The sequence below is a fragment of the Medicago sativa genome, chromosome 2 (genome assembly GCF_051527215.1).
Source record: "Medicago sativa cultivar Bolivia chromosome 2, Bolivia_mono, whole genome shotgun sequence".
Classification (NCBI taxonomy): domain Eukaryota; kingdom Viridiplantae; phylum Streptophyta; class Magnoliopsida; order Fabales; family Fabaceae; genus Medicago; species Medicago sativa.
The window spans coordinates 32,626,505-32,770,683 of NC_140750.1; the positions used below are offsets into that span (position 1 = coordinate 32,626,505).

The 144,179-nt window shown below is 36.1% G+C and overlaps 8 protein-coding genes, 2 long non-coding RNA genes and 1 other non-coding gene across 18 annotated transcripts; 7 read left to right on the top strand and 4 right to left on the bottom strand.

The window, feature by feature from the left end:
• The first annotated feature begins 3,330 nt into the window (after positions 1 to 3,330).
• Positions 3,331 to 5,221, top strand: LOC146946325 (uncharacterized). Its single transcript, XR_015026680.1, has 2 exons — positions 3,331 to 3,722; positions 3,811 to 5,221. It is a non-coding gene; the product is annotated as an uncharacterized LOC146946325 (long non-coding RNA).
• Positions 5,222 to 11,622: 6,401 nt separating this feature from the next.
• LOC146946326 (uncharacterized) lies at positions 11,623 to 15,766 on the top strand. Its single transcript, XM_085748886.1, has 4 exons — positions 11,623 to 11,871; positions 14,870 to 14,984; positions 15,060 to 15,218; positions 15,306 to 15,766. The coding sequence occupies exons 2-4, from the start codon at positions 14,874 to 14,876 to the stop codon at positions 15,561 to 15,563; spliced, it is 528 nt and encodes a 175-aa protein (XP_085605012.1). The 5' UTR covers positions 11,623 to 11,871; positions 14,870 to 14,873; the 3' UTR covers positions 15,564 to 15,766.
• A 45,282-nt stretch (positions 15,767 to 61,048) lies between these two features.
• On the top strand, positions 61,049 to 64,481 carry LOC146946327 (protein neprosin-like). Of its 3 annotated transcripts, XM_085748887.1 has the most exons (7): positions 61,049 to 61,208; positions 61,291 to 61,377; positions 61,618 to 61,806; positions 62,879 to 63,040; positions 63,176 to 63,229; positions 63,565 to 63,720; positions 64,051 to 64,481. In XM_085748887.1, the coding sequence occupies exons 1-7, from the start codon at positions 61,092 to 61,094 to the stop codon at positions 64,435 to 64,437; spliced, it is 1,152 nt and encodes a 383-aa protein (XP_085605013.1). In that variant the 5' UTR covers positions 61,049 to 61,091; the 3' UTR covers positions 64,438 to 64,481. The 3 variants fall into 3 exon arrangements, with proteins under 3 accessions (XP_085605013.1, XP_085605014.1, XP_085605015.1); XM_085748888.1 differs by lacking the exon at positions 63,565 to 63,720; XM_085748889.1 differs by lacking the exon at positions 61,618 to 61,806 and having other exon boundaries at positions 61,050 to 61,208.
• A 348-nt stretch (positions 64,482 to 64,829) lies between these two features.
• LOC146946328 (uncharacterized) lies at positions 64,830 to 65,515 on the bottom strand. Its single transcript, XM_085748195.1, has 2 exons — positions 65,325 to 65,515; positions 64,830 to 65,247 (listed from the first exon to the last, which is right to left on the bottom strand). The coding sequence occupies exons 1-2, from the start codon at positions 65,513 to 65,515 to the stop codon at positions 64,830 to 64,832; spliced, it is 609 nt and encodes a 202-aa protein (XP_085604321.1).
• Positions 65,516 to 69,053: 3,538 nt separating this feature from the next.
• LOC146946329 (UBA domain-containing protein Mud1-like) lies at positions 69,054 to 69,671 on the top strand. Its single transcript, XM_085748196.1, has one exon. The coding sequence runs from the start codon at positions 69,054 to 69,056 to the stop codon at positions 69,669 to 69,671; it is 618 nt and encodes a 205-aa protein (XP_085604322.1).
• A 9,709-nt stretch (positions 69,672 to 79,380) lies between these two features.
• On the bottom strand, positions 79,381 to 87,204 carry LOC146946330 (disease resistance protein RPP2A-like). Its single transcript, XM_085744443.1, has 6 exons — positions 85,720 to 87,204; positions 84,988 to 85,442; positions 83,747 to 84,851; positions 83,234 to 83,509; positions 81,175 to 81,972; positions 79,381 to 80,509 (listed from the first exon to the last, which is right to left on the bottom strand). Exons 1-6 carry the CDS (start codon positions 86,590 to 86,592, stop codon positions 79,619 to 79,621), a joined length of 4,398 nt encoding a protein of 1,465 aa, XP_085600569.1. The 5' UTR covers positions 86,593 to 87,204; the 3' UTR covers positions 79,381 to 79,618.
• A 639-nt stretch (positions 87,205 to 87,843) lies between these two features.
• On the top strand, positions 87,844 to 90,713 carry LOC146946331 (uncharacterized). 4 transcript variants are annotated; one of them, XR_015028238.1, is made up of 5 exons: positions 87,844 to 88,011; positions 88,993 to 89,206; positions 89,286 to 89,425; positions 89,948 to 90,035; positions 90,130 to 90,713. It is a non-coding gene; the product is annotated as an uncharacterized LOC146946331 (long non-coding RNA). The 4 variants fall into 4 exon arrangements; XR_015028236.1 differs by having other exon boundaries at positions 89,289 to 89,425; XR_015028239.1 differs by having other exon boundaries at positions 87,995 to 88,011; positions 89,003 to 89,206; positions 89,289 to 89,425.
• A 1,220-nt stretch (positions 90,714 to 91,933) lies between these two features.
• LOC146946332 (small nucleolar RNA R71) lies at positions 91,934 to 92,040 on the bottom strand. The gene has a single exon (XR_015029496.1). It is a non-coding gene; the product is annotated as a small nucleolar RNA R71 (small nucleolar RNA).
• Positions 92,041 to 101,893: 9,853 nt separating this feature from the next.
• On the top strand, positions 101,894 to 114,096 carry LOC146946333 (protein neprosin-like). Its single transcript, XM_085748890.1, has 8 exons — positions 101,894 to 102,038; positions 102,121 to 102,207; positions 102,448 to 102,636; positions 103,730 to 103,891; positions 104,025 to 104,078; positions 104,495 to 104,650; positions 105,018 to 105,043; positions 113,697 to 114,096. Exons 1-8 carry the CDS (start codon positions 101,922 to 101,924, stop codon positions 114,052 to 114,054), a joined length of 1,149 nt encoding a protein of 382 aa, XP_085605016.1. The 5' UTR covers positions 101,894 to 101,921; the 3' UTR covers positions 114,055 to 114,096.
• Positions 114,097 to 116,089: 1,993 nt separating this feature from the next.
• LOC146946334 (uncharacterized) lies at positions 116,090 to 116,707 on the top strand. Its single transcript, XM_085748197.1, has one exon. It carries the CDS (start codon positions 116,090 to 116,092, stop codon positions 116,705 to 116,707), a length of 618 nt encoding a protein of 205 aa, XP_085604323.1.
• Positions 116,708 to 127,857: 11,150 nt separating this feature from the next.
• Positions 127,858 to 136,556, bottom strand: LOC146946335 (uncharacterized). Of its 3 annotated transcripts, XM_085744444.1 has the most exons (3): positions 136,306 to 136,556; positions 133,327 to 134,437; positions 127,858 to 128,156 (listed from the first exon to the last, which is right to left on the bottom strand). In XM_085744444.1, exon 2 carries the CDS (start codon positions 134,424 to 134,426, stop codon positions 133,365 to 133,367), a length of 1,062 nt encoding a protein of 353 aa, XP_085600570.1. In that variant the 5' UTR covers positions 134,427 to 134,437; positions 136,306 to 136,556; the 3' UTR covers positions 127,858 to 128,156; positions 133,327 to 133,364. The 3 variants fall into 3 exon arrangements, 1 of the variants encoding a protein (XP_085600570.1); XR_015026681.1 differs by lacking the exons at positions 133,327 to 134,437; positions 136,306 to 136,556 and adding an exon at positions 129,571 to 129,805; XR_015026682.1 differs by lacking the exons at positions 127,858 to 128,156; positions 133,327 to 134,437 and adding an exon at positions 134,767 to 134,891 and having other exon boundaries at positions 136,306 to 136,540.
• Between the last annotated feature and the right edge of the window lie 7,623 nt (positions 136,557 to 144,179).

A 144,179-nucleotide genomic window follows, 5' to 3' on the forward strand; every position in this document is an offset into this window, starting at 1 on the left:
AGGGTTATATAGAAATTAGGGTTTAAGCTTGGTTTGTTTAGGATTATGTCATTAGACTTATCAACAATCCCAAGACAAAGAAGTGTCTACTCACTAACGTTCATTGTAGACATAGGGGAAGAAGAGAGAAAGCAATAAAGTAAAAGAACGATAATATAAAAGTGAACTTTTATTCCAAGAACAAAAGATGATTGTTTATGATGGAGTGCTACTCTATTTATAGCTTTACAATTGACTTAGAAACTAAGCTACTATAAGGGCAAAACAGTAAAGCTGCAACGGAGTAACTTGGGCTTGAAGAAAAGCAGGAAAAGTGGTTCTGGAGGGTGGCACGGCCGTGCCACATGTTGGCACGGGCCGTGCCAAGCTTCTGACTTGGTAGAGACATATTTTTGTCTCGTATCTTTGTATTCTTGTATTGTATTTGCTCCAGTCCTCTTTCTTTTGCTCCAAGACACCTTCCACCATATATTCGTTCCTAAAATATAATAAAATGCAATTTGAAGTAAAAGATTCAAAAAGGAAATAATATTAAAATAAAATAAAACCAAATCTAAATAAAACGATACTAAATAATGCAATAAAATAGACTATTCTATGACTCATCAAACTCCCCCACACTTGAATCTTTGCTTGTCCTCAAGCAAAAGGCAATGGACATGGCAGCAACTAAAAGATTATTATGGCAATATTAAGAACATAAGTCTCAAAGAAAGGTTTTGTTCCAAGTACACTAATTACAATTTCAAACATTCCTCATGAACCTCTTCTACCCAACATCAAGTCTCAAGTGAGTGTGTGTGTGCAGTCCAACCCTTTTCTTGCTCCTGTATAAGACAGATATTATGAGGAACAGGTTCTATCCTTAGTGCTAAAGTAACCGAGAAAAGTCCTTTCTTCATTTCATATAAGAGTGATGGGAATTTAAGTTAAGATTGAATTAATTTAACAATTAAGCACAAGGGGCTGCAGATGCCTAGGGGCTATCTATCCTCGTAGGAAGTCTTCTCGGATGTAGTTGTCCTTTCCCCCTAGATTCAAAATCACCCTAAGCAGTGCTGCAAAATTATTATTTGTTTCATCTCCGCGTAGGAAGTCTTTTTGGATGTAATTGTCCTTTCCCCCTAACATTGATGAATTTGTTTCATTTAAGTTCAAATTAAGGAGTCACCACCACAATTAGGAAGTTAGGATGTAATTGTCCTTTCCCCCACATGTTGGTGCCATTCTCCCGCCCCATTTAACATTAACAAATTAAAAATAATATAACAATTAAGAATCAATTTGATTGATTTTCCCACACAAACTTATACTACTTTTACTCTTAAGACTTTAAAGGGTCTAAGTTAACACTAAAGATAGAACGTGCTCCTTAAAATACCTATTCATACATTTACTCAAGGATTGCAACCGGGTGCTTTTCTCATTGGAGATTTTTCACAATAAAACAAGATGTGGGTATAGCATGAACACAAGAAACACAAGAAACTACTTTTATGTACAAGAAACAACCTTTAAAGAAGAGACAAAACAAAAAATTTTCATGCCATTTTTTACATTAAAAACAAGCTACTAGTCATGCCTTTCACTATAAAAACAAAACAAAAGAATAAAGTTCAAGGGAGTTTGGGAACACTACGACTCTAGACACTTTATTAGGCCCCCCCCACACTTAGGGGAAGCATTGTCCTCAATGATTCAAAGAAAAAGAAATTAAAGAAGAAGAAGTAGAGGAAGAAGAAGAAGTAGAAGAAGAAGGAGTAGAAGTAGAAGAAGAGGAGGAAGAAGAAAGAGTAAAGGAAGAGGAAAGCTCACAATTTTATTGAAGTTCATAAAGTAGACCTTTGGAGGTGAAGGTGTTGTATCATGTTGTGGAGCATTTGATTGTTTTCTTCATTTATTCGATTGCTCCTTTGGACATTGTTCCTTTCAACACCTTATCTTTGTTGCTCGGTGCTTATTCTTTGAACTTTGGTTTGCATCCATGCCCGCCGTTCATCATTATAGCTTCCACCGGTTTCTTGTTCATGGTGCAAGTTTGCACCTACCTCCTCTTCATTACCATCATCATCACCATCATTATGTACCTGTGGGTTAGTACCAACATAAAGCAAATTTTCCACCACCTCCGGATTAGTTATGTCCGAATTAGATAGAATAATCAAACAAATTCTCTATTCATATTGGTAATTGTGAGTAGGGCCATGAGTTCTAAGGAAGGACAAAATAGTATATAAGTCTAGATAATAGTTTCCCTTTATCCTCTTGATCCCTTGATCCACACTCACCCCAAACTTCCTAGCAAGAAAAGTGATGATTCCACTTACCATTATATCACCTTTATCATTGAAACAAGATAATCAAGCAAATAATAGCAAATGTTAATATGATGGTTATAAAGCATAGTCCACAACATAAACAACTCATTAATCCTCATCATTCCTACCTCTTTCCTAGTCTATTATGCATCCATGCCCATCTTTGGTTTTCATTAAACTCACCGGCTTCATGGCCATGATATTCTTCCTCTTGGTGCAAGTTAGCACCTTCTCCCACATCATAATGCAAGTTAGCATCGTCTCCCTCATCATCATCTTGCTCACTAAGAACCTGCATATCATCAACATACAACAATTTGCTTCCACCTCGGTGGTAGTCCGAGATGGGTTAGGAAGTAAAAACATGATAGACACATTAAACTTGAGTTGGTGATGGATGGTTCTAGTGTTTCGAAGCTCGGTTCTACCCCAAATAGTGCAAGCCATTACCCTTTGAAGGTACCTAAGTACGGGGTTGTGAATGTTGCTAGCTTTATTGGCTCTAGTGACAAAGGAGCTAAGGTCGGTGATACATTCCCAAAAGACAGCGGGTTGATAGTCAACCGGCTTAAGGCTAAGATCCCAAGAATCATGGATATACCCCTCGTTTGCAAAACCTAAGGTATCACAAAAGTGCTGAAGAGACATATCAAAATATTCATTAGCCTAAAGGAAACTCTATGGTTAGGGTTATCATAATTCAACCTATCTTTAGTAAAAACAATGGAACTCAGAAATTCGCAGGTGAAATTCTCATAATCCCTCATAGGTTCTAACATATCAGTCCAACCTAGCCTTCCTATCAACCTATAGACATCATTTCTAAGCTCTAGCATATTCAAAGTATGAGAATCAGGATATCGAGAAGGATGCAAGGATTTAAAGATTAGAATTTTATACCTATCCCTTTGTGAGTTGTCCTTAAACTTGATCCCATGATTCTTGACTTGTGCTTTCTTCTTTGAGGGAGGTCCTCCTTGAGACCTTGCTGGTTCCTTACCACTTCTTCTTGAAGCCATTAGACCTTGACCTTGGGTTGACTTTGTGTGGATTGGTTGAAGGTTAGGGTTTTGGAAGATTTGTGGTGGAAAGGATTGGTTTAGGGTTGGGGTTGATGTTTGAGTAAGGTTTATGAGTTTGATGATGAAGACTGGTGTAGAAATTGGGTTAGGGTTGAATGGTGTATGAATTTGGTGTTTGGTTGGATGAAGGTTGGTTTTGATTGGTGGTTAAGTTTGGAATGATGAAGTTTGAGATTGATTTGGGGAAGAGTTGAATTGGTTTGGTGAAGTTTTGATGGTTATCGAGGTTTTAGAGAGAAGTTGGAAGGTAGAGAGATGTTTGTGTGTGAGAATTAAGGAGGAGGATGAGAAAAATTGAGGTTATAGCACACTAGGTATCTGGGTGCCAACCTTGGCATGGGCCGTGCCAACATTCTGGAGCTTTTGTGCTTTTTGGCCTTAAAAACCTGGCACGGCCGTGCCAGCCTTAGCACGGGCCGTGCCACCTTTCTGGTCAAGGGGGCTTCAAAATTTTTCATTTTCTTGAATCGTACTTGGACAATTACCTACAAAACAACTTAAAACAAAGAAAAACAAACAAAACGAAAGCAATTAAACGCGTGGGTTGCCTCCCACGAAGCGCTCTTTTATTGTCATTAGCTTGACGGTCAATAGGTTTCTCTATCCTATGCCCAATCTTTCACGAAGGGACAATGGCAGCAGACTGACACTATCTCCTAAGTCACACATGGCTCTTTCTATTTTCTCTGATCCTATGACACATGGTATGGAATAACGCTCTGGATCCTTAAGTTTAGATGGCAACTTATTTTGAATTATTTCAATTAGTTTCCTAAACTGCTCATCTAACTTAGACTCATCAAACCCTTGTGGTAAAGGAGTGTTTGGATTATATGGTGGTGGAATGTTAAGCTTTTCACTCTCTACTACAACTTTCTCACTGTTGGGTTTTTCACTCTCTACCCCAACCTCAATTGTCTTGGTTTCTACAACAGGGTCCTCTAATTTCTTATCATCCCTAAGTGTAATAGAATTTATCGGGCCTTTGTGGTTGGTTTCAATTTGGCTTGGGAAGACTCCGGAGGGTTGTGGGGAAGAGGTTACTTGTTGGGCTACTTGAGGGATTTGAGCCTCAAGCACTTTGTTGTGAGTAAAAAGAGAATCCACTCTATTGAGAGAGTCATTCAAAATTCCAGCTTTGACTTTAAACTCTTGGTTATGCCTGATGTTATCTAATTCAAAATTTTCTATCAAAAGTTCCAAGTCGGATTTTTGAGGGACTCCTTGGTTGTTAAAAACAGGTGGTGTTGTTTGTTGTCCAAATTTTTTTTGAGGGTTTTGAAAAAAAATTTGACTATTCCTAAACCCTTGGTTAAATTGAGCAACTTGCTCAGGATTTCTAACAACACTACCTAGTTGACATTCGACACCGGTATGACCAAATATTCCATAAACTCTTGAAGGAGGCAAAACAGGGGTAGAAGTCCATTGATGGTAGTTTTGAGCCATGCCTGAAATCAAAACAGTTAAAAGATAAAAAGAAGAAAAAAAATAAAATAAAAGAGAGAGAAAGATTTTTTTTTTTTTTTAGAAGAAAATAAAATAAAATAGAATCAAATAAAGATTTTTTTTTTTTATAGAAAGAAATATAAAAACAATAAAACAACGAAAATGATATATTTTTTTTTTGGTCTAATCACTATTAAAAAGTTAATCAAATTACAACAACTCCCCGGCAACGGCGCCAAAAACTTGATAGAGCCAAACCGCAAGTGCACGGCCTATCGAAGTAATAGTAGTAAGAAGAGTATCGTTCCGCTAGGGAGTTGTGAATTCAATTAACTTTTAGAGAATGATTAGAAGAGAAGAAAGATTATGAAATAGGGGGGTTAATTGCTAAAGATAAATACCAATAATAATAAAAGAGCCTTGGGATTATTGGTTTATCATAATAACAAACCCTTCACTAGACAAGACTTAAACATCTAATTTCATGGTTTACACCTTAATTTCTAAAGACCGGTTTCCCTTAGCCCCTCACCTTTCCGATGAAAGTCCGGTGAGAGTTTACTTCTAGTAACCAAGCCTATTTCGCTGACTTGATTACTAGAAGATGCATAGAGGATTGAAACTACTCTTTGTCTCAATAATTGCAAAGACTATTTCACTGTTTTGCAATTATTGTCTAGATTCACTTGTTCCAACAGCAAAGCTCCGCTCTCGCTTTATGAATTGATGTTTGAGATGATGGATTAACGATTATCAAACCCTCCGCTTTCGCTTCCACAGTTTGATAATTGTTAATCCACGTTAAGACGGTGAATCTAGATTAGAAATTAGGGTTATATAGAAATTAGGGTTTAAGCTTGGTTTGTTTAGGATTATGTCATTAGACTTATCAACAATCCCAAGACAACGAAGTGTCTACTCACTAACGTTCATTGTAGACATAGGGGAAGAAGAGAGAAAGCAATAAAGTAAAAGAACGATAATATAAAAGTGAACTTTTATTCCAAGAACAAAAGATGATTGTTTATGATGGAGTGCTACTCTATTTATAGCTTTACAATTGACTTAGAAACTAAGCTACTATAAGGGCAAAACAGTAAAGCTGCAACGGAGTAACTTGGGCTTGAAGAAAAGCAGCAAAAGTGGTTCTGGAGGGTGGCACGGCCGTGCCACATGTTGGCACGGGCCGTGCCAAGCTTCTGACTTGGTAGAGACATATTTTTGTCTCGTATCTTTGTATTCTTGTATTGTATTTGCTCCAGTCCTCTTTCTTTTGCTCCAAGACACCTTCCACCATATATTCGTTCCTAAAATATAATAAAATGCAATTTGAAGTAAAAGATTCAAAAAGGAAATAATATTAAAATAAAATAAAACCAAATCTAAATAAAACGATACTAAATAATGCAATAAAATAGACTATTCTATGACTCATCAGTTAGAATAGAAATGGGTTATGCCCATTAAGGTGTTGTGAGAAAAACACAAGAAGGGGGGTTGAATTGTGTTTTCAAAATTTCTTCGTTTCTCTTAAAAACTGAACACACTGGTCAGAAGCTAAGTGATACAGCTTCTGAAGTGATAAACAGAATTTGAATGCAGCGGAATAAAACAGAGAGAGAAAAGAAGAAAGACACAAAGCAATTATACTAGTTCCTTCCACAATCCGGAAGTAGTCCAGTCCCCCTTGCACTTCCAAGGAGATTTCACTGGAATGTAATATCTGATTACAATTGCTCAAGCACACAGCAAGAGACTTCCTTTGCTCAAGCACACTTCGCAAGAGTCTTCCTATGCTCAAGAACACAATCAAGAGACTTCTATGCTCAAGCACAATTGCAAGAGACTTCTAAACAAACAAGATTACAAAGAATGATGTTTGAGATTGAACACTTGATATACAATCAGAGGTGCTCACAATACAATCAGATACAGACTCTAAGACTTAAGAATTTCTAAGATTAGAACTTTGAGAAACAGAAATTCTAAGTGAATGCAGAACAATTTCAGCAGAGGTTTGGCACTTGTAAAAATGTTGAGAGTCTTTCGTTCAGCATTACCAAATCTCTAAGTCTTCACTCCTTTATATAGAGGTGTGAAAGAGACGTTGTGAAATTGCCATCACATCAAAAGAGTCGTTGTTGAAGCTTGATCTTTCATCAATGATCTTTTGCCTGATTTGGTTGTTGTCCTATGAAGAACCAATTTGAAATCCATTCCTAATCCAAAGGAACATCTTTGCAGGCGAAGCCATATTCTTGAGCTGTTTTCTTGTCTTGAAGCGTTGACACAAAACAGAGTAGTGGAGAAGGTGGTTGTACAGTTCGTACAAAGTACAATATCAACGCTTTCGTTCAGATTGCAAGCAAATGCCTTCAAACACCTTTGAAATGACCGTTGCAAGAGTCCACTAGTCTTCTGCTGTCCTTTGATGAATTTTGATCTATGAAACAACTCTTGAATCCTTGAATTTCGCAAATCCAGTTGATCTTCAGCTTTTGGTGAAATGGCTTCTGATAAGGCAGCTTCTGATGATGTAGCTTCTGATAATGTTGCTTCTGAGGATGACGTGGCACTTCAGGACATCTAGTCTTCAGGAGCACTTGACTTCTGGAGCGCTTTTTGTCTTCAGGAGCATATTGCCTTCAGGAGCGTCTAAGCTTCAATTTTGTTGATTTCTTTTGCTCTTTATTTGTTCTTCAGTACCAATTAATGATGTAAAAATTTAACTATGGTCCTGTACATTTGAACAAATATTAACTAGTCCAATTTACAATTTTTAATACCTTGTTATCATCAAAACTCATTAAGGTTCATTGTTAAACACATTTTGTTCCAACAATCTCCCCCTTTTGATGATGACAAACAATAGTTTTTAAAATTGATCAATTGTTGTTAATCTAATTAACGAGTTGACTTTGGGGTTCTGAGGTTTGTAAGCTTAGAGTTTGAGGTTTGTAAGCTCTAACTCCCCCTGAGTCTGATAGTTTTTAAGGTGAGGTTTGTAAGCTCCCCCTAAGTTCTATCTAGGTTAATTAAATTCATTTTAGAGCAATAATAATATCAGAGCTTAAATAAAATGGAAAGAAGTAGATTATAGATAAGAAGAGTGGTTCAATTAATTTTTATTTGAAATTTGATACTCCCCCTTTTAGGTAAAAAGATAGAGGTTTTCAAAATTTTCAAATATTATTTAATGGGGCTCAGAGCCTTTAAATACTATCACAAATACTCCCCCTTTTGTCATTAATCAAAAAGAAATAAACAAAAAGAATAGATGAGAAAAAGATAAGATAAAGGTTCAGAGCACTATATAATCATGTAAACCATCTTAAAATCAGTGATTAGAGCATAAAAAAATCATCACGATTTATCAGAGCAAAAACTAAGTATGCACAAGATATAAACAGTTAATATTACCCAGAAGCAGATAAAGTTCAGAAGCATAAAAATAGTCAGAAGCGAAAACTAAGTCAGAAGCATAAATAAACACTATAAATCAGAAGCATAAAGAAACAAAAACAAGCTCTAGGTGTGCAACTAAGGGTTTGGCTTATTCTGATTCTCTAAGATCTTCTTCAACATCTCTTGTGTTTCTGTATATTTCCTATCCATTTCTGACTTGTAGTTCTCTTCCCTGATTCTTGATTGTTCCATTTCAGCTTCAATCTTTAACAGCTTCTGATCCTGCTCTTGTAGCTTTTGCTCCAATTCCTTATTCCTTTCTTTCAGCACCAAATTCTCCTATACTAAGGCCAGATCAGGTGCAGCATTGCTCAGGTTGATTTTAGAAAGGAGTGATAAATCTAGATCCTTGGGGTGAATGAATTTAGGAAGGAAATCCTCAGGTTCTCTTCCACTAATGCTCAATGGATTCTTCACCCAAGTTCTAAGGACCTCTACATCCTCGATATTTTCTTCCACGCCATTTAGCCAGTCCTCCAGCTTCTGCTTAGCTTGATTCTGAGCTTCAATACAGGAGTCATGCAGAGCTGAGATGACGTATACTGCCATTTCCTTCAGTCTCCTCCATTGCTTCTGATAACTTACTGTATGACCTAAGTCATTTCTTTCTTTGATCAGCTTGAGTGCTTCAGAAGCAATGTCTTCCCACACATCTTGCAATACTTGAGAATCCAGGAAAATGGTGGGTGGTGAAGGTTGCCTAGAGGGTTTAGGTGGGGCTGTGGGTACAATGGCTAGGTTGTTTGAGGATTGGCCATTTGTAGTTAAGGTTTGGCTGGTTGATGGTTGGTCAAGGATGGTGTCTATAGTCATATCAGAGGCATGATCATCTTGATCATCCTCAGAGTGAAAGTCCATATCAGAGACACCATCATAGCGGGTTATCTTGACTATTTGTACAGGTAAAGGAATGGTAGATGAATGGGTTGGCTCAAGAACAGGTTGTTCAGGAGCAACTGGTTCAGTTGCGATATGTTCAGGAACAGTAGGTTCATGAACATCTGGTTTGGGAACTGTTTGTTCAGGAACAGTAGGTTCAGGAACGGTTGGTTCAGGAACAAAAGATTGTTGTTGTGGTGATGGAGTCTTTTGTGGTTCTGGTTGTTGTTGTTGTTGGGGGTTTTCTGAAATGACTTTTTCAGAAGCAGTTGCTTCAGAAGCCATTTCAGAGGTTGTTTGTGAGTTTGAGTTAAAACTAGATTTTGGTAAATCACCTAAGTAGTGGCTCTCTGGTGATCTAGCAATGAAGTGTCTTCAGGTGGGATGGAAGATGTGGTACAAGATGTGTGTAAGTCATTGGATACCTGAGGAATTCTGACTGAGTCATCAGCAGCTTCAGAAGTAGACTTTTGAACACCAGCTTCTGAAGCACCAGCTCTCTTTGTAGCCATCTGTGCAGTCACATCTGCAATCTCCTTTACTTCTGCCATCTTCTCCAAAAGAAAGTCTTCATTCTTATCTGGCCCAGTTTCTTTGAGCTTTGCATCCCTCTCTTGTTTGTATTGAGCTTTCTTTCTCTTCTGATCAGCTAACATCTGATCAGATTGCTCTTTAGCCTCTTTCTCCATGTCAGGAGTTACTTCAATCATTGGCATGAAAATGGGTGCAGCCGCCTTCTTCTTCTTCTTCTTCTTCTTCTTCTTCTTAGGCTCATCCTTTTCTTGCTCTAATTCATTAAGAGCTTCAGCCACTTTCTCCTGAGTGAATACAGTTTCAGCTTTTCCTCTTTTTCTTTTAGCAACCTTCTGTTGCTTGGCCTTTCCATCAATGACTTCTGATTCAGAAGTGACTTTGGCCTTCTTTCCTTCGACCTTAATAGGAGCAGCTTCCTCCTGAGAGTTGTCACCTGATTCTATGAAATAAGCAGCTACTGTTTCAGCTAAGATTTCTGGATTATTTTCCTTAAAGATTGAAGGAAAATCCCTTATAATCTCAAATTCTGCTGTAGTCATTTCCATCCACTTCTCATATTGAGGGGCTTTCTTGATAAAATGCATGGAAAACAAGGACCTGCTACTGATAGTCTTCTCAGCAGTAGAAACCTTGAAGCATTTGTCAGAAGCATCCCTTGTTTTCTTCAGAGTCTCCAGTATTCTACCTTGGTGGAAGATTTCAGACAACAATCTTCCATAAGGCACTTGTTTCCTTCCTTTGTTGATGCCCTCATTTATTGCCCAGCATAAATGATCCATGATGTATCTTGGGAAATTGATCTTCTCAAAGGTAGCCATGAAATAAATTGCCAGCTTCTGTTGATTATTAGGTTGGTCAGACCCTCCTCCTCTCTGAAAGAAGCAATCTGTGCAGAACTTCACCAACATTCTGTTGTGAATTTCCATTTCTGAAGTCTTGGCTTTTGAGTTTCCATTCAGAAGCAAGTTGTAGTAGCTCTTCAGTAGGAGATCTTCCTTCTTTACTATCTCTTGAAATCTTCCTTCAGCAGCCACTCTGCATGCTTTTGCTATAACCTTCTCAGTGATGGTTACTGGAATACCCATCACTTCAGACCTTATCTCTAAGCTACTGAATGAAGTAGGATTCTTTTCCATCTCCGTCTTTCCCTTCTTTGGCACAGCCTGTATCTCAACCTTTGAAACCTTCTCTTCGTAGACTTCAGCCCTTACCCATAAGTCTTTGACCAAGTTTTCATACGTCGGCCCATTCAACATCTTGAAGTACTCAGACAGCTTCTGAGCTTCTACCAACGTTTTCATGTCCACCTTATACTTTTTCAGCGAAGCAAAATCCACCGGTGATTCCTTCAGAACGATCAGTGATTTTAAAGGAATGGACATTGTTCTAGGTTTGCTTACGGAACCAGATCCAGATGCTTTTAGTTGCATACCTGAAGTTGATTCTGGAATGCTTCGGTTTGAGCTTGAGGTTGCCATTGATGAAGATTGAAGATGATGAAGAAGATTTTGGGTTCTAGGTTTTTTTTGAGAGAGTTGCGCTTACTTCGCAAGAGGTTTCACTACCACAATTTTGGCTTTTAATAGCACAATTTTAATAGCGTTTCTGGATAAATGCTATTAAAAATGCAACTTATAGACCTGTTATAGCACTCTTTAAAAAGCGCTAAAAAAACTTTGTAAAAAATTGGGTTAGATAGCACTTTTTTATAAGTGCTATTATTCTTGTTCACACTAATAGCGCTTTTAAGAAAACGCTATTGTTGAAGGGGTATAGATAGCGTTTTCACAAACGCTATGTTTGGGTTTTATGAAAATTAAAAAAGGGCGGATACTTTTTCATTTTGGCGCACATAACAAAAGTGTGAAAAAACACATAACACTCACCTTCCACCGTCCTTCCAAAACACATAACAAAACTCACTCACCGTCCTTCCACCGTCCTTCGAAAATCTTCCACCGTCCTTGCTTCGGTCAAAGTCAGAAGTCACTTTCCTTCTCCCAAAACTGAAAACTCATCTTTCCTTCTCCCAAAACTCACCGTCCTTCCTTGCTTCGGTCACTCACTCTTCTTCTCTGGTTAGATCGAAATCGAAGTCGAAGTCGAAATCGAAGTCGGAAAACGCTTTCTCTCTTTCTTCTCTGGTTAGATCTTCATTCTCTTGATCTTCTCTCTCTTTATTATGCACGAATTACATAACTTAGGGTTTTGAGTTTCATTCCAGCTTTTGAATCCTAAAATTGATTATAAACTTCAATCATTTGTTTCTTAAAAATTCTGTTTATTATAATTTCTGATTTTTTTTCTATTAATGTTTAACTGTATTCTTAGAACGTTACATTCAATTGTTAATAAATGGTTATTTGCCAATATTGTTGTGTGAGTTGTTATAGATACAATATTTCACATAATTTGTTTTGATTTCACATAATTTGGTCATCTATGTTAAAAAATAGCTCAAAGTTGTGTTGACATTTTGTGTTGATATTTATTTTTTTTGAATAAAAATGCCACCCAGATTTGGTTCCATAGTTGTGTTAATTTTCAATTTTCAACTGCATTCTTAACAACTTGTTAAGAAATTGACTGGTCATTATCCAAGTTCAGCTGGACAGGTCGCTTAAAAATCAGTTTTTCGTTATACCAATGCATGTACAGTGTGGTGTTTGATCCAGATTTTGTTGATGCCTTTTCGTTTTTATTTGGTTTTAGTTTGAAAATTCAATATTCAATTATTGGATTCAGCTGACTGCTTTTTTGATCTGCTTTCAATTTCGTGTGCTGAATAGTGTATAGCACTTTAATCCAATATGATAGTGTTTGTTGAAATGTAATTGACTAGATTCATTCCATAAGGTATTCGATAAGTTGTTGTTAAGTGTTTTGTGTAAGTAAGTGTATGTTTGGTCACATTGTGTACTTTTATCCTTCTATTTATGATTGAAACATGGATTGGTGCTTGACGAGACTATTGTAAGAATAAATAAATGTGTGTGTTTGAAATATTTGTTTTTTTTTTTTCAAAGACGAAATGGTAAAGGATTTCCAAGACCATGGTATCCTACTGCCATATGTTAAAGATTTCCTCACCTTTGTGTTATTTGATAACAGAATCCCTATTCTACAAAGTTATTTTTACTTTCTCCACTTATCTATCAATCAAGACTTACTTGTTTGAAACACCTTTCCATTTCTTGCTTTCAAATTCACCTAAATACATCAAACCATACACATGACATCCTACACTTTTTATATACCTTCCCTAGACTTAGAGTGGATATAAAATGCTCCAAAGGAATAAGCCCTTTGTTATATATCCTTCTGTTTATACTCCAATCTAATTGAAACTTGCATACCAAACTTTGTATGATTTGATTGTAATTGCGTGCCCGGTAGAGGTGTTTGTGTTTTCTCTGGAAGTCTATATATATATATATATATATATATATATATATATATATATGAATTGGTTCATGAGCTAAAGGGCCAATATGTAAATGACAGACATGCTTTAGAAAATAATGAACACACACTCATAAGTGTAAATCATTGTTTGAAAAATAATAATATAGTGATCTTTGTAGCCTTGAACTTGTTATGTATTTGGTTGTATGTGTATGAATGAGTCTGTGAATGAATTAAGGTACTGTAATAGCAGAAAGTAAAAAGAGACTAAGCTATAATAACTAAATCATCAATGCTTATGTGACAGATTACAAGATCTAATCAAATTGCTTGATTACAAGGTCTGACAGATTGTCATTGGCTTGGTAGTTAGTTAATTCTGTGCAGAAAATTCATTTTTCAACCTATGTAGTTTTTACTGAAATAACAGAATGAGGCTGATGTGAATTAAGTATGATATACATACATACCTGATAATATTTTAGCACGAGATGATGCAACAGCCAGTTCTGTGACCAACATGTTGTCATCAATTTCAGTACCAAATAAATCATGATCTAACTCAGAATCATTGCCAAATCTTTCCTCTGAGGCTGAGGCCTCCTTTTGAACACTTTAAAGTGGGTTAAGTAAGAGATGCATATCTTAGGAAAACAAAGTATTAACTAACACAATAGCCTTGTACTAAAAATAAGAGGAATAGCCTTTTACTTTCAGAAAAAGAGACAAATATAATCTAAACTAAAAGCTAGTATAAGCAAAGTACATAATCAATAAAAATGTAAAGAAAAAAAAACATGTCGATGAGACCTTATATAAAACGAAAGATGCTGCCTAGGGATTGTCTAATGGCAAACGAGGTATGAATCCCATTTGACATCCAGGATGCATCATATATACAATCACATATATAGTATTCCTCTAACCTAAATGTAAAGGACCAAATGAAACACATAAATGCCATGCCCTTGAAGATTTAATTTAAATATTCAATTCATGTTGTTATAGCTATGCACTCCAGCGAAAAACATAAGTTATCCATTGTAATAAACTTTTGACTTTCTTTTTCCTTTCAAAACTTTTATAATAAGTCACCCCAAGCTGCTAGATTCACTTTGATTGAACTTACATCGTTGATGGCCACTCCTTTGAAAACTATTTTGTCTCAAATCCCTTCACAATCTCATTTTTAAGTATACAATCTTGTCTGAAAACCTTAGGGATGCAGCAAAATTGGTTTATATAACTCTTGAACTCAATTATGGCTAGTCTTACTTCTTTTCACTTAAAATTAGTATATTAGAATGACCAAACTGTATTCATGTGTGATATTTACAGGAGATCAAGTGTTCTATGTCACTGATCCTGCTAATGAAAAATGGTCTATTGTGATTTTAAATGATCACAACAATAAAGAATGTGAAAATACATGTATTGAGGATGATCCTTTCATTAATATATCAGAATCAACTAAGAATGTTCCAACTGTAGATGATATTCTCTATACAAGAGAGGATCATGAGGAGGGGATGTTGATCGATCAATCAATCTGTGTAATTGAAAAACAGAAAAGTAAGAATAAAAAAAAAAGCAAGGATCAGACTAGGAAGAGAAAAAGATCGACTTGATCTTGTATGGCATAATAACTTGTTTTTATTCTTTTATTGTCTTTGATTCTCATATTTAATGTTAATTATTTTTAATGTTACTGTCGTTGTTAATAATATTTTTTTACAGATAAATGGCTTCAAGTAATGGTGGAAGTAGTTCAAGAGGAAAAAATAATGGTAAATGTGGTGTGACCCGCATGCGAGTGCTTCATAGAGATAAAAGTCGTGGAGATACTTTTGAGGTAACTAGTTGATCTCGATAAGATTTTATGATTTCATTTTGTATTTCTGAATTAATAATCACTTTCTTTCTTCAGGTTCGTTGGAATGCTTTAGGTCAACCAGTTGGAAAAGAAAGCCAAAGTTTTGTCAGTTATATTGGATGCATCGTTCGTCGGCTGGTTCCAATTAGTATGGAAAATTGGAGAGCTCGTGAAATGATACCTTACAAACAAAATTTTTTGGATGAAGTTCGGGTAAAACACAAACTTAAGCTAGTTGAAAACATTTCATTATGGTTATCTATTTGTATTTGTTAATTAATGATCTCTGTCATCTTGCAGAAAGTTTTCATATTTGGCAATGAGCATGATAATCGTGTAAAAATGGAAGCTGGAAGGTTGTTCCGAGCACACAAAACCACATTGACAAGAGTCTATGTGAAAGATAAAAATCCTGAAGACATTGTAAAACCTTCGAATGATACGTATCCCCACATAGAACCGGAGCATTGGGATGCCTTTGTAGCTCAACATCTGACTCCTGAATTTCAGGTAATGTCTTTGTATAGAAAATCGAGAAAAAATTGTAGTAATGCCTAGTGATTTGCAGCACTGGAGCATTTTTTAACTCACATGTAACATTTGCAGCCATCTTATTAGTTGATTCTTGGCAGCCAGTGAAGTGATTTGTAGTAATGCCTAGTTTTGTTCACAATAACTGTTTTGCATTTGACATTCGTGTCATGTAATTTACGTTGTTAAGCCTGAGTTACACAAAGCTCTACATAAGTTATGTTATGAAATGTGTATACCGACCGTATGTTTATCAGATATGTTCTTTTGTAGCTTAGTGTTCTTTCAGGTAACGTCTAATAAAGATTGTAATGAGATTATCATGAATGTAATTTGCTATATTCATTTTCCAGTATCTTATTATAGCGTTTAATTATAGCATTTTTGGTTACAAATTTAAAAAAAAAAACGCAACTTTTATTAGCGCTTTTAGTAAAACGCTAAGAAACCCCTATTTGAGTAGAAAGGCTACGATAGCGCTTCTCAGAAAGTGCTAAGAAACAACTGTTAGAAAAGCTACTTTAATAGCACTAGAATAAGGCTATATTAGCGCTTTTCTGAAAGCGCTATTGATGTGTTGCTATTTAATAGCGTTTGGAAAGCGCTATTATAGGCTCCTGACCTTTTATAGCGGGGGCTTTCTTAGCGCTTGAGAAGCGCTATTAAGAGCCAAAATAAGTGCTATTAAAGGGGGTATTTTGTAGTAGTGTTTGAAAGAATGAAGTGTTTGTTGTGAGTGAGTAGTGTGTGAATTGTCAAAGTGTTAAAAGTAAAAACGATTGCAATTCAAAAGAGACAAACAAACATAACATTAATGACATTGGGGGCGCGTGAAAGTACTTTTCAAAGCTATTAAATCATCATTGCCCTTTTAAGTTATACACCAATACAGATAAGCCACGTCAGAAGTTCTCAGACTAACTGCCAAGTTAGTGGGCCAAGAATTACCAAATAAAGTAACTCCCAACGTTTCCACTATCTCAACTATTCAGGAGCATAAAATCCAGCTTCTGAACTTCAGATGCTGACGTCATCATTAGAAGCATGTTTTCCTCAGAACCTCAATAAAGAGCTTCTGATGGACCACTGCTTCTGAACTGACTTCAGAACCTAATATACTATTCATGAGCAAGCAAGCTTTAATTAGACACGAAGTGCATGTTCAAATTTTTCTTTATAAAATCAAATCTTTCAACAGTTAAAGGCTTAGTAAATATATCAGCCCATTGATTTTCAGTATCAATGAATTGTATATCTAAAATTCCTTTTTGAACATAATCTCTGATAAAATGGTGTTTGATTTCAATATGCTTAGCTCTTGAATGCAAAATTGGATTTTTAGACAAACAAATAGCAGCAGTATTATCACAATAAATGGGAATACTGTTAGCAATTATCTGATAGTCTTCCAACTGATGTTTCATCCAAAGTAGTTGTGTACAACAACTTGCAGCTGAAATGTATTTTGCTTCTGCAGTAGACATAGCAATAGTTGTTTGTCTTTTGCTAGCCCAGGATATAAGATTATCACCCAGAAATTGACAATTGCCACTGGTTGACTTTCTTTCAATCCTATCACCAGCATAATTAGCATCACAGAATCCAATTAGATTATAATCTAAGGATTTCCTATAAAGGAGTCCAAGATTAGTTGTTCCCTTCAAATACCTAAAGATTCTCTTGACAGCAGTCATATGAGATTCTCTAGGATCTGATTGGAATCTTGCACACAAGCATACACTGAATAAAATATCTAGCCTAGATGCAGTGAGGTATAACAAAGAACCAATCATACCTCTGTACAGCTTCTGATCTACTTTAGCTCATTCATCTTCTTTGCTTAAGGTGCACGTAGGATGCATTGGAGTGTTCATCACTTTACAATCTTCAAGCTTGAATTTCTTCAGAAGCTCCTTTGTATACTTTGATTGATGAACGTAGACTCCATCTTTGCATTGATTGATTTGAATGCCTAGGAAGAACTTCAGCTCTCCCATCATGCTCATTTCAAATTCATCCTGCATTAACTTAGAGAATTCCTTGCAAAGAGATGCATTATTAGAACCAAATATTATATCATCAACATATATTTGCACAACAAGAATATCTTTCCCAAGTGTCCTTCTGAAGAGTGTTATGTCAACCTGTCCTCTTTTAAAATCATTTTTGATTAAGAAATTACTTAGTCTATCATACCAAGCTCTGGGAGCTTGTTTCAAGCCATATAGTGATTTCTTCAGTTTAAAAACATGATCAGGATATTTAATATCCTCAAAACCAGGAGGTTGCTTGACATACACTTCTTCTTCTATTACACCATTAAGAAATGCACTCTTGACATCCATTTGATATAATATTATGCCATGATTAACAGCATAGGAAAAAAGTAACCTGATTGCTTCCAATCTTGCAACTGGAGCAAATGTTTCAGTATAATCTATGCCTTCTTGTTGACTGTAACCTTGTGCAACAAGTCTTGCTTTGTTTCTTGTTACTTCTCCTTGCTCATTCAACTTGTTTCTGAATACCCATTTTGTTCCAATAATGTTCTTGTGCTGAGGTTTGGGTACCAGATCCCACACATCATTTCTTTGAAATTGATTCAACTCTTCTTGCATAGCTAAGATCCATCCATCATCTGAAAGTGCTTCATCAACTGTTGTAGGTTCAATCATTGAGATCAGTCCAATCATTGAACCTTCTTGTCTGAAGTATGATCTTGTTCTTCTTGGACTATCTTTGTTTCCAATGATTAACTCCTCTGGATGTGAAGACTTGTGCTTGAATGTATTTCTGGGAGGATCTGCTTGATGTGAGCCATCTTGTGCTTCATCAGAAGCAGCTTCATCTTGTGCTTCTGATGTGGGTTCAGCTTCTGGACTTTCTTCAGATTCAGCTATCTGATCAGATTCTGGAGTATCTTCAGGAACCTGTATCTCTGCATAACTTTCACCTTGCTTTGAAGTTTTATCTTCAAGCTCTTTGTCATCAAATTTAACGTGATAGATTCTTCAACACAAAGTGTTTCTAAATTATACACTCTGTATGCCTTTGACCTTTCAGAGTAACCTAAGAAGATTCCTCTTTGGGCCTTGGCATCAAATTTCTTTAAGTAGAGCTTGTTATTCAGAATGTAACATGTATATCCAAATTGATGAAAGTAAGAGATATTAGGTTTCCTTCCTTTAAAAAGTTCATATGCTGTTTTCTCCAAGATAGGTCTGATATAGATCCTATTTTGGACATAACATGCTGTATTCACTACTTCTGCCCAAAAATGTTTTGGTAAATTGTTTTCATGGATCATGGTTCTGGCCATTTCTTGTAAAGTTCTATTCTTTCTTTCTACAACCCCATTTTGTTGTGGAGTTCTAGGAGAAGAGAATTCATGGACAATTCCATGTTTTTCACAAAAAGCTTCAAATGGCTCATTTTCAAACTCTCCACCATGATCACTTCTGACTCTCAAAATCTTTGATTCTTTTTCTGATTGAATTTGAGTGCAGAAACTACTGAATACATCACAAGCAACATCTTTACTCTTCAGGAATTTCACCCAAGTCCATCTACTGTAATCATCAACAATGATTGATCCATATTTTCTACCATATAAGGATGTCGTACTTACTGGTCCAAATAGATCAATGTGAAGTAGTTCCAAGGGTCTGGAGGTTGAAATAATGTCTTTTGTTTTAAAAGATGATTTCACAATTTTCCCTCTCTGACATGCACCACAGAGTGCATCTGAATGATAGTCAATGTCTGGTAGGCCTTTGACAAGTTGTAACTTACTAAGCTTAGAGATTAATCTCCAGTTAGCATGTCCCAACCTTCTGTGCCACATCCATTTCTTATCATTCACTGACAGAAGGCAAATCACCTTTTGGTCAGCCAGTTCAGAAAAATTGATTTTATAGACATTTTCTACCCTCTTTCCCTTGAACACAATGAATTTAGCTTCCTTGTTGATTACAGTACAGTTGGCTTTCTCAAATAATACATCATAACCATTATCACAAAATTAACTAATGCTCAAAAGGTTATGTTCAAAACCATCTACCAACCATACATTATTAATTGAGGTAGAGGAATTACCAATAGTTCCTGTACCTATGATCTTGCCAGACTAGTTGCCTCCAAATCTCACACTTCCTGCTTCCTTCATCGTTAGGCTGAGGAAACTGGACTTCTCTCCTGTCATGTGTCTTGAGCAACCGCTGTCCAGGTACCATGATTTTTGTTTCACTTTTGCTCTTAGACATATCTGCAATATTGACATTTTCAGATTTAGGTACCCATTGTCTTATGGGTTCTCTCAGGTTAGCACTAGAAGTTTTACTCTTCACTTCTTGTACCTTGTGTTGTAAGTTGGGTTGCTTCTGATTAACCATCACCTTAGGTTTTCCAACCTTTGGTTTTGGTACTTCAGAAGCAGTAACTGTCTTCTTCTGTAACTTAGACTTCAGAACCTCAGATTTTGGTTTCACCAGACTCTGAGGAACAGGTTCTGATCTCTTTAGAATCCTGATCTTTGAAGTCTTGGAATCAGAGTTGATCATAGCCTTTGGCTTGGAGTTCTTTGGCTTTGAAGTAATCTTAGCCTTAGAGCTAGAAGCTTCAGGTTCTGATTGAACAACAGTTTCCAACTCAACACCTTCAGGAACAAAGAAGGTTTTCAATCCTTCCTTGATGCATTCACAACATGCTTTGAGACTGATTTCATTAGGTTTCCCTCCTGAAAAACCAATCCCTCTGCCACTGTTTCTGTAAATGTTGTAAATCATTGAAGCAACTCTGCTTCTGTCAATACCAGACATGATAAAATCCTCAAGAGCAATTTCATGGTTGCTTAAAGGTTTTTCATTACACTTTTCTTGTAGCTTCTGACATAAGAACCTGAGCTTGTCTTCATACGTTTTACAAATGAAGTCAAAGCCCTAAGTCCTTCTTGAGAAGCTTTCAGATCCAATAGAGTTGATTTTTGTTGTTTCATTAAATCAACATATTTTTCTTTTAAATCTTTCAACTCATTGGTTCTTACTTCAAAATCTGTAAGAAGTTCTTTAAGTGACTCAACAAGTTCATTTCTGGGAATTTTGGAATATACCTCGTTTTCATCTTCTGAGTCTGAATCTGATCCAGCTTCTGAAGTTGCTGTTGCTACCAGCCCAACAACTATCTTTGCATCTTCATCAGCTTCCTCTTTATCAGATCCAGATTCACTTCCCAAATCATCCCATGTTGCCATTAAACTCTGCTTAATCTGCTTCTTGAATTTGCTTGGTCTGAATGATGACTTCTTTGACTTGTCCTTTGACTTTTCCTTCTGAAGATCAGGACAATCAGCAATGAAATGTCCAGGCTTCTTATAGTTGAAGCATCCCTTCTGATCTTCTTTCCTTGAGCTTCTGGAGTTACTCCTTCTGGTAAGAAACTTCATATTCTTCTTAGCCAGATATTGAAGTCTGTTGGAGAGCATAGCCATCTCAGCAGCATCTGGTTCAGAATCTGAACATGATGGTTCTTCTTCTTCAGATTTAACCACTTTGAGAGCTTTTGATGACTTGCCTTTGGATGGAAGGGCTATTGATTTACTCTTCTTAGCAGACTCATGCCCATTAAAACTTAACTCATGAACTTTGAAAGAACTAACAAGATCTGCGACACTTAAAGTGTTTAAATCTTTAGCTTCCTCAATGGCAGTCACCTTTGGTCTCCATCTAGCAGGCAGACTCCTGAGTATCTTGCTCACATGATCAGAAGCAACATAGCTCTTTTTCAATATCTGCAGTCCAGAGACTAAGGTTTGAAACCTTGAGTACATCTCCTCAATAGTTTCATCATCCTTCATCTTGAACAACTCATACTGATGTACAAGCATAAGAGCCTTTGCTTCTCTGACCTTTTTGATGCCTTCATAGTTAGCACAAAGAGAAGCAAACATTGCTTTAGCAGTAGACTTGTCACTCATCTTCATGTACTCTGCTTTAGGAATAGTAGTGACAAGTGCTCCTCTGATGATATGATGCTTCTTGTAGATCTTCTTCTGAGCAGGAGTATGTTTCTTTCTATCAACAACAGCTCCTTCTTCTAGTATGTCCCAGAGTTCTTCGTCTAAACTCATGACATAACTATAAAAGTTGGTTTTCCACCAAGAGAATTCTTCAGGGTCTCCGTTGAACTTTGGAATCTTTCCAACACTGGATTTCTTACTATCACTATAATCATGTCCGATATAGCTAGTTTGACTAGTAGGAATAGGAGATTCACCAGACATGTTTTTCTCAGATCTTGGACTGTTACACTATTAGGTGTTATCAACAGAACCAAGGCTCTGATACCAATTGAAGGTGAGAAAAACACAAGAAGGGGGGTTGAATTGTGTTTTGAAAATTTCTTCGTTTCTCCTAAAAACTGAACACACTGGTCAGAAGCTAAGTGATACAGCTTCTGAAGTGATAAACAAAATTTGAACGAAACGGAATAAAACAGAGAGAGAGAGAAGAAGAAAGACACAAAGCAATTATACTGGTTCCTTCCACAATCTGGAAGTAGTCCAGTCCCCCTTGCACTTCCAAGGAGATTTCACTAGAATGTAATATCTGATTACAATTGCTCAAGCACACAGCAAGAGACTTCCTTTGCTCAAGCACACTTCACAAGAGTCTTCCTATGCTCAAGAACACAATCAAGAGACTTCTATCCTCAAGCACAACTGCAAGAGACTTCTAAACAAACAAGATTACAAAGAATGATGTTTAAGATTGAACACTTGGTATACAATCAGAGGTGCTCACAATACAATCAGATACAGACTCTAAGACTTAAGAATTTCTAAGACTAGAACTTTGAGAAACAGAAATTCTAAGTGAATACAGAACAATTTCAGCAGAGGTTTGGCACTTGTAAAAATGTTGAGAGTCTTTCGTTCAGCATCACCAAATCTCGAAGTCTTCACTCCTTTATATAAAGGTGTGAAAGAGACATTGTGAAATTTCCAGCACATCAAAAGAGTCGTTGTTGAAGCTTGATCTTTCACCAATGATCTTTTGCCTGATTTGGTTGTTGTCCTATGAAGAACCAATTTGAAATCCATTCCTAATCCAAAGGAACATCTTTGCAGGCGAAGCAGTATTCTGGAGCTATTTTCTTGTCTTGTAGCATGGACACAAAACAGAGTAGTGGAGAAGGTGGTTGTACAGTTCGTACAAAGTACAATGTCAACGCTTTCGTTCATATTGCAAGCAAATGCCTTCAAACACCTTTGAAATGACCGTTGCAAGAGTCCACTAGTCTTCTGCTGCCTTTGATGAATTTCGATCTATGAAACAACTCTTGAATCCTTGAATTTCGCAAATCCAGTTGATCTTCAGCTTCTGGTGAAATGGCTTCTGATAAGGCAGCTTCTGATGATGTAGCTTCTGATAATGTTGCTTCTGAGGATGACGTGGCACTTCAGGACATCTAGTCTTCAGGAGCACTTGACTTCTGGAGCGCTTTTTGTCTTCAGGAGCATATTGCCTTCAGGAGCGTCTAAGCTTCAATTTTGTTGATTTCTTTTGCTCTTTATTTGTTCTTCAGTACCAATTAATGATGTAAAAATTTAACTATGGTCCTGTACATTTGAACAAATATTAACTAGTCCAATTTACAATTTTTAATACCTTGTTATCATCAAAACTCATTAAGGTTCATTGTTAAACACATTTTGTTCCAACAATCTCCCCCTTTTGATGATGACAAACAATAGTTTTTAAAATTGATCAATTGTTGTTAATCTAATTAACGAGTTGACTTTGGGGTTCTGAGGTTTGTAAGCTTAGAGTTTGAGGTTTGTAAGCTCTAACTCCCCCTGAGTCTGATAGTTTTTAAGGTGAGGTTTGTAAGCTCCCCCTAAGTTCTATCTAGGTTAATTAAATTCATTTTAGAGCAATAATAATATCAGAGCTTAAATAAAATGGAAAGAAGTAGATTATAGATAAGAAGAGTGGTTCAATTAATTTTTATTTGAAATTTGATACTCCCCCTTTTAGGTAAAAAGATAGAGGTTTTCAAAATTTTCAAATATTATTTAATGGGGCTCAGAGCCTTTAAATACTATCACAAATACTCCCCCTTTTGTCATTAATCAAAAAGAAATAAACAAAAAGAATAGATGAGAAAAAGATAAGATAAAGGTTCAGAGCACTATATAATCATGTAAACCATCTTAAAAGCAGTGATTAGAGCATAAAAAAATCATCACGATTTATCAGAGAAAAAACTAAGTATGCACAAGATATAAACAGTTAATATTACCTAGAAGCAGATAAAGTTCAGAAGCATAAAAATAGTCAGAAGCGAAAACTAAGTCAGAAGCATAAATAAACACTATAAATCAGAAGCATAAAGAAACAAAAACAAGCTCTAGGTGTGCAACTAAGGGTTTGGCTTATTCTGTTTCTCTAAGATCTTCTTCAACATCTCTTGTGTTTCTGTATATTTCCTATCCATTTCTGACTTGTAGTTCTCTTCCCTGATTCTTGATTGTTCCATTTCAGCTTCAATCTTTAACAGCTTCTGATCCTGCTCTTGTAGCTTTTGCTCCAATTCCTTATTCCTTTCTTTCAGCACCAAATTCTCCTATACTAAGGCCAGATCATGTGCAGCATTGCTCAGGTTGATTTTAGAAAGGAGTGATAAATCTAGATCCTTGGGGTGAATGAATTTAGGAAGGAAATCCTCAGGTTCTCTTCCACTAATGCTCAATGGATTCTTCACCCAAGTTCTAAGGACCTCTACATCCTCAATATTTTCTTCCACGCCATTTAGCCAGTCCTCCAGCTTCTGCTTAGCTTGATTCTGAGCTTCGATACAGGAGTCATGCAGAGCTGAGATGACGTATACTACCATTTCCTTCAGTCTCCTCCATTGCTTCTGATAACTTACTGTATGACCTAAGTCATTTCTTTCTTTGATCAGCTTGAGTGCTTCAGAAGCAATGTCTTCCCACACATCTTGCAATACTTGAGAATCCAGGAAAATGGTGGGTGGTGAAGGTTGCCTAGAGGGTTTAGGTGGGGCTGTGGGTACAATGGCTAGGTTGTTTGAGGATTGGCCATTTGTAGTTAAGGGTTGGCTGGTTGATGGTTGGTCAAGGATGGTGTCTATAGTCATATCAGAGGCATGATCATCTTGATCATCCTCAGAGTGAAAGTCCATATCAGAGACACCATCATAGCGGGTTATCTTGACTATTTGTACAGGTAAAGGAATGGTAGATGAATGGGTTGGCTCAAGAACAGGTTGTTCAGGAGAAACTGGTTCAGTTGCGATATGTTCAGGAACAGTAGGTTCAGGAACATCTGGTTTGGGAACTGTTTGTTCAGGAACAGTAGGTTCAGGAACGGTTGGTTCAGGAACAAAAGATTGTTGTTGTGGTGATGGAGTCTTTTGTGGTTCTGGTTGTTGTTGTTGTTGGGGGTTTTCTGAAATGACTTTTTCAGAAGCAGTTGCTTCAGAAGCCATTTCAGAGGCTGTTTGTGAGTTTGAGTTAAAACTAGATTTTGGTAAATCACCTAAGTAGTGGCTCTCTGGTGATCTAGCAATGAAGTGTCTTCAGGTGGGATGGAAGATGTGGTACAAGATGTGTGTAAGTCATTGGATACCTGAGGAATTCTGACTGAGTCATCAACAGCTTCAGAAGTAGACTTTTGAACACCAGCTTCTGAAGCACCAGCTCTCTTTGTAGCCATATGTGCAGTCACATCTACAATCTCCTTTACTTCTGCCATCTTCTCCAAAAGAAAGTCTTCATTCTTATCTGGCCCAGTTTCTTTGAGCTTTGCATCCCTCTCTTGTTTGTATTGAGCTTTCTTTCTCTTCTGATCAGCTAACATCTGATCAGATTGCTCTTTAGCCTCTTTCTCCATGTCAGGAGTTACTTCAATCATTGGCATGAAAATGGGTGCAGCCGCCTTCTTCTTCTTCTTCTTCTTAGGCTCATCCTTTTCTTGCTCTAATTCATTAAGAGCTTCAGCCACTTTCTCCTGAGTGAATACAGTTTCAGCTTTTCCTCTTTTTCTTTTAGCAACCTTCTGTTGCTTGGCCTTTCCATCAATGACTTCTGATTCAGAAGTGACTTTGGCCTTCTTTCCTTCGACCTTAATAGGAGCAGCTTCCTCCTGAGAGTTGTCACCTGATTCTATGAAATAAGCAGCTACTGTTTCAGCTAAGATTTCAGGATTATTTTCCTTCAAGATTGAAGGAAAATCCCTTATAATCTCAAATTCTGCTGTAGTCATTTCCATCCACTTCTCATATTGAGGGGCTTTCTTGATAAAATGCATGGAAAACAAGGACCTGCTACTGATAGTCTTCTCAGCAGTAGAAACCTTGAAGCATTTGTCAGAAGCATCCCTTGTTTTCTTCAGAGTCTCCAGTATTCTACCTTGGTGGAAGATTTCAGACAACAATCTTCCATAAGGCACTTGTTTCCTTCCTTTGTTGATGCCCTCATTTATTGCCCAGCATAAATGATCCATGATGTATCTTGGGAAATTGATCTTCTCAAAGGTAGCCATGAAATAAATTGCCAGCTTCTGTTGATTATTAGGTTGGTCAGACCCTCCTCCTCTCTGAAAGAAGCAATCTGTGCAGAACTTCACCAACATTCTGTTGTGAATTTCCATTTCTGAAGTCTTGGCTTTTGAGTTTCCATTCAGAAGCAAGTTGTAGTAGCTCTTCAGTAGGAGATCTTCCTTCTTTACTATCTCTTGAAATCTTCCTTCAGCAGCCACTCTGCATGCTTTTGCTATAACCTTCTCAGTGATGGTTACTGGAATACCCATCACTTCAGACCTTATCTCTAAGCTACTGAATGAAGTAGGATTCTTTTCCATCTCCGTCTTTCCCTTCTTTGGCACAGCCTGTATCTCAACCTATGAAACCTTCTCTTCGTAGACTTCAGCCCTTACCCATAAGTCTTTGACCAAGTTTTCATACGTCGGCCCATTCAACATCTTGAAGTACTCAGACAGCTTCTGAGCTTCTACCAACGTTTTCATGTCCACCTTATACTTTTTCAGCGAAGCAAAATCCACCGGTGATTCCTTCAGAACGATCAGTGATTTTAAAGGAATGGACATTGTTCTAGGTTTGCTTACGGAACCAGATCCAGATGCTTTTAGTTGCATACCTGAAGTTGATTCTGGAATGCTTCGGTTTGAGCTTGAGGTTGCCATTGATGAAGATTGAAGATGATGAAGAAGATTTTGGGTTCTAGGTTTTTTTGAGAGAGTTGCGCTTACTTCGCAAGAGGTTTGAAAGAATGAAGTGTTTGTTGTGAGTGAGTAGTGTGTGAATTGTCAAAGTGTTAAAAGTAAAAACGATTGCAATTCAAAAGAGACAAACAAACATAACATTAATGACATTGGGGGCGCGTGAAAGTACTTTTCAAAGCTATTAAATCATCATTGCCCTTTTAAGTTATACACCAATACAGATAAGCCACGTCAGAAGTTCTCAGACTAACTGCCAAGTTAGTGGGCCAAGAGTTACCAAATAAAGTAACTCCCAACGTTTCCACTATCTCAACTATTCAGGAGCATAAAATCCAGCTTCTGAACTTCAGATGCTGACGTCATCATCAGAAGCATGTTTTCCTCAGAACCTCAATAAAGAGCTTCTGATGGACCACTGCTTCTGAACTGACTTCAGAACCTAATATCCTATTCATGAGCAAGCAAGCTTTAATCAGACACGAAGTGCATGTTCAAATTTTTCTTTATAAAATCAAATCTTTCAACAGTTAAAGGCTTAGTAAATATATCAGCCCATTGATTTTCAGTATCAATGAATTGTATATCTAAAATTCCTTTTTGAACATAATCTCTGATAAAATGGTGTTTGATTTCAATATGCTTAGCTCTTGAATGCAAAATTGGATTTTTAGACAAACAAATAGCAGTAGTATTATCACAATAAATGGGAATACTGTTAGCAATTATCTGATAGTCTTCCAACTGATGTTTCATCCAAAGTAGTTGTGTACAACAATTTGCAGCTGAAATGTATTTTGCTTCTGCAGTAGACATAGCAATAGTTGTTTGTCTTTTGCTAGCCCAGGATATAAGATTATCACCCAGAAATTGACAATTGCCACTGGTTGACTTTCTTTCAATCCTATCACCAGCATAATTAGCATCACAGAATCCAATTAGATTATAATCTAAGGATTTCCTATAAAGGAGTCCAAGATTAGTTGTTCCCTTCAAATACCTGAAGATTCTCTTGACAGCAGTCATATGAGATTCTCTAGGATCTGATTGGAATCTTGCACACAAGCATACACTGAATAAAATATCTGGCCTAGATGCAGTGAGGTATAACGAAGAACCAATCATACCTCAGTACAGCTTCTGATCTACTTTAGCTCATTCATCTTCTTTGCTTAAGGTGCACGTAGGATGCATTGGAGTGTTCATCACTTTACAATCTTCAAGCTTGAATTTCTTCAGAAGCCCCTTTGTATACTTTGATTGATGAACGTAGACTCCATCTTTGCATTGATTGATTTGAATGCCTAGGAAGAACTTCAGCTCTCCCATCATGCTCATTTCAAATTCATCCTGCATTAACTTAGAGAATTCCTTGCAAAGAGATGCATTATTAGAACCAAATATTATATCATCAACATATATTTGCACAACAAGAATATCTTTCCCAAGGGTCCTTCTGAAGAGTGTTGTGTCAACCTGTCCTCTTTTAAAATCATTTTTGATTAAGAAATTACTTAGTCTATCATACCAAGCTCTGGGAGCTTGTTTCAAGCCATATAGTGATTTCTTCAATTTAAAAACATGATCAGGATATTTAATATCCTCAAAACCAGGAGGTTGCTTGACATACACTTCTTCTTCTATTACACCATTAAGAAATGCACTCTTGACATCCATTTGATATAATATTATGCCATGATTAACAGCATAGGAAAGAGGTAACCTGATTGCTTCCAATCTTGCAACTGGAGCAAATGTTTCAGTATAATCTATGCCTTCTTGTTGACTGTAACCTTGTGCAACAAGTCTTTCTTTGTTTCTTGTTACTTCTCCTTGCTCATTCAACTTGTTTCTGAATACCCATTTTGTTCCAATAATGTTCTTGTGCTGAGGTTTGGGTACCAGATCCCACACATCATTTCTTTGAAATTGATTCAACTCTTCTTGCATAGCTAAGATCCATCCATCATCTGAAAGTGCTTCATCAACTGTTGTAGGTTCAATCATTGAGATCAGTCCAATCATTGAACCTTCTTGTCTGAAGTATGATCTTGTTCTTCTTGGACTATCTTTGTTTCCAATGATTAACTCCTCTGGATGTGAAGACTTGTGCTTGAATGTATTTCTGGGAGGATCTGCTTGATGTGAGCCATCTTGTGCTTCATCAGAAGCAGCTTCATCTTGTGCTTCTGATGTGGGTTCAGCTTCTGGACTTTCTTCAGATTCAGCTATCTGATCAGATTCTGGAGTATCTTCAGGAACCTGTATCTCTGCATAACTTTCACCTTGCTTTGAAGTTTTATCTTCAAGCTCTTTGTCATCAAATTTAACGTGATAGATTCTTCAACACAAAGTGTTTCTAAATTATACACTCTGTATGCCTTTGACCTTTCAGAGTAACCTAAGAAGATTCCTCTTTGGGCCTTGGCATCAAATTTCTTTAAGTAGAGCTTGTTATTCAGAATGTAACATGTATATCCAAATTGATGAAAGTAAGAGATATTAGGTTTCCTTCCTTTAAAAAGTTCATATGCTGTTTTCTCCAAGATAGGTCTGATATAGATCCTATTTTGGACATAACATGCTGTATTCACTACTTCTGCCCAAAAATGTTTTGGTAAATTGTTTTCATGGATCATGGTTCTGGCCATTTCTTGTAAAGTTCTATTCTTTCTTTCTACAACCCCATTTTGTTGTGGAGTTCTAGGAGAAGAGAATTCATGGACAATTCCATGTTTTTCACAAAAAGCTTCAAATGGCTCATTTTCAAACTCTCCACCATGATCACTTCTGACTCTCAAAATCTTTGATTCTTTTTCTGATTGAATTTGAGTGCAGAAACTACTGAATACATCACAAGCAACATCTTTACTCTTCAGGAATTTCACCCAAGTCCATCTACTGTAATCATCAACAATGATTGATCCATATTTTCTACCATATAAGGATGTCGTACTTACTGGTCCAAATAGATCAATGTGAAGTAGTTCCAAGGGTCTGGAGGTTGAAATAATGTCTTTTGTTTTAAAAGATGATTTCACAATTTTCCCTCTCTGACATGCACCACAGAGTGCATCTGAATGATAGTCAATGTCTGGTAGGCCTTTGACAAGTTGTAACTTACTAAGCTTAGAGATTAATCTCCAGTTAGCATGTCCCAACCTTCTGTGCCACATCCATTTCTTATCATTCACTGACAGAAGGCAAATCACCTTTTGGTCAGCCAGTTCAGAAAAATTGATTTTATAGACATTTTCTACCCTCTTTCCCTTGAACACAATGAATTTAGCTTCCTTGTTGATTACAGTACAGTTGGCTTTCTCAAATAATACATCATAACCATTATCACAAAATTAACTAATGCTCAAAAGGTTATGTTCAAAACCATCTACCAACCATACATTATTAATTGAGGTAGAGGAATTACCAATAGTTCCTGTACCTATGATCTTGCCAGACTAGTTGCCTCCAAATCTCACACTTCCTGCTTCCTTCATCGTTAGGCTGAGGAAACTGGACTTCTCTCCTGTCATGTGTCTTGAGCAACCGCTGTCCAGGTACCATGATTTTTGTTTCACTTTTGCTCTTAGACATATCTGCAATATTGACATTTTCAGATTTAGGTACCCATTGTCTTATGGGTTCTCTCAGGTTAGCACTAGAAGTTTTACTCTTCACTTCTTGTACCTTGTGTTGTAAGTTGGGTTGCTTCTGATTAACCATCACCTTAGGTTTTCCAACCTTTGGTTTTGGTACTTCAGAAGCAGTAACTGTCTTCTTCTGAAACTTAGACTTCAGAACCTCAGATTTTGGTTTCACCAGACTCTGAGGAACAGGTTCTGATCTCTTTAGAATCCTGATCTTTGAAGTCTTGGAATCAGAGTTGATCATAGCCTTTGGCTTGGAGTTCTTTGGCTTTGAAGTAATCTTAGCCTTAGAGCTAGAAGCTTCAGGTTCTGATTGAACAACAGTTTCCAACTCAACACCTTCAGGAACAAAGAAGGTTTTCAATCCTTCCTTGATGCATTCACAACATGCTTTGAGACTGATTTCATTAGGTTTCCCTCCTGAAAAACCAATCCCTCTGCCACTGTTTCTGTAAATGTTGTAAATCATTGAAGCAACTCTGCTTCTGTCAATACCAGACATGATAAAATCGTCAAGAGCAATTTCATGGTTGCTTAAAGGTTTTTCATTACACTTTTCTTGTAGCTTCTGACATAAGAACCTGAGCTTGTCTTCATACGTTTTACAAATGAAGTCAAAGCCCCTAAGTCCTTCTTCAGAAGCTTTCAGATCCAATAGAGTTGATTTTTGTTATTTCATTAAATCAACATATTTTTCTTTTAAATCTTTCAACTCATTGGTTCTTACTTCAAAATCTGTAAGAAGTTCTTTAAGTGACTCAACAAGTTCATTTCTGGGAATTTTGGAATATACCTCGTTTTCATCTTCTGAGTCTGAATCTGATCCAGCTTCTGAAGTTGCTGTTGCTACCAGCCCAACAACTATCTTTGCATCTTCATCAGCTTCCTCTTTATCAGATCCAGATTCACTTCCCAAATCATCCCATGTTGCCATTAAACTCTGCTTAATCTGCTTCTTGAATTTGCTTGGTCTGAATGATGACTTCTTTGACTTGTCCTTTGACTTTTCCTTCTCAAGATCAGGATAATCAGCAATGAAATGTCCAGGCTTCTTATAGTTGAAGCATCCCTTCTGATCTTCTTTCCTTGAGCTTCTGGAGTTACTCCTTCTGGTAAGAAACTTCATATTCTTCTTAGCCAGATATTGAAGTCTGTTGGAGAGCATAGCCATCTCAGCAGCATCTGGTTCAGAATCTAAACATGATGGTTCTTCTTCTTCAGATTCAACCACTTTGAGAGCTTTTGATGACTTGCCTTTGGATGGAAGGGCTATTGATTTACTCTTCTTAGCAGACTCATGCCCATTAAAACTTAACTCATGAACTTTGAAAGAACTAACAAGATCTTCGACACTTAAAGTGTTTAAATCTTTAGCTTCCTCAATGGCAGTCACCTTTGGTCTCCATCTAGCAGGCAGACTCCTGAGTATCTTGCTCACATGATCAGAAGCAACATAGCTCTTTTTCAATATCTGCAGTCCAGAGACTAAGGTTTGAAACCTTGAGTACATCTCCTCAATAGTTTCATCATCCTTCATCTTGAACAACTCATACTGATGTACAAGCATAAGAGCCTTTGCTTCTCTGACCTTTTTGATGCCTTCATAGTTAGCACAAAGAGAAGCAAACATTGCTTTAGCAGTAGACTTGTGTTATACCCTAATTTTGGACCTAAAAATACCAACTCAATTCTTCTTTTCTTGCATTTCAAGCCATTTGATATATCTCTGATCAATTGCATCTTTCTCTGCATTTTATTTCAATGTTATTTGAAAAATTCACATGTAAGGGTATTTTAGTCATTTCCTATGTCAAAATTCCTTTCAGTCTTTTAAAATTTGCTTGAGTCCTTTCAAGTAGTTTGAATAAGTCTCTGTTTCATTCCATGTCAAAATATATTTCAAAAATTACATTTGAAGTCATTTTGAGTCAGTTTTGCCCCTAGGGGCATTTTAGTCTTTTCAAGTGTCAAAACTCTGTTCAAATCTTAAAAATTGCCTCTGAGCCTTTCAAGTTGGTTTAAATAAACTTTTGTTTCAGTTCCCTGTTAAAAAATCCATTTTAAAATTGCATCTGAGTCTTTTTTTTTAGTCGTTTTAGCCCCAGGGGCATTTTGGTCATTTCACACGAAATTTCGGCAGAGAGAGGTTACTTTAAAGTACCTCATTTAAGTAATTGGTTCGTTTTAGTCCGTTTTGTGTTTTTTATTGGTTTCACTTTATGTTTAGTCAAAATTACCAATTTTATTCCAATTTTATTTTTTTTTCTTTTGTTTCATTTTTGGTCCTTTTATTTTTTAGATATTGCATTTGAGTCCTTTTTGTCTTAAAATTGTTTTTTAGTCTTATTGCAGAATGGTCCCTTTAGTTTGTTATTTTGCAGAAAGGTCCTTAAAGCATTTTGAGTCCAAGTCCAAGCTTAGGGAACACGTGGCAGCAGGTTATTGGGTCAGAGTGCACAAGTGTCAGCTATAAAGCCCAGTCACCTCAGTCAATGCCAACAGATCCATTCATTCAGTGCCAACTCACACAAACACATCACAATTTTCTCTCTCTTGTCAGTTAGATCAAGATTCAGAAATTTGAAGAAATTCTTCGAAGTTCATCAAGAACTTCGCATGAAATCACTCAATTCACACGCAATTCAACTCCACAGAATCCTTACAATCCTCAGAACCGTTTCAATTTCACAGAGAACTCAAGAACGCACAAAATCACATATAAACCCTAATTTTCCAGAATCAACAATTCAAGGCAGACTTATGAATTTCGTCATGATTCTCAGCGATCCATTGCTGGATTCTCATCATTGAACCATTGCTTCGCAATTCTAGTGCGAATTCACCACCTATGGTGACGAATTCAGGCACGATCACGAAGACTTGATCGTACGAAGAGAAGAAGAAAGAACGAAGTGAATCTTGAAACGGTGAAAAGGAACCAGAGGACTCAAAAGCTTTCTCAAGGATCTGTGTTCGAATCTCCACTAAAATCCAGGTAATCTCGAAATGACCTTCTCGTTTCACTTCAAATCTTCATCAAAGGTCCATAAACAAAAAATAAACGGTGAATCAAGTGGATTAATAAGTCTTGAGACTCGTTCATTTGAAAAAAGATTGAAAGAAGTTCAAAAAACTTGAAATCGAAACCCTAAAGCACAAATCCACGAAGATTCACAGTTTATTTTACAAATACGAGTTCATATTCATAATCAGTAGAGGAAATAGTCCAGATTAGAGCCTCGTTTCAGGAGATTTCGAAAGGATTTGAAAAGCCTGAAACCGTAAGTTTGAAATGTAGATCTACACAGATTCAATAAGTTTTAGAAAAAACGAAGTAGATCTTCAAACTCAGGAAGGAAAAATGAGCACACCAGTGTAAAAAGCTTTCGAAAACAGTCAAGTATGAAGTTCCGGCACGGTGGTTCCGTCACCGGAAACCTAACCGTCGCCGGAAACTTCATCGGTGTTCTTGTTTTTTTCCAGAAAGTCATGAGGTTGAAGATGAAGGTTGTAGAGAGAGGCGAGAGCTTCTCTCACTAAACAACAACATAGAGAGAGAAAGAAGGGAAGGGAATGAAACAAACCGGTGTGCTAGTGCTTTTATAAGCACTTGAACCGGTCCGGTTCATGACTGGTTCGGTTTCCCTCCATTCCTGGCCATTGATTTCGCTCCCTATGCACGTGTACGGTTTAGATGCTACATTCCTGTGTGCCTGATTGTGTTATGGTGAGCCTGCTGCTTCTGGACCCTTGGATCTAGGTCTAGATGGAGCTGGGTCAATCCAATGCTCCTGATGCGTTTGGATAGTCCAGATCCATCAAGATCTTGGGCATGGGCCTTATGTCCTTGCAGGCTTCGTTTTTCCTTTTATTTTTTACTATTTCCCACACTGTCTTTGATATTTGTACCCCTGGCATGCTTCAAATGTTTTATAAAATTCTAGAAAAATTTATAGAGTTTTCTTGATATTTTTGTGATGTTTTTTGTGTAGTTTTTTACTGAAAAACTTGATAAAAAAGTATTGAGATAGTTTCTTGTTTCATTTCTTGAATTTCATGTTAAAAATGGTGAAAATTGACTTAATTTTGTTTCTAATTCTTGATATATACTTGTGATTCATGATATGTGATTTGGTGAAGAGTTTACCTCAGTTTGAATGTTTTTTACTGGTCATGTGCATATATTGTTTACTTGCTTGCTTTGCAAGTAATGTTGGTGAATAAATAGTGTAAATAGGTCTAGATTCACATTAAGATGTGAGGCTCACCATGGACTCTTAGATCCTCATTTTTAAACCTGGATTTCATGTCTTGAAAATATTTTGAACCATGAGAATTATGAGTCATAGTTAAGCCTTGCCTTGGTGAGAAATTTTAGGCCTATTATGCATTATCCTTGCTTATTTTACATCCTTTTTTTTCCTTTTGGTTATGATAGCTTTACTTACCTATATCCCTATTCTCTATGCCTTATATTACTAACAATTTCCTCTATTGTATTTCATACATCATGAGCATTTCATCTTCCATCTCACATCTTCATCCTTTTATTTTTTCTACACTTTAAAGTTCATGCAAAAAGTAGAGTGTAAAACTTAGGAAATTTTGTAATATTTTTTTTTTATGCCTTTTAATTCTTTGCAAGACCATAGAATGTATCTAGGCCAATGATGTAATAAGGACAATGGACTCTAATGATGTACACCGACACAAGCACCGACACATGCACACACATCACTATAGTATATAGCTAGAATATGCATGTTTAGATGTATGTTTAGGATTGTATGTTTAGATGGATGTTTAGGCTTCATACTTTGAAAAAAATCAATTTTCCAAAAAAATGTGAACAACATCACTCAAGCCATTTTCTAAATAAACATTGGGATCCAAATCCCATTGTATTTTCCCTTTTCATTTTCTTAATCAAATTTCAATGAAAATAATCATACTTGACTTCTTTTGCAGAATGACTAATCAAACCTCACTTTTTTCTTAAATTCTCATGCCTTTAAGGCCTCTCAATCCCCATTCTTCAAAATCCATTTTCAAATTTAAAATCAACCAACAAAAACAAAAACATTTTTGGAAGAGAACTACGGTGGATTTGATCCCTCAAACGGGTACGTAGGCAAGGAACAAAATTCCTTCAATTCAACTAAAATAAAAATCCAAAAACATTCTTCTCCCTCCAATTCTTCACTTAGAAACTCTTAGGTTTAAATAAACACTTTCAAAATAGCATTTAAAAATAAAGCGCGCGCGTAGAAATTAAAGATGGTTCCTATAGGATACTATAGTCGTTATGGGTGCCTAACACCTTCCCGTAGCGAAAACAACTCCCGGACCTCGATTCTCAAGGGTTTTGCTTACTTTTTCCCTTCCCAAGAAAAAATAAGATATCACCGGTTTAAAAGGTTCAGACGTAATCAATGTTTGACACCCGAAAACCAAGATAAAACAGCTGGCGACTTCACTGGGGAGATTCGAGAGTTACGCCTAGTCTTTATTTCCACGCTTGCGCTCTTTTTACTTGTTTCTTTTACTTGCTTTCCTATGTGAATAAATGTTTAATTTCTTGCAAACGTGTGGGGTGAGAATATCAAAAGTCCTGCACCCGGGCTGAGTGAACTCAGGATTTAGGAGGGATATAATCGACAATTCATTCCGGGGGTTGCCTCATGTTTTGGATTATGCGATCAATCCCATATAGCTAAGGCATTTTGGAGGTGATGTTGTCGGCGCGTGTTGTCGCGTTTAGGCACTTTACTTCTAATTGTTCTATGATGCTATGAACCGTAGATAACCAAACCCATCCATGGCCATTTTCTAGGACGTAGTGCGGAGGCTAAACCGAGTGTTGTCTCGAGCTTTAGTCGTCACGCGATACTACACTCAAGTTAGACCTTCTTACGGATAATCATGGAGCGAGTGTTGTCTCGTGACACCGTGATATACGTCGGAGAGGTTGCAACTTGGGAACCTTTTTAGACCCGGTTACTATTTCCTAAAGCCCTAGTTTTACCGTGTCCACCCGTGACTCCTCGACTTTGAACTTTAACCCACCATGTTTTCTCCGAACTTGAACATAATCATGCATTCATGCATACATGCATAAACCTTTTCCATGCATTGTTATCGAAGGGCTTAGACAAGTTGAATTTGTAAACATTGTAGGAATGAAGAAGACTAAGTCCTACAAGTTCAAGGAAGTGGATTTGGCTAGTTTGAGAGATTTGGCACTCAAGGTTGAGGATCCGACAGGTTTCCGACGTCGTTACGGGGCTTTACTTACTATTCTCCGGACTAATGTGGATGAGAAGCTTGTGCACACTCTAGTGCAATTCTATGATCCGAAGTATCGGTGCTTTACTTTCCCAGACTTTCAATTGGTGCCTACTCTAGAGGCTTATTCTTCCTTGATGGGTCTGTATATTGCTAAGGGGGTGCCTTTCTCAGGACCTGAAAATCCTCCTACCCCATTGGTTATTGCTAAGGATCTCTATCTCAAGACCACCGATGTCTCCAAGAATCTTGTCACTAAGGCACGCATCCGAGGGTTCACTTCAGAGTATCTTCTTGGGAAAGCCAACCTCAATACCACTTGTCAGGACACTCTTGAGGCTATTCTTGCACTTCTCATCTATGGGCTTATTCTCTTTCCGAATCTTGATGGCTTCGTGGATATGAATGCTATTATGATCTTCCACTCCAAGAATCCGGTTCCAACTTTGCTAGCTGACACATACCATGCTATTCACGATCGTTCCGACAAAGGTCGTGGATGCATTCGTTGTTGTGTGCCTCTCCTTTATAGGTGGTTTATTTCGCACCTTCCGCAGTCTTTCCACGACAATCCGGGGAATTGGTCTATTTCACAGAGGATTATGGCTCTCACTCCTAATGAAGTGGTTTGGCTCACTCCCGCTTCAAGGGTTAAGGAAATCATCTTTGGTGGTGGAAAGTTTCTTAATGTACCTCTTCTTGGTACCCGGGGTGGAATCAACTATAACCCGGAGCTCGCTTTGCGACAATTTGGTTTCCGGATGAAAGAAAAACCCATCCATCTTGCTACAGCTCCTTACTTCTTTCACTACTCCAATGCTCCCACGGGAATAAAAGAGGATTTCATGGATGCTTGGTCCAAGCTTTGGAAGAAAGAGGTGAAGCACATGGGTATAAGGTCCGGTGTTGCTCATGAAGCCTATACACAGTGGGTGATAAACCAAGCTGTGGAGATTGGTATGCCTTACCCCTCTATGAGATATGTGTCTGCATCTGTCCCTACTATGCCTTTGCCTCTACTCCCACCTACCCAGGAGATGTATCAGGAGCATCTAGCTATGGAGAGTCGGGAGAAGCATCAGTGGAGAGCTAGATACTATGAGGCTGAGAACTTGATCATGACTTTGGATGGAAAGGATGAGCAGAAGACTCATGAGGTCTTGACACTGAAGAAAGAGTTAGCTAAGGCTAAGAGAGAGATTGAAGAGAAGGATAGGTTGCTTATGAGAGACTCTAAGAGGGCTAGGGGTGCCCGTGACTTCTATGCACGATACTGCAGCTATGAGTCTGAGTCTGAGGATGATGCTTCCACTTCCTATGCTTGAGGATTTCCTTTTCCTGTTGTTATTTCCATTTGTTTATGTCGAAATTGTCCCGTAAAACTATATGTTGGTTGTTTGTTTCCTGTTCATGTTAATTGTTGTTTAGTAATGTTTACAAGTTCATAGTTTGTCTAAAAAACCCTTCGATAACACATAAAAAGAGTCTTTTTGCATATGCATTAACACATTTCATGCATCATATGCATCCATTGGTCACCAAAAAACTTCTCTCGTGCTTATCGCCTCCTGGTTTTGTCCGCCGCAGTCTGAAAAGTGGCTCGTGTTCGTAAAGTCTACCAACCAGATAGAATTCATCAAACAAGACTTCACAAGAGAAGAATGATGGCTAACTTTGAAGAAGAAAATGCTCAGCTCCGTGCCGAATTGGCTGCTATGAAAGAAGACTTGGCTAAGGCTCATGACGCTATGTCCGCTATGATGGCTGCACAAGAACAGCCAGCCACATCTATTCCGGCTGCTACGGAAACAATTCCATCTATCCCACTGTCTACTGTGGCTACTGATGCTCGTTTTGTTATGCCCAACGGCCGTCCTTATGGCCTCTCAGCTTACTACTCTCCGAATACTGCTGCTGGTGTCTCTGGTTTTGCTGGTCAAGGACAGATTCCTGTATCCACTGCTATGCCTCAAGTAACCACTGTTCTTACCGACCCTATTGTACACACTGTGCAACAGGTGATTTATGTTGACACTCCGCGTGGACAAGATCCCGCAATGGAAGCTATGAAAAGACAGTTGAGGGAGTTGGCTGGAGAACTCCGTGAGGTCAAGGCTAGCCGGGGAAACAATGGTGCTCCTGCTAAAGCTCGTGATCTATGCTTGGTATCCTGATTTGAGGTTCCTAAGAAATTCAAAGAGCCAGAATTTGACAAATACAACGGGACTTCTTGTCCACACAACCATGTCATCCGGTATGTCCGAAAGATGGCTAATTACGCAGATAATGATGCACTGATGATCCACTGCTTTCAAAGTAGCTTGACAGATGATGCAGCAAATTGGTACACTAGTTTGAGCAAAGATAACATCCATACTTTTGAGGAACTCGCTGCTGCTTTTGAAGGTCAATATGAATTCAATACCCGTCTGAAGCCAAATAGGGACTCTCTTAAAGCCCTATCTCAGAAATCAGATGAAACCTTCCGTGAATATGCTCAGAGATGGAGAGGGGCAGCTGCCCGTGTTTCTCCCCGACTTGATGAGGAAGAATTAACACAGACATTCCTGAAGACTCTGAAGAAGGAATACAAGGAAAGAATGATAGTCTCTGCTCCAAACAACTTCTCTGATATGGTCACAATGGGAACTCGTCTAGAGGAGGCCGTCCGAGAGGGTATTATTGTTCTTGAGAAGGGCGAATCTTCAACCAGTGCGCCAAAGAAGTACGGTAATGGCCACCATAAGAGGAAAGAATCTGAAGTAGGGATGGTATCTGGCAATCCATCTGCAGCTGCTACACAATTACCTCTGCCTTATCAATACATGCAATACTCTCAACATCCTTTCTTCCCGCCATTCTATCAACAGTATCCTCTGCCGCCGGGTCAACCACCAGTGCCCGTCAATGCCATCGCTCAGCAAGTACAACAACATCCTCCTGCCCAACAGCAACGGCAGCAACAACAGGGTCCCCGACCCAAACCTTCTTTTCCACCAATACCAATGCGGTATGGTGAGCTGCTCCCAACCCTACTTGCTAAGGGACACTGCGTCACTAGACCAGGCAAGCCTCCGCCTAATCCATTGCCTCCCAGGTTCCGACAGGATCTGACATGTGAATTCCACCAGGGTGCTCAAGGCCACGATGTGGAAGGTTGCTTTGCTCTGAAATATATTGTGAAGGACCTGATAGAAAAGGGACGGTTGACTTTTGAGAATAGTGTTCCTCATGTTCTTGACAACCCGCTTCCAAACCACGCTGCTGTTAACATGATCGAGGCCTTCGAAGGAATCCCTGTTCCTTAGGAAGAGCCCATATTGGATGTCCGCAATGTTGTCACTCCTTTGGTGCCATTACATGTCAAGCTCTGCCAGGCTTCTCTGTTCAAACATGATCATACTCCTTGTTCAGAATGTCTTCGAAATCCTATGGGCTGTTGTGTGGTGCAAGATGATATCCAGAGTCTGATGGATAACAAACACTTGATTGCCAGCGACGTATGTGTGATTGTGCCAGTGTTCCATGACTCTCCTGTTGAAAGTGTATCTCGGACAAGGGATGTTGAGCCCTTGGTGATCAGGTTATCTGGTCCGGTATCTTATACCTCTACCAAAGCAATTCCTTACAAATACAATGCAACCATGATCGAGAATGGAGTGGAAGTGCCTCTGGTATCCCCAACTACAGTTGATAATGTTGCGGGAGAAATTACAGCTCTGAGAAGCGGAAAAGTCCGTCCACCCTTGTTTCAAAAGAAGGTGGTTACACCTATTGCCATTGTAACTCCACCAGTTGCTCCTCCTATTGACAAAAGTCCCGGCCCAACAGGCCAATCTATTGACGAGTCCAATCTGGACGAAATTCTAAGGCTTATCAAAAAGAGTGACTATAAAATTGTTGACCAGCTGCTGCAAACCCCGTCAAAGATATCCATCCTGTCTCTGCTCATGAGCTCAGAGGCTCATAGGAAAGTGTTAATGAAGATACTGGAGCAAGCTTATGTTGACCACGAAGTCTCTGTGGATCAGTTTGATGGGATAGTGAGTAATATTACTGCCTGCAACAACTTGGGGTTTGGTGACGATGAACTCCCCGAAGCAGGGAAACACCACAACTTGGCTCTGCATATCTCAGTACATTGTAGGTCTGACATGATATCCAACGTGTTGGTGGACACTGGATCGTCTCTGAATGTAATGCCTGAGTCCACACTAAGACAATTGAGCCATCATGGAATTTCTCTGAGGGGTAGCAGCTATCTGGTTAAAGCTTTTGATGGATCCCGCAAGGATGTTCTCGGGGAGGTAGACTTGCCAATTACTATTGGTCTTGAGACATTCCAGATTACTTTCCAAGTCATGGACATCAATGCTTCTTACAGCTGTCTCCTCGGAAGACCGTGGATTCATGACGCTGGAGCAGTCACTTCTACTTTGCATCAAAAGCTCAAGTTTGTGAAGAACGGTAAGATTGTCACTGTGCATGGTGAAGAATCATATTTGGTTAGCCAAGTATCATCTTTCTCTTGTGTTGAAGCAGGGTCCGCCGAAGGGACGTCATTTCAAGGCTTAACTGTTGAAGGTGCAGAGCCCTGGAGGGCTGGTACTGCCATGGCTTCACTGAAAGACGCCCAGAAGGCTGTTCAAGAAGGACAAGCTGCTGGCTGGGGCAAAGTGATTCAGATTCTGGAAAACAAGCGTAAAGAGGGCCTTGGATTCTCCCCAACCTCTGGTGTTTCAACAGGAACTTTCTACAGTGCTGGGTTCATCAATGCTATTGCTGAAGGTACTGCTGAGAGTAGTCATATGCCTACATTTGTTGTACCAGGAGGCACTGTGAGAAATTGGGAGGCCATTGATGTTCCTTTAGTCATGCATGCTTCCATGTAATGTGTCTTGTTGCTCATGTTTTCTTCGTTTTCAAAATAACAATCCTTTCGCTCGGCCCAAGGCGAAGGTGATATCATTGTAAGGGCGTGTTTGTTTCGGCATTGCCGTTATCAATAAAAGTTGTCGTCTTTCTCACGACTCTTTGTTTTTTTACTTTTTAGTGCCTTTTTCTTGGAAATAATGGTAATGCCAGAAAAAACCAAAACATCTGAGTTTTTCTTATTAATTTCAAAAATCTGCATGAAAAACATTTTTCTAAAAATCATCCCAATCATATTATGCAGATTGAACCATAATAAACCCGTTGAACACAGTGACCCTATGGTTCCTCCAAATTTTGAATTCCCTGTATATGAAGCTGAAGATGAGGATGATGATGAAGAGATACCGTATGAGATCACTCGACTGCTTCAGCAAGAAAGAAGAGCCATTCAGCCTCACCAGGAAGAAATTGAACTCATCAACCTGGGTACTGAAGAAAACAAGCGGGAGATCAAGATTGGTGCTGCACTTGAGCCAGAAGTGAAAAGGAAGATCATTCAGCTTCTCCATGATTATCCAGATGTCTTTGCATGGTCTTATGAAGATATGCCGGGTCTAGATCCCAAGATTGTGGAACACCGAATACCGACAAGACCTGAATGTCCTCCTGTCAAACAGAAATTGAGAAGGTCTCGTCCAGACATGGCTCTTAAGATCAAGGCTGAGGTGCAAAAGCAAATTGATGCGGGTTTCCTCATGACAGCTGAATACCCTGAGTGGATTGCCAACATCGTACCAGTGCCAAAGAAAGATGGCAAAGTTCGAATGTGTGTGGATTACAGAGATCTGAACAAAGCCAGCCCAAAAGACAACTTCCCATTGCCTCATATTGATGTTCTTGTTGACAGTACTGCTCAGTCTAAAGTGTTCTCTTTCATGGATGGTTTCTCTGGTTACAACCAGATACGAATGTCACCTGAATATAGGGAAAAGACGTCCTTCATCACTCCGTGGGGAACGTTCTGTTATAAGGTGATGCCGTTCGGCTTGATAAATGCTGGTGCTACCTATCAAAGGGGTATGACCACTCTGTTTCATGATATGATTCATAAAGAGATAGAAGTATATGTTGATGATATGATTGTGAAGTCAAGTGATGAAGAGCAACATGTTGTGTATTTGAAAAAGATGTTTGAAAGACTGAGAAAGTACAAGCTGCGATTGAATCCTAACAAGTGCACATTTGGTGTAAGATCTGGAAAATTGCTAGGCTTCATTGTCAGCCAAAGAGGCATTGAAGTTGATCCTGACAAAGTCCGAGCCATTAGAGAAATGCCGGCCCCTCAAACTGAAAAGCAAGTCAGAGGTTTCCTCGGACGTCTGAATTATATTTCAAGATTCATATCTCACATGACCACTACCTGTGGACCAATTTTCAAATTACTCAGAAAGAATCAGCCTGTTGTATGGAATGATGAATGTCAGGAAGCTTTTGATAGCATTAAAGAATACCTGTTGGAGCCACCTATCCTTGTCCCACCAGTGGAAGGAAGGCCTTTGATTATGTATCTGTCAGTGTTAGATGATTCAGCGGGTTGTGTTCTCGGTCAACAAGATGAGACTGGTAAGAAAGAACATGCTATATACTATTTGAGCAAGAAGTTCACCGACTGTGAGACTCGGTATACAATGCTTGAAAAGACTTGTTGTGCTTTAGCTTGGGCTGCCAAACGCCTGCGTCATTATATAGTGAATCATACAACTTGGTTGATATCCCGAATGGATCCAATCAAGTACATCTTTGAGAAGCCTGCTGTTACTGGAAAAATTGCATGTTGGCAAATGTTGTTGTCTGAATATGATATTGTGTACAAAGCTCAGAAAGCAATCAAAGGAAGTGTCCTTGCAGAGCATCTTGCTTGTCAGCCTCTTGATGATTACCAGCCAATTAAGTTTGATTTCCCTGATGAAGAGATTATGTATCTGAAAGCAAAAGACTGTGAAGAACCACTGATCAATGAAGGGCCGGACCCCAATAGCAAATGGGGATTGGTGTTTGATGGTGCCGTTAATGCTTATGGTAAAGGAATTGGGGCCATCATTGTAACTCCACAAGGGCACCACATTCCTTTCACCGCTCGAATAACTTTTGAATGCACAAACAACATAGCTGAATATGAAGCGTGCATCTTGGGCATTGAAGAAGCCCTTGACCTGAGGATTAAACACCTTGACATCTATGGAGATTCTGCACTTGTTATTAACCAGATAAAAGGTGAATGGGAGACTCATCATGAGAAGCTGATTCCTTACCGTGACTATGCAAGACGTCTGTTGACGTACTTTACCAAGGTTGAGCTGCACCATATCCCTCGGGATGAAAATCAGATGGATGATGCTCTTGCTACTTTGTCTTCCATGTTTCAAGTCAACCACTGGAATGATGTGCCTGTAATCAAAGTGCAGCGTCTTGATAGACCCGCTCATGTGTTTACTATTGAAAATATACCGGATCAAGCTGATGAAGATGTGAATAATGGAAAACCTTGGTATTACAACATCAAACAATTCTTGCAGAATCGTGAATATCCACCTGGTGCTTCCAACAGGGATAAAAAGACTTTGAGACGATGGGCTAGCAAGTTCCTTCTGGACGGAGAAATCCTATACAAGAGGAACTATGACATGGTCTTGCTGAGATGTGTTGACAAACAAGAAGCTGAGAAGTTGATGCATGATGTACATGATGGTACTTTCGGGACCCATGCTTCGGGTCACGCCATGTCAAGAAAATTGTTGAGAGGCGGCTATTACTGGGTAACCATGGAGCGTGACTGCCACAAACATGCTAAGAGATGCCACAAGTGTCAAATTTATGCTGATAAGATTCATGTGCCTCCACACGCTCTCAATGTTATATCTTCCCCATGGCCTTTCTCTATGTGGGGCATTGACATGATCGGAAGAATTGAACCAAAAGCTTCCAATGGACATCGTTTCATTCTAGTGGCAATTGACTATTTCACCAAGTGGGTTGAAGCTGCTTCCTATGCAAATGTGACCAAGCAAGTGGTTGTGAAGTTCATCAAGAATAACATCATCTGTCGATATGGTGTTCCCAACAAAATCATCACTGACAATGGCTCCAATCTGAACAATAGCATGGTGCAAGCTTTATGTGAAGAATTCAAGATTGAACATCACAACTCTTCTCCTTATAGACCTCAGATGAATGGTGCAGTTGAGGCCGCTAACAAGAACATCAAGAAGATTGTTCAGAAGATGGTCACCACTTACAAAGACTGGCATGAAATGCTACCTTTTGCCTTGCATGGTTACCGTACTACAGTGCGCAGTTCAACCGGGGCAACTCCTTTCTCTCTGGTATATGGTATGGAAGCAGTTCTCCCTCTGGAAGTGGAGATCCCATCTCTTCGAGTAATCATGGAAGCAAAATTGACTGAGGCTGAATGGTGTCAAAGTCGGTATGATCAATTGAATCTGATTGAAGAGAAACGTATGGATGCTATGGCTCATGGACAGTTGTATCAAGTGCGGATGAAGAATGCGTTTGACAAGAAAGTCCGACCTCGAGAATTCAAGGAAGGCGAACATGTATTGAAAAGAAGGATAAGTCAACAACCCGACCCAAGGGGCAAGTGGACACCTAACTATGAAGGTCCTTATGTTGTCAAGAAGGCTTTCTCTGGTGGTGCTTTGATTCTTACACACATGGATGGTGTTGAGCTTCCAAATCCTGTTAATGCCGATATAGTCAAGAAATACTTTGTCTAGAAAGAAAAGAATAGCGTGGTAGGTCGAAAACCCGAAAGGGCGGCCTAGGCAAAAATGCGCTTCCCGGTGGATCGAAAACCCGAAAGGGCGATCCAGGCAAAAGTTAGGGACAAAAAAAAATGAATATGAAAGAGCTCGCTGAGATTGTACGCAACTCAGGCAAGAATGAGCGCCTCGATGAGCCGAAAACCCGAAAGGGCGGTTCATGCAAAAATGAGGTTGATAAAAGACAAGTAACTGTATCTGGCAAATCACCATCACCCCTTAGGGCATCTGCAACTGTCAATGATCGTCTTCATCAGAAGCTTCTGTACTTGTGAATTCAAAATTTCTATGAAATGTAGCGGTCATCGTGTTCAATGTATCACCAACCAATAAAATTACCATTTTCCAAGCTTTGTAAATCCGTGAAGTCATGCCTTTGGCTGACTCTCACTCTTCTACATCAATTTGAGCCTGTGCTATTGTTTGAAACTCTATTCTTCTTTCTACTTTCAATGCTATGTACAAAATACTTTCTTTCTATTTGATAATGTCAATATCTGAAACAAACATTTTTGAAAATTGAAAAATCTTTTTCTGTCTATTTTGAAAGCAAACCTGAGCAACAGGGTACATTTCGATGAAACATGCATGAATAAATGAGTGTCAATGTCTATTTCAATACATGTCACAAGCAGGTTACTCCCCAGGATGATCTGTGGTCAATGGCAAGAATGAAAAAACAGAATGAAAATGAAAAAATTGAAAAAATGCAAATGAAAAGCTCGCTAAGTTGAAAACCCGAAAGGGCGGCTTAGGCAAAAATGAGCACCCCGCTGATTGACAACCTATGAAGGCAATTCAGGCAAAAATGGGGCAATGAAAAGAAGTTATTCCCCGGTGAATCGAAAACCCAAAAGGGCTGTTCAGGCAAAAATGGGGTTTTGAAAATGAAAAATGAAAGAACGAAATATTGAAAAGCATTGACCACAGATGCGAACATCCAATGTTTACCCAGCACTGACACGCATAGCAACGGCGACCTGTATCCAAGAACCTTCCAAGGGTCTCTCCTTTACAAGCTTTTATTGCCCTCAGCCATGGTTTCGATACGTCTCTCAACGACGGTCTCTCCAAAGAGGTTTTCCCCTGTGAATATGTTGCAGCACGAGCCACTACGTTCCCAATCTTCCAATGTTTCGTCTGCCTTTGTGAAACTTCTCTGTCAAGTTGCAAACCAATCATGCATTTCAAGCATTCATACATGCATAATCATGCATTTCATGTGCTCATACATCCAATGGTCTTGCTATACCATACATACATGTTGCATATCCAACTCTCAACTGTCAAATCCAATCCAAATTGCAACCGTCAAACTCAATTTCAATCACAATTCCAAATTCCAACTGTCAAATTCAAATTCATCTGTCAAATTCAATCATTTCAACTGTCAAATTCGAAGCAATCTCAATTTCAATTTCAATTCAATGTCAAATTCGAAGCAATCTCAATTTCAATTCAATGTCAATATCCAATCTCAATGTCAATGTCAATTTCAATTTTCAATTCAATTCCAATCCAATCTCAATGTCAAATGCAACTCTCCAATCCAATGTCAATGTCTATGTCTCAATTCAATTCCAATTTCCAATGTCTCTTTCAATTTCAACTCTCAATCCAATGTCGATGCCTATGTCTCTGTTCAATCTCAACTTTCAATCCCTCTGCCAATGTCAACTTTCAATTCAATTCAAATCAATGTCAATTTACTCTCAACTTGCTTTTGGGCCAACAAAAATGGTCATGTCTACCATCAAATCAAGTCAATAACAATTTACCCTCAATTGGTATCTTGTTAAACCAGACTTTCAATTTGTATCTTGTTACTGGTCAAGTGCCAGGTTCGATCCAAAAAGGAACCACTTGTACCTGCTTATATACCTATACCCCCGGACAAACGACAAGTTCGATCTAAAGAACAGTTTGTACCCACCTTTTGCTTTACTATCGGTCAAACGGCAAGTTCGATCTAAAAGAACAGTTTGCACCTTCCCACATGACGTGGTGATAATCCAACAAGCAAGTTCGATCCAAAGAACAGTTTGTATCTACCCTTTTGGTCTATGTCTCCAGCCAAACGGCCAGTTCATCCCAAAGAACAGTTTGTGTCTGCCTATCTGTTTGTATCTTCAATCAAGTGTCAAGTTCGATCCAAAGAATAGCTTGTACCTGCCTATATGTCTATGTTTCCGGTCAAGTGCCCTGTTCGATCCCAAGAACAACTTGCACCTGTCTCTTGTTTTGTATTCCTTGGTCAAGTGGCTAGTTCGACCCAAAGAACAACTTGTACCTTATTTTCTACTCCCTGGTTCGTCTACCCTGTTAATGTCCACCTGAATCCCCAGTGACATGACATGTTCTATGGACTCCAGTTGTTTGTCTTGCGTTCATAATCAAAGTATTGCATGACATTCACATCTTTGAAAGTTTGAAGGTGTATTTTTATGTCCAAAAGCAGTGCAAATGTTAATATTTAAGTATCTTCGTCCCGTCAAATCAAAGACTTCGTCTATTGACTCTCCGGACAAAGAAACTTAAATAGGGGTAGCTGTTATACCCTAATTTTGGACCTAAAAATACCAACTCAATTCTTCTTTTCTTGCATTTCAAGCCATTTGATATATCTCTGATCAATTCCATCTTTCTCTGCATTTTATTTCAATGTTATTTGAAAAATTCACATGTAAGGGTATTTTAGTCATTTCCTATGTCAAAATTCCTTTCAGTCTTTTAAAATTTGCTTGAGTCCTTTCAAGTAGTTTGAATAAGTCTCTGTTTCATTCCATGTCAAAATATATTTCAAAAATTACATTTGAAGTCATTTTGAGTCAGTTTTGCCCCTAGGGGCATTTTAGTCTTTTCAAGTGTCAAAACTCTGTTCAAATCTTAAAAAATGCCTCTGAGCCTTTCAAGTTGGTTTAAATAAACTTTTGTTTCAGTTCCCTGTTAAAAAATCCATTTTAAAATTGCATCTGAGTCTTTTTTTTTAGTCGTTTTAGCCCCAGGGGCATTTTGGTCATTTCACACGAAATTTCGGCAGAGAGAGGTTACTTTAAAGTACCTCATTTAAGTAATTGGTTCGTTTTAGTCCGTTTTGTGTTTTTTATTAGTTTCACTTTACGTTTAGTCAAAATTACCAATTTTATTCCAATTTTATTTTTTTTTCTTTTGTTTCATTTTTGGTCCTTTTATTTTTTAGATATTGCATTTGAGTCCTTTTGGCTTAAAATTGTTTTTTAGTCTTATTGCAGAATGGTCCCTTTAGTTTGTTATTTTGCAGAAAGGTCCTTAAAGCATTTTGAGTCCAAGTCCAAGCTTAGGGAACACGTGGCAGCAGGTTATTGGGTCAGAGTGCACAAGTGTCAGCTATAAAGCCCAGTCACCTCAGTCAATGCCAACAGATCCATTCATTCAGTGCCAACTCACACAAACACATCACAATTTTTCTCTCTTGTCAGTTAGATCAAGATTCAGAAATTTGAAGAAATTCTTCGAAGTTCATCAAGAACTTCGCATGAACTTCATCTTCTCCGAACCCTAATCCTTTCAATTCTCCATCAAATCCTTCAATTCACACGCAATTCAACTCCACAGAATCCTTACAATCCTCAGAACCGTTTCAATTTCACAAAGAACTCAAGAACGCACAAAATCACATATAAACCCTAATTTTCCAGAATCAACAATTCAAGGCAGACTTATGAATTTCGTCATGATTCTCAGCGATCCATTGCTGGATTCTCATCATTGAACCATTGCTTCGCAATTCTAGTGCGAATTCACCACCTACGGTGACGAATTCAGGCACGATCACGAAGACTTGATCGTACGAAGAGAAGAAGAAAGAACGAAGTGAATCTTGAAACGGTGAAAAGGAACCAGAGGACTCAAAAGCTTTCTCAAGGATCTGTGTTCGAATCTCCACTAAAATCCAGCTAATCTCGAAAAGACCTTCTCGTTTCACTTCAAATCTTCATCAAAGGTCCATAAACAAAAAATAAACAGTGAATCAAGTGGATTAATAAGTCTTGAGACTCGTTCATTTGAAAAAAGATTGAAAGAAGTTCAAAAAACTTGAAATTGAAACCCTAAAGCACAAATCCACGAAGATTCACAGTTTATTTTACAAATATGAGTTCATATTCATAATCAGTAGAGGAAATAGTCCAGATTAGAGCCTCGTTTCAGGAGATTTCGAAAGGATTTGAAAAGCCTGAAACCGTAAGTTTGAAATGTAGATCTACACAGATTCAATAAGTTTTAGAAAAAACGAAGTAGATCTTCAAACTCAGGAAGGAAAAATGAGCACACCAGTGTAAAAAGCTTTCGAAAACAGTCAAGTATGAAGTTCCGGCACGGTGGTTCCGTCACCGGAAACCTAACCGTTGCCGGAAACTTCATCGGTGTTCTTGTTTTTTCCAGAAAGTCATGAGGTTGAAGATGAAGGTTGTAGAGAGAGGCGAGAGCTTCTCTCACTAAACAACAACATAGAGAGAGAAAGAAGGGAAGGGAATGAAACAGACCGGTGTGCTAGTGCTTTTATAAGCACTTGAACCGGTCCGGTTCATGACTGGTTCGGTTTCCCTCCATTCCTGGCCATTGATTTCGCTCCCTATGCACGTGTACGGTTTAGATGCTACATTCCTGTGTGCCTGATTGTGTTATGGTGAGCCTGCTGCTTTTGGACCCTTGGATCTAGGTCTAGATGGAGTTGGGTCAATCTAACGCTCCTGATGCGTTTGGATAGTCCAGATCCATCAAGATCTTGGGCATGGGCCTTATGTCCTTGCAGGCTTCGTTTTTCCTTTTATTTTTTACTATTTCCCACACTGTCTTTGATATTTGTACCCCTGGCATGCTTCAAATGTTTTATAAAATTCTAGAAAAATTTATAGAGTTTTCTTGATATTTTTGTGATGTTTTTTGTGTAGTTTTTTACTGAAAAACTTGATAAAAAAGTATTGAGATAGTTTCTTGTTTCATTTCTTGAATTTCATGTTAAAAATGGTGAAAATTGACTTAATTTTGTTTCTAATTCTTGATGTATACTTGTGATTCATGATATGTGATTTGGTGAAGAGTTTACCTCAGTTTGAATGTTTTTTACTGGTCATGTGCATATATTGTTTACTTGCTTGCTTTGCAAGTAATGTTGGTGAATAAATAGTGTAAATAGGTCTAAATTCACATTAAGATGTGAGGCTCACCATGGACTCTTAGATCCTCATTTTTAAACCTGGATTTCATGTCTTGAAAATATTTTGAACCATGAGAATTATGAGTCATAGTTAAGCCTTGCCTTGGTGAGAAATTTTAGGCCTATTATGCATTATCCTTGCTTATTTTACATCCTTTTTTTTCCTTTTGGTTATGATAGCTTTACTTACCTATATCCCTATTCTCTATGCCTTATATTACTAACAATTTCCTCTATTGTATTTCATACATCATGAGCATTTCATCTTCCATCTCACATCTTCATCCTTTTATTTTTTCTACACTTTAAAGTTCATGCAAAAAGTAGAGTGTAAAACTTAGGAAATTTTGTAATATTTTTTCTTTATGCCTTTTAATTCTTTGCAAGACCATAGAATGTATCTAGGCCAATCATGTAATAAGGACAATGGACTCTAATGATGTACACCGACACAAGCACCGACACATGCACACACATCACTATAGTATATAGCTAGAATATGCATGTTTAGATGTATGTTTAGGATTGTATGTTTAGATGGATGTTTAGGCTTCATACTTAGAAAAAAATCAATTTTCCAAAAAAATGTGAACAACATCACTCAAGCCATTTTCTAAATAAACATTGGGATCCAAATCCCATTGTATTTTCCCTTTTCATTTTCTTAATCAAATTTCAATGAAAATAATCATACTTGACTTCTTTTGCAGAATGACTAATCAAACCTCACTTTTTTCTTAAATTCTCATGCCTTTAAGGCCTCTCAATCCCCATTCTTCAAAATCCATTTTCAAATTTAAAATCAACCAACAAAAACAAAAACATTTTTGGAAGAGAACTACGGTGGATTTGATCCCTCAAACGGGTACGTAGGCAAGGAACAAAATTCCTTCAATTCAACTAAAATAAAAATCCAAAAACATTCTTCTCCCTCCAATTCTTCACTTAGAAACTCTTAGGTTTAAATAAACACTTTCAAAATAGCATTTAAAAATAAAGCGCGCGCGTAGAAATTAAAGACGGTTCCTATAGGATACTATAGTCGTTATGGGTGCCTAACACCTTCCCGTAGCGAAAACAACTCCCGGACCTCGATTCTCAAGGGTTTTGCTTACTTTTTCCCTTCCCAAGAAAAAATAAGATATCACCGGTTTAAAAGGTTCAGACGTAATCAATGTTTGACACCCGAAAACCAAGATAAAAGGTTCAGACGTAAGCAATTATACTGGTTCCTTCCACAATCTGGAAGTAGTCCAGTCCCCCTTGCACTTCCAAGGAGATTTCACTAGAATGTAATATCTGATTACAATTGCTCAAGCACACAGCAAGAGACTTCCTTTGCTCAAGCACACTTCACAAGAGTCTTCCTATGCTCAAGAACACAATCAAGAGACTTCTATCCTCAAGCACAACTGCAAGAGACTTCTAAACAAACAAGATTACAAAGAATGATGTTTGAGATTGAACACTTGATATACAATCAGAGGTGCTCACAATACAATCAGATACAGACTCTAAGACTTAAGAATTTCTAAGACTAGAACTTTGAGAAACAGAAATTCTAAGTGAATACAGAACAATTTCAGCAGAGGTTTGGCACTTGTAAAAATGTTGAGAGTCTTTCGTTCAGCATCACCAAATCTCGAAGTCTTCACTCCTTTATATAAAGGTGTGAAAGAGACATTGTGAAATTTCCAGCACATCAAAAGAGTCGTTGTTGAAGCTTGATCTTTCACCAATGATCTTTTGCCTGATTTGGTTGTTGTCCTATGAAGAACCAATTTGAAATCCATTCCTAATCCAAAGGAACATCTTTGCAGGTGAAGCCGTATTCTGGAGCTATTTTCTTGTCTTGTAGCGTGGACACAAAACAGAGTAGTGGAGAAGGTGGTTGTACAGTTCGTACAAAGTACAATGTCAACGCTTTCGTTCATATTGCAAGCAAATGCCTTCAAACACCTTTGAAATGACCGTTGCAAGAGTCCACTAGTCTTCTGCTGTCCTTTGATGAATTTCGATCTATGAAACAACTCTTGAATCCTTGAATTTCGCAAATCCAGTTGATCTTCAGCTTCTGGTGAAATGGCTTCTGATAAGGCAGCTTCTGATGATGTAGCTTCTGATAATGTTGCTTCTGATGATGACGTGGCACTTCAGGACATCTAGTCTTCAGGAGCCCTAGTCTTCAGGAGCACTTGACTTCAGGAGCGCTTTTTGTCTTCAGGAGCATATTGCCTTCAGGAGCGTCTAAGCTTCAATTTTGTTGATTTCTTTTGCTCTTTATTTGTTCTTCAGTACCAATTAATGATGTAAAAAATTAACTATGGTCATGTACATTTGAACAAATATTAGCTAGTCCAATTTACAATTTTTAATACCTTGTTATCATCAAAACTCATTAAGGTTCATTGTTAAACACATTTTGTTCCAACAGATTCATCATCTAGGAGCTAAATTGAAGCTTGGGTTAGAGATTCTTGGTGCTGGAGGTAAGAGGGTTAGAATTCAACCATAATTCATAACTTTTTTCTTCTTACCCATTTTTGAGAAATTGATGAATTGAATCTAATTGTTGTAAATTCGTGCATGATTGTTGTTGTTATGTTTGAGAACATGATTTATATGATAATTGTATGTTAGTATGTGAATTAACATGTTGAAAAGTATATTTGTGGGTACTTTGTGTTCTTGAGCAAATTTGACGAGTTTTGGGTGAATTTGATGATGAATGAAGTTGTGGTTGTTGAATTGTTGATGAAATCATGTTCAAATGTTGTTGTTTTATCATGAGTTGTTGATGAATTAATGCATTGGGTATCATGAACTTGTGAATTATCATGAGATTTGTTGTTGTTGTTGAAAGTTGTGAGAGTTTTTGTAACACCCCGTTCTCCCAACGTCGTAATATTAAATATAATATACATCAGAGTCAAACAAATAATGAGGTATTACACTACATATCAAAATTTCATCATAAATAGAAATAATACTATTTATTTAAACAACCACCAACCTCATAAATATCGCAGCGGAAATAATTCTTTTTAACATATCCAGCGTCTACATAACTTGGCACAAAGCCCTCAACAAAATCATAATTTTCTTCAATATTATTCTTCAACATTAATAAACCTCCAACAATAAAATACTTGCATAAATACAATACATAAAGAATAAGGAAAACATTTGCGACGATCCCCATCCTAATATGTATCAGAGCCCTAGACACTTGAGCCATACCTACTAATCTTCAGAACCTGCAGGTTACCCATACGAAGGGCAACAATTTCAAGCAGAAGGGGTGAGATACACATCCAATAATAATAATATATAATTCATCAAATTAAGGAAAACAACAACAATTCAATAACAAGCATTATCAAGTTCATATATGCGTATATATATATATATATATATATATATATATATATATATATAACTCAGCATCATATTCATTTTCAACAACATTAAACAACATCAACAACAACACAAACATCATTATCAACAATGAACACCAACTATTCAACCGACAACGACAACTAAGACAATGCAACTACGACAACAACTAATGCATTATGCATGTGGTACCAACTACACGCGTTGAATGCTAAGCATTCCAGGGCATAAGCTCCCACCAATTTGGATGGTTAAAGCATCTCAGGGCATAAGCCCCCACCAAGTGAAAGATAAACATTCCAGGGCATAAGCCCCCACCAGTTGAATGACTAGCATTCCAGGGCATAAGCCCCCTCCAGAACATGAGTATGCAAATGGACTCGACTAGTGTATATCGACATACAACTCCAACAACATCTACGACAACAACAATGTGCCTAATCATTTATGACACATAACCCCACAACTTAAACAACATCGACACAATAACACCAAACAACGGAATTCATCGACATAGCACATATACATTAATTGATTACATTCATATCAAACCAAAACATTCTTCAAAACAAATCGAGTTTGATCAGTAAGACATACTCGTAAAACACTTCAACTGAGTCCCTAATACTTAAGTTTGAAGTTGGGAAACCAACCATAAGTTTTTGGACTAACTCAGAATTAGTATCCTGAGTTTTTCTTAAGTTTTCTCAAGACCCATCTGGACTATTTACATCATAACTCAAAATCTACAAATAATTTTCTAATCACTCCAAAGCCATTAGGAAGCTAACTCAATTATCTACAACTTTCATGTTTACACCGAAAGCTAATTTAAAACAGAAACGGGTGAAAAAGATGCAAGAACGCGAAACAGGAAAGCTGTCAAATCGAAGTACGATTTGGAAAATCGGAGCACGATTTTCTAGGTCAAAATTTGCATTTTCATTCGTAAATAATTGGAGCACGATTTGGCAAAATCGGAGCACGATTTGGCACAGGCTGTTACGATTTTTGCACCATTTTTCACCCCAAAACCCAATTTTTGATCCCCTAATCACCCAAAATGAATTAGAACAATGTTTACAGGTTCTATATACAACATAGCAACCAAAACAACATAAAAACATGCATCAAACAACACAATTCATCATATTTTCCTCAATTAACATAAAACTTCTAACCCTAAAACCAAGAACAACAATTCATCAAAAATTACAATTATATATACACATTATTGAAAGGAATCCCACCCTTACCTTAACTCCGTAAAATCTACAGCAAGAAATGGTTGGATTCTCTCTTCCTAGCTCTTCTCCTAGCTTTCTCTTCTTTCTCTCAAAAACTCCCTTTTACTTGTTTGTACGTGAAAATGTTTTGTCTGACTTTTCTTTCTTTTACTCAAAAACTATAACATCCCCTTTTCTCACTTAACTCCCACTAAACTCACATAATTACTACTTAATTCCCATTAACCAAAATAATAATATTTTACTCCTATTTTATTAAGTAACAAAATATATTTAAATAAAACACATCACACCAAAAGTCATATATTTCTCATAAAATTATATATATATATATATATATATATATATATATATATATAACAAATAAAGTCATATAAAAATATTCACACATCTACTAAGATAATTAAATAAAAATGGGGCATTACAACTCTCCCCAACTTATAGAATTTCGTCCTCGAAATATTACCTCAAACAAACAACTCAGGATATGACTCCGGCATCTTACTTTCCAACTCCCAAGTTAGACTTTCACCAGTTACTCCACTCCAAACAACTCTCACTAGAGGTATCTCTTTGCCTCTCAACGTCTTCACCTTACGATCATCAATCCTCAAAGGTAAAGTCTCCACCGTAAGGTTGTCTCTAACTTGCACATCATCTCTAGGAATAACATGCGACGGATCCGCTACATATTTTCGAAGTTGCGACACATGAAACACATCATGAAAATTGGAAAGATGTGGTGGCAACCAAACTCTATAAGCCGTCGTGCCAATTCTCTCAGATATCTAATAAGGACCAATAAACTTTGAATTTAACTTCTTGGACTTCAATGCACAACCCACACCGGTCATAGGAGTGACTCTCAAGAACAAATGGTCACCCTCTTGAAACTCAAGGTCTTTTCTACGTTTGTCATGATAACTCTTCTGTCGACTCTGCGACGCTTTCATATGCTCTCTTATCACCTTGACCTTCTCTGTAGTCTGCTGAACTATCTCTGGTCCCAACACAACACTTTCACCTGACTCAAACCAACATAAAGGAGTTCTACACCTTCGACCATACAAAGCTTCGAACGGTGCCATGCCAATACTCGAATGGTAACTATTGTTGTACGTGAACTCTATCAACGGTAGATGACTATCCCGAGCTCCACCTTGCTCAAGTACACATACCCTCAACAAATCTTCTAGCGATTGAATTGCTCTCTTCGACTGACCATCAGTTTGCGGATGATAAGCTAAACTCATCCTCACTCTAGAACCAAACGCCTCTTGCAAACTCTTCCAAAATCTTGAAGTGAACCTCGGATCTCTATCCGACACAATACTTGACAGAACACCATGCAGCTTCACAATATTACGAATATAAATTTCCGCCAACTGAGCTACCTGATAAGTAATATTAATCGGAATAAAGTGCTCCGACTTAGTCAACCTATCGACAACAACTCAAATGGCATCATGCCCTCTTTGAGTATTCGGAAAACTCGTCACAAAATCCATGGAGATGCTATCCCATTTCCATTCAGGCACATCTAATGGTGTCAACAAACCAGCAGGCTTCTGATGTTTAACTTTCGATTTCTGACAAGTCAAACACGCATATACAAACCGCGCGACATCTCGCTTCAACCCGGACCACCAAAACAACTTCTTCAAGTCATGATACATCTTCGTAGCTCCCGGATGAATACTCAAGCTACTCCTATGACTCTCTTCAAGAATCATCTTTTTCATCTCGTCGTTGTCAAAAATGCATATCCTACCTCTGAATCTCAACACACCTTGATCATCAACTCGAAAATCACCATCTGTGGTCTGATTACTAGAAATCATCACGTCTACAAACTTGACATCAACCTTCTGAGCCTCTTTGATACTATTCAAGAAATCACTATTAATCTTCAACATGCCCAACTGCACACTCTGAGGTGCCAATTCACACACCAAGCTCAAGTCTCTAAACTGTTCAAGCAATTCAAACTCTTTCACCATCATAGCAGACATGTGCAATGTCTTTCTACTCAAAGCATCAGCAACAACATTAGCTTTACCCGGAAGGTAATTCAAACCAAAATCATAATCTTTCAACAACTCTAACCACCTTATCTGCCTCATATTCAACTCTTTTTGATCAAATAAATATTTCAGACTTTTATGATCACTAAACACCTCAAATCTGGAACCGTACAAATAGTGCCTCCAAATTTTCAACACAAAAACCACAGCAGCCAACTCTAAATCATGCGTAGGATAATTCTTCTCATGATTTCTCAACTGCCTAGAAGCATAAGCTACTACCTTACCATCTTGCATGAGCACACCACCTAAGCCCAACTTGGACGCATCACAATATACCACAAAAGGTTCTTCTGGCTTCGGTAAAATTAAAATCGGAGCTGTCGTCAATCTTTGCTTCAACTCATTGAAACTACTCTCACACTGAGCATCCCACACAAAAGTTTTACCTTTACAGGTCAACTGAGTCAATGGAAATGCCAACTTCGAAAATCCTTCAATGAATCTACGGTAATAACCAGCCAAGCCAAGGAAACTTCGAATCTCTGTAACTGACTTCGGAGTCTCCCATTGTGATACCGCTTCAACTTTCGACGGGTCAACTGCAATACCACTACCAGAAATAATATGGCCAAGAAAACTTACTTCACTAAACCAAAACTCACATTTCGACAACTTTGCATACAACTTATTTTCTTTCAGCACCTGCAAAACAATCTTCAAATGCTCTGCATGCTCTTCTTCAGTCTGAGAATAAATCAAGATATCATCAATAAATACAACAACAAATTTATCCAGAAAAGCATGGAAAGTTCTGTTCATATACTCCATAAATACACCAGGTGCATTAGTAACACGGAAAGGCATCACTTTAAATTCATAGTGACCATATCTCGTCCTAAACGCCATCTTCTGCATATCTTCATACTTCACTTTAATCTGATGATAACCCGACCTCAAATCAATCTTACTAAATACACGAGCACCCACTAACTGATCCATCAAATCATCAATTCTCGGAAGTGGATACCTATTCTTTATCGTTACTTTATTCAACTGACGGTAATCTGTGCACAATCTCATGCTACCATCCTTCTTCTTTACCAACAATACCGGCGCTCCCCAAGGTGAAACACTCAGTCTTACAAACTTCTTATCAAGCAAATCTTCTAACTGCTTCTTCAATTCTGCCAACTCGGAAGTTGACATACGGTAAGGGGCCATCGACACAGTCTTCGTACCCGGCACAAGATCAATCAAAAATTCAACCTCCCTCTCTAGTGGTACATCAGGAATCTCATCAGGAAACACTTCTGGAAATTCATTTACAATAGGTAACCTGTCAATCACAGCCTGATTCTCTATGGATAAGGACGCCATCAAAGAAAACATTAAAATTCCATCACGTTCTAACTGCTTCAGCTGCTTAGCACATAAGAACTCCGCTCCATTTTCTTCTTCAGCAGAAGAAAAATACACTGACTTACTAGAACAATTAATATGAACATGGTTGTACTCCAACCAGTTCATACCAGGTATTGGTTCTCTACATAAAAAACAACAAACAGGACAACTCAATGACGGTATCTCAACCGTCAAACGACACTACTCGACTCATCTACTTGGCCGGATGGACCGACCTGCTCTGATACCAATTATAACACCCCGTTCTCCCAACGTCGTAATATTAAATATAATATACATCAGAGTCAAACAAATAACGAGGTATTACACTACATATCAAAATTTCATCATAAATAGAAATAATACTATTTATTTAAACAACCATCAACCTCATAAATATCGCAGCGGAAATAATTCTTTTTAACATATCCAGCGTCTACATATCTTGGCACAAAGCCCTCAACAAAATCATAATTTTCTTCAATATTATTCTTCAACATTAATAAACCTCCAACAATAAAATACTTGCATAAATACGATACATAAAGAATAACGAAAACATTCGTGACGATCCCCATCCTAATATGTATCAGAGCCCTAGACACTTGACCCATACCTACTAATCTTCAGAACCTGCAGGTTACCCATACGAAGGACAACAATTTCAAGCAGAAGGGGTGAGATACACATCCAATAATAATAATATATAATTCATCAAATTAAGGAAAACAACAACAATTCAACAACAAGCATTATCAAGTTCATATATGCGTATATATATATATATATATATATATATATATATATATATATAACTCAACATCATATTCATTATCAACAACATTAAACAACATCAACAACAACACAAATGTCATTATCAACAATGAACACAATATTTATCACTAATATTAGTAATTGATACACAAAAATACGAGACAAATATTAATAAATGATACATATAAAACATGATATAAATATTTATCACTAATATATACAAAAACATGAGGTAAATATTTGCCACTAAAAAAAAAAATACTAGACATATGTGTCGTTGATACATAAACAACTGAGATAAATATTTTTATCTAATAAATATAAAAAAAACAAAACACAAGACAAAACTCTTTAAAATATCTCTGATAAATATAAAAAAAACACAAGATAAATATTCATCATTGATAAATAATAAAAAATATTTGCCTCTTACCTATGAAAAATGGGACAAATATTTGTGTTTTTGACAAGGTTTTTGGCATTGATAAATATATAAAAAAAGAGGAAAAATATGTGTTAATAATCAATACATGGTATATATTGGTTATTGATAACTGTAAAAAAAACATGGAAGGAAAATTTGCCAGTGGTAAGTTAAATCTTAAAAAATAGGGACAAATATTTGTATTTATATATAAAAAATTAGAAGAATTTTTTTTTGTTGATAAATATAAAAATTAATGGAAATATATTTTTCACTGATACATTAAAACACAAGACATAAAATCATAACTAATAAAAAAAAAAATGGGAGGCATATTTGTCATTGCTTCATGAAAAAATATGAAAAAACACAGGACAATTATTTTTTGTTGATAAATAAAAAATTAAAATAAAATAAAGTACTTTTAGAGATTAACAAACAATATGTTGTTGTCTGTGCATGACACGGGTTAACGCATTGGTTTCGCATTATACTGTATTTTTAAACACTTTTGGGGTCGAAGTCAATACTCAGGATTCTATAACAGTCAACCTTTATCAATGGATTTAATTGTTTTAAATGTATTAAAATATTTTTTGTCTTTTTCATTTGACATTCAAAACCTAGACTTTTTCTCTCTTATTAATTATCATGACTCTGAAACAATAGTCAACATCAATCAATGAATTTAATTGTCTTAAATGCATTAAATTGTTTTTTGTATGTTTCATTTATCATTAAAAAATGAATTTAATTGTCCTAGGTTATAATACTCCATCTATTTCAAAATGAACGTCAATGCATCATTAGAAGAAATGAAATAACTATTTTACTAAATTAAATTAAAGCAATGTTTTGGAAATAGTGCACATAATATTAATTGGAGAGTACAATTAGTAAGAAATAATTAGTAGTACATTGAAAACTAAGTGACAGTCATTTCGAAACAATATTTTTTTATAAAAGCGTCATTCATTTTGAAACATAGAGAGTAATATAACACTCAACCTCTGTCAATGTATTAATTGTCTTAAATGCAATAACCATGTGTACAACAAAAGTTAAGAAGTGTGTCATATCCTTGAAAGTAACATCTTTCACTTTGTAGTATATATATACATGTTCAAGTATTGAATTTCCTTGAAAAAAGTATTACATGTCCTTGAAAGTAACATTTAAAATTTCATGGATTTAATTCTCTTTCTCGTTCTCACTTTGTGCATAACATGTTGCAAAGTTGAGGCAAGAAGCAAGATTTTACTAGATGAAACAAACAATTTTACTCTATCATATAACATCAAGGTATTTTTTTATTATTCATCGTCCGTTTTTAGTTTGATTTATACATGATGTAGTTGATTGTAATTTTGGTTAATGAATTTAGGATTTTGTGGCCGATAAATTTGATTGTGTTGATATCTACAAGCAACCTGCTCTACAACACCCTTTACTGAAAAAGCACAAAATTCAGGTATAATAATCGAACAATTTATAATATTAATTATCTTACTTTATTGCGTTGTGAAAACTAGTTGTTATTTCATGAAAATGAAGAGAATGATATATAATGGTAACTAACATATAATTCAAGATTTGTAACCTTAAATTTTCATTCAAAATTACCTTATTTGTTTGAAAAGAATTTCAACTTCAACTATAATTCATTTTAATTAATTTTTATGTTATTCCCTCTTCATTGCAACATATGTAGCTTCTCCCAACATTTGCAAAGAACATTGTGCGAAGTAGACCATCTTATGGTAATACAGCGGATGATTGTCCATTGGGAAAAGTGCCTATCTACAACAGGAGAGGAAGACATCAGATTATTACTAATTCATCTTCGAAATTACAAATTGATGATTTTCACCGGCATTCTAAAAGTAACCCTGGCTATCATGTAAGTGGATATTTTTAATCAATACATTTTACATGGAATATTATAACATTATGTATTTATCAATATTAGGAAAAATGACCAACTAAAATAATGCCGCACCAAGATAGAACACAAAACAAGGTTGCATTCTGACGACGGAATCACAAAAAAAGAAAGATATATTTAAAAACCACTTATTGAAATAAAAGAAGAGAAAAAGTGACGCAAAATGGGTGATTATGGATCTAAACATGGTACTAAACCAACACATATCGGTAGGAATAGCAAATCAAGCTGATCCACCTTGCTACTACACCGTCTAAAATGGGGCAAACCAACTAGCGGTATATGGTTTAAAACCTCATCCCCGCCCCTTTTTATGGTGAGCCAGAGGGTTAGTGTGTTTTTCCGTAAAATCTTTGATAAAAAATATTAATTAAAAAATTCACAAAAAACTATGTGAAAAGTGTAAAAATAATAATAAAAATAAATACAATTTAATGAAGATAAAATATATAACTCACGAGACCAACAAAAAAATAAATAAATAAATGATCATTCAAACATCCAAAGTTTATCATAAAAAATCTAGAACAAGTCAACAAGACATTTAAAATAGCTCTAAAAAAACAATTGAAATAAAAATGTAAGGTTCAGTAAAGTGACTAAATTAAATGAATTTTCTCTCTCCACTTTGTATTTCAAACATACGAGAAAATTAGAAAATGGATCGTAACTTATAATAAAAATGAGTGAAAAGAAGATATTGCCAAACCGCCCTATCACAACCATATTATTTTAGTGGGGGTTTAGTAAGGAAAGTTAACTATTAGGTGAGGTGCAAAATTATAACGCCTAAATGCTAGATCAAACGGGTCAACATATAGGGCCTAACCCGTTTTCCCATCCCTACTTTTTTATGGAAGAGGAAGAAAGAACTAGGGTTACAAGAGAGAAAGGTGGCTAGGTGTATGTGCAAGATAGGTATAAAAATATGAAATTTTAGATTTAAGACATAGAGTGTGTGACAAATCACTTTAACATTTTAAAATTGTATAAAATATGAAATATTGTATGTTTTTGTCTTCTCTAGACTGTTGCCCTTGATACAACCCAAAATATGATATTTCATGGAGCACACGCCGGCATAGCTGCGTATGATCTATCAGTTCAAGCAAAGCAATACAGCATGTCTTACATTTGGATTGAAAGTGGATCAGGAACACAACTAAATAGCATAAAAGTTGGAGTTGGGGTTAGTTAATTTTTATTACGTTTTCCCGATATTTTCCTCTCATGACATTGCATTCATTTAGAGAGATAATGATAGAAAAAACATAGTCATTCTTTTATAATATACTACTCACATCCTCTCTTTTTTATGTAAAAGGTCTTTCCAACCTTATATCAAGACAACCAACTACGACTAACTGGTCGATGGACGGTAAGAATATAAATTTAACGCGTTTAATAATATATAATACCATCTACAGTGGTGAGTGCTTCACATAGTTAGAACAATATTAAATAGGAACCCCTATTATAGATCAAATAAATATGGTGCTTGTACATAAGAGTGGTTATGGGAGCACCCCCTCTATCGTCCTATCCTTTTGGAGAGATTGGACACTCGTTCAGTATTAATATTAGTAAATGGTAAAATTGATGATGTGTATATATAGGACCAACTTAAACAGTACTGTGGATGGTCTAATGTGATGGAAAAAAAAAAATACATATTGTTATTTTGCTCAAGCTCAATTTGATATAAACATGCAGGCAGATGGTTTTAAACAAACTGGATGTTACAATGATAATTGTCCGGGTTTTGTGCAAGTCAATAGTAACAAAGATTATACTCTTGGAACTGTCATGTCGTCCAGTAATTCAATTGGATCAACTGAAAAATTTGCTTTTTTTCTCAAAATCAAACAGGTAAATTTGTAATTATTGTAAATACATACAAATATATTATACATTATTATATATATTTTTGCAAACTATTACATCAAATTTAAAGTGTTTATAAAATTATTTTTGTTTGACAATATTATATTTAAAACTTGTATTAGTAATTACTTTAATATATAAAAAGGATAATTTAAGTAATTGAAAAGAATGATAATTAAATATAGGATCATAATCATTTATAACTCTTTATGAAGAACTCATTATGAGTGAATGTTTTTGTTTTTTTAATTATTTTTAATATGATTGGTTAATATCTTCTCCTAGTATTTCTCTTACCTATTTAAATATATGTAGGATCGATCTACGGGTCATTGGTGGTTACTTATAGAACATGAATCAATACAAGTTGGATATTGGCCAAAGGAGTTATTCAATCACATAAGTATGGGAGCGTCAAAGATTCGATTTGGAGGTCAAACTTATGCTACGCCCAATACGAATAGTCCCCCAATGGGTAGTGGAAGATTGCCTAAAGAAAAATTTGAAAACTCAGCTTTTATGGGACAACTTAGGATTATTGATTCACAATATAATGAAGTTGAAGTAAAACCTGAAAACATGAAGCCATATAGAGATACTAATTCAGATTGTTATGACTTGATATACAATGGTTTTGAAGGACGTCTTTATAGGCAAGCTTTTCTTTATGGTGGACCAGGTGGACGAAATTGTGGTATATGATTGTATTGACAACTATATTTAATAAAACTATGATGCGTCCTTGATATATATTGTTATACCCTTGGCCCAAAAAAACATAATTAACATAAAATTTGTGGAAAAGTAAAACTTTATGCTTATAATTAACAAAACCACATTTCACAAAGGTATCCAAAATCATAAAATTTGACAAATTTTCTTTTCTTGATAACTAATTGATTTAAATTAGTTTTTTAATCGATTATTGATTGTTGAATTTAGCAATTGTATTAAATCTTCGTCAAGTAATAAAATTTATAAGTTCATCTCCACGGAGATTATGAAATTGCAAACTATCTACTCCACTTTTTTTGGTTGGTAAAGCTAGAAATGGATTAAAAGAAACTAGAAGCTGACTGAAACTCTTACAACAATTAGTCCATAGAAACCATAGTAAAAGGTAACCCTAAAGAATCCCTAACAAGAAGGGTTGAAATAAAAGATGGAGGGTACTCCCACCATTGAGGGGAGCAATGGGCAAGACCATGACCATTCCTGGCCAAAGTATCAACCACCATGTTCCCCTCTCTAAGTACATGAGTGAAAATACATCTAATTTGCCTACAAATGTGCATACAATTGTGCCATCTTGTATTCATCCTCCAAGGAACACCTTCTTGCTTGCTAAAAGCTTTCACAACACTAAGTGAATCAGTTTCAATCCAAATATCTCTAAGGTCCATATCATCAGCTTTTTCCATGGAAAACATACAAGCACCAAATTCAGCTTCTAAAGAAGATTCAATGCCAATATTCTGAGCCAAAGCTCCCATAAAAAAAGATGGAGAAGCTCTAAAGACAACACCATTGGAACCAAAAATTGGATTGCCAAATGATGAGCCATCACAGTTAACTTTAGTGCAACTCACTGGAGGAAACATCCAAGAGACATCCTGGATGGAGAGATCTTTCTAGCCTTCATAGGTATGGCAAAGACTCTAGCAACCTTGAAATCTTGCATGCCAGTAGATCCCTTAACAATATCAAGAACAAAGATGCTATGAAAAAGAGTGATCATGGAAGAATGCTTGTTGGAGAAGTATCTTTTATTTATTTCCATCTAGATGCTCCAGATGACATGAACAATAGAAGAATTCATTACATATCTATCCAATTTACTAATAGTAGTATTCTGTAACGCCCATACTAAACGTATCAAGAAAGTTTAGCATGTGCATTAATTTGATACTGGATACATTAAAAATTTACAACTTAAATGCATTTGAATGAATATCTTATACAATCATAAGTGTTCGTACAACAAGAATATAACATAACTTGTCCAAAACATAGTATATACGTCCTTGAAATCCATATCTTTATGCAGCGGGTACGAACAAACACTTGCTGAAATATCCATTCGGCTACTAGCTTGCAATACCATCCTGTTTATATGAAACAAATAAGGATTGGGATGATACATATTGTCTCAGTGAGTTCTACCTAACCCTAGGCTATAGGTAACCTTGGGGGAAACCTATGGTCACCACGTGTCTACAATACAACCTGACGGTTGATTATACGTGTGTGGTCATGCTTGCCTAGATGGTCGTGCATACTAGATCCGTCGTAGGTTCATCTTAACTTGTCATAGGTCTTTACTTACATCATACGTGTCATGGCAGTTAAAGGGAACCTAAGACCGCTAACTCAAGATACTTTATACGCATCGAGACTATACATGCTTATTCATGACACGGTTCCTATACCGGACGATTAGGGGAAATCTATGATCGTCATCGGTTTATCATTCATAACTTGTTCTATTTCATAAACGTGTACGTATCTAACGTCATATCATAATCATACATAATCATAATCATACATAATCATAATCATTCATGCATAAATGTTAGCGTTGAACAAAAATTATTATCTTCATTCATTTTACGGAGAGCCTCGGGTGGAGTAACCCCGAGAACAATCCCATACATAACCAATGAATACCTAGCTCAGGCACCTCGAACTCCCTCAGTGACGTGCAGGCCCCCTTGCGGAGCTTATCCTGTTCTCACGACACCTACGTCTTACATACTCATTTACCACGGATCCTTAAGCGATCCCATATGTGGTAAACTACACATACATCATAGTCTTAATCATACATACGTGAAAGGTTAAACCTATACATGCTTACTCGTTTACCACGAGTTTGTGATCTACCCGTTTAGCGGTAAACTACCAACATAGTCATTCTCATTCGTAGTGAAGGGGTTAACTTATCTATTCACGGCTTAAGATGCTTGCATGGTCAATCATATTCATGTGCAAAGGGAATACACTAATCACTTCGCGTCTTATCATACTTAGGACTCATGCTTAGCATTCTAGTTCTCAACGAACCATGTTGAGGCTCTACATTCATTCCCTTCCTTAGAGATTAGTTTGCTACCCGACTTATATCATAACATTCTCTCGTATGCCATGCTTTACTAATTATGTTAAATACTTGCTTCATTCTCATGAAAACCCTTTAAAAGATTATCAAAGAGGACCTTGGTTTGAGGGGTTTACTTTTATAAGAACGTCACAGGAAAAACCTCGCACGAAACTGCCAAAACCCGCCTGAAACGAGCCCACAACAAGTTTTGCTACTGTCAGCTCGCCATGGCGAGTTGGTGGCGAGTTGGTGGCGAGCAGACCATGTGTTCTGTGGTCTAGCTCGCCATGGCTTGTACTAGCTCGCCCCGATAAGTTGTGACAGTCCAGAACTTGTAAAATGTCATTTTTGGCTCAAAAACCTCAAAACCAAGTGACCCAAAACATATTTTGATTCTATTGATCATAAGATACCTAAAAAGCATTCATACAGCAAGTTTCTACATGTTTACCAAGCATGGCATAAAAAGGGCAACTAATCACAATACATAAAACCCTAGTTTTTCATGTTTTCCTTACAAAGTTAAACACATAATCCTAAAGGTGGAAAACTATCTATAGAACTCACCTTAACATAATCTTGTTGTTGCAACAAGCTTCAAGCTTCCTAGCTTCAAATCAAACAATCAAAAACACTAGCTTCTAGACCTTAAGACATGAGGAAGGAAGTGGTAATCAAACTTAAACCTGATGAGTCAAATAATTAGTTAGTTTTAATATAATATTTAAGTCATTTTTAATTAGATTTAAGTTTATTTTATTTTAGTATTATTTCCTTTTTGTGCTATTTTACTTCAATTGCATATTATTATATTTCAGGAACGAATATTTGATAGATTGAGTCTTGGAGCAAAAGAAAGAGGATTAGGAGCTGATTCGGGTGAAAAATACGAAGATTGAAGACGAAAATATCATCTCCCAAAGTCAGAAGCTTGGCACGGGAAGTGCCAACAATTGGCATGGCCGTGCCAACTCCCAGGCCCTCTTTTGTTGCTTTTGCTTCATGAATTAGCTGCCTGTTTTGATCGAAAAGCCCGTGGTTTCTTGTGGAACATGCTACTGAATAGTTGCTTAGGTTTTAAGTCGGCAAGAAGACTATAAATAGAGTAGCCATCTATAATTAACATTCATCTTTTGTTCTTGGAATAAAAGTTCACCTTTATTTTATTGTTATTTTACTTTTACGCTTTTCTTCTTCTTCTCCATGTCTACGATGAACATGAGTGAGTAGACTCTTCTTGTCTTGGGATTGTTGGATAAGTCTAATGACGTAATCCTAATCAAACCAAACCATAAACCATAGTTTTATATACATCTACTTTCTAATCTAATTTTACCGTTTTTATAATGAATTGGCAATTACTAAGCTAGGAAGCGAACGCGGAGGGATTAGTAATCGTTAAGTCAACATCACAAATATTAGGCTAAGGATCGAAAGATGAAGTTTTAATATTGGAACAAGTAAAATTAGACAAGGGTTGCAAAACATGAGAATAGTCTAGTGAACCTTGAGACACATAAAGTTTCGTTCTTCGAGGATTCTTATAACAATCAACCATGAGAATAGGAGTGTTTGTTAGAGAAACACACTCACTGAAACCGAAAGGAGATGTGAGAGGCTAAAGAGAAACTTGTCTTTAGAAAGTAGATCAAATATAAAGTTAGAAGTTTAGGGTTTGTTTGTGAAGGATTCGTTGTTATGATGAACCAATAATCCCAAGACTCTTTTATTTTATTATTGTTATTTTCTTTTAATTAAAAAAAAACAACTTTCTACCTTTTAAACTTTCAATCTAATCATTGTTAAAAGTTAATTGAATTCATAACTCCCTGTCGGAACGATATCTTTTTATTACTGCATCGGTAAACCGTGCACTTGCGGTTTTATCCCATCAAGTTTTTGGTGTCGTTGCCGTAAGAAAGGCCAAGCCTAATGAGGTTGAGAAAGAGATTAGTGAACCACAAGGAGAGGAAACTAGGGTAGAGAGCGAAAAACCACAAAGTGAGGAAACTACACCACCCCCTTTTAAACCGAAAATCCTTTTCCCACAAAGGTTTGCTAAGTCTAAGCTAGATGAGCAATTTAAGAAGTTTATCGATATGATGAACAAAATCTACATTGATGTTCCCTTCACCGAAGTTCTAACTCAAATGCCTACCTATGCTAAATTTTTAAAAGAAATTCTTTCTAAAAAAGGAAAATTGAGGAATGTGAGACAATGAACCTTATAGAAGAGTGTAGTGCCATCATTCAAAATAAATTACCACCTAAGCTTAAAGATCCAGGAAGTTTTTCCATACCTTGTGTAATAGGGTCCGAAATAGTGAAAAAGGCAATGTGCGATTTAGGAGCTAGTGTCAGTTTGATGCCGTTATCTCTTTATGAAAGGTTAGGAATAAGGGAACTTAAGTCAACAAGGATGACCCTACAATTAGCAGACCGTTCCGTTAAGTACCCAGCAGGGATCATAGAAGATGTCCCTGTTAAAGTAGGAGAGATATATGTCCCCACTGATTTTGTTGTGATGGAGATGGAGGAAGACAACCAAGTACCAATTCTTTTGGGAAGACCCTTCCTTGCTACCGCAGGGACCATAATTGATGTTAAGCATGGTAAGTTGGCATTTAATGTTGGTAAGGAAACTGTTGAATTTGAACTTGCTAAACTAATGAAAAATCCTTCCATTAAAGACTCTTGTTGCATGTTAGATATAATCGACTGTTGTGTGAAAGAATGCTCTTTAGCATCAACTACACATGATGGTTTGGAGATATGCTTGGTAAATAATGCAGGTACAAAGCTAGAAAGAGATGTCGAGGCTTACAAGAGTTATTGAATGAAAATCCTCCCATGGAGGGTTTGGGTGTGGAAGAATTGGTGAAAGAAGAACCAGCCCCTCTACCAAAAGAGGCACCAAAAGTGGAGCTTAAACCGCTCCCGCCAAATTTGAGGTATGAATTCTTGGTGTAACACCCCGTTCTCCCAACGTCGTAATATTAAATATAATATACATCAGAGTCAAACAAATAAAGAGGTATTACACTACATATCAAAATTTCATCATAAATAGAAATAATACTATTTATTTAAACAACCATCAACCTCATAAATATCGCAGCGGAAATAATTTCTTTTAACATAATCCAGCGTCTACATAACTTAGCACAAAGCCCTCAACAGAATCATAATTTTCTTCAATATTATTCTTCAACATTGATAAACCTCCAACAATAAAATACTTGCATAAATACGATACAAAAAGAATAAGGAAAACATTCGCGACGATCCCTATCCTAATATGTATCAGAGCCCTAGACACTTGAGCCATACCTACTAATCTTCAGAACCTACAAGTTACCCATACGAAGGGCAACAATTTCAAGCAGAAGGGGTGAGATACACATCCAATAATAATAATATATAATTCATCAAATTAAGGAAAACAACAACAATTCAACAACAAGCATTATCAAGTTCATATATGCGTATATATATATATATATATAACTAAACATCATATTCATTTTCAACAACATTAAACAACATCAACAACAACACAAACGTCATTATCAACAATAAACACCAACTATTCAACCGACAACGACAACTAAGACAATGCAACTCCGACAACAACTAATGCATTATGCATGTGGTACCAACCACGCGCGTTGAATGCTAAGCATTCCAGGGCATAAGCCCCCACCAATTTGGATGGTTAAAGCATCCCAGGGCATAAGCCCCCACCAAGTGAATGATAAACATTCCAGGGCATAAGCCCCCACCTGTTGAATGACTAGCATTCCAGGGCATAAGCCCCCTCCAGAACATGAGTATGCAAATGGACTCGACTAATTAATATCAACATACAACTCCAACAACATCTACGACAACAACAATGTGCCTAAGAATTTATTACACATAACCCTACAACTTAAACGACATCGACACAATAACACCAAACAACGGAATTCATCGACATAACACATATACATTAATTGATTACATTCATATCAAACCAAAACATTCTTCAAAACAAATCGAGTTTGATCAGTAAGACATAAGCCAAATACTCGTAAAACACTTCAACTGAGTCCCTAATACTTAAGTTTGAAGTTGGGAAACCAACCATAAGTTTTTGGACTAACTCGGAATTAGTATGCTGAGTTTTTCTTAAGTTTTCTCAAGACCCATCTGGACTATTTACTTCATAACTCAAAATCTACAAATAATTTTCTAGTCACTCCAAAGCCATTAGGAAGCTAACTCAATTATCTACAACTTTCATGTTTACACCGAAAGCTAATTCAAAACAGAAACGGGTGAAAAAGACGCAAGAACGCGAAATAGGGAACGCTGTCAAATTGGAGCACGATTTTCTGGGTCAAAATTTGCATTTTCATTCGTAAATAATCGGAGCACGATTTGGCAAAATTGGAGCACGATTTGGCACAGGCTGTTACGATTTTTGCACCATTTTTCACCCCAAAACCCAATTTTTGATCCCCTAATCACCAAAAAATGAATTAGAACATAGAACAATGTTTACAGGTTCTATATACAACATAGCAACCAAAACAACATAGAAACATGCATCAAACAACACAATTCATCATATTTTCCTCAATTAACATAAAACTTCTAACCCTAAAACCAAGAACAACAATTCATCAAAAATTACAATTATATATACATATTATTGAAAGGAATCTCACCCTTACCTTAACTCCGTAAAATCTACAGCAAGAAATGGTTGGATTCTCTCTTCCTAGCTCTTCTCCTAGCTTTCTCTTCTTTCTCTCAAAAATTCCCTTTTTCTTGTTTGTACGTGAAAATGTTTTGTCTGGCTTTTCTTTCTTTTACTCAAAAACTATAACATCCCCTTTTCTCACTTAACTCCCACTAAACTCACATAATTACTACTTAATTTCCATTAACCAAAATAATAATATTTTACTCCTATTTTATTAAGTAACAACATATATTTAAATAAAACACATTACACCAAAAGTCATATATTTCACATAAAATTATATATATAACAAATAAAGTCATATAAAAATATTCACACATCTACTAAAAATAATTAAATAAAAATGGGGCGTTACACTTGGGCCCTAACTCAACTTACCCTGTTATTGTGAATGCAAGCTTAATTGAGGTAGAAACTGAAAAATTACTTTATGTCCTCAAGAAATACCCTATGGCTATAAGTTATACCATCTATGACATTAAAGGAATAAACCCCTCATTGTGTACACATAGGATATTACTTGAGGAGGACTATAAGCCCTCCGTTGAACACCAAAGAAGGTTAAATCCTAACATGAAAGAAGTTGTGAAAAAATACGTTTTAAAACTCCTAGATGCAGGTGTTATTTATCCAATTTCTGATTCTAAATGGGTTAGCCCCATTCAAGTAGTACCTAAAAAGGGTGGTCTCACAGTTATTAAAAATGATAAAAATGAATCCATTGCAACTAGAACCGTCACCGGTTGGAGAATGTGTATTGATTATAGGAAGCTTAACAAAGCAACCCGTAAGGATCACTTTCCACTCCCTTTTATAGACCAAATGTTAGAAAGGTTAGCTAAGCATTCACATTTTTGTTATTTAGATGGTTATTCTGGATTCTTCCAAATACATATTCACCCTAATGACCAAGAGAAAACCACTTTAACATGTCCCTTTGGCACCTTTGCCTATAGGAGGATGCCTTTTGGTCTTTGCAATGCTCCCGCTACTTTTCAAAGATGCATGATGTCTATTTTTTCTGATTTTGTTGAAAATATAATGGAAGTTTTTATGGATGATTTTTCTGTGCATGGATCTAGTTTTGATAATTGTTTGACTAACCTGGAAAAAGTTTTGGAAAGATGTGAGCAAGTGAATTTAGTGTTGAATTGGGAAAAGTGTCACTTCATGGTAAGAGAAGGAATTGTCCTAGGACACTTAGTCTCTGAACGGGCTATAAAGGTAGACAAAGCTAAAATTGAAATTATTGAAAAAATGCTACCTCCTACTTTGGTCAAGGAAGTAAGAAGTTTTCTAGGACATGCGGGGTTCTACCGCCGTTTCATTAAAGATTTTTCTTCAATTACTAAGCCACTAACAAGCCTGCTCCTTAAAGATGCAGAATTTGTGTTTAATGATGAATGCCTAAAAGCATTTTGCAGGTTAAAGGAAGCTTTGGTCACTGCCCCAAATCATACAACCACCGGATTGGAACTTACCTTTTGAGATAATGTGTGATGCAAGTGACTATGCAGTTGGGGCGGTGTTGGGTCACTGAAAGGACAATAAGATGCATGTTATATACTCTGCGAGTAAGACCCTTGATGGGGCACAGGTAAATTATGCTACAACAGAGAAAGAATTAATAGCAGTAGTCTATGCCATTGACAAATTTCGTCCATACTTGGAAGGATCAAAAATCATTATTTACATAGATCACTTGGCAATAAAATATTTGTTAAATAAAAAAGATGCCAAACCGAGGTTGATCCGATGGATTTTGCTCCTCCAAGAATTTGACCTTGAAATAAAAGATAAAAAAGGTATTGAAAATGTTGTGGCTGATCACTTGTCCCGTCTTAGGGAAACTAATGAGAATGAGTTGCCTTTGGATGATTCCTTCCCGGATGACAAACTCTTCTTATTGGCACAAACTAACGCACCTTGGTATGCAGATTTTGTTAATTTTCTTGCAGCAGGAGTACTACCACCTGATTTGAACTACCAACAAAAGAAGAAGTTCTTCCATGATCTCAAACACTACTATTGGGATGAGCCCTACCTCTTCAAAAGAGGCTCGGATGGAATTTTCAGAATATGCATTCCCGAAAACGAGGTAGGTTGTATTCTACACCATTGCCATTCCTCTTCCTATGGTGGCCATGCCAGTACTCAAAAGACTTCTCTCAAAATTCTTCAATCTGGTTTCTGGTGGCCATCACTTTTTAAAGATGTGCATCTCTTTGTTTCTAAATGTGACAAATGTAACGCCTCATTTTTATTTAAGTATTTTTTAGACGATGTTTGAATATTTTATATGATTTTTATGTGATATATGGTGTGATGCTATTTTATTATATGATTTATGGAGTTGTGTATTATTTAAATGAATATTGTTTTATTATTTGTTGAAATAATAGGAGAAATAAAATAGGTAGAATTATTATTTATTTTAGTTAATGGGAATTAAGTAGTAATTAAGTGAGAAAAGACGGGAGTTATGTTTTTGGGAGTAAAAGAGAGAAAAGTCAGACAAAAACATTTTCACGTATAAACAAGAAAAACTGAGTTTTTGAGAGAAGGAAGAGAAAGCTAGGAGAAGAGCTAGGAAGAGAGAATCCAACCATTTTTGCTGTAGAACTTGCTGAATTAAGGTAAGGGTGAGATTCCTTTCACTAATAATATGTATAATTCTGATTTTGATGAATTGTGGTGTTTTGGTATTAGGGTTAGAAAGTTTTAGGTTAATGGCTATAATATGATGAATTGTGTTGTTGATGCATGTTTCTATGTTATTTGATTGCTATATTGCCCAATTGAACCTGAAAACTTCTGTTGAAACGCATTTTGGGTAACCAGGGATTGAAAATTGGGAATTTCGATTGAAACGTCGGTGTCTGAATGTTCTAAAGAGAAGTGATTATGTGAGGCTTGGGAAATCAATTTTTTTAGTGGTGGAAAATTGAATGTTTCTGTAGATTATGATAGAGGGAAATGTCAGGAGTGTGTAAGCGAAAACGGCACTGAAATCCGCTTAACGGTTTGAATTTTATGCGCGAAATGGTGAAAACGGAAAAAACGAAGAAAAAGTTGTGCTGTCAATCGAGCACGGCCGTGCCGTGCATGGCACGGGCCGTGCTAACGTTCTGTTTCTTCGTGCTGACAGAACTTCGGTTTCTGCGTTTTTTGTGCTTTTTCACCTATTTCTGTTTTGAATTGGCTTTTGATGTAAACATGAAAGTTGTAGATAATTAAGTTAGCTTTATAATGGCCTTGGTTTGGAATGGAAAAGATTTGTAGATTTTGAGTTATGATAAAAATAGTCCAGGTGGGTCTTCAGAAAACTTTAAGAAAACTTAGCATAACTAATCCCAAGTTAGTCCAAAAACTTATGGCTGGTTTCCCAACCTCAAACTTAAGTGTTAGGGATTTAGTTGAGGTGTTTTATAGGTATTTGGCTTATGTTCTATTGATCAAAACTTAATTGCTTTTGAAGGATGTTTTGAACTTTGAGATGAATGTAATTGATTTTATATATATGCTATGTTGTTGATTTCCGTTGTTGACGTTGTTGTATCATCTAATTTCGAAGTTGGGGAGTGTGTCATAATTGTTGTAGGCACATATGTTGTTGTTGTAGTCGTTGTTATAGTTGTATGTTGATATACACAAGTCGAGTCCATATGCATACTCATGTTCTGTTGGGGGCTTTTGCCCTGGAATGTTCATCATTCAAACTGTTGGGGGCTTATGCCCTGGAATGTTTATCATTCACCTGTTGGGGGCTTATGCCCTGGGATGCTTTAACTATCCAAATTGTTGGGGGCTTATGCCCTGGAATGCTTAGCATTCAACGCGCGTAGATTGGTACCACCTGCATGATGCATTAGCTCTTGTCGTTGTTGTTGCATTGTCGAGTTGCTGTTGTCGTTGTCACATTGCCGAGTTGTGGGTGTCGTTAATGATAACGAAATTGTTGTTGTTGTTGTTCAGTGTTGTTGATGATAATTATGTTGTTGCTATATGTATACGTTTATATACATTATTGATGATGCCTGCTGTAATATGTTGTTGTTTCATTAATTTGATGGATTATATATTATTATTATTATTGAATGAGTTTCTCACCCCTTCTGCTCGAAAATGTTGCCCTTCGTATGGGTAACTTGCAGGTAATGATGGCTTGTAGGTTGGTTGGCTCAAGTGTCTAGGGCTCTGATACATATTAGGATGGGGATCGTCGCGAATGTTTTCTTCATTTCTTTTATGTATCATGTTTTGAAAAGATCTTGTCGTTGGAGTTTATCTTTGTTGATAATAATGTTTATTACCTTGAGGCCTTTGTGCCAAGAATTACATTGATGTTGAATTATATTTTCTAAAACAATTATTCCGCTGCAGTTTTTAAGATATTTTAAATGTTGGTTTAAATAAATAGTTATTCTCTTTTTATGAAATTTTGAAAAGCAGTGTGACACTCCGTTGTGTGATTTACTCTGATTATTATAATTAGTATTACATTGTTGGGAGAACGGGGTGTTACAACAAATGTCAACGCACCGATAATATTACTAAGAGAAATGAAATGCCCTTGAACAACATCCTTGAAGTAGAAATTTTTGATGTATGGGGTGTTGACTTCATGGGACCATTTCCCTCTTCTTTTGGAAATCAATACATATTGGTGGCGGTGGTCTATGTGTCCAAATGGGTTGAAGCAATTGCCTACCCCACTAATGATGCACATGTAGTCATGAAATTTTTCAAAAAAATTATCTTCCCAAGGTTTGGAGTGCCAAGGGTTGTAATAAGCGATGGAGGGTCTCACTTTATATCTAAACATTTTGAAAAACTTTTACAAAAGTATGGAGTGAAACACAAAATTGCAACGCCTTACCACCCACAAACAAGTGGACAAGTTGAGGTCTCAAATAGACAAATTAAAGCTATTCTTGAAAAAACTGTTTCAAATTCTAGAAAAGATTGGTCTAGTAAGCTTGATGTGCTCTTTGGGCCTATCGGTCGGCTTACAAAACTCCTATTGGAATGACTCCGTTTAAACTAATTTATGGAAAATCTTGTCACCTTCCGGTTGAACTTGAGCACAAAGCTTATTGGGCAATAAGAAACCTCAACTTGGACCCAAATTTAGTTGGTCAAAAAAGAAAACTTCAATTAAGTGAGTTAGAGGAAATTAGGATAGATGCCTATGAGAATGCCCGTATTTACAAAGAAAGAACTAAAAATTGGCATGACAAGCATATCCTCGAAAGGGAATTCAAGAGCGGTGATCTTGTGCTGCTCTTTAACTTTAGGTTGAAGCTTTTTCCAGGTAAGTTAAGGTCAAGGTGGTCTGGTCCATTCAAAGTTTGCAAGATCTACCCTTACGGGACAATTGAAATTTTTTCAGAAAAGACTGGACCATTCAAGGTTAATGGCCAAAGATTAAAAATTTACAATGCAGGTGAAGCTGTTGAAGAAGAGACTGTCTTAACCCTCAAGGAGCCCCCTTGAGGATCTATTTCCTCCCTTTTTGTCAAGCTAATGACGGTAAAAGAGCGCTTCGTGGGAGGCAACCCACGGATTTAATGGCTTTATTTGTTTCCTGTTATTTCCCTTTGTTTTATAGGTAATTGTCCAAATGTGATGAAAAAAGGCAAGAAAAGTTGAGGATGCCCAGCCAAAAAGGTGGCACGGCCCATGCCACTATAGTGGCACGGCCGTTCCGACCTGAAGGACCTCAGAGTTCAATTTTTTTCGTTTCTTCGGCAAATTGTGAGCTATCCTCTTCCTTTATTTTTCTTCCTCTTATTCTTCTTCTTCTTCTTCTTCTTCTTCTTCTTCTTCTTCTTCTTCTTCTTCTTCTTCTTCTTCTTCTTCTTCTTCTTCTTCTTCTTCTTCTTCTTCTTCTTCTTCTTCTTCTTCTCTTTTCTTTTATTTTCCTTGTTTTGAATCATTGAGGACAATGCTTCTCCTAAGTGTGGGGGGAGCCTAATAAAGTGTCTAGAGTCACAGTGTTCCAAACGCCCTTGAACTTTATTCGTTTGTTTTGTTTTTATTGCGAAAGGCATGATTAAGTAGCTTGTTTTTATTGAAAATGATGGCATAAATTTTTTGTTGTCTTCTCTTAAAAGGTTGTTTCTTGTACATGAAAGTGATCTCTTGTGTTTTTAGTGTTCTTGCTATACCCACATCATCTTTTATTGTGAAAAATTCTCCAATGAGAAAAGCACTTAGTTTCAATCTTTGAGTAAGTGTATGAGTAGGTATTTTAAGGAACACGTTCTAGCTTTAATGGTAACTTGGACCCTTAAAAGTCTTCTGAGTAAAAGTAGTATAAGTTTGTGTGGAGAATATTGTGTTATATTGTTATAAAGTGTTAAACCAAAATGGGGCGGGAGAATATCACCAACACATGGAGGAAAAGATACCCCCTCGCTGACTTCCTAAGCGTGGTGATGCCTCTCTAATTGCACTTAATTTCTATAAATCCCTCTAAAAAGAGGAAATAATTCATCAACACATGGAGGAAAGGATACCCCCTCGCTGACTTCCTACGTGAAGATGATTAAAATTGCAGCACTACTTAGGGTGATCATGGAATCTAGGAGGAAAGGATACCCCCTCCCTGACTTCCTATGAGAATTTATAGCCCCTAAGCAATCTGCAAGCCCCTAAAGATCTCTAATTGTCAAATTTAAATTAACTAATTCCCATCTCTCTTATATGAAATGAAGAAAGGACTTTTGTCGGTTACTTTAGTGTTAAGGTTAGAACCTGTTCCTCATAAAATTTGACTTATACAGGAACAAGAAAAGGGTTGGACTACACACACACACACACACACTCACTTGAGACTTGATGTTGGGTTGAATAGGTTCACAAGGAATACTTGAAGTTGTGATTAGTGTACATCGAAATAAAGCCTTAAGGGAGACATGTGTTTTCAATTGAATTGCCATATGTTAATCTTTTTGTTGCTGCTATGTCTATGCCTTTTGCTTGAGGACTAGCAAAGATTCAAGTGTGGGGGAGTTTGATGAGTCAATAATTAGTTAGTTTTCCTATAATATTTAGTTTCGTTTTAATTAGATTTCCTCCCAAACAATTTGCGATAGAGCAGGAAATCTCCTAACCAGATGGGAAAATGCACAAGTCCTTAAGAATCAAAGCTTCCGTCAAGATGAGGGACGCGATGAGACAAAGTGGGAGAAACTGATCACAGGTAGATACAGTGCAATGCTAATGCATCGTTCTCTCGGGCTTTGAATAAGGTAGGAATTGGTTTGTGCATCCGAGACGATGAGGGGCGTTACATCTTAGCCAAGACATAATGGATTTCCCAATTGGTAACGCGGGCATGGGTGAGGCGTCAGGTATTCTCTCTACCCTTCAATGGGTCCGTGATCTTCAATTGGTCAAAGTGGACTCCAAAATCGTAGTTTACAACATCTACGGTAATAAGCATGGTGTTTCTAATTTAGTGCAATTATCAATGACTACAAACGTCTGCTTGCTTCTGATTTAGTGAACTTTGATGTGAAGTTCATGAGGATATAAGCCAATGAAGTTGCTCGTAGTTTAGCTAAGGTAGCTTCATGTCATGCTAGTTTTCTCATTTTATTAGAATTCCATCTTGTATCTCTACAATTATTATGAATAAATTGCACTAAGTTTTCTTATGTAAAAAATGAAAATAATTATACCCAACATCAAATTAATAAGTTTAACAGAAAATTGATGTCAATCAATTAGAATTATTACCTAACTGGTTAGAAGTACAAAATCAATGACATAATTGAACCAAGATGGATGGACAGAACAACGAAATGAATTCTAAATTCAATTCGAATTTGGAAACAAAATAGTAAGAATTCATATAACGATAGAACACTGAAATTGGTATGAATAAACAACTGATATCATAAGATAAAAAAAGATCAAGTACAACTAAAAGAACGTAGGGTGTACAATACTAATCCCCTAGTGATTATAGGAAAAAGTAAAAGTAAAAAAGAAGAGCAACATCAAACAAACCTAAGAATAGAATCCTACGTCAAACTTTCTACGTCATGTTGTATCTGGGAAACAACATCAGAAAGCTCCTCTAATCTCACCTCGACTGCATTGAACCTAGCTGTGACAGTCTGCTCGTGTCTGACAAAATCAGCCCTGTGCTCTCTGATGGCATCCAAAATCTGAGCTCCTAGAGTGGATTCTATGGTCGCAGATGCTACTGTTGCATGCTGCTCAGGCTCACACTCAGGCGGAGGAGCATGGTGCTCCTGATCACGTTGTTCTTCAGCTAGATGAATCTCCTCAGCTGCTGCCTCTACAGGCTGGTCAAGGTCATGTGGTACTAGCTGTATCGGTCCCACGACATCAACACATAACCCATCGCCGTGTTTGGTAATCTGGATGTGGTTCATAGTTTCCTCTCCAAAGCGATTGATGGTTTCATCATCACACCTGGAAACACCGACATTATTATCATCGTTGCCAGAAACAATAACATCCTCCTCATCTACTACATGACAGCATTCCATTTTTTTGTCGTCTGGCTCATCATATAATAGAGATATTGTCGTCTTGTCAACAATGAAACCTTCCCCTAAAACAACCATAACCTCCACTTTGTTACCAGGTTCTAGAATTGACGTTATGGTCCGCCAATCCTCATGGCCAAAAGAGGTTAGAGTATCTCTTTTGTAAACCTGAATGATTCTCTTCGTGTAATTTATGATCAATACACCTTGACACCCTTCTGATGCTATGTTCTCCGGGGAAGAGTAATAGACAATGAACAATATCATACTCTTCAGGTTTCGCTCCTTTATTGTTGGGATATCAAATATTATGGAACAACCTTTGCAACTAAAGCTTGACCATTCAGAATTATTCTCACAGGGAAGCAAAAATGAATCCGATGTCTCATCTGCAGTCTGTAAAATGGAATTAGTAATTTAGAGGATCCAAAAAGACAAAAGTTCATTATCTAAAATGTAATTTATTAGTAATTTAGTAGGAATTAGTAATATATATCTGAAATAGGTTTATTTTTTCCTTAAAATGTATTTTGCGTGTAATTTAATCTTTTTTAGCTCAGTGCTTGTAATTTTAATTCTTCACTTGAATTATCTGTGACTTAATCCTTAAAAAAATAAAATGTGAGACTTAATCATGGAGTTATTCCCAGTTTACACCCATTTCAAAAACTATAATTAATGTAGAGTAAGTTTTAAAACTTTAAGAATTAAATGTGTCAGATTAAAATTAAGGAGGAAATAATATCTTAGAAAATATAATTTCAACTAAGGATGTTTGCAGTGAGATTTGGATCAGTTTAGAGACAAACAACTAGTTGATTCAGATATAAAATCACATAAGGTTAGGTTCGATTTGGATGAATCATTTAAAAAATCTGACCGAATCTAATTAAAGGTAGTTTAATTTGGATAAGTTTATGGATTTTCAAATTACATTTGTATTCTTTTTTTAATTAATATTAGAATAACATGGAATAGTAAATATCATAAAAATAACATTATAGAATGATAATAATCGATTATGTTTGAAAAATATGAAACAGTAAAAAAATAATTAAAACCTGTAAAATACATTCTTCGGCAATGTTAGAGACTTGGCATTTTGTTCCCATTTGAATAAGGAGATATTTCAAGTAATTCTTTGACATTGAAGTGCAAACTTGACCAAGGCAATCATCAGTTAAAGCAGGCGCATACAGATCAGAAATATGTGATGTAGTTGAACTTGCACTTGCTTCCAAGTTCTGACACTTTGTGGCTTTTAATACATCCAAAAATCTTGCTATATCTTGAGTTAGTTGTAGATCTGAACTACACTCCACACAAAGAATTCGAAGTTTTTGAATGTCCTTGGAAGAAGCAAGTGATGACATGGGTACATATGTATGAACTAGGGATATCACATTATTTGAAGGCGACATCCAAGAGCGAATGAGAGAAGGGAATACATCACGTGAAAATCCTTCAAAGCCGCTTAAAGAAACATATCCAATGTTTTTCATTCTTACTATTGAAAATGGAACTTTTTTTATAGCAGTCTTATCTGCAATCAAGGTAATAAGAGATTCCATCTGTACCAAATCCTCCTCCAATTTGTCAATCATGGAACATCCAGAAAGAATCAAAGTTTGTAGAGATTTTAATGTATAGATGCTTCTCGGAAGTTTCCGAAGACCTGTGCAGTTTGTTAAATTTATCAGAAGAAGTTTATGGAGAGATCCAATGCTATGGGAGACCGCAGACAAACTTGGACAGTCCTTGAGTACTAGCTTTTCAAGATTCGGCATATATGAAAAGTCTGGAGTTTCAGTCAAATCCTGAGAATGACTAAGATTAAGAATTTTTAAGTTCTTTAGCATCTGCAGTAAAATAAAACCACAAGAGAATAGTAAGAAAATTTTTGGAGAAAAACTAGATTTGAATTTGGAAGAATGACTATTTTTCACTGAATGCTTCGCAGTGTGTAACACACGCTTTATTTGCAGACATAGAGACCAATTAATGTTACACAAGTGCAGCTAACAATATTTTTAGAGGAGAAGGGGAGGGGAAGGGAGCGCTCTCTGGGGGTGGAAAATATAGGAGAAAATTGAGAAATCTTTCACATTTTTTGTAAAAGTATTTTGTTAGCGAATGATAAATTAATGCTTATGATTAATATATTTTAATTTTAAGAATTTTATAACAAGATAGATTAAACTTGAAAAATTCATATAAACCCTCCTAAACCCCAAAACCCTCCAATACAATTTTTGAGTTTCTCCAAACAAGGAGGATTTTATATTATTAAAAAATAACCCTCTCAAGCCCTCCCCTCCCCTCCCAATGTCCTCTATTTCATCCACTTGCTTATATTTCTTTTTTCAAAATCCTCACATCCCTTTCACTCTAAACTTGCAAACAAAGTCTAAAGGGTTTGAGATTCAAATTACTATGATGTTTTCTATGATATTTGTTTAATTATGAATGAATATATCTTTTCGTTTGAATCAATTCTTAAAGAGTGCGACTCTTTGTTAAAAGTTTTTTTTATGATCAAGTTGTGCATGTTGCTCTGTATTATGATCTAAGTTTGTGCCAAAATCAAAGCTCTAAATAATTTCTTTTCTCTTCTTATGGGCAAATAGTAGTTAGGACTATTGTTCTGTAAACTATCATTGAATGGTATGCTTGACACTGGATGTGCAATTTATATCTAGGAATTCCAATGTATCTTGAAAGGGAATCCTGGATACCCTATTGCGTCTAGTTTTGAAAACATAGCGGGAGCGAATCAAACCTGAAGGTTAGTATTCAAACATGCTTTAGAGTAATTGCACAATCATCTTATTCATATCTTTTCTATTTGTTGCATCCTCTTCCTCGTATATACGGTTACCTTCATTCTTGTGTACTCTATTGTAGTTGTTTGGTTTAGTTTATTTAAAACACTAGAATATTATTATTGTTTTACAAAAAGTTTCTCTAAATAATTTACTATTAATTAGAGTGAAATTTTGAAACATCGTTGCCCTCTTCCTTGAAGTGCACTATACAAAAACTAAATACCAAGATGAAATGGTAAATTTAAATTTATTGCTTGTTCTTCTTTCATGAGGAAATATTAAATAAAATTTGTACCTTGTTCTTCTTCCACGTTTGTGTGAGATTACTATATTTCAATTCGATGGCAACTTGACTTTCTTGCTGAAATTCTGCAGGAATGTAAGTTAATGGAAATCCATGCCAGTACAACCATCTAAGATTTCTCGAAAGGTGTTTAAAATCTCCTTTATGTTTCACCCCAGCAAGTTGAAGCAATCTGAGTTTATACATCTTCTGAAATGCATTGGAATTTAGACAAACTAAATTTTCTTTTGGAAATTTCAAAGCCAGACCCTTGACAGATTCTGCTCCCTGAAATTAAAAAAAATCAGAGAAACATAAAAAAAGAGCTAAATTCTAACATTTGAAATTGAAACACATTCTTAGAAATTGTGGTTAATTAACAAAAACCGAATCATGAATAATACTAATTTTCATATTTCATGAATCTTGATCATCGATTCAATAATGTTTGGTTCTCAACCTCTTCTACTGTATTTTTCAGTAACCTCTATAAACAATAAAAGGAGTTCTCTAATTAGTAATTACCTTAAGATTAGAATCATTATATAACATATCAATTACTTCGTCACTACGCCACAACCTACTGCGGTTCTCAGGATCCAACGGTGATTCCTCATAAATTATTTGCCTTCCCATGTCTCTCAACAAATCATGCACTCTAAGCTTGTTCCCATTGTCAACAGTTACAAGGCTTCGCTCTAAAAGGATTTTCATTCCAGAATCAGCAAAAAACCCACACCCATTTAATATTTGAATTACATCATTTTGGTCCATCCCAATAAAGAAACAAGCAATATCGAGAAATATTTGTTGCTCTGTAACATCTTTTAAACCATCAAAGCTTACTCTTAGCTTCTTCTGTACTTCATCATGGGGAATACATTTGAGTTTCTCCAAAACTTTCTGCCACTCTGTTATTTCACAGTCAGACAAATAGGAGCCAAGGACTTCAAGTGCTAGTGGCAATCTTCCAGAATAAGCAATCACATCTGTTGAATGTGTAGCAAATTCTATTGGAGGACTTGGTAGCTTGAAAGCATGCCAACTGAAAAGCTCAAGAGATTCACTTTCGTCCATTTCTTTTATAGCATACACTTGATTACATGATCTTAGGAGCCTCATGTCTCTTGTCGTGATGATTATTCTACTTCCGGAACCAAACCATTCGTGACTTCCACACAGAGCATTTAGTTGGTGCAATTCAGTCACATCATCAAGCACAAAAAGCACCCTTTTCTGAGCAAGTCTTTGCTTCAATATAATTTTCCCTGATTCGATGTCATGTATCTTGGATGTTGTTGTTTTGTAAACATCACAAAGTACCTGTTGCTGCAGTGAAACTAGATTAGTATGTGTCTCCCAGAATTCCCTTACACCCAAAAGGAAGCTCATTCCCTCAAATTTGCTCCCAATTTGATTATAAATGGCTTTGGCAATGGTTGTTTTACCCGTACCCCCCATTCCCCATATCCCAAGAAGTAAAACATCTGAATTTTTTATGTTTAATAGCTTAATCGCAGTGTCCACACGAGATTCTAAACCCACTGGATGTTCAGCAACAAATAACTTTGTCCTATCAAGCAAATGTGTGACACGTTCAACAATGTTCTTGATATCAACACTTTCATTCCTATAAAATAAGAAACAATAATAAGGTAATCAATTGTATGTATATAATCATTATTCAACATATGCTTTTATCAAAAGAGGAAAGAGAATTATATGCAAGTATCACAGACAATAGTCAAAGAGAGAACAAAAGTAACCTGGAACCTAAGAGTACAAACCCAGCTATGCCACCAATATCGAAGAGATCTCTTCTCCAATTACTCTTTTTGGATTCATCCACTGAGATTTTCGATATCAATTTTTTAAAAGCTTTTCCAAACCGACCTTTCTGATGACGTACTTCTGAGGGATCTACCTCATAGAACACTGGCACAACAATGAGACCATTGGTTCTTCCAATTTCCATTATCTTCTCCAACTCTAGCATACACCATCTTGAATTGGCATAATTTGTAGACAAAACAATGATAGAAATTCTAGACTGCCCAATTGCTCGCAACAGTGAGATTGAGATCTGATCTCCTCGTTGAATATCGTCATCGTCTTTGAAAGCATGAATCCCTTCATTTTGAAGAGAGGAAAAGAGATGTGACATGAACTTTGCACGACTATCTTCCCCTCTGAAACTTAAGAATACATCGTACGCCTTTGGCTGAAACATCAAAGAAAAGAAAAAAATAAAATCATCAACTATGAGATTACCCACAATTTATTATATTATTAATTTTTTTTTCAATTTACAATCATACTGATAAACTTCCGATGTTCTTTTGATGATTAAGAAACTAAATGTTAGCGAACTGATTTCATTAATGTTTACTTTGATTCGTTTTCCTTTTTGGAACCAAAAAACCATACATTGGTGATACCTCAAATAAAGCTAGCCTCAAAATCAGACACAAACACACACACACACACACAACACTCACCTGATCGGTCTTATTACTTGATTTCCTCCTAATGACATCTCTTGCCATGGATTGTAGCAAAACATGCATTTGAAGATTGTTATTCTCATCGATGGTTACAAAGCTCTTGTCTTCAAGGAGACTTATTTGAAGAACTGTGCATTGTGTTGACCTATTTAATGTTTCGAGTACATGATTTTGGTTCATCCCGATAAAGAAAAGTGCTATATCAAGGAATACCCATCTCTCTACATCACTCAAATCATCAAAACTATCTTCAAGAACTCTTTGTACTTCTTGTAGTGGAAACATTTTGAGCAAATGCAACTCAGACTCCCAGAAATCTACTCTTTTCGAATACAAATTGCTTCCAAGAACTTTAAGAGCAAGAGGCAATCCCCCAGAATACGCAACTACTTGTCTGGAAAGTTCAACAAAATCTTCACCAGAAGTTGCTTGTCTGAATGCATCCAAATTAAAAAGCTCAAGCGATTCACTTTCGTCCAGTTCTTTCACTCTGTAGATGTAGTCAACTCCATGCTTCTCGAGTAGATTTCTATCTCTTGTTGTGATGATTATTTTGCTTCCTGGACCAAACCATTCCCGATTTCCACACAAAGCCTTTAGCTGATCCAATTTATCAACATTGTCAAGTATAAGAAGTACCCTTTTATGTCGAAGTTTTTCTTTTAAAATCACACCTCTTGTTTCTATTGTAGGTATATTATGTTCAAATTGTTCGTCAATATGAAAAATAAGTTCCTGTTCTAAATAAACTTGAAGTTTATCTTTCCATAATCCCTCAACATTTTCGAGGAACGACATGTGCTCAAAATAGGGACCAATTTGATTATATATGGCATGGACAATGCTTGATTTACCAATCCCTGGCATCCCCCATATCCCTAGTATGAGAGGAAATTTTGACTGTTTCAATAGTTGAATCACATCTTGCGCCCCAGAATTTATGCTCTCTGTATAGAAAGCACTGAATGAGTCTCTCTTTTTTAGCACACGACTAACATGTTCACCTATGTCCCTAATATAATCCTGAACACATTCATGTTCGTACCTGTATAAGATATGAAGAACTTATACATGTGCACAGGTCAAAGGAAATGTGAAAATTACAATCTCATGTCTCGAACATCTGCTTTTAAAAGAAACTATATTTGCTAAACTCACAATCAAATCAATTTTTTATTTTATTTTAAATTTGGTATCCGACTCAATGACCGATTAAGCAGGGACTCCCTCCTTCCAGTAGTGAGTAGTGAAGGCTCAATTGAAGTCAGAACAAAACTCTGTATGGACTGACACGAGAATTGTTGGCACGGATTCAAACCTCAAACCCAACCCTTGGTAGAGGCCGGGGGTGCAACAACCTAGGGCCCAGGCCTGCATGGTCCCAATTTTTTTTACAGAGAATGTGTATAACAAGCCTTGTTTTATATGGGGGTATATAGTAAGTTGCACCAAAAGGGCCCAAACATTGACAATTGAGTTCACTACTACAAAATATGGAAAAAATAGCGCCCAATTTATAGCGCTTTCAACACTAAAGCGCTATATATGATAACAAGGAAGCCTTAGGCAGCGCTTTTACAAAAAAACGCTAAATATGGTACTTATTGTTTATAGCGTTTTTTCCTAAAAGCGTTAACGTAAGTTCATTAAAAAATATTTAATATAGAAAAAACTTGAGAGAATGTACATAGACAGCGTTTGATATAAAAAGCGCTATGTATCTCTCAACCTTAAATAGCGTGCTCGAAAGCGCTATCTCAGGTAATGCAAATATAGCGTTTATTTATTGACAAAAAGCACTATCCCTCTTAATCTTTTTGGGACAAGGCATTGGTCTCCGGTTCGATTCCAGGTACCAATATTTTTTGTTAATTATCGTTTTTTAATTCGATTCCCCTTATTCTTGTTTTCTTTTTTCTAAATAATCATCGTTTACTTTTTTTAATTTTTTAATAAATTTAATATAATAAATAACATAAGTAATAAATTACTGTCAATAAATACTGAAACCAGAACTCAAACGAGAAATTTTCCCTTTATCCCCAAATTAGTTTTCATCATCTTCCCCCAAATTTCATGATCTTCTCCCTCGTACCCTTGCCGAGAAAATCCCCCCCCCCCCCCCCCCCTCCGCATCCTTAATTCATCCTCTCTGAGAAAACCCTTTTAGCTTCATCCTCCGCTATCAGTTTCACATCGTCCCTCTCGGGCCCTTCCTCCGTGTCCCTTTGCCGTCTCCGCATCAGTTTCTTTTCGCCGTCGTCAAATCCAAACAAACACAGCGAAGTAAGTTTTTTATAACACTGATTTTAGCTTCACTTTAATTTCAACTTTTGTTGTTGAACTAATCTCAGGGTTAAGCTCTTAGTGTTGGATATGGTTTTGAATTTGAATTGATTGAAGTAAATGTTAGTTTATTTTTTTTTTATCATTGTGGGGTCAATTGATTTGTGCGATTTTTTCAACTCAACTCAAAATTAAACTTATACTATTTACAAATTATCATAGGGTTAAGTTCATTGTGTTGAATATGATTTTTGAGTTTGAGTTTATTGAACTTAGGTTTTTCCTCCCAGTACAATCTAATTTTTTGTTTTGGGTTTTATTGATTTGTGTGATATTTGAAGCTCGACTTAAGATTGAACTTTACTATAGAAGTTGCAAAATCAGTTTACACGAGTTGAATATTGCTAAAACAAATCAGTTTAGAGAATTTGTTTTGCAGGAAAATGTTAAATATGTTAGTGGCTATGTTACTTTTATGAGTCCGAACCCTTTGAAAATCGGAGAAAACTTGAAGATGGCCATTCATAAAAAGAACGATTTTAAGGTTTAACAATTCAATTCATTCTTAATCTTTTCACATGATTGACCTATTTAGTATAGAAGCTGGATTATTATTTTGAAAAGAAAAAAAACAACTTAAACTAAGAGACACTTGCATTAGACATGTTTCTTTTTCATTGGGCTTGACTTGGAAAATTGCAGCCCTTAACTAGGAAAATTTAGATAATTTCCATCATAGCCTTGTTTCTTATAATTTGTACTCTATTTCTTTCATTGGACTGGAATTAAGGTGTCTCTAGTTCAGAGAAAGTAGCAATATTAATATGTCAAAATAAGTAGCAACATTATTATGCCAAACAAGAATACTAATAATTAGAACTAAAAGTTGGTGTATATACCTTTTTCTTTTAGTGTAGAATTTTTCATGAGTTGCTGTATAAATAAAATTTGGACTAACTAAAAGCTTGATTGATCCTGTAGGCATATGCAGCTACATAATTTGCTAACTCATGCCTCCATGACTTGAAAGTAAAGATGATATGTTTATCTTAATGTTTCTACGATCAATATTGGTGGCAAACACAAATGTAGGATCCAGTTGCAGGCTCCAGGCATCGAATAGGATGAGTGCTACATTCTTGCTACTCATAAAGATGAATCTTGAGCATGTTTACTGACAAATAAAATGACTTAGGTGCGCTTCTTTTTCAATTAAGTGTAATTATCATAACTATTTTGATGGACTGAAGAATTTAACACTATTGATTGCTCAGCAGATTAGCATAAATGCATGTCACGTTTCAACAACACGCTCTCAAAGGATGAAGTATTTTTGTGTCCTGTTGGTGGGTCTATTACGATAAGCCGATAACAGCTACATAAATACTTGAGTGGAAATTACTAATTAGTGCAGGTAGTACTTTAGCAAATAATTTTTTCTTTTTTGATAGATAATACTTTACCTAATATATGTAGAATTATGTACTTAAGAGTTCATAATATGTATGTTGCACATAAATACAAGTATATCAAAACTGTTATTGAGTAGAGACTGATGCCATTTTGAATTATAAATTTTTGGATGATTTGGTATTACTTTTATAATTATGGACTTGCCTACTTTTATGATTTTTGGGCATTATATGTATGCACCTCTGCTTCTTCTAGGATGCGGCTTTTTTATAAATTTAGTTAAAGAAGCCTTTTATTTGATTCAATTTGTTGTGTTGAGGATGAATACACTTGTTCATGTTCCAGTGTCCAAACAATTTCTTATGGTGTGCTCTTTGTTTGTTACTATTTTTCTTTTTTCTTTGTTACTATTTTTCGTTTTCAGTGTGAGGTTAATCAACTACTGTATATTCTAATATGATTGTTTTTCTAAGTTCTTTTGTGTGTGACAGATAATCCTTCGTTAATATTATTTTAAATGCAGGTTGTGATGTTTGCTTGTGTTATGCGAGATGAAGCACAAACACCTCTAAGCTTAGGCGTTTGCGCTGTCCAACACTCGTATGACTCTTGTACGCCACGTTTCAGACAATTATTTTTTCTTTGCTTCGACGTACTTTGGACACATCTTAGCCTTATAGATATGACTACCTTTTATTTGTGCAGATGAATGATATCTTCTTTTTATGGACTAAGGCTTATGTAAAAGGGACCTATATAGCTCCGTCTAAGTTGGGTGTACTTGACGAAATTGGAGCTACCAAAATTTGAAAGTGCATCATGATTTTTGATAAGTTTATTTTATTTTAATATTATTTCCTTTTTGAACTATTTTACTTCAATTGCATATTATTATATTTCAAGAATAAATATTTGATGGATTGAGTCTTGGAGCAAAAGAAAGGAGTCTGGAGCTGATTCGGAGCAAAAATATGAAGATTTGGAGACAAAAATATATCTCCCCCAAGTCAGAAGCTTGGCACGGCCCGTGCTAAGGCTGGCACGGTCGTGCCACCCTCCAGGAGTGCCTTTTGCTGCTTTTGCTTAGGATTTAAGCTACTCTATTCTGGTTTTGACCAAAAAGCCCGCAGTTGCCATGTGGAACATTCTAGTGATGTAATTGCTTATATTCTAAGTCGAATGTATCCTATAAATAGAGTAGCTAGCCATCGCAAACAAATCATCTTTATTCTTGGAATTCAATAAGTGACAATTGTCTTTCTCAATAAAGTTTTTCTTTTATTTCTTTACTTTCTTGTTATTTTATTTATGTTCTTCTTCTCCTTCTCTATGTTTACGATGAACATGAGTGAGTGGACTTCTCTTGTCTTAGGATTGTTGGATAAGTCTAATGACGTAATCCTAATCAAACCAAACCATAAACCCTAATTTTATATAAGTTTACTTTCTAATCTAATTTCACCGTTTTTATAATGAATTAACAATTACCGAACTAAGAAGCGAACACGAAGGGTTTTGTAATTGTTAATTCATCATCTCAAATATCAATTCATAAAGCAAACACGAAACTTTGATATTGGAACAAGTGAAATTAGACAAGGGCTGCGAGAATAGTCTAGCAAACCTTGAGACACATAAAGTTTCGTTCTTCAAGGATTCTAATAACAATCAACCATGAGAATAGGCTTGATTGTTAGAGGAACACAATCACTGACTTCGAGAGAAACTTTGATACGCTAAAGAGAAACTTGTCTTTAGAAAGTAAGCCAATTATAAAGTTAGAAGTTTAGGGTTTGTTTGTGAAGGATTCGTTGTTATGATAAACCAATAATCTCAAAGCTCCTTTTATTATTATATTTACAACCAACTGAAACCCTCAACTTTACAACTTGCTTCTCTTCTAATCATCAAATTAAAGTTAATTGAATTAAACAACTCCCTGTCGGAACGATGCTCTTTTTTATTACTACTTCGATAGACCGTGCACTAGCGGTTTATTCCATCAAGTTTTTTAGTTTGATGAGTCAATAATTAGTTAGTTTTACTATAATATTTAGTTTCATCTTTACTTTTTTATTTTTTTTTATTCTTTCTTTTTCTATTTCTTTCTTTTGCCTTTAACTTCTTGGGAAGCATGAAATAATAATGATATGACTAAGGAACACACTCTTAAAGACTATGCAATCTCATCTTCAGATGAGTGATACGATGTTATTGTGTACCCAACAGTTGAGGACAATTTTGAAATAAAATCTGCACTTATTCACTTAGTGCAGCAAAATCAATTTTTCGGATCACCCACTGAGGATCCGAATGATCATATTTCAACTTTTTTAAGACTCAGTAGAACCTTGAATGCAAACCAAGAGGCCATAAGGCTGCACCTTTTTCCTTTTTTCCTTAGGGGATACAGCTAGTGCTTGGTTTCATTCATTGGAAATCGGTTCTATCATGGCACCAAATGAGACAAGCTTTTCTTGCCCGATTCTTTCCCTATTCTAAAACTGTTCAATTAAGGAATCAAATCATACAATTCACTCAAAAAGATGGAGAATCTCTTTACGATGCTTGGGAGTGTTTCAAAGAAATGCTTAGACTTTGTCCCCATCATGGTTTAGAGAAGTGGCTTATTATTCACACTTTTTATGACGGTCTTTTGTGTACCACAAAAATTTATGTTGATGCAGCTGCAGGTGGAGCTTTGATGAATAAAACTTACATAGCAGCATATGCTTTGATCGAGGACATGGCACAAAACCACTATCAGTGGACAAGTGAGAAAGTCATCACTGCTTCTTCACACTCTAAAAAAGAGGCAGATCTGTATGAAATTTCTTCCCTTGATCATCTAGCTGCTAAGGTTAACCCACTCACACAAAAATTTGATAAAATGAATACTAGTGCTGTCACACCTGCCCCTGTATCACCTTCTTGTGAAGTTTGTCATGTATTTGGCCATATTGGCATTGATTGACAACTAGGTAATGTTGTTTGAGGTCCTGAGCAAGTAAATTATGCTCAATATAATCAAGGGTTTAGAAACAACCAATTTTTTTTCAAACCCCTCAAAATCTTTTTGGACAACAAACAACACCACCCAGTTATGCAAACAACCAAAGAGTCCCTCAAATTGGAATTTTTTTTAGAAAATTATTGTATAAATCAATCCGAGCAGCTCCAAGAGCTTAAAAATCAAACTGAATTTTTGAATGACTCTCTTGCCAAACTTACATCGAAAGTGGACTCCATTTCTACTCACCAAAAATTGCTAGAGACTCAAATCTCTCAAGTATCCCAACAAGCGGCTGCTTCCTCTCCTACCTCCGAAATTCTTTTGGGCCAAACCAAAACCAACCCCAAAGGCCATATAAGTGCTATTACTCTTAGGGAAGGTAAACAATTAGAGGACCCTGTTGTAAAAGTTAAGAACAATGAAGGAGAGATAGGGAGTGATGAGCCTCAAAGTGAGAAAGCCATAGGAGAGAATGAAAAGCCATTTGTTTCACCATCTCATGAGCCTGAAATTCCATTAACACAAGGTTTTGTTAAATCCAAGTTAGATGACCAGTTTAGGAATTTTATTGAAATACTTCCAAAAAAATTGCCACCTAAACTTAAGAATCTAGGGAGTTTTCCCATACCATGTGTTATAGGATCCGAGATTATAGAAAGAGTCATGTGTGATTTGGGAGAGAATGTTAGTTTGATGCCATTGTCCCTTTCTGAAAGATTGGGTATAGGATAGTTAAACCACTTTCTAACTGTCAAGATAATAACTCTAAACGAGCGCTTCGTGGGAGGCAACCCATGAATTTAATTGCTTTATTTTTGTTTGTTTTGTGTTATTTTGTTGTGTAGGTACTTGTCCAAGATGATACGAAGAAAAAAAATGGAAAAAAAAATTGTGCCTAAGACCAGAGGCTAGGCACGGCCCGTGCTTATGGTGGCACGTCCGTGCCTATGAAAAAAAAATTAGGGAAGAAGATTGCTGGCTCAGATGATGATGCAGGGAGGAAGAAATCAATAGTCATGAACCATGACATCGAATTCAAAGATACCAAATAAAGGAATATGTACAAGATGATGGTGGTGATGAAGAGGAGGTACGTGCACAACACCATGAACAAAAAGCCGGTGAAAACTATAATGATGAACGGTGGGCATGGATGCAAACTGAAGTTCAAGGAATAAGCATCAAGCAACAAAAACAAGGTGTTGAAAGGAATGATGTCCAAAGGAGCAATCGAATAAATGAAGAAAACAATCAAATGCTCCGAAACATGATGCAACACCATCACCTCCAAAGTCCACATTATGGACCTCAATAAAATTGTGAGCTCTCTTCTTCTTCTTCTTCTTCTTCTTCTTCTTCTTCTTCTTCTTCTTCTTCTTCTTCTTCTTCTTCTTCTTCTTCTTCTTCTTCTTCTTCTTCTTCTTCTTCTTCTTCTTCTTCTTCTTCTTCTTCAACATGAATTAACCCTAATTTTATGTCTAATGACATAATCTTAATCAAACCAAGCTTTCAACCTTAATTTTATGTAACCCTAGTTTCTAATCTAAATTCACCGTTTTAACATGAATTACCATTATCAAACTGTAGAAGCGAAAGTGGAGGGTTTGATAATTGTTAATTCATTATCTCAAATATCAATTCATAAAACGAAAGTGGAGTTTTGATATTCGAACAAGTGAATTTAGACAAGGATTGCGAAACTTGAAAATAGTCTAGCAAACCTTGAGACACATAAAGTTTCGAGCTTCAAGGATTCCAAAGGCAATCAACCATGAAAATAGGCGTGGTTGCTAGAGGAACACACTCACTGAGACCGAAAGGAGATGTGATAGGCCAAAGAGAAACTTGTCTTTAGAAATTAGGTCTAACATAAAGTTATAAGTTTAAAGGTTTGGTTTGTGAAGGGTTTGTCACCATGACGAACCGATAATCTCAAGGCACCTTTTTATTATTATAGTTATTTCTCTTTTAATTAAAAATTCAAACTTTAATCTCGAACTTTCATCTAATCATTATTTAAAGTTAATTGAATTCATAACTCCCTGTCGGAACGATACTCTTTTATTACTACACCGGTAGAACCGTGCACTTGCGGTTTTATCCCATCAAGGATGAAATATTTTATTCATATATTCCATGAAGACATCTGGCGCTTTAGATACTCCAAATGGCATCACAGAATACTCATAGTGTCCATACCTCATTCGGAACGCGGTTTTTGGATATATCTTCCGCCTTTACTCTAATATGATGATATCCTGATCTCAAATCAATCTTGCTGAACACTTCCGCACCAACCAGCTGATCCATCAAATCATCAATCCTTGGAAGCGGATACCGATTCTTAATCGTCACCTTGTTCAATTGTCCATAATCCACACACAACCTCATGCTGCCATCCTTCTTCTTAACCAACAACATTGGAGCACCCCAAGGAGAAACACTCGGCCTAATGAACTGCTTCTCGATCAACTCTTCCAACTGCTTCTTCAACTCACTCAACTCTGATGCAGACATCCGATATGGCGCAATCGAAATAGGACTCATTCCTGGTACCAAATCAACTGCAAACTCAACTTCCCTCTCCGACTGTAATTTGGTAATCTCGTCCGAAAAAACTTCTAGAAACTCTTGCACTACCGGCAAATCACCAATTCATTCTCATTACTTTCCTTCAATGATGCAAGCATCATAAACACACAAGCTTCACTGTCCAAAGACTTCTTTACTTGCTCCGCGGTCAAGAACTTATCACCTACCTCCGCTACCAGCTTAGAAAATGTTATACTCTTGGTTAAGCAGTTAATGCTGACACCAAAAGTCAACATCCAAATGCTTCAACGGAAGACACAAAAGATCCAACTCAAAAACAACAGGAACCTTAACACAAAGCACAACCAACTGAGCCTCTGCAGCCAAAGATACCTTCCCTTGCCAGACCAACACACTAGAAGCAACCTACTACTCCCCCACTACGCTCAAACCTACCTAAAAGAACAAAACAACACAACAAGTACCAAAGGTAACTCAATACCATTCGTATACAACAGGAAATTCAACGAATACTAGTCCGAACAAGACCGACCACGACTCTGATACCAACTTGTAACGCCCTATTTCTATTAAAGCGATAATACACGCGAATAATGCAAATATTCAAGAAATAGATGCTACTTATTCACATCAAAAATTCAAACAACATGCATATATAAAAATCCTTAACAGTCGCAGCGGATATAAATCATACATCATCAAAGTATACATGTCATAAGATCATCATACATCCACAAATAACATCTCCAAACCTGACATATGGGCAAAATATCCATAACATAAACAAATCCAAAAAATCATACATAAACAAATCCAAAAAATCATAAAGACTGAGACCTAATCAGAGCCTAATCTATGACTCTAACGGATAAACAGAGGAAGCTCTCGCTATCCTCAAGCAACTCACCAAGAAGCAATCAAATTAATCCTGCACGCCGTCTACCCATTCATACAAATAGGTAGGCGTTCCACCACATGCCATTGGGGGTTAGCTTCACATCAATCATAATCAAACATAAACAAGCATAAGCATTCAAGGGTTCATGCATAACTTATATACACAACCACCCCTCCTAGAATACTAACATCACATGAATATTGTCCCCCATTCCATACACATCATGTTATCACAATTCTAACATAGTATAGCAAGCATATTCAATTTCTAATCAAGTCATCGACGTAAGCTCATCATTTATCAACATCAATCAAAGAAAGGATTACTCACCTTAGTCCTCATTTAGCATACTTAACTCAACAAGTACAATTCATCATTTCAAAGTTATAAGAAAGCAATCATCATTATCAAAGGAATCACCAAATCATATATATATACATATACAATTCTATCCTCATTACTATTATCAAAATAATTATCATCAAATAGATTCACCAATGTACATATACACCAACTCGCAGAAATCACAACATTCAACAAATTTCACCAATGCAAAAATTAACCAAGTCACGTATTCAATTATGACACAATTCATCAACCATTCAAATGTCACAAGTATGTATTCATCAATCACACTTATCATCAAATAATCATCATCAACATATAAATAATTAAGACTCATGCCAATTATGTTATGCGCCTATTCACGACACATATGTGCATGTGGTACCAAATCACCTCAAGGTCGTCACCTCATGATGCAACAAAAACATCATATGTAAAATATCACGCCCGTCTTACATTTTGGATATAAACATCTGTCACCATCAGTCATGTATGCATGAACATATGACTCAACAACAATGCATATGTTCACACAAACAATTCACCAACATGTAATTCACCAATTACATTCATTCACCAAATACATATGCCAATAAGACTCATACAAGGGTGGACAATGCGCCTATACATGATTCCTAAATGCATGCGGTACCATCACCAACAAGGTCGTCACCCTGATGCAACAAAAACATCGTATGTAAGATTTCACACCCGTTTTACATTTTGGATATAAAATCTGTCACCATCAGTCATGTATGCATGAACATATGACTCAACAACAATGCATATGTTCACACAAACAATTCACGTCATCATCACCATTCACTTAGCATATATGCAATCACCAACAAAGTCACCATTGTAACACCCCAATTTTTAAATATTAATTTATTGATATTATTGTTATATAATATTAGTAATATTAATATTACTAGGAATTGTCTGTTTAATGTTTTCAATATATGTTGTAGGATTGTGGGTATTTAGTGAATAGATGAACTAGTGAATTGTTGAAAAATAGAAGATTATGAGATATTAAGGAGTAAAGAATATTTTTAGCAAATATAAGAGAATAGAGGCGTATTAGTAAAAAAGAGGTTTAATTAAGTAAGTTGAGTAGTGTTTTAATTAAAATAAATAGAAGAGGTGTAAATAGTGGAGCCTAATAGTTATAATAGAATAATAACAAACTCTAGAGGTGGAGATAGTAATATGAAAATATTAGCAACAAACCTAGAGGTAATCTGAAAAGATTAGTAACAAACTCAATTAAAGCTTATAAATAGAGAAGAGAATTAGAGAGAAAGGGTTACCGAGAAGAGAGAAACGAGACGGCAAAAGAAAGGCTAGGGTTGTGGAGTAAAGAGGCAATGGAGGCAAAGAGAGAGGAGCTTAGGAAGAGATTCGTAGGAATTCATCAGTTTACCAAAACTAGAGGTAAGAGGGAAGTCTCTATTCACCACAAGGGTTGTAAGAACATATGGGTAGTGAAGGGTTTGTGTTTTTCTTTCTTGTTTTCATGATCCTTTGATAAATTTATGTTAAATTCATACTCTAATTTGTTTGTTGTGATTATATGTTTAATTATTGAGATTTATAATATTTTGGTGGCTTTATTATATCTATTCTTCGATTGCTAGTTAACAGTTAGGTATAATATGTATAATCACATTGTGTTCATATATGATAGTGTCACTGATGGCTTTATTATTTACTATAGATATATACATATGTTTATCTATGCCTATATGTTTTCATTCTTTTTATGCGTATTTATAAATCGGTGTAATGAATAGCACAGTACTGCAATGATTTTTTTTTTCGCTACATGTAAATCTATGGGGTCATGTGGGTCAACAATTAACCTTAATGATTTGGTAATATAGTTGCTTTTAGATTTATATTATTTTGATGACCTGTAGGTGTAGGTATTAAAAAGGGAAATTTCAATGGTTTATCATGTTCACTATACTGTGAAATTCAAAACTAACTTTCAATTCACGCTATCATTAGGCATGTTGTTCCTAAATTCATATTTTCACTCTAATTTCTAATTAAAATCAGTTTCTCTATTTTGTTTTGACTTTGGTTCCATCGTTTCGATTCTCCCGTAGATAAATGTTTTGTGCTATCCATACTCGATTTGAAAATGGGCACACTTTGGCAATGAGTAATTCAATAATAATAATAATTCAGTTTTATATACAAATTAAAGTGAGTTTTATATCTTTAAGAATGCATGTCAATTGTGTATATAGCTGCAATTGAATATTCAGTTCTGTGATGTTATTTACTTATTATTAAATATCATTAGAGGTGTATAGGTATGACCTTAGCGTGTTCGACAATTTATTTAATTGAATTTAATTTTTTTTTAATTACTAATTATATTTTAGATTGAAGTGTTGACTAGTGTTTATATTCATTTATAAAGATTTCGAATTATGATTGAATCATATTAGGAGATGAATATGTTTATCATGTAGCTATTCCTGCCATTGATAATTGTGACTCGAATGACTATACTGATGATTTTTGGTGACTTGCTACTACTTGTATATACTTGTACATGTTCATGGAAGAATGGATACCATTGTAGGTCAAAATAATATATTCTATTTTTTTTATAAGAGATTTTGTAGAGATGAATTATTTGAAGATGTGTGTTTTAAAGATGTGTTATATAAAGATGTGCTATTTGAATATGTGTTATATAAAGATGTGATATTTGACGATGGTGCTATTTAAAGATGTGTATTTATCGAGTCATATAAAGATGTGCATTCTCGAGTCATTTCTTGGTGTTCATGCATTCATGGTCAGTCCGATTTAAAGATGTGATTTAAAGATGGGGGATAAATCAGTAACATACTTCTGATATCCAAAACCTGTACCACATGCATATAGAGTCGAGTTAGGGACATTGCATACATAACTGCAAGTCTATTTGAAGATGTGAAATTCAAGGAGGTTTTATTTAAAGATGTGTTACTATTTAAAGATCGTGATTATTCAATGATGTGCTTCTATGTGGTTATGTGTGAATGAGTTATATTTGCTAAATGTCTATTCAATACTCTTAAATGTTGTTGATGCTTACTTGCCATTATAAGATGTTGATTGATGCTTCCTAATTTTATTATATTTATGTATATGTTTAAAAGAGAACATTATCTGTCTGTGATGTATACATGCTTGAATATAATTAACGTGCTCTTTTATCTGAATCTATACATGTGCTTATGCATCTCTTGTGTTGGATATATTCTCACCCCCTTAAATTTGGACTGTACTCTCGCCGGGTACAGGTTCGCAGGAAGAAGATAATTAAGAGCAGTGAGTAGCTGGAGAGGTCGTTGGCGCCTCCTCATTTATTTATTTGCATTTTTGGAGTTTTATAGAGTCGGTGCTCTGATTAGTAACACTAAGAGTCGGGACATCCTTTTATTTATTTTCCAGACTTTGTTTTAGAATTCATTTTGAATTCAGTATTTTTGGAGATTTTATGATGTGACAGTTTTAGTGATGTCTTTTTTTTAGAATTATCCCACTGTGATATTTTTGAAGTTATATTTAATTTATTTTGGATTTTAGAATATGTGTGACACCCTTGCGTGTTTACTTATTTGAATAAATTTTTATTATGAAAATAAAATGTGGAAATAGGGTGTTACAACCATCACTTAACATATATGCATTCACCAAAAATATCACAATCAATTAACATATATGTATTCACCATCAATATCACAATTAATCAACATATATGTATTCACCAACATCGACTTCATCATATAATTCAACAACATCATACTAATTCTCATCATTCAAATAAGGAGGAAATACTCCATACTAAGATAGATATCACTTTCAACACCTCACAGTCATTCATACGTCTTTATGTAATCATACAAAGCTATACACAAAAGATTTGCCAAGTATTTGGTCTTAAAGATTATTTTCGACAAAGTTCATCTTTCATTTTACAACTTTAAAAAAATAATTGAGACAAATAAATCAAGACCAAGCAAACACGATCCAATGCCTCAACTATGTATACACCTAGACCACATATGAATGCAGTAGAGTATACATGTGCGTTTCACCGGCTAATTACAACGGAATCATAGAAAAACACAAAGTTCGCCTCTCTTTAACATTTTTCCAATAAATTCCATTTTCAAAGCAAAACAAGTTAAAACTCATTGAAACCAAGCACAACCATTTTTAGAAATCATATAATAAGTATACAATCTTATCCCTACCCTTTTTACTTGAGAAAAATGAGTTTCGGAAAAATCGACGCGTTTGGACATTTTTCAAAAGTTTAGTTCAAATCACAAAATCAAGTCCAATCCAATCCATAAGATGTTCCAGTAGATTAAAGAGTGAAAACAGTAGTTAAACATGTTGAAATAAGCATTTAAGAAAGCTCGGATCGGCCCTCAAATGCCCGAAACAACAAAAACGGGGTTTGCTGTTTTTGGCAATCCTGCAGGGCACGCCATCTGTCACCGTGGCGGGAATTGCACAGAACAGCGACCATGTTCTTGTGTTTTCCCTTACGGGAATTCACTATTTATATTTATAAATAAAAAATAGGGACAAATATTTGTATTTATATATAAAAAATTAGGAAAAAAAATTCGTTGATAAATATAAAAAGTAATGGAAATATATTTTTCACTGATACATAAAAACACTAGACATATAATCATAACTAATAAACAAAAAAAAAATGGAAGGCATATTTTTCATTGCTTCATGAAAAAATATGGACAAATATGAAAAAACACATGACAATTTTTGTTGTTGATGACTATAAAAGTAAAATAAAATAAAGTATTTTTAGAGATTAACAAACATTATGATGGTGTCCATGCTTGACACGGGTTAACACACTGGTTTTGCATTATACTGTATTTTTAAACACTTTTGGGGTTAAATGTGTCGAAATCAATACTCAGGATTCTATAACAGTCGACCTTTATCAATGGATTTAATTGTTTTAAATGTATTAAAATATTTTTTGTCTTTTTCATTTGTCATTCAAAACCTAGACTTTTTCTCTCTTATTAATTATCATGACTCTGAAACAATAGTCAACATCTATCAATGAATTTAATTGTCTTAAATGCATTAGATTGTTTTTTTGTATGTTTAATTTATAATTCAAAAATGAATTTAATTGTCCTTGTTTATAATACTCCATCTGTTTCAAAATGAACGTCAATGCATCATTAGAAGAAATGAAATAACTATTTTACTAAATTAAGTTAAAACAATGTTTTGGAAATAGTGTCCATAATATTAATTGGAGAGTACAATTAGTAAGAAATAATTAGTAGTACATTGAAAACTAAGTGACAGTCATTTCGAAACAATATTTTTTTATAAAAGCGGCATTCATTTTGAAACGAAAGGAGTAATATTTTTTCCTTCCCGAGTTATTTTACAAAACTGAACGTAGACTTTTGTCTCCTTTAAATTTTATGAATTATATAACACTCAACCTCTGTCAATGTATTAATTGTCTTAAATGCTATAACCACGTGTACAACAAAAGTTAAGAAGTGGGTCATATCCTTGAAAGTAACATCTTTTACTTTGTAGTATATATACATGTTCAAGTATTGAATTTCCTTGAAAAAAGTATTACATGTACTTGAAAGTAACATTTAAAATTTCATGGATTTAATTATCTTTCTCGTTCTCAGTTTGTGCATAACATGTTGCAAAGTTGAGGCAAGAAGCAAAATTTTACTAGATGAAACAAATAATTTTACTCTATCATATAGCATCGAGGTATTTTTTTATTACTCATCGTCCGTTTTTAGTTTGATTTATACATGATGTAGTTGATTGTAATTTTGGTTAATGAATTCAGGATTTTGTGGCCGATAAATTTGATTGTGTTGATATCTACAGGCAACCTGCTCTACAACACCCTTTACTGAAAAAGCACAAAATTCAGGTATAATAGTTAAACAATTTATAATATTAATTATCTTACTTTATTGAATTGTGAAAATTAGTTGTTATTTCACGAAAATGAAGAGAATGATATATAATGGTAACTAACATTTAATTTAAGATTTGTAACCTTAAATTTTCATTCAAAATTACCTTATTTGTTTGTAAAGAATTTCAACTTCAACTATAATTCATTTTAATTAATTTTTATTTTATTCCCGCTTCATTGCAACATATGTAGCTTCTCCCAACTTTTGCAAAGAACATTGTGCGAAGTAGACCATCTTATGGTAAAACAGCGGATGATTGTCCATTGGGAAAAGTGCCTATCTACAACAAGAGAAGAAGACATCAAATTATTACTAATTCATCTTCAAAATTACAAATTGAAGATTTTCAAAGGCATTCTAAAAGTAACCCTGGCTATCATGTAAGTGGATATTTTGAATCAATACATTTTACATGGAATATTAAACATTATGTATTTATCAATATTAGGAAAAAAGGACCAACTAAAATGATGCCGCACCAAGACAGAACACAAAACAAGGTCGCATTCAGACGACGGAATCACAAAAAGAAAGATATATTTAAAAACCACTTATTGAAATAAAAGAAGAGAAAAAGTGACACAAAATGGGTGATTATGGATCCAAAAATGGCACAAAACCAACACATATCGGTAGGAATAACAAATCAAGCCAATCCACCTTGCTACTAAACCGTCTAAAATGGGGCAAAACAACTAGCGGTATATGGTTTAAAACCTCATCCCCGCCCCTTTTTATGGTGAGCCAGAGGGTTAGTGTGTTTTTCCGTAAAATCTTTGTTAAAAAATATTAATTAAAAAATTCACAAAAAACTATGTGAAAAGTGTAAAAACAATAATAAAAATAAATACAATTTAATGAAGCTAAAGTATATAATCACCAGACCAACAAAAAAATAAATAAATAAATGATCATTCAAACATCCATAGTTTATCATAAAAAATCTAGAACAAGTCAACAAGACATCTAAATAGCTCTAAAAAAACAGTTGAAATAAAAATGTAATGGGTTCCCTAGATTAAATTAAATGAATTTTCTCTCTCCACTTTGTATTTCAAACATATGAGAAAATTAGAAAATGGCTCGTAATTTATAAAAAAAAAAATGAGTGAAAAGAAGATATTTTTACTATTATTTAAACTGAATGAGCCAAACCGCCCTATCACCACCATATTATTTTAGTGGGGATTTAGTAAGGAAAGTTAACTATTATGTGAGGTGCAAAATTATAATGCCTAAATGTTAGATCAAACGGGTCAATATATAGGGCCTAATCCGTTTTCCCATCCCTACTTTTTTATGGACGAGGAAGAAAGAACTAGGGTTACAAGAGAGAAAGGTTGCTAGGTGTATGTGCAAGATAGGTAGAAAAATATTAAATTTTAGATTTAAGACATAGCGTGAGTGACAAATCACTTTAACATTTTAAAATTGTATAAAATATGAAATATTGTATGTTTTTGTCTTCTCTAGACTGTTGCCCTTGATACAACCCAGAATACAATATTTCATGGAGCATACGTGGGCATAGCTGGGTATGATCTATCAGTTCAAGCAAAGCAATACAGCATGTCTTACATTTGGATTGAAAGTGGATCGGGAACACAACTAAATAGCATAAAAGTTGGAGTTGGGGTTAGTTAATTTTTATTACATTTTCTCGATATTTTCCTCTCATGACACTGCATTCATTTAGAGAGATAATGATAGAAAAAACATAGTCATTCTATTATAATATACTACTCCCATCCTCTTTTTTATGTAAAAGGTTTTTCGATCCTTATATCAAGACAACCAACTACGACTAACTAGTCGATGGACGGTAAGAATATAAATTTAACGCATTTAATAGTATATAAGATCATCTACAGCCATATTAAATAGGAACCCCTATTATAGACCAAATAAATACGGTGCTTGTACATAAGAGTGGTTACGGGAGCACCCCCTCTATCTTCCTTTCTTTATGCCCCCTAAATAAATTGTATTAAAATAAATAATTTTTGTTGAAAGTTCATGATTTAAAGTTATTGGTGGAACTAGTTTTGTCATTTTTCTAAGGTGTTAGGTTGGAGAGATTGGACACTCGTTCAGTATTAATATTAGTAAATGCTAAAATTGATGATGTGTATATATAGGACCAACTTAAACATCACTATGGATGGTCTAATGTGCTGGAAACAAAAAATAAATACATATTGTTATTGTGCTCAAGCTCAATTTGATATAAACATGCAGGCAGATGGTTTTAAACAAACTGGATGTTACAATGATAATTGTCCGGGTTTTGTGCAAGTCAATAGTAACAAAGATTACTCTTTTGGAACTGTCATGTCACCCACTAATTCAATTGGATCAACTGAAAAGTTTGCTTTTTTCCTCAAAATCAAACAGGTAAATTTGTAATTATTGTAAATACATACAAATATATTATACATTATTTTTTTTTTAAAAAAATATTATACATTATTATATATATTTTTGCAAACTATTACATCAAATTTAAAGTGTTTATAAAATTATTTTTGTTTGACAATATTATATTTAAAACTTGTATTAAGTAATTACTTTAATATTTTTTTTAAAAAAAGGATAATTTAAGTAATTGAAAAGAATGATAATTAAATATAGGATCTTAATCATTTATAACTCTTTATGAAGAAATCATTATGAGTGGATGTTTTTGTTTTTTTAATTAGTCTTAATATGATTGATTAATATCTTCTCCTAGTATTACTCTTACCTTTTTAAATATATGTAGGATCGATCTACAGGTCATTGGTGGTTACATTTGGATCATGAATTGTAATATCCTGCTTGTCAGCTAATGGAAATTTCATCTGTTAAATGTATCAGAGGACTAAGATTCATGGAAAGTGATTATGATGAAGAAAGTTAAGTACGACGGAAGATATTTATAAGTAATATCAGTTAAGCATGAGTTATGTATCAGGGTCAGGTAAACACGACTGAGACGAAGGGCATTTAAGTAAACTCGCACAAGGGAGTATATAAGTGGTTTTGGGCCAAAATCTTCATTATCTTCATGACTTTCTCTCTCTAGGTTTTTGGGTAAAGAATTCTCTCCTCCTTCTCTCTAGATATGCGCCCCTCCTTCCCTCTCCAATCCATCCAAGGCTTTCCAAATCATGCAATTAGTAACCAAACAAGAATCATAGAAGCTTCAAGGACAAGAAACAACAAAGAGAAAGGATTGAGCAAGGATTCTTGGCTTAGGGTTTGAACTTAGGAAAGCTTGGAACTTGAGGAATCACAAGGAATATGTTAGGTGAGTTCTTAGATAGAACCCACCATTGGGATTATGTGTTTAATTGCAAGTAAATCATGATTTTAGTTAAGTTTAGAGAAAAATGAATTTTAGTACCCTAGCCTTGATCTAGTCTTGTACATGTTAATATTGCCATGAAAGATGTTTTATAATGTATATATATGTTGCTGGATGTTTTGGTGCATTGCAGGAACCATTAGGATGAGTTTTGGGTTGAAAATTGGAAATTTGGTACCACAGACCCGAAGAGCTACGCTATTAGCGAAATCTACGCTAATAGCAAAATTCACAGGATGAGCCACGCCCCAGCTGAGCTATTAGCGCAGCTTTCTGGACTTGGCCAACTTGCTTTGGCCTGTTGGCCCAGTTCAGGGTCCGTGGTGCATTCTGAAGCTTTTCTTTCAACGTTTTACAACTTTATAACCCCAAAACAACATCAAGGCAATGAACATAACATCAAACGATTCTTGAAATGAAAATCATGGCAATCTTAACATGAATGGCAAGAGTGATTCAAGAGAGATTAGCCGAATTACTCGGGTAGCAAAGAACTAGGCATGGGATGAAAGTATAGCCTTGACATAGCTTGTCAAGAACTAGAATAGTTAGTAAAGAATAGAATGCTAGGCATGAGTAGTATGCTTGATTAGATACGAAGTGATATAGAGTATTCTCTTCGTATAGAACCTAGAGTGCCAAACAACTATGGCAAGACGTGAATTGATCAGACATCTCCTCACATAGCAAGTTAAGCAAGCATATAAGTTTACCTCTAGTTGGATCGTATAGGAATCCGAGGTAAAAGAGATAGCTAGTATAGATTTAATACTCATGCATATATATATATATATATATATATATATATATATATATATATATAGACCAAGACTTTAAAGTTAAAGGTGCCATGTCTCTTGTGTCCACACTAGGTTGGCTCAAGGGGTTTCCAGTAGGTGAAACGGGGTTAGCCGTAAGGAACCCGCATGTCACTTAGTAAGCAAGATGTAGTGGTCGTGTCTCTTATGTCCACACTAGGTTGGTTCAAGGGGTTTCCATTAGGTGAAACGGGGTTAGCCGTAAGGATCCCGCACGTCACTGCAGGAGTGCCGTTGGTTATACCTTAGATAGGTTTCCATCGGATAGATAGGGATTGCGCTCGGGGTTACTCCACTCGGGGCTTTCCGTAAAATGAACTCAGATAATGTTTGATTGTTAAACGCTAACTTCATGAATGAATCTGACTGTGCATATTTATTAGACATATTTATGTTATGTCATAGAGCCTTGTCGTAGATCGTCAAGAATTAGTAGAGCCTTGACGTACATCGTCAAGAATAGTAGAACATAGACGTAGATCGTCAAAACTAGTATGATAGCAAGAAAGGATACGTTGTTAGAAACATCGTATTATGCATTAGAGCAAATAGAGAAAGATATGCCGATGACGATCTTAGGTTTCCCCTAATCGTCCGGTTTAGAATTGTGTCATAAATATAGTATGTTTAGGCCTCGATACGTAGAGCGTATTCTTGGCATTGCGGTTTTAGATTCCCCTCGGCCGCCATGACACGTATAGGTAGTGAAGCCTATAACAAGTGAGATAAGACTCTGACGGCCCTAGTATGCACGACCGTCTAAGTATGCAAGTCCCCACACACGTATAATCAACCGTCAGGTTGTATTTTAGACACGTGGTGACCGTAGGTTTCCCCTGAGGTTGCCTATAGCCTAGGATTTAAGGGAACTCACTGAGACATTATGTCTCATCCCAATCCTTTTTGTTTCAGATAAACAGGTTGGATTAGCAAGTTAGTAGCCGAATGGATGATGCGACAAGTGTTTGTTCGTACCACTGCAGGACGATGTGGATATGCAAGGATGCATTCATTATACTTTAGAAAAGTTGAGTTGTATTATTATGTACAAACACATTTGATTGTATTTATATTCATTCGTAGCTGTATTGTTGTAAATTTTTAATGTATCCAGTACTAAACTAATACACATGCTAGACTTTCTAGATACGTCTAGTATGGGTGTTACATTTGGTATCAGAGCAGGTCGATTCAGATCGTGCCTTGGGTCATTAAGTTACAACAAAGGTAGTGGGACCATTGGGTTCCGGGTAAATGTTCTAGTTGTTGTTGTTAGTTGAGTCTGATCAACTCAATTTAGCATTCGATGATTAGAATGGATGCTTGAGAGCTGAATAGGACCTTGGAGGAGCGAAGTATGTGATGAAGATGCACCGGAAAGTGTGAACTCAGAAGTAAGAACTCGGAATGAGTATTAGTAAGAAGTTGATCGTGCCAGTAGGTGGCCGGTGAACTAAGCAAGTAGAAGTATGAATCCTCCGGGAATGTAAGGCAATGTTGAGAAGGGTTGTTCCGATAGTGTTGGGTAAGTTGTTAGTGACATCTTGTATACCCGTAAGTGAAGAGTACAGAAATACCTTAGCAGGACCGGAAGCTTCAGTAAGGGGTCGTAGTTAGAGCGGAATTGTATTCCGGAAATTAAGCGCAAGGCTACAAGATAGAGAGCAGTCGACGTATGTTGACAGAATTAGTGGACTCTCAGGATTAGTGTTATGTTATTGAAGTTATGGACTTGAATGTTCAAAGTGAACAAGGTTCTAGTGTTCGGGAAGCTACGTTAAGCGGCAACGCAGAGAAGTAAGCTACTCGTAGTAGAAAAGGATTCAGTGAAAGTTTTATGTTATCAGGACTGAGCATTAATTTCCGACGTGCCGAGAATTGTATCGAAATAGCTTGATGTGTGTGCCATGCATATGTTATAGAATATTTTATGATGCTAGGAAAGAATGATGTGCATTAGGTTACTTGAGAAATAAGAATTTTTGTGCAAAGAATGTTTTTTTTTTTTTGAAAATTAAGCTGAAGAAACTCGCCGATATCGAATCTGGGGCAAAGTTTTTGGTTTCCGAAAGCTGTCAGTTTGTCTCCAGGATTTGCAGTGACTCGGGGAGTTGTTTTCACAAACTTTTATGCGACAAAAACCTTTATAACAACAAGTGACAAATGCATATCATATCCTAAAGTTTTTCAAAAAGGAAAAAGGCATGGGCAACCATCAACGAAAATCAATCCGGTTTAAGGTAACTTTGGGAGTTGATGTGTCAAGAGATAAGAATGAGTTTAGACCAAGAGTTTAGAGGCACCAGTATCTAGGATGGAAGTCACAGATGTGAAGGCATGAAGTAAGAAGTTAAATGGTGCAAAGTCATATGAAATCACGAGGATTTTGGATTTCGCAGAGTTAAGAGTACCCCTCGAATCTATGTTTTGCTTGATGAACTTGCGAAGGCTCGTTAGGATGCTAAGTTGTAAAGTTTACATGATTTTAGAAAGACATACGCATATGGGTGATTGAAGTTGACATTTTTTGAAATTCAAAACGAATTTTTGTAGGTACCGGTCTGTTACGACTCGCGTAGTTTGGGCTAAACTTACTAGAACTAAGACTTGATGGCACGTACGTGTTGTCAACTCGTTCTGTGAATTTAGAGTAACGACTGGGACCAAGATTCAGTATATGTTTTTATATAGTTGAAAATCATCAACGCCAATGACCTGTGTGCTAATTTACGAAATTTTCTTAGAGAGAAAAATTAACGAGCAAGCATAGGAAGAATTAAGCAAAACATAGTATGCGAGATACGAAGATACAATGTTAGATGCTTAAGGTTCGAGTGCAAGATGAGTTTACCATGGGAAGTTGTAAGAACGATTCATGGAATAGTAGGTATGTAATAGCAAAGATATGCTCCTTGAGTTAAGTTGCTCGGGAATAAGAGTAAGTATGACATTGATATGTCCAGAGGTAAGTTTCCTTGAGATTCAATCTTACCAGCAAAGAGTAGAGCGAGGTTGCAGAGTAGCACGTAACATAGAAGTATCGAGCACAGTTCAAGCAGATATTAGTGTAATGATAGAAGAAGAATAAAGTTCATTTGTCTCGATGGATCAAAGTAATGGTTGAAGCCAACCGATGAGAATCAGAGTAGCGCAACGGAAAGTTAATCAGTAAAGTTGTTAACAGTAGCCATGGAACATGGAAATTGATAGTAAGAATCTTCGTGAAGGAAGTTCAGGATAGAAATACAGCTTTAGTGAGAAGTATTATGAAACGAGCAGGGAGTTCTCGTTATGTTAAGTAAGTATAGATGCTTATGCAGCCAGTATTGATTAAGGTAAAAGTTTAAAGAAAGTATCTTCACTCAAGTAAGATGAGAAAGACTAGAGTTACACAGATGAATTAATCGGGTTGCCTATTTGGTGATGTTGAATGCGCAGAAGAGTTGTTGGTCAGTCAGAAAGAATTTGTGATGTGATAAAAGAATACGATTCATGAGATATGCACGAAGAAGCACATATCATTTTATACCATACTTGTTAGGTGATAACGGTACTTTCTAGAATGGTGTCAAGCCATGATTTTATAATTTTTAGAGTAAGATTGGTATTGAGGAACTTGGGAACGATGTTTATTTTAAAAACATGAAATTTTGCATTGTTAAAACTGATGAGATACGTCGAAAGCGAGTAAGCTCACTTAAGACGTACAGACTTCAGGACCAACTCGCTAGAGGCAAGTGTGAAGGAGAGTCGTAAAACCTTTTTCAGATATAGAGACTCGTCCTGTGGTTCTGCAGTACTAGTATAGACTCAGTTTTAAAATGATATTTTTCTAGTCATGCATCTATTCGTTCCAAGAACCTATGTACCAGAGTTTAGAAATTTTAGAAACAAAATGCTAGAATGAGTATCGTTATTAACTAACAAGAAACCGTATTAGAATGTGTGCAAACTATAGCAGATAAGGTTTTATGAGGAAACGACGATGTTCATGTGATACTAATGTCCTACGGGATGCACAGATTTGTGCTTAGAATGTCCAATGCAAGTGTAAATGGACTTGGTAGAAAGTTTTAAGAGCGTGCAAACCTCAAGATTGGTTAATAGATTTTCAGGTGAATCGGTGTATATGGTTTCGCTTCTTCATACCAAGTCGGACAAGTTACCCCTAGATTCGGGTCCAAGGAGACTGTGAGATATAGAAAGGTTTCTTAAGACTCCGAAAAGAGATAATAGATTTGTTGAATCACCAAGATGAGTAACAAAGTAAGAGGCAAAAGTCGCAAGGTGCGGCAAGAAAGATTATGTATGCGTGATAAGATGTATGCATGATAAGATGTGATAGATACAAGTAAGCACTGCAGGGCAAACCTGGATATCAGTAGAACTCCAGTTTAAAGGCAAATCCTGAGTGATTCAGATAGAGAAAAGTTACTTAGATGCAGAGTTCATGCTAAGCAGAGAAGGAATAGATCCGAGACAAGCAATCCTCATATAACAAAACTTAGTTTTAATCACTATGTTCTCAGACAGTTCTGTGATTTTGATAAAGATAGTAAGATTGAAGAGACCATATTCAATCATATCCAGAATAAGAAAGAGGAAGAATTACATGTATTGATAAGGAAAGTATGCTTCGAAACTCTTCGGAGTGAGTTTGATTAGATATTGTATAACAAAAACCAAAGGAGGCAGATTATAGTTGCGATGATTGTAGATGATTTCTAAATTTCGAGGACGAAATTTTTTTAAGGGGGTAGAGTGTAATATCCTGCTTGTCAGCTAATGGAAATTTCATCTGTTAAATGTATCAGAGGACTAAGATTCATGGAAAGTAATTATGATGAAGAAAGTTAAGTACGACGGAAGATATTTATAAGTAATATCAGTTAAGCATGAGTTATGTATCAGGGTCAGGTAAACACGACTGAGACGAAGGGCATTTAAGTAAACTCGCACAAGGGAGTATATAAGTGGTTTTGGGCCAAAATCTTCATTATCTTCATGACTTTCTCTCTCTAGGTTTTTGGGTAAAGAATTCTCTCCTCCTTCTCTCTAGATATGCGCCCCTCCTTCCCTCTCCAATCCATCCAAGGCTTTCCAAATCATGCAATTAGTAACCAAACAAGAATCATAGATGCTTCAAGGACAAGAAACAACAAAGAGAAAGGATTGAGCAAGGATTCTTGGCTTAGGGTTTGAACTTAGGAAAGCTTGGAACTTGAGGAATCACAAGGAATATGTTAGGTGAGTTCATAGATAGAACCCACCATTGGGATTATGTGTATAATTGCAAGTAAATCATGATTTTAGTTAAGTTTAGAGAAAAATGAATTTTAGTACCCTAGCCTTGATCTAGTCTTGTACATGTTAATATTGCCATGAAAGATGTTTTATAATGTATATATATGTTGCTGGATGTTTTGGTGCATTGCAGGAACCATTAGGATGAGTTTTGGGTTGAAAATTGGAAATTTGGTACCACAGACCCGAAGAGCTACGCTATTAGCGAAATCTACGCTAATAGCGAAATTCACAGGATGAGCCACGCCCCAGCTGAGCTATTAGCGCAGCTTTCTGGACTTGGCCAACTTGCTTTGGCCTGTTGGCCCAGTTCAGGGTCCGTGGTGCATTCTGAAGCTTTTCTTTCAACGTTTTACAACTTTATAACCCCAAAACAACATCAAGGCAATGCACATAACATCAAACGATTCTTGAAATGAAAATCATGGCAATCTTAACATGAATGGCAAGAGTGATTCAAGAGAGATTAGCCGAATTACTCGGGTAGCAAAGAACTAGGCATGGGATGAAAGTAGAGCCTTGACATAGCTTGTCAAGAACTAGAATAGTTAGTAAAGAATAGAATGCTAGGCATGAGTAGTATGCTTGATTAGATACGAAGTGATATAGAGTATTCTCTTCGTATAGAACCTAGAGTGCCAAACAACTATGGCAAGACGTGAATTGATCAGAGATCTCTTCACATAGCAAGTTAAGCAAGCATATAAGTTTACCTCTAGTTGGATCGTATAGGAATCCGAGGTAAAAGAGATAGCTAGTATAGATTTAATACTCATGCATATATATATATATATATATATATATATATATATATATAGACCAAGACTTTAAAGTTAAAGGTGCCATGTCTCTTGTGTCCACACTAGGTTGGCTCAAGGGGTTTCCAGTAGGTGAAACGGGGTTAGCCGTAAGGAACCCGCATGTCACTTAGTAAGCAAGATGTAGTGGTCGTGTCTCTTGTGTCCACACTAGGTTGGTTCAAGGGGTTTCCATTAGGTGAAACGGGGTTAGCCGTAAGGATCCCGCACGTCACTGCAGGAGTGCCGTTGGTTATACCTTAGATAGGTTTCCATCGGATAGATAGGGATTGCGCTCGGGGTTACTCCACTCGGGGCTTTCCGTAAAATGAACTCAGATAATGTTTGATTGTTAAACGCTAACTTCATGAATGAATCTGACTGTGCATATTTATTAGACATATTTATGTTATGTCATAGAGCCTTGTCGTAGATCATCAAGAATTAGTAGAGCCTTGACGTACATCGTCAAGAATAGTAGAACATAGACGTAGATCGTCAAAACTAGTATGATAGCAAGAAAGGATACGTTGTTAGAAACATCGTATTATGCATTAGAGCAAATAGAGAAAGATATGCCGATGACGATCTTAGGTTTCCCCTAATCGTCCAGTTTAGAATTGTGTCATGAATATAGTATGTTTAGGCCTCGATACGTAGAGCGTATTCTTGGCATTGCGGATTTAGATTCCCCTCGACCGCCATGACACGTATAGGTAGTGAAGCCTATAACAAGTGAGATAAGACTCTGACGGCCCTAGTATGCACGACCGTCTAAGTATGCAAGTCCCCACACACGTATAATCAACCGTCAGGTTGTATTTTAGACACGTGGTGACCGTAGGTTTCCCCTGAGGTTGCCTATAGCCTAGGATTTAAGGGAACTCACTGAGACATTATGTCTCATCCCAATCCTTTTTGTTTCAGATAAACAGGTTGGATTAGCAAGTTAGTAGCCGAATGGATGATGCGACAAGTGTTTGTTCGTACCGCTGCAGAACGATGTGGATATGCAAGGATGCATTCATTATACTTTAGAAAAGTTGAGTTGTATTATTATGTACGAACACATTTGATTTTATTTATATTCATTCGTAGCTGTATTGTTGTAAATTTTTAATGTATCCAGTACTAAACTAATACACATGCTAGACTTTCTAGATACGTCTAGTATGGGTGTTACATGAATCAATACAAGTTGGATATTGGCCGAAAGAGTTATTCAATCACTTAAGTATGGGAGCATCAAAGATTCGATTTGGAGGTCAAACTTATGCTCCACCTAATACGGACAGTCCCCCAATGGGTAGTGGAAGATTGCCTAAAGAAAGTTTTGAAAACTCGGGTTTTATGGGAACACTTAAGATTATTGATTCACAATATAATGAAGTTGAAGTAAAACCTGAAAACATGAAGCCATATAGAGATACTAATTCGGATTGTTATGACTTGATATACAATGGTTTTGAAGGACGTCTTTATAGGCAAGCTTTTCTTGATGGTGGGCCAGGTGGACGAAATTGTGGTATATGATTGTATTGACAACTATATTTAATAAAACTATGATTCGTCCTTGATATATATTGTTATACCCTTGGCCCAAAACAACATAATTAACATAAAATTTGTTGAAAAGTAAAACTTTATGCTTATAACTAACAAAACCACATTTCACAAAGGTATACAAAATCATAAAATTTGACAAATTTTCTTTTCTTGAAAACTGATTGATTTAAGTTAGTTTTTTTAATCGATTATTGATTGTTAAATTTAGCAACTGTATTAAATCTTCGTCAAGTAATAAAATTTTTAAGTTCATCTCCACGAAGATTATGAAATTGCAAACTAAGTACTACACTTTTTTTTGTTGATAAAGCTAGAAATGGATTAAAAGAAACCAGAAGTTGACTGAAACTCTTCCAACAATTAGTCCATAGAAACCCTAGTAAAAGGTAACCCTAAAGAATCCCTAACAAGAAAGGTTGAAATAAAAGATGGAGGGTGCTCCCACCATTGAGAGGAGCAAGGGACAAGAGCTTGACCATTCCTGGCCAAAGTATCAACCACCATGTTCCCCTCTCTAAGTACATGAGTGAAAATACATCTAATTTTCCTACAAAAGTGCATACAATTGTGCCATCTTGTATTCATCCTCCAAGGAACACCTTCTTGCTTGCTGAAAGCTTTCACAACACTAAGTTTCAATGGCAAACAAGCTCCAAATTCAGCTTCTAAAGAAGATTCAATGTCAATATTCTGAGCCAAAGCTCCTATAAAGAAAGATGGAGAAGCTCTAAAGACAACACCATTGGAACCACAAAGAGGATTGCCAAATGATGAGCCATCACAATTAAATTTAGTGTAACTAGCTGGAGGAAATATCCAAGAGACATCCCGGATGGAGAGATCTTTCTAGCCTTCATAGGTATGCCAAAGAGTCTAGCAACCTTAAAGTCTTGCATGCCAGTATACCCCTTAACAATATCAAGAACAAAGATGCATTAGAATGTACTTAGGAATAATGTAAATATATTTATGCATTTTATTTTCTTGTCATTTATACTTTTGAGACCTTAGAATGTATCTAGGAATTATGTAAATACATATAAATGAGAATATGCACCGACACCCACACATTTATTTATTCCGCTTCATGTCAAGACCTAAACCAAGACCAAAATCAATAAGGGACAAATTAGGGATTAATCAAGGACAGTTAAGGACCTTAAAATCAAACAAGTAGTAATTTTACTTTGTAATTTCATCCGCGCTTTATTTTATTACGCTATGCCTAGACTTGTATATTTTATTTAGCTCACTTTTAGTTAGAAATAATCAAATTTCCAAAAACATTCAAATATGCGAAAACTTTAAAATATTTTCTTAACAAACCTTGGACTTTAACCCAAGTGATTCTTCTTTTTTTTTTTTTTCCTCAATTAAATTTTAATATGTCTTAACCATACTTAGACTTGGTTTCTTTTCAAATTAAAATCAATCAATCTCATATTTTATTCTTATATGCCTTCTTGGCCTCTTATCCTCTTAAAACTTTTTTTTCAAACTTTAAAATCAACTTAACCAATTACTCGGTTTTTTTAACCCGAACTACATGATTTTGATCCCTCATGGGTATGTAGGCAAAAGACTATGTCTTTCCAAATAAATAAAAAAATAACAAAAATATGCTCATTTCTCTATTTCTCTTACACTTAGATTTCTTTAGGCATTTATTTACAAACAAGCAATAACTTAGCACAAGATAATTAAAAACAAGAGGTTCCTATGGAATACCATAGACGTTTAGGGTGCCAACACCTTCCCTTAACGTAACCAACCCCTGAACCTTTAATCTCTAATTGGGGTATTCTTTCTTTTCCCCGTTTCCTTCGAATAAAATAAAAGATTGGTGACTCTTTCAGCTGGGGCTTTGGCACTCCTTGTGCTGAAATCTCCAGGTTTTCATTAATTTAATCCATTTTAGCTTCTTCAAAAAAAGATCGGTGGTGAGTCAAAATTGAGATTCAAGACTAATCTAATAGCTTGATATCCAAAAATCATCGGAACAATGCCAATGCCTCAAAACCAAAATCCTAGGCCTATCGTAGAATACATAGATAAACCTAATAATGGGATTCCAGCAAACCCATTACAACAACATGTGGTCGAACCACAAGTACCAAGGGTACAAGAAAGAGTCCCAATTTTCGTTCAAAGGAACCAAGACGTTGATCATATATTTAGGCGAGCCCAACACAATAACTTGGAAAGACAAAATAATATAGCTAACATAGTTGAAACACTTTTGACCCAAAATGGTTTTAATATGGTTTTACAGAGGCCTGAGTATGTGTCGGCATTGTCTGAATATGTCTTAATGGAAGAGTTACATAGGGGATGGAAAGTCCCTAAATCCACCAAATTTGGTGGAGAAACTAACGAATCCATTGTAGAACATATCACTCGTTATTTAACAGAGGCAAGTGATATAACAAATAATGAGAATCTGAGACTGAAGTATTTTCCAAGTTCTTTAACAAAAAATGCATTCACTCGGTTTACAACATTACCTCCATGTTCCACTTTCACTTGGAGTCAATTAGAAAAGGCTTTCCATGAACAATTTTACATGGGCCAATCTAAGATTAGTCTTAAAGAATTGGCCAGTGTTCGACGCAAAATGTGAGAGCCTGTAGATGATTATTTGAATAGGTTCAGACTCCTCAAGGCTAGATGCTTTACCCAAGTGCCTGAACAAGAATTGGTCGAGATGGCTGTTGGTGGCCTAGACTATTTCATTCGAAAGAAACTAGATAGACAATATCTAAGAGATATGGCACAATTAGCTGATAAACTCTGACGAGTCGAAAGACTTAAAGCTGAAAAAGCAAGGACTAGTACGTTCGGTAAAAAAGAAAAGGTTTCATATGTCGACACTAACGACAACGACCAAGACTTCGACTTTGAATGGAGTACTGTTGAAGAAAGCGAAATTAACGTCGTTGAATTAAAATCAGGACCTCCCTATACATGCGAAGTATTAAATCCATCTGAAGGCAAAAATTATGAGGAACATGAAAGTGATAAATATGCATCTAAAACATATACATTCGATGTTACCAAATGCGATGAAATCTTCGATCTTTTAGTTTCTGAAGGAATAATGGTTGTGCCTAAAGGCCTGAAAATGCCTCCACTAGAACAAAGGAAAAAGAGAGGATTTTGTTAATTGCATGGTTTTTTAGGCGATAACACATCTTGTTGTGTAATTTTCAGGGGCTCAGTGCCACCCTTCTCTACAAGCATCATATTTATTTGCTCCATAATTGGGTGCTTATTTAGTATGGTGCTAAATAGATGAAGTACTCACCATTGTGGATAATCTTAGAGATAAAAGAGCACTCAAAAATATATTTACCTATCTCGAAAGATACTAACAGAGCTTGAAACTCTGAATCTCGAAATTCAAAGTTTGTCCTTCTACTGCTAGATTAAACCCTTAAGTTGGAAAATTGCTGTGAACTTGAAAATGGATTTTTATTTCAAATTAATCATGAAAAATGTAATATCCCTTATACTTAAACCATCTCTAATCTTGATTTTTTTTTTTACTAAAAGAATGTGTTGGTTTAATCATTCATGCTAATTGGGATTGCTCGGTCAAACATATTGTCCGAAAGTTGTTGCTAATTTTATGTTTTTTTTAAGGAGTTAAAAAAATGACACCACATAATGAACCAAAATCTAAGTGTGTTTGTTTCAAGGTAAGAAATTACATTCCTTGAAATGATATTTCTAAGAATAGCATTCCAACTCATGTGTTTGTTAAAAAAAACTCATGTGTTTGTTAAAAATTTAAATTTCCTGGAAATGTTTTAGATTCTCATGGGAATGTTATGGCAAGTTGAGTTCTATTCTCATGGGAATGTTAGATTCTCATCCTTTAAGCATGAGAATAACAATAGAAGAAATTATGTACAAATAACATTCCTCAAAATATAACATTCCTGGGAACAAATTTTCAAAACTTGAAACAAACATGGGAATGTTGCATTTCCAATGTCACATTCCCGGAAGTCATATTACAAACCTTGAAACAAACACACCCTAAGTCATCAGGTATATTGGTCATCTCACTTATATGTTGTTTAACATCTGCTTTTGCATCCAATGTGGAACTTTAACTCACATTTGATACATTAACATCTCTCCCTTAACTGTGAGACTCTTTGCGACCCTGATATAGAGACATAACAATATAATGTTAGACGGATGCACGACATGCTAAAAAAGGTAGGTTGATGGTGGTTTCATGCAAATGGTTTTTTTTTCCCTTTCTTACATGAGAAACAAAGGATTAAGCAAATGAAATCCAATAACGAAGAAAACAGTCCATCATAATGTAACAACTTTCGCGGGAACTGAGTTGCATAATCACATTAGACTAAGAGCAACTACTCAAGCGAGATTAACATCACATCTTCATTCAAATCCTAAAGGCATTGGATTTATGGATCATCTGACTTATATGTTTGTCACTATATTCTCTTGCATCCAATCTGAAAGTTTAACTCATATAAGACATATTAACATCTTTCCCATTAAGTGTGAGACTCTTCCCTTCTGTGATTTGGTAACAAAGCCAGATAAAATGTAATATCCCGCCTGTCAGCATCGGTATATTACTCGTGATCGTGCCAGAGGAATTAGATTCATGGAAAAGTAAGTTAATGGAAATATTTTATGAGATGTCAGCTTTTTACGGGAAAAGTATCAGAGTCGTTTTAAACACGTTCAAAGCAAGGGCAAAATGGTAATTCACATGGAAGGGATATTTATTGGGTTTGGACCAAAAATATCTCACTTTCTTCTTTCCTTTCTCTCTCTAGGTTTTGGTTTTGATTTTTGCTCTTCCTTCTCTCTTCCTTCACGCCACCCTTTCCTCTCTTCTCCACCAATCCTTCCAAAATTTCCTCTTCTCCCATGACAAGATTATACCTTATGATTTCTCATGATATCATGAATATGTGGGAGCTTGGTTTTGTTTGAAACTCTCTGTTTTTTTCTCTCTTTAGTATTGGCCCTAACCTTCTCTTATGGTCTTGATCTTCAACTTTTCATAACATAGCAAGATCAAGGTAAGATAGTGGAGTAAGTATGAGATTACAAAGAATGGATCCATCATGATTTTTAGCAAGTTTGGGGAATCTTTGGATTAGGGAAAATTGCTTGAGTTAGGGTTTTGAAGAGGTGAAGTGAAAGTGATGATTGGAGCATGAACTTGGGCATGATATGGTTTCTTAATGGTTAAGAATCAAAGAGGAAAAGATTTGAAGTTGGAAGCAAGAACTAGGGTTTGATGGCTTGAGCTTGGAGCTTGAAGAATTAGTAAGACTATGTTAAGGTGAGTTCCATAGATAGATTACCCACCTATGGAATCATGTGATTTAACTTGTAATGTAAGAATGAAATTCTAGGGTTTTTATCTAGTGTCTTGTTGCCATTTCCATTGTTATGCTTTCTATGCTTGTGAATGCTTGCTTCCAGACTGTTTTTCAGGTTTCGTATGATTACTAGAGATGCCATATGCCTTGGGACACTTAGTGATGATGACTTTGGGCTTAAAACATAAAAAATGTAGGTGCTGAACTGCACCAACTCGCCACGGCGAGCATTGGAGCTCGTCAAGGCGAGCAAGAACAGCAGAACATGGTGGTTTCTCGCCACCAGCTCGCCACTGCGAGTGCTAGGCGAGTGAATGGTGGCTGCTGCCCTGTTCGCTCGTCTCGCCTTTTTGTCGTGCTCCGGTTCGGCTTTCACTCACGTAAACTTTTATAAATGTAAACCCTTCATAACTAATCCCCAAGGCATAGGTTTTTCAAGTAAATCTCTTGTAAGGTGAAGCAAGTATTTTATAATGTAGTAAAGCATAACATTCAAGAGAAACATGTCATGAATCGGGTAACAAAATGTACATTAAGAAAGGGAAAACTAGAGCCTCGACCTAGTTGTCGAGAACTAGCTAGTTAGCAAGAATTCCTAGAAAGGTAAGACGCGAAGTGTAAACTCTTAGCACACGATCAAGTGACATAGCAAGCATGTTAAGTAGTGGTTTGATTAGTTAATCTCTCCACTATGATTAAGAATGTACATGAGCTAGTAAGAATTTACCGTTAATTGGATCGATTAAGGTTCCGAGGTAAACATGCAAGTATGAACAAGTTTAACTTTCATGAATGACAAAACCATGAGTAATATATATTGTAGGTGGCATGTCTCTTGCTGTCCACGCCAGGGGGATACAAGGGGTTCTCATTGTGAGAACGATTCAAGCCGTAAGGGACCCGCATGTCACCGAGTAAGCAAGACGTAGGTGTTCGTGTCTCTTGTTATCCACATCAGGGGGATACGGGAGGTTCTCGACTCAAGGGGAACGGTTCAAGCCGTAAGGGACCCGCACGACGCCGAGGGAGTCCGATGTACGTACATCGGTCATGATGGGATTGTTCTCGGGGTTACTCCACGCGGGGCTCTCCGTAAAATGAATCAAGATAATGATTGTTTGTTCAACGCTAACTTAATGAATGAACTTATGTACGACCATGCATGTTATGTTTATGAGTATGTTCATGATTATGTAAGTATGATTCCATGCACGATTATGTTCTAGAACAAGAGCACTAGATGCTATAAGACAAGTATAAGACATGGAATAGAGCAAGTAAAGGTTATGATACCAGTGATGATCCTAGGTTTTCCCTAATCGTCCGGTTTAGACCCGTGTCATGATATGTTACGTTTTGGCCTCGATACAAAGAGCGTATTCTTGGCAATGCGGTCCTAGATTTCCCCCTAGACCGCCATGACACGTATAGGAAGTGAATCCTATAACAAGTAAGATAAGCCTATGACGGGTCTAGCGAGCACTACCGTCTAGGAAAGAATGACCACACACGTATAATCAACCGTCAGGTTGTATTGTAGACACGTGGTGACCGTAGGTTTCCCCTGAGGTTACCTATAGCCTAGGATTTAGGGGAACTCACTGAGACATTATGTCTCATCCCAATCCTTATTTGTTTCAGATATCAGGTTGGACGTCAAGCTAGTAGCCGGATGGATATTTCAGCAAGAGCTCGTTCGTACCTTCGGCATGGAGAATATGGATATCAAGCATGCATTTATCTTATTTTAGACAAGTTGTTTTGTATTGATAATGTATGAACGCGTTTTTGTTGTGCATATATATATATATTCATTCGAAGTTTTATGTTGTAAATTTTAATGTATCCAGTACTAAACTTAACGCACGTGTTAGACTTTCTAGATACGTCTAGTATGGGTGTTACATAAAATTAGATGAAGAAATATCATGGTAAATAAAGTGGGTTGGTGGTGATTTAATGGAGGTAGGTTTATGTTCCTTTCTTTCATGAGAAGTTATGAAATAAATTAGAAAATGGGAGAAGATAAACAAATAATTTGAACATGAGAGAAATGACAAGGAAAGTAAAGAGCGTGTGCTTTTCTATGAGCGTGTAAGGAAAAGAGTGAATTGTCTATAATTTTACTGGTTTGATTAAGTAGTTTGAGATTTTTGAGTAAATATTTAACCAAAAAATTAGACTAGCTAAAAAAACGCCACGTAATTTTAAAATTCCTAATAAGCATTTATTTTGCCAATTCAACAACACACATATGCTTTTTTCCTTTGTCAAATTTCACCAAAGAATAAAAGTGAAGAATTTGAAGTAGTTGAGGTTGAATAAAAAATATATAGCATGAAAGAAAATAACATCCAATAACTAAATTTTAAGATAAAAAAAAAAATAAACAATTGACAACCGAAAGCTAACAAAATAAATTATCATAATGTTGGCATAATGTTGGGATTTCTAGGTGATTTTTCACGTGGTTGGATGATCGTATTAGGTCAATAGCAACCATACAAATGAGATTGACACCACAACTTCACATGAAACCTTAATACATTAGGTATTTTGGTCATCTGCCTTATATGTTTCTCAAAATCTACTCTTCCATCCAATGTATAACGTTAACTCGCATTTGACACATTAACATATCATAATCAATTGTGCACCTATCTACGTCTGTAATTATGTTACGTAGTCAAATAAGGTCAAAATTAGACACAACATGTTCAAACAAGTTGATTGATGGTGATTTCATGAAGAAAGGTTTATATTCCTTTCATTTATGAGAATAGAGAAACGAAACTAGAAATCAAAGAAAACAAATATGAAAAAAAAAAATTAATATGAGAGAAAAATTAAGGTGAAAAATATGTACTGTGTGCTTTGTCCGTGAGAGTACATAAAATAGATTGAATTATCGGTAATTATGTAGTTTTGTTGAAGGAGTTGAAATTTTTTGGGTAATTATTACCAAAAAATTAGACTTAATTAAAAAAAACGTTGTATCATTTTAAAATTTCTAATAAACATGTATTTGTAAACTCATCATAGCACATGTGCATTTTCCATTGTCACACCCCATCATAGACCATATGAGAAGGAGTTTGAAAAAACAGAGGTTGAATAGAAGAATAGAATGAAAGCGATTAACATCCACAAATGAAGTTTTACCGAAAAAAATGGTTAATTAAGTAAATGTTTCCTATAAATATAAAGATATTTTTTTTAGTTTCTTGAAAAAAAATTTGCATTTTTTTAATCGTTGTAACATTTTTATTTGGCATTTTTAGGGACCAAAAACACGGACTGAAAATTTTACAGGGACTAAGAATGTTGATAAAAAAACTTGACAAAGACTAAAATTGCTGACGAATTTTTTTACAATAACTAAAAAGTGCGATTTATTTTGTATGGACTAAAAATGAAATTCTGGATATTTATAGGGACCATTTACTTAATTAACTTTACAAAAAAAATAATCCAAACACCAGTAAATTAGTTCGTCATAATGTTGGGACTATGGAGCAAACCTACATTGGGTCGAAACATCATATTATGGTAAGAGAAATCACACAAGTGAGATTGACACCACATCTTCACTTGAAATGTCTAATAAGCATGTAATTTGCCAACTCAGCATTACACATCTACATTTTTCCATTTTCATATCACACCAAAGACCAAAAGTGAAGTAATTTAAAATAATAAAGGTTGACTAAAAAAATTGCGTCAAACCAGATGACATTCGAAAACTAAAATTTTAACATCATAAAAAAATTAAACAAATGACATTTAAAACTAACAAAACAGGTCATCGTAATGTTGTGACTTCCAGGGGGAGCCTAAACTGAGTTGGATAATCACATTTGGGTAAAAGCACCCATAAAAGTGAAACTAACACCACATCCTCATCCAAAATTTTAAGACATTAGTTATTTGTGTCATCTCACTTATATTTTTTTTGACCACCTACTCTTGCATCCAATATGAAACTTTAACTCACATACGACAAATTAACTCCTCTCTCCTAAATGTGAGACTTTCTACATCTGCAATTTGGTGACATAACCAAATAAAGTAATATTGAGGCACAAAATGGTAGAAAAGGTTGGTTGATGGGGGTTTCATGAAGAGATGGTTATATTCATTTAATTCATGAGTATAGAGAAAATGAACCAGAAAAAGAAATAAATAAAAAAGAAATTTTAACATGAGAGAAATGATAAGGAAAAAAATGAGTGTGTGCTTTTACCATGAGAGTATATGGAATAATGTGAGTTGGGGATCGTTAAAGAATTAGGAGTTTTGCGCTAATTATTTTACGACAATTAAACTCAATTAAAGAGTCGCAACATCAATTTAAATTTTTTAATAAGTATGTTTTTGTCAACTCAGTAGAACCCATATGCATTTTTCCATTGTTAGATTCTACAAAAGACCCAAAGTGAAAGAATTTCAAATAAGGGAGGTTGAATAAAAAAATAGCATGGAAGCGAATGGCGTTCAATAATCAAAATTTAGGATAAAAATTTTAAATAAATGAAATTTAAAAGCTAACAAAACAATTCATCATAAATTTGGGACTTCCAAGGGATCTTACACTGAGTTTTATCACCATATTAGACTAAGAGATATCATACAAGTGAGATTGATATCACATATTCACACAAAACCTTAAGCCATTAGTATGTATATGAGTCATCTCACTTATATGTTATTCAAAATCTACCCTTCTATCCACTATAGAATTTTTAATCACACTTGACACATTAACTTCTCTTATTCAAGTTTGCAACTCTCTATGTCCATAATTACGTGACATAGTCAAATAATATCAAATGAAGACACCATATGTTTAAAAAGGTTGGTTAGTGATGGTTTCATTGAGGGAGGTTTATGTTCCTTTCTCACATGAGAAGAAAGAAAGGAAATTAAAAGTAAAAAAAAAAGATACGAAAAAAGGATTTGAACATAAGAGAAGATAATGGGAAAAAAAACTAATCATTGTGTGTTTTGTTTGTGAAGGTATAGAAAATAGTGTGAGGTGTATGATAAATCTATGAGTTTACTCATGGAGTTGGAGATTCTTTGGACAACTATTTTACCAAAAAATTAGATTCAATTAAAAAAACACAGCATATTTTTAAATCTAAAAAGCATATATTTATCAACCCAACATAACACATTGGCAATTTTTCATTATCATTTGCCACAAACGGCCAAAAGTAAATAAATTTGAAATAATTGAGGTTGAATGAAAAATTCACAAGAAAGAGAATGACATTCAAAAACAAAATTTTAAGATTGAAAAGTTAAAGACTTAATTGCAGATTTAGTCCCATATTTTCAGCAACTCATGAATTGGCCCGTTCATTTTAAAATTACTCAGCTTCACTTCTAGGAAAGGCAAAATTAGAAGGAAAATTAGTGACGGAAAAAATAAAATCCCTCATAAATTCCTTGGTGGCAAAATTTAGTAACAAAATTAGAGAGGGATTGCATGTTATCCCTCACTAATTTTTGTTTTTTTAGTAGTGTTTTGGTCCCTTTCTGTTATTTTTAGACTAGAAAACAATGATGTGACATATTTTAGATGACCTTGCATTTAATCTGATGATGTAAAATGATCAATACCCATGTAATTACATGAAAACTCCTTTAAAGTTTTAATTTAAATATGACATATCACCAGTTTTAAGTTCAAAAATCTGAAAGAGGCACCAAGATCGTGTAATTTTGAAATGGAAGGACAATTTCCGTGAGTGAGTGAAAATAGAAGAACCAAAACTGTAATTAAGCCAAAATTAAACAAATGACATCCAAAAACTAAAAAAATAGTTCATCATATTGTTGTGAGTTTTGGGGGATCCTACATTGAGTTTGATCATCGCGTTAGGTTAAAACAACCCAAACAAGTGATTAGACACCGCATCTTCACCCTAAAGCTTAAAGTAGTAGGTATATGAGTCATATAATTTATATGTTGTTCAACATCCACTTCAATTTAATATTAAAATTAAATAAATGACATCCAAAAACTAACAAAACAGTTCATCATAATGTTCAGAGTTCAGTAACAAAAAAAAAGTCCAGAGTTCTCATGGAGACTACAATGAGTTGGATCATCACATTATGTTAAGGTTAATCATACGATTGACAGCACATCATCATCCAAAATCTTAGTGTATTAGGTATATCGATCATCTCACTTATATGTTGTTTAACATTTACTTTTGCATCTAGGGACAGATCTAGACATTGGATACATGTGAGGCTAAAATAGTCCATCAATGTAATTTTAAATTGTCTCTGATTGTACACTTCATTAGTCAAAATAGTCACTAACATTAAAATACTTCATTGATATTGTCATATTAGTCCTTCAATATACTTACTTATTGTCACTTCAAGGACTATTATGACTAACAAAGTACAAAATCATGAATTATTTTAGAATTTTAATACACTGAGAGATTATTATGACTATTTATTACATATTCAGGGACCAAAATAACTATTACCACTTTTATAATATATATAAAAAAAAATGGGGAAGGGCATGTGGGGATTTAGCCCCACATAGCCCTAACATAGATCCGTCCATGTTTACATCTAATGTGGAACTTTAAGTCAAAATGAACATATTAACATATCTTCCTTAAGTGTAAGACTCTTCGTGTTTGTGATATGGTGACATAATAAAGTAAGATCACACGTAGCCACAATATTGTAGAAAAGGTGGGTTGATCGTGGTTTCATGGATGAAGATTTATTATGTTCCCATGTTTCATTAAGTGAGAGAAAGAAAAGTAGAAAAAAATATAAAAAATAAATTTGAACATGAGACAAATGATATGAGAAAAAAGTAGCATGTTTTGTCAATGGTAATTTTTTGGGTTATTTGAAGGAGTTGGAGATTTATGAGTAATTATTTCATCAAAATTATAGTCAATAAAAAAACGTCACATTAATTTAAAATATCTAATAAACATGTACTACAACTAAACATAACACATATGTATTTTTCATTGTCAGATCGCGCTAAAAACCATAAGTGAAAGTACTTGAAATATAGAGGTTGGATAAAAAAAAATTGCATGAAAGCGAACAACTCCAAAAACTGATATTTAATATAAAAAATGAAGCAATTAAAAACTAAAAAAAGTTCATTATAATGTTCAAAGTTCCGAGGGAGCCTATAATCGGTTTGAGCATCATATTTGACTACGAAAAAAATCCTACAAGTTAGATTGACACCATATCTTTACCCTAAAAGCTTAAGAGATTAGATGTATTAGTCTTCCCACTTATATGTTGTTCAATATATACTATTTCATTCAATTTATAATTTTAACTCACACATGGTACATTAACATCTCTCCCTTAAATGTAAGACTCTCTGTATATCTGATCTGGTGAGATAGTCAAATGAGGTCAGAGGCACAACATGGTAAAAATGTGGGTTGGTGGCGGTTTCATATATGAATGTTTTTGTTTTTTTTTTCATGAGAAGATATAAAGTACTCCGTGATGAAAAAGAAATAAGAAAAAGAAATAAGATGAAAAAGGAATTTGAACATGAGAGAAAAGATAAGAGAAAAAACTAAGGAGTGCATGTTTTATCCGTGATGGTATAGAAAATAGAGTGAGTTGCATGTAATTATATAGATTTGTTAAAGGTGTTAGAGATTACTGAGTAATTATGTGACTAAAGTATTAGTCTCATTAAAAAACATCAATTTAAAATATCTAATAAACATGTATTTTGTAAACTCAGCATAACACATCTATATTTTTCCATTGCCATATTCCACCACAAATCTAAAGTGAAGGAATTAGAAATAACTGAGGTTGAATAAAAAAACCTGGCATGAAAGTGAATGACGAACTAAAATTCAAGCCAAAGGAATTCAATGACACTCAGAAACTAACAAAATAAATCGTCATAATATTAGGACTTATGCGGGAGTCTACAATTGATTGTATCATCACATTGGGCTAAGACTAACTACACAACTGAAATTGACATCACATCTTCTCCTGAATTCTTAAAACATTAGATATATGGGTTACCTCACTTATATGTTTCTTAACATAAACTATTTCATACAAAGTGAAATTTTTACTAACACTTGACACAATATTTGTGTTCAACCACCAAGAACTTCTCCCCCGCAATGCTAAACATAAATAACATACCATCGTTGGACTTTCTGAAGGAGCCAGCACTGTCGATCGATACATTTGAGAAGGAACAACTACACAAGTGAGAATGATACAGCATCTTCATCCAAAAATTTCATGCTTAAGTATTAGATTTTTTTCCGCTTATTAGTTAATAAACCTCCGTTGTTTTATCCCATGTTTGAATTTAACTGACACTAGATATGTAACACCCATGTTTGAAAATATCTAGAATATTCAAAAGAGTGCTAATATTGATACTGGATACATTAATTATACAATAATAACACAACATCAAGTCTTGAGTCTACATACATAGATGAACCAAAGTTCTCATGTTACATTATTACACCAAAGTTTTGTCATAACATAGTACAATCACAACATATATATATATATATATCCACATGACTCATAATGTAACATATGCATCCTTAATCCACACCATGAAAGCTCCAAGATAACACAATCACTCCATGACCTTTTCTTTACCTTTACCTCGGGATACCTGTGAACCTGAACAAAATAAGGAGTTGGATGAGACATAATGCCTCAGTGAGTTCTTCCTAGCCCTAGGCTAGTGATAACCTTGGGGAAAAACCTACGGTTATCACGTGTCTAAAATACAACCTGCCGGTTGATTATACGTGTGTGTGGTCATTTATGTCTAGACGGATGTGCACACTAGAAACCGTCTTAGAACCTTCATAACATGTTATAGGCTTTCACTATATCATACGTGTCATGGCGGTAAAGAGATCCTAATACCGCTTGCTAAGGTACGTTGAACGCACCAAGTCTACACTAATTCATGACACAACCTATACCGGACGAATAGGGAAACCTAAGTTCGTCTTCGGTAAATCATTCATTTCATAATCTAACATAATCATAACATGCATAGTCATATTTGTTCAGTCATTATGTTAGCGTTAATCAAACAATATTATCTTGGTTCGTTTTACGGAGAGCCCCGGGTGGAGTAACCCCGAGAACTATCCCATACATGACCGATGTACGTACATCGGACTCCCTCGGTGTCGTGCGGGTCCCTTGCGGCTTGAATCGTTCCCCTTAGGTCGAGAACCCCTTGTATCCCCCTAGCGTGGATATCAAGGGACACGAACACCTACATCTTGTCTTATCATGTTCATAGGCATACATATTCATACTTGTACATAATCATAGAAACATTCTTAGCATCTTAACTTATAGAACTTAGAAGATAATGTGACATTCTATTCTTGACAATCATGTCGATTCGCTAAGTTCAAACCCTTCCTTAGAATATCTCTACCCATCAAGCTTAACACCCTTAAGTCATCTTTGTAACCCATGTTAAATTGCCATGATTATCGATTCAAGTTCAATGGTTGATTGGTGCATTTTCCTATTAGTTTCCGAGGATTGAAAATGTCATAAACCCAAGTTTTGTACCATTTAGAAATTCTAAGTTTTGTCCATATCAATTTTGTTCCAGTTGAAAAACAAGTAAAAACAGTAAAAATATACTCCGAAACGATCGCATCGGACCCCTACACGACTGCCCCCAAGCACCCGAACACAGAACAACGCAATGCGCTGCCCTGTCTGGGGCGCCTAGCGCCTGCTCACTGACTTGTGGGCGCCTAGCGCCCTTGGTCAGGCGCAGCGCTGCGAACCTGCGTGTTTCGGCCGCGGGTTCGTGGCATTTTCGACCCAAAACTCCCATTTTTGATCCCCTAAATGCACCAACTCATTCCAAACATTGATAACAAGTTTATGTACTCAAAATAGCTTACCAAAACATATATAAAATCATATTCCATGGCAATTTATCATATGATCACAAGGCATGGCTTTAGGTTCAATAAAAAGTCATAGAAGCTAAACTAGCATAAAACATGAAAATCCAACCCCAAAGGTGGGTTATTCTACCTATAGAACTCACCTTGAGCAAGATTAATGTTGGTTCAAGTTGTCTAACCACAAACCCTAGAATCACTACTCTTGATTGAGGAAGGAAACTAGTTGAGAAGCTTGTTCCAATACACCCAAAGTTCACATGATCACTAGCTCATAAAATCTTGAACAAATCTTGAGCAAGGATGGAAGGATGGGGATCGATTTCTAGAGAGGGAAGAGAGGAAGAGAAAAGTTTGTAACCTAGAGTGAGAAAATGAAATGAAAATGAAGATTTGTTGACCCAATTGCCTTAAATAGTCCTTAAACTCAAATGACTATTATACCCTTCTGCTTAAACGTGCGTATTTGTATCGCTCTCAGATATTAAGTTAGTTCTTAATACACGGGATATTACATTCTACCCCCCTTAAAAAAAATTTCGTCCTCGAAATTTAGAGAATACCTGGAAACAAATACGGATACAGATTCAACATCTCTGACTCAAGTTCCCAAGTAGCTTCCCCGTCTGGTGACCCCTTCCAAACCACTTTCACTATAGGAATCTCTTTGTTCCTGAGAGACTTGACATCGCGGTCAACTATACTTTCTGGTTCCGGCTGGAACGTCAAATCTGATCTTAACTCAATAGAGTCTAATTCAATTGGTTGAAAAGGATCCGGAATAAACTTCTTCAATTGAGATACATGGAATACATCATGTAAACCCGACATAGCTGGGGGTAAAGCTAACTGGTAAGCTACTGGCCCGATACGTTTGAGTATCAAAAACGGTCCTATGTACCTAGGACACAACTTCTTGGTCCTAAAGACTCCTCTCAAACCTAGTTTAGGCGTAACTTTCAGGAACACATGATCACCTTCTTCAAACTCCAAAGGTCTCCGCCTCTCATTCGCATAACTTTTCTGACGACTCTGAGCTATTTTCATCTTCTCTTGTATTGACTTAATTTTCAAAGTCGTTTCTTGAATGATGTCCGGTCCAATGATACTCTTATCTCCAACCTCGGCCCAACACAAAGGGGTTCTACACTTCCTACCATACAACGCTTCATATGGTGCCATCCCAATACTCGAGTGGTAGCTATTGTTGTATGAAAATTCTATCAAAGGTAAGTGGTGGTTCCAACTTCCTCCATCTTCCAAAACACAAGCACGTAACATGTCTTCTAGAGTTTGGATAGTCCTCTCCGACTGTCCATCTGTCTGCGGATGATGCGACGTACTCAACTTCAACCGAGTCCCTAAGGCCCTTTGAAAAGCCTTCCAAAAGTGTGAAGTAAAGATTGGATCCCTATCCGATACGATACTCACTGGAACTCCGTGTAGCTTGACAATCTCGGAAATGAACAAATCCGCATATTGTGATGTTTTGTAGGTAGACTTTACCGGTAAGAAATGAGCTGATTTGGTTAGCCTATCCACAATCACCCAAATTGAATCATGACCTCTTTGAGTACGGGGTAAACCTCCCACAAAATCCATGGTGATGTGCTCCCATTTCCACTGAGGGATCTCCAATGGTTGTAACATACCAGCTGGTCTCTGATGTTCTATCTTGACTTGTTGACATACAATACACCGTGCTACAAATTCAGCAATATCCGTTTTCATGCCAGGCCACCAGTACTCTTTCCTTAAATCTTGATACATTTTGGTAGCACCAGGGTGAATTGAAAAACTACTCTTGTGTGCTTCCTCCAAAATCAATCTTTTAAGCTCTTGATCATTTGGAACACACAACCTTCCTTCAAACATCATTGCTCCGTCTGAGGCCATAGAGAATTCTGGGTGACCACTCCTTTTCTGCAATTCTGAATCCATAATCTGGGCCTGAATAATTCTTGACCGCAAATCACATGAAACTTCCAATCTATGCAACCAGATACCATTATCATCTTCTGTGACTCCAAGATTAAGGTCTCGAACCTTCTCATACATGTTGCAAGTGTGCATCAACACTTCAGCTTGAGCTATGGCTTTACGACTCAAAGCGTCCGCTACAACATTGGCCTTTCCCGGATGATATTTCAAATCAAAGTCGAAGTCTTTCAGATATTCCATCCAACGTCGTTGCCTCATGTTCAAATCTCTTTGATCAAACAAGTACTTTAGGCTTTTGTGATCACTAAACAACTCAAAATGTGCTCCATACAAATGATGCCTCCATATCTTCAAAACAAAAATTATGGCTGCCAACTCCAAGTCATGAGTAGGATAATTTTCTTCATGCGTCTTAAGTTGCCGAGATGCATAAGCTATCACATTATTTCCTTGCATAAGCACGCCACCAAGTCCCTTAGACGATGCATCACAGAACACCACATATGTCTTTTCCGGGTCGGGTATGGCTAAGACTGGAGCTTGAGTTAACTTCTTCTTCAGAGTTCTAAAACTCTTCTCACATTCTTCATCCCACACGAATGGAACCTCTTTCCTCATGAGCCGAGTTAAGGGTAGAGCAATCTGAGAAAACTTCATGATAAACCGTCGGTAATATCCGGCTAATCCCAAAAAGCTTCGAACTTCCGAAACATTCTTCGGTCTTGTCCAATTTTGAACAGCTTCGACTTTAGATTGATCAACGGCCACACCACCTTGAGAGATTACATGACCAAGGAACTTGACCTCTGACAACCAAAACTCACACTTGCTAAACTTTGCATATAATTGTTTTTCCCGAAGAATATCCAACACTATCCTCAAATGTTGTGCATCCTCTTGCGGATTCTTAGAATAAATCAATATGTCATCAATGAAAATAATGACAAATTGATCTAAATAAGGCTGAAAAATCCGATTCATGTAATCCATAAAAACTGCTGGAGCATTGGATACACCAAAAGGCATCACCAAAAATTCATAGTGTCCGTAACGTGTTCTGAAAGCCGTTTTGGACACATCTGAGGATTTGATACGAATCTGATGGTATCCTGACCTGAGATCAATTTTAGAGAACACAGATGCCCCCTTAAGTTGATCAAGTAAATCATCAATCCTTGGCAAAGGATACTTATTCTTGATAGTCACCTTGTTCAGCTGACGATAATCAATACACAGCCGCATGCTGCCATCTTTCTTCTTGACCAACAAAACTGGTGCACCCCATGGAGACACACTAGGCCGGATGAAATGCTTCTGAATAAGCTCCTCTAACTGAGTCTTCAATTCTTTGAGTTCTAGGGGAGACATTCTGTAAGGTGCTACTGACACTGGTTCGGCTCCCGGAATCAAATCGATCGCAAACTCAATCTCTCTTTCCGGTGGCAAGTTAGTAATGTCAGCTGGGAAAACATCCAAGTACTCACTTACAATAGGAATATCACTTGGACTTAAGTCTGACTCTGGAGTCACGGTGAGCATAACATAAAATCCCCTATCCTGAGCACAAATAAACTGAGCCATCTGGTACGTGTGCTTAATCAATTCTGACAAGGCTACTCCTTCCACCGCATCACTAGTTGGCATGTAAATGCTCTTTTCGGCACATCCTATATATACATGATTGGCTGACAACCAGTCCATACCCAGAATAACATCAAGTTGCTTCATCGGAAGACATACTAAATCTATATAGTACGTCTTGCTAGAGACGGTGATAGGACAATTTTCACAAACATAATTCGCTACAATACTCCCGTCAGTGGCCGTGGTTACTTTCATAGGGGGATTTAATAATGAAACAGACAACTGATAAGCCTCAACACATTGAAATGAAATGAAGGAACATGATGCACCACAGTCAAATAAAACATTAACAGGATTCTGGCCAAGAAAACACGTACCACCAATCAAGTCTTCATTTGCCTGCGCCTTCTTACCATTAAAGAGAATACACTCTACCTTTACTCATTGTAGTGCTTACACCCTTGCCCTTATTTCCTCTGTTTGGACAATCCGCCACATAATGCCCTGACTGACCACATGCAAAACAATTGCCAGACTCTCTCCTGCATTCTCCTTGATGAGCCTTGCCACACTTCCTGCAAATTAGATAAGTTCTAGGTGGACCTGTGTACTTTCCTCTAGTTGGAGAACCCTTGGGCTTCAGCTTCTCATGATACTTGTCAACAAAATTACCCTCATTCCTCCCACTTGCCCCATAATTTTCTCTAGCTGCCTTATCAAAACCTCTTTCGGCCTCCAAGCTATTATGCACCATCTCATCATAATCTGTTACCCTTTGTTGACTTACTACAGCATAAAGTTCTCCCCTCAAAGCATTCTTATATTGATTAACTTTCCACATCTCATTACTCGCATACTCATTGTGAGTAGAGTAATAAGATAACTCCTCAAACTTCTTCGTGAAATCTGTCACCGACATATGACCTTGCCTCAAGTGGAGGAATTCCTGCTCCTTCCTAACCTTGTATGACAAAAGAAGATACTTCTCTTTCATCACTTGTTTGAAATTCTCCCAGTTCAAGGCTAACCCATTAGTCTCCATCCTACGCCGAGCAGTTTCCCACCAATCAAGCGCTGCACCTCGGAATTGGTTCGTTGCAAAGACCACCTTATCTTCCTCGGTACAGTTAACCATCAGAAAAATCTTTTCCATCTGCTTGATCCACCTCTTAGCTTCAGGTGGCTCACCACTACCATCAAACTCCGGGGGATGGTTCCGGTTGAATTCTCGAAAAATTGGATTCCCCACGATGGGAGGTGGAGGAGGCGGCTGATTATAAGCACCGGGACCTTGCTGCATATTTGCAGCCCACTGCTGCTGATTCTGAGCATTCTGCTGTATCTGCTGCTGCATCATATTCATCATCTGTTGGTTTTGCTGCATCAACTGTGCCCACATCTGAGCATCAGGGTTAACATTATCCTCCTCATTCCGATTACCTCTTGGCCGGCCTCTTGCCCTTCGCGCTCCAGACATTATCGCTCTAACTGTCATATTTAAGTCAAAGTGATCAGTTTCAACCAAATATAACAATGAGGACCAATATCCTAAGCTCAAAAAGAACAACTACTTGTATTGTATTATTAATGACCCAAGGCACGATCTGAATCGACCTGCTCTGATACCAATTGTAACACCCATGTTTGAAAATATCTAGAATATTCAAAAGAGTGCTAATATTGATACTGGATACATTAATTATACAATAATAACACAACATCAAGTCTTGAGTCTACATACATAGATGAACCAAAGTTCTCATGTTACATTATTACACCAAAGTTTTGTCATAACATAGTACAATCACAACATATATATATATATATATCCACATGACTCATAATGTAACATATGCATCCTTAATCCACACCATGAAAGCTCCAAGATAACACAATCACTCCATGACCTTTTCTTTACCTTTACCTCGGGATACCTGTGAACCTGAACAAAATAAGGAGTTGGATGAGACATAATGCCTCAGTGAGTTCTTCCTAGCCCTAGGCTAGTGATAACCTTGGGGAAAAACCTACGGTTATCACGTGTCTAAAATACAACCTGCCGGTTGATTATATGTGTGTGTGGTCATTTATGTCTAGACGGATGTGCACACTAGAAACCGTCTTAGAACCTTCATAACATGTTATAGGCTTTCACTATATCATACGTGTCATGGCGGTAAAGAGATCCTAATACCGCTTGCTAAGGTACGTTGAACGCACCAAGTCTACACTAATTCATGACACAACCTATACCGGACGAATAGGGAAACCTAAGTTCGTCTTCGGTAAATCATTCATTTCATAATCTAACATAATCATAACATGCATAGTCATATTTGTTCAGTCATTATGTTAGCGTGAATCAAACAATATTATCTTGGTTTGTTTTACGGAGAGCCCCGGGTGGAGTAACCCCGAGAACTATCCCATACATGACCGATGTACGTACATCGGACTCCCTCGGTGTCGTGCGGGTCCCTTGCGGCTTGAATCGTTCCCCTTAGGTCGAGAACCCCTTGTATCCCCCTAGCGTGGATATCAAGGGACACGAACACCTACATCTTGTCTTATCATGTTCATAGGCATACATATTCATAATTGTACATAATCATAGAAACATTCTTAGCATCTTAACTTATAGAACTTAGAAGATAATGTGACATTCTATTCTTGACAATCATGTAGATTCGCTAAGTTCAAACCCTTCCTTAGAATATCTCTACCCATCAAGCTTAACACCCTTAAGTCATCTTTGTAACCCATGTTAAATTGCCATGATTATCGATTCAAGTTCAATGGTTGATTGGTGCATTTTCCTATTAGTTTCCGAGGATTGAAAATGTCATAAACCCAAGTTTTGTACCATTTAGAAATTCTAAGTTTTGTCCATATCAATTTTGTTCCAGTTGAAAAACAAGTAAAAACAGTAAAAATATACTCCGAAACGATCGCATCGGACCCCTACACGACTGCCCCCAAGCACCCAAACACAGAACAACGCAATGCGCTGCCCTGTCTGGGGTGCCTAGCGCCTGCTCACTGACTTGTGGGCGCCTAGCGCCCTTGGTCAGGCGCAGCGCTGCGAACCTGCGTGTTTCGGCCGCGGGTTCGTGGCATTTTCGACCCAAAACTCCCATTTTTGATCCCCTAAATGCACCAACTCATTCCAAACATTGATAACAAGTTTATGTACTCAAAATAGCTTACCAAAACATATATAAAATCATATTCCATGGCAATTTATCATATGATCACAAGGCATGGCTTTAGGTTCAATAAAAAGTCATAGAAGCTAAACTAGCATAAAACATGAAAATCCAACCCCAAAGGTGGGTTATTCTACCTATAGAACTCACCTTGAGCAAGATTAATGTTGGTTCAAGTTGTCTAACCACAAACCCTAGAATCACTACTCTTGATTGAGGAAGGAAACTAGTTGAGAAGCTTGTTCCAATACACCCAAAGTTCACATGATCACTAGCTCATAAAATCTTGAACAAATCTTGAGCAAGGATGGAAGGATGGGGATCGATTTCTAGAGAGGGAAGAGAGGAAGAGAAAATTTTGTAACCTAGAGTGAGAAAATGAAATGAAAATGAAGATTTTTGGACCCAATTGCCTTAAATAGTCCTTAAACTCAAATGACTATTATACCCTTCTGCTTAAACGTGCGTATTTGTATCGCTCTCAGATATTAAGTTAGTTCTTAATACACGGGATATTACAAGATACATCATAATATTGTCTCCCTCAACTATGACGAAATTCTAGCCCGTGCTTGGCACGGGTGTCCATACTAGTATATATATATATTGTTCAATATAGTCGATCGATCCATTTGTATTTTATAATATGATCCTTTAATATTTTACCAAAAGGTGTACCGATTTATCTCTTTTCTAACATAATTTAAACATAACAACTCATTTGAAGCAAATTAAAAAAATTAAAGAAAAAATTCAAACCATTTTTTATGACAAGTTAGTAAAAGCATCACCATTGTTTGATATGGAATTTGTAAAGTCTTTATTTTTTGGATAATTGAAAAAAATGACTTTTTTTATGGATATAGTAGACAAAAATGACATGGAGATCGATCACATTTTAGAAAGATGGAAAAGAGAAACTCTATTAGCATCATAATCAATAAGCACCAAAGACCTGATCATATGTTTGCGTCTACAGCCGAAAATACAAGGGTGAGAAGAGAGATAAGATTGGAAGAAAATAATGTGTGTGGGAGAGAGAGAAGAATCAAGGGACACATGGTCGGTAGTGGAAATAGGTGAAACCTTTGATTAGGGTGCATCTATCTATATATCTTTGAATTAGAAACTTGAACTATTCTTAGGTTTCCATTGTGATGATGTGACATGCTTTAGAGATGTTTTTCATCTTTTTTTTTTAAGGGTCCTGCTAACCGGTGCCCCCGAGCACTGGTTAAGGATATGAAAAAGGAAATTCTATAGTAATTAATGCATTGAAATTGTGTAATTAATTTATAATAAAGTCAAAAGCAGCGTCCTTTTATGGTAATAATTTCCTTTTATGGTAACTTGCATCTATGGATGTCATGTTTCATAACACTCACCAAAATTAATTTTATTAAGTGACTTCAATGTAGATTATATTTATGCTTAAATATATTTAGTAAAAATGAATCAAACAATAAATTTGATGTTAAGAATTGATTCTTGGGTCAAATTTTAAATATCGGCTTCAAGTTAAAAGTATTTGTATGTAGATGAAAACCCCATTTTTCTCCAGCTGAGATGAAAACTATTTTACTCGAGCGCTTCCCAAAAAAGCAATATCAATTTGATGTTTTCTAAAATCATCTTTGTCTTTTTTTTTTGGTTACAATGCTAATAAAAGAGAACAAAAGAAAGAAAGCAGCAAAAAAAGAAAGGAAAGCTAAGCTCTCAAGAACATAGTTCCTTGAGCATCTAGCCTAAGAAGCGGGCGGAGGTCACCAAGGGGCTGAGAGTGCACCAACTAACTTGGCAAGAAAATCGGCACATTGGTTTTCTTCGCGGAGAGTGTGGTGAAGAGACATATTATCCTGAGATAGCAGTTCTTGAATTTCATGAATAAGCACTGCGTAGACATGGTACTTGGTGTTGGCTTCCTTGATCGAATTGATAGCAAGAATGGAATCTGTGTAGCAAGCTACAGGCGCAAATCACAAATCTTTCGCTATTTTCAGGCCGTGGAAAATTGCTGAAAGCTCTGCTTGCAGAATATCAGAAGAGGACGGGATAAAACCTGAGAAACCAGCGAGATAGAAGCCGGCGCTGTTGCGAATGAGGCCTCCAAAACCAGCTCTGACTGGAGTGTCTAAACAGCTTCCGTCAACATTAAGAATGTAGCAATCAAAGTTGTTATTATTCCAGTGGACAAGTCTTTCCAAATGACCAGTCTGATGCGGCGGGAATGCGTGCAAAATGCTATCAGCAGAATTCATGATGTTTGCTGCGACTCTGTGTAATGGCATCTGCTCATTGCTGAAGCACATGGAATTACGGCGAACCCACACCCACCACAGTCCAGCAGCGAAGATTGTGGCGTTAGGACCCTTTGAACCTTCCTTGAGCCAGTCCGCAGCATCGTCAGAAGCAAAGAAAGCAGTGTCGTTGAAGCCAATATGAAGCCAAACGTCTCTAGAGAACCTGCAATCACGCAAACAGTGGAACAATGTCTCTTCTTGCATGCCACACCGGGTACAAATAGGAGAAGGAACAATGTTTTGGTGGTGTAACACAGCCAAAGTGGGAACAACATTAGAACAAGCGAGCCAAGTGAGAAATTTATACTTCTCGGGAACTTTGAGACTCCAAATCCAGGACCAAGAATGAGTTGAAGTGTTAACTGTGCCAGGTAATAAGAGGGATAAAAATGAGCCAAGTAGAATCTAAAAAACCTTACAAAATGAATAGTTAATAAATTTCATTTTTAAATTTATCATGACTTTTTCCTCAATTTTTTTTTTTATCATGACTTGCCCAACCTAAATAAAACTGATGATAATTTTAAACTTAGTACAAGTTGATTAAATTTCTAAGATTTGAAGAAAACAGTTTTTACACTAATATCCAATCAAAATCCACTATGTTCCAACATCACCACTCTTGTATATGTAATTAGAAGTTAATAATGTGATATCTCATTGGATGTCTACACTGACGGTGCAAGCTCATTAAACTCAAATTTCTAATAGTCTAATTCATTAACCCAATATTTCATAAAGCTGGTATTTTTTATAGTTGCATATAATATAAGGGACGGGAGCACATTAAACTTAAAAAACTATAGTGAATTAAATCTAACCTAGAGAAAAGATGACTAGTAATCACAATTATTTAACCCACTATTTGCATCGAGCTTGAGTATTATCATTGTGTATTTTTCACAATGATAATACTCAAGCTGGATGCAAATAAAAGATGAAATAACCTATCACATTTTTCAGTTTTGCAAAATACAATTTCATATGCTTTGTAGATAATAAAAAAAAGTTATTTTTATCTTTAGCACTAAACATGCTCAAAATAACGTGCACCATTTATATATACAATGCTGAAACTATAAAAAATCAAATTAAATTTTATTTAAAAATATTCTTTGTAGAGGGGATTAAGATGAATATAGTATCACTACTCTATTTTTACTAAAATGGGATTAAGATGAATATAGTATTACAACTCTATTAAAATATTCTTTTAAAAAATTATTTTAAAAATATTTTTACTTAAAGGGGGTTATTTCATTTTTTTTTATAAAATAAATTCATCGACTAAAGTTAGAATAACATCTGACATCTAAATAAAATTCACTATTTTTTCATAAGGTTGAAGTTAGATTAAAATAAAAGGAAAACAACAAAGTATGAGGGGATAGAAATAAAACCGAAGAAAAAAAGGAAACAAAAAGAAAGTTTTGTCATAATCCACTACTTTTTATTGAATAAAAACATATTGTAAAAGAAACTATGGACTAAACCGTCCCCTGACTATTGAACTGCACTTTTGTTGATTTTTATCTAAGGTGAATACACAATATTTAGATCAAAAACAATTTTTATCTCCTTATATTTTGTATTCACTTGACGAGGACATAAATATAAAAATTCAGTACGGTTGTCAAAAATGTTATTTTTGATAAAAAAAAAAAAAACTATTAAAAAATTTAAACAAACTCGTGCAACGCACGGGTTGAACACCTAGTATATCATATACTATTATTTCTAATAGTATTACAGGTTTACATCAAAACATATGTATAGTGTAGAAATTGAGTGGTTTAAAATAACTTACTCTTGATTTATTGCTACTAGCTCTACTTGTACTTTTCCATCTCCACTTGTGAAGTAAGACTTACGGATGTAAACGGGCAACCGCAGCCCTTCCTTTGAACCAATTCTCGCAAAAGATTCTTGTATATAACACGATCGTATCCTAAAATTTGGACAATCATATGGGTCTAAAAAACATTAAACAAAAGGAAAAAAGTTAGATAATAAGTAAATCTTCCAATTGGCAACAAGTGATTAAGACTAGCTTCTTGCACTTCGGTTGATTGTAATTATTTGATAGAAACTTCAGCTGAAAATGCAGTAGCTGAAGTTGCTATTAAATCATTATAACCAATTAGAGCTTAAGATACAAGTCTTAATCATTAGTTGCCAATTATATAATTTTCTTATTCTCTAACGTAATTCTTTTTGTTTAGTGTTTTTTTATATCCATATGATTGTATAAATTTTACTTCAAGATGTTCGTATTTTGCAAGAATTGATTAAAAAGAAAGGACTTTGGTTGAGAAACGAGGGATGTGTAGTGGTCTGTAGTGTGTGGTTTGGTAAATATGGAGTGGGTATGAATTCTTTTGGCATAACTCTTGAAGTCTGCTCTTGTAAATTGTAACGATAATTTATTTATGATGAATATTGAGGTATTGTGTTTTTAGAGGTGTTTGAGTTGTTTTTGTTTCAATGAATTGGTTTAATTTATAAGGTCAAGTGAATTTTTTTTGTTATTTATTTTTTGTTTAAAGACAAATGATTGTTTGTTGCATGATAAAACTAATTCTCAATCCGTATGTGAATGATCAACCTAATATTATGTGAAAGCAAAAAAAAAGTCATGACCTCTTCTGTGTGACCTTGAAAAAATTTAAAGTTTGGAATCCATCCAAAAAACATTTTTCAATTGTGCAAATGTAGACAGGCACGGATGCACATATAGTAGATTGGGGTATGTTATTTGTTAAATCTTTGATGTTTTAACTATTGTCCCCTCTTAAAAAAAATAGATTGCTCCCATTAAATGAAAATTTATACTATGAAAAGAGTTTTTATAATGAATTTTATAAAATCAATTTTTTTTTTTAAACTGATGAGCCTACCAAGAAAGGGGCACCATCCAAAATATATTAAAGAGAAAAGTGATGTACAAAAGGAGGGGGGCAGAACCAAACCCTCAAAAGGAACAATTAACAAAACCTAAAGTTTGGGAGATCTAGTCTGTTCCTAACTAGATCTTCTCTAATTACAATTGGAGGAGATTGCCACCAAGTGAAGTCAGTTACTGTTAGCCCAAGGTTTGCAAGTTTGTCTGCACAGTGATTACCTTCTCTATAAATGTGGGTCAAAATGAATTGCATGGAGTTCAGCTTCCTCATACAGTTCAACCATCTGTTCTTCAATTCCCAAGGGACAATGCTAGGAGATTTGAGTGCCAAGGTAGCTAGTTTAGAGTCTGATTCGATCCAAAGATGATCCCAATTTCTATCATAAGCAATTTCAATAGACATGATTACCCCCATAATCTCTGCAAAGAGGGTGTTAGCTGCGCCAAGGTTAGCCGCAAAACAACCTTTGCTCTCACCATGGTCGTTTCTGAAAATACCTGCACAAGCTGTAACACCCATACCAGACGTATCTTGAAAGTCTAGCACGTGCGTTGAATTTAGTACTGGATACATTAAAATATACAACAATAAAATTTCGAATGAATATTATTTACAACAACATGCGTTCGTACAAAAATATACTACTCAACTTTTCTGAAGTATAATAAAATTACATCCTTGAAGTCCATAATCCTGCTGCGGTACGAACGATCACTGGTTGAAACATCCATTCGTCTACTAGCTTGCCATCCAACCTGTTTATCTGAAACAAATAAGGATTGGGATGAGACATAATGTCTCAGTGAGTTCCCCTAAATCCTAGGCTATAGGCAACCTCAAGGGGAAACCTACGGTCACCACGTGTCTACATTACAACATGACGGTTGATTATACGTGTGTGGGGACTTGCATACTTAGACGGTTGTGCATACTAGGGCCGTCATAATTTTATCTTAACTTGCTATAGGTTTCACTTCCTACACATGTCATGGCGGTCAAGGGGCATCTAAAACCGCATTGCAAAGTATACGATGTACGTATCAAGGCCTAAGCTTAACATATCATAACATGATTCTAAACCGGACGATTAGGGGAAACCTAAGATCGTCATCGGTGTAACATTCTTATCTTGCTCTATTCCATGCCTTAAACTTGTCATATAGCATCTAATGCTCTTGTCCTTAACATGGTCTTGCATGAATCTTACTACATGCCATAACATAATCATAAGGAACATAATCATATTCATATCATGCATAAACGTATCTAAGTTCATTCATTAGGTTAGCGTTGAACAAACACTTAGGTACTCTTAGGTGGAGTAACCCCGAGATCAATCCCATACATGACCGATGTACGTACATCGGACTCCCTCGGTGTCGTGCGGGTCCCTTGCGGCTTAAACTGTTCCCCTTAGGTCGAGAACCTCCCGTATCCCCCTGGCGTGGATAACAAGAGACACGAGCACCTACGTCTTGTTAATTTCAGTGACATGCGGGTCCCTTACGGCTTGAATCGTTCCCCTTAGATCGAGAACCTCTTGTATCCCCCTGATGTGGATAGCAAGAGACATGCCACCTACTTATGATAATCATAGTCTTGTCGTACGTATACTTAAACATATTCATACTTGCTTGCTTATTACCTCGGACCCTTGAGTCGATCCGATTAGCGGTAAACTTAAACTTGTTCATACTAATACTTGATCATGGTGGAGAGATTATCTAATCAATCCTTGACTTAATATATATGCTATATTATCCTTGTTCATGTACGAAGATAATAAACTTCGCGTCTTATCATTGCAGGAATCTTGCTAACTAGCTAGTTCCCGACAACTATGTCAAGGCTCTAGTTTTCCCTTGCTTATGGATAACTTGCTACCCGATTCATGACTTGATTCTCTCGCATGGCATGCCTTGCTAACATGCTTATTACTTGACTTATATCATAAAAATCATGCTTTCTTTGATCATCATTTAGGACCTTGGTTTGAGGGGTTTACTTTCATAAAAGACTGCTTAAGAAAAATCCTCGCGAAAACTGCCAAAATCTGCCTGAACGAGCAAACAGTGCAGAATGCACCATTTGCTCGCCTAGGCGAGTAAGTTTATGGGGGAGGCGAGCAGCTGCTCGCCATGGCGAGTAGAAGGCGAGCAGAACCCCCTGTTCGACTTCTAACTCGCTATGGCGAGTAATAGCTCGCCGTGGCGAGTTATAACAGTCCAGAACCCCTAAAAATGGTATTTTTGACCCAAAAACCTCAAATCAAGTGTCCCTAAGTGTTTTGAAACATATTTGATCATAGGAAACTTGTAAAACATTCATTTGGCAAGTATAAACATGTTTTGTAAACATGGCAAGTAAAGGGGCAACTAACACAATACATATTCCTAGACTTTTCATAGTTTTCACATTAATCATGAATGGCATAAACATAATCCCAAAGGGTGGGAAAGCTATCTATGGAACTCACCTAAACATAACCTTGCTAATTCTTCAAGCTCCAAGCTCAAGCCATCAAACCCTAGTTTTGCTTCCTACTTTGAATCTTTTCTTCTTAAATTCTTAACCTTCAAGAAACCATACCATGCTCAAATTCATGCTCCAATCCTCACCTTCCCAAAACCCTAGCCTCTTGATCAATAACCAAACCCTAGCTTCCACAATCACATACCCTTGAGAACCAAAGAGAAGGAAGAGTTCAATCCAAACCCTAGTTGCTTCTTGCTTATTAAATTGCTAACAATCCATGCTTGGTTCACTTCTAACAAACTTGGGAGAATTGTTTCAAAAGAGGAGAGATGGGTTGAACTTCATG

Coding starts and splice junctions, on each gene's coding strand:
- LOC146946326 (XM_085748886.1), top strand. CDS start 14,874: ATGGCTTCAAGTAATGGTGGAAGTAGTTCAAGAGGAAAAAATAATGGT. Junction 14,985..15,059: donor GTCGTGGAGATACTTTTGAG/GTAACTAGTTGA, acceptor TTCTTTCTTCAG/GTTCGTTGGAATGCTTTAGG. Junction 15,219..15,305: donor ATTTTTTGGATGAAGTTCGG/GTAAAACACAAA, acceptor GTCATCTTGCAG/AAAGTTTTCATATTTGGCAA.
- LOC146946327 (XM_085748887.1), top strand. CDS start 61,092: ATGGATTTAATTCTCTTTCTCGTTCTCACTTTGTGCATAACATGTTGC. Junction 61,378..61,617: donor TGAAAAAGCACAAAATTCAG/GTATAATAATCG, acceptor CAACATATGTAG/CTTCTCCCAACATTTGCAAA. Junction 61,807..62,878: donor AAAGTAACCCTGGCTATCAT/GTAAGTGGATAT, acceptor TGTCTTCTCTAG/ACTGTTGCCCTTGATACAAC.
- LOC146946328 (XM_085748195.1), bottom strand. CDS start 65,515: ATGGAAATAAATAAAAGATACTTCTCCAACAAGCATTCTTCCATGATC. Junction 65,248..65,324: donor TCTCTTGGATGTTTCCTCCA/GTGAGTTGCACT, acceptor TGTTGTCTTTAG/AGCTTCTCCATCTTTTTTTA.
- LOC146946329 (XM_085748196.1), top strand. CDS start 69,054: ATGAACCTTATAGAAGAGTGTAGTGCCATCATTCAAAATAAATTACCA.
- LOC146946330 (XM_085744443.1), bottom strand. CDS start 86,592: ATGCCAGGGATTGGTAAATCAAGCATTGTCCATGCCATATATAATCAA. Junction 84,852..84,987: donor TTTGTACTCTTAGGTTCCAG/GTTACTTTTGTT, acceptor CTTATTTTATAG/GAATGAAAGTGTTGATATCA. Junction 83,510..83,746: donor ATAATGATTCTAATCTTAAG/GTAATTACTAAT, acceptor TTTTAATTTCAG/GGAGCAGAATCTGTCAAGGG.
- LOC146946333 (XM_085748890.1), top strand. CDS start 101,922: ATGGATTTAATTATCTTTCTCGTTCTCAGTTTGTGCATAACATGTTGC. Junction 104,079..104,494: donor GACTAACTAGTCGATGGACG/GTAAGAATATAA, acceptor ATAAACATGCAG/GCAGATGGTTTTAAACAAAC. Junction 105,044..113,696: donor TCTACAGGTCATTGGTGGTT/ACATTTGGATCA, acceptor ACGTCTAGTATG/GGTGTTACATGAATCAATAC.
- LOC146946334 (XM_085748197.1), top strand. CDS start 116,090: ATGCCAATGCCTCAAAACCAAAATCCTAGGCCTATCGTAGAATACATA.
- LOC146946335 (XM_085744444.1), bottom strand. CDS start 134,426: ATGTCTGGAGCGCGAAGGGCAAGAGGCCGGCCAAGAGGTAATCGGAAT.